Genomic DNA, 144,179 nt, shown 5'->3' on the forward strand with positions numbered 1-144,179 from the left:
GTGTCAGCGGCGTCCCACTGAAGTAAAGTGAACTATGTGCTTTGATAATAAATTGTTTCTTGCCGGCATACAATACAGAACGTTCTTACCATATGAGGTGTTTGTGCTTGAATATTGCTCTAGACGTTGGTCATGTACTGTAAAGGCCAGTGTCTTACAAGCAATTCCCGTCTGACCTCCCACGCTGGCGGCTTGTATACACGTGGACCTTCGTTTTAAATAGCGGTCTTTGTAGCTTCATTTAGGCCTCCTTTCGCGCGGCAGACGGTATTCGAATATGCACTTCAACACTAACTTATGGTTCCATCATCATTTGTAAGGTGGTCATTGGGGGTCTAAACCAGCTGCGTTTCGGGGCAAGAATGGTCCCTTCGTCAGTGGTTATCGCCCCCCCCCCCCCCCCAAAAAAAAAACTCCTATATAGGGGTTACGGTATCCTACAAAATCTGGTCTGGATCATTTTTGTGGGTACTGGATGGTCGTGCCAGTATGCATAGTCACTTAGGTTAAAATGCTAAATATATGATCCATAAATGGTCCCAAGATGTTAAAAGTATATATATATTTACATGTCTGTAGTTCTTATGTAAAAGATCATAAAAACACAATAAGAAATAAGAAAAAGTTAAAATAAGGGTTAAAGCAATGTTGCAGATTAAAACCCAGACATACAATTAAACACCCATAGTTGGGGTGTCTATTGGTATAAAAAAAACGCATCGGGACTGGTGCGGTATTGGTGCGGTTTTGATGCAGTTTTGCTCAAAAGTTGCCAAAAAAAAACCCAGATTCAATATTACTCCTTTATGGCAATGATTAAGTCATCTTGTTGTATTTAGATCTGTTAAAACCTCAACATTGATCATTTTGTAGTTATCATGAGTTGGGATCTGAATGGTAGTTTGTTAGCTATACATGTGATGAAGGGATTGGCAGCAGGGAATTTGGTGGGGGCCCCTTGTCAAGAGAAACCCAGCCAAGAAATCAAAGCACCCGGCAGGGTTAACCATCGACAAGGGGCGCCCACCGACCTTCTAGAGGAAACCAAAGAGTTCAAACTCTGCATTCAATCCTCCTTGAAGCAGAGTATTCAATTCAAAAATTAGTTGGGTTTCCAACCTTGACATTTTGCCTACATGATCCCCCCCCCCTCCAATCCTTTTTGACCCTATTAATGGCCGCAAATTTGAGACCTGATGGGTTTTTGTTATGGGTAATTTTAAAGTGGTTAGATAATGAATGTGTTTCTAAACCTTTCTTAATATTGGCTGCATGTTCCGAAATCCTCTTCTTTATGGATCTTTTAGTCCTCCCCACGTATTGACGTTTGCACGTACAGATGGAGCACTCTGCAAAGTGAGAAATTTAAAACCAACCGATTTTTTTGCCGCAAACAATAAATGCCAAAAGGAACAGAAGGGAGAACAATTATGGTTAGTGTTACCATATAGTGATGATCATAAAAAAATCACGACCATTATACAAAAACACTGGCATTTGATAAAAAAAGATTAAATTATGGGCTCCTTGATCCCTGCCAATCCCCTCATTACATTCACCAAGGCCCCGAACCTAGGGAATAAAGTAGCCCCAACAATTAAAAATAATAAACAGTATACTTCCTCAATTCATAGTTGGGCGAATATATGTGGGTTTTTTAGATGCGGCCAATGCACTGAAAAAACGCAAGATTACTTTGTTTCCACGGAAAACCTGTGAAATTCTAAACCTTTCTTAATATTGGCTGCATGTTCCGAAATCCTCTTCTTTAGGGACCTTTTAGTCCTCCCCACGTATTGACGTTTGCACGGGCACTCTATAATATAAATAACGTATTTCGAACTACAAGACAAAAATTAATAAATAATAAAATACAGTAGCATATAGTATTCTACACTTTTTACTGAAGGTGGTGTGCCTGCTATTCTCTTCTGCTATATTTTTACCCTTAACTGGGTGGGTGACCCAGTGAGCAGTGAACCCACCGTTACCCGTGCATCCAGGTGTTGAGCCTCCCTATTTTGACAACTTTTACAATATAAATGACGTATTTCGAACTACAAGACAAAAATTATTTTATTGTGTGCCTGTGTTTATTTGTAGTAGACAGAATTTCACAGGTTTTCCGTGGAAACGAAGTAATCTTGCGTTTTTTCAGTGCATTGACCGCATCTAAAAAACCCACATATATTCGCCCAACTATGAATTGAGGAAGTATACTGTTTATTATTTTTAATTGTTGGGGCTACTTTATTCCCTAGGTTCGGGGCCTTGGTGAATGTAATGAGGGGATTGGCAGGGATCAAAGAGCCCATAATTTTATCTTTTTTTTTATCAAATGCCAGTGTTTTTGTATAATGGTCGTGATTTTTTTATGATCATCACTATATGGTAACACTAACCATAATTGTTCTCCCTTCTGTTCCTTTTGGCATTTATTGTTTGCGGCAAAAAAATCGGTTGGTTTTAAATTTCTCACTTTGCAGAGTGCTCCATCTGTACGTGCAAACGTCAATACGTGGGGAGGACTAAAAGATCCATAAAGAAGAGGATTTCGGAACATGCAGCCAATATTAAGAAAGGTTTAGAAACACATTCATTATCTAACCACTTTAAAATTACCCATAACAAAAACCCATCAGGTCTCAAATTTGCGGCCATTAATAGGGTCAAAAAGGATTGGAGGGGGGGGATCATGTAGGCAAAATGTCAAGGTTGGAAACCCAACTAATTTTTGAATTGAATACTCTGCTTCAAGGAGGATTGAATGCAGAGTTTGAACTCTTTGGTTTCCTCTAGAAGGTCGGTGGGCGCCCCTTGTCGATGGTTAACCCTGCCGGGTGCTTTGATTTCTTGGCTGGGTTTCTCTTGACAAGGGGCCCCCACCAAATTCCCTGCTACCAATCCCTTCATCACATGTATAGCTAACAAACTACCATTCAGATCCCAACTCATGATAACTACAAAATGATCAATGTTGAGGTTTTAACAGATCTAAATACAACAAGATGACTTACGGTAATCATTGCATAAAGGAGTAATATTGAATCTGTTCTTTTTTGGCAACTTTTGAGCAAAACCACATCAAAACCGCACCGGTACCGCACCAGTCCCAATGCGTTTTTTTATACCAATAGACACCACAACTATGGGTGTTTAATTGTATGTCTGGGTTTTAATCTGCAACATTGCTTTAACCCTTATTTTAACTTTTTCTTATTTCTTATTGTGTTTTTATGATCTTTTACATAAGAACTACAGACATGTGAATATATATATACTTTTAACATCTTGGGACCATTTATGGATCATATATTTGGCATTTTAACCTAAGTGAACTGGCACGACCATCCAGTACCCACAAAAATGATCCAGACCAGATTTTGTAGGATACTGTAACCCCTATATAGGAGTTTTTTTTTGGGGGGGGACCAATAACCACTGAGGAAGGGGCCATTCTTGCCCCGAAATGCAGCTGGTTTAGACCCCCAATGACCACCGACAAATGATGATGGAACCATAAGTTAGTGTTGAAGTGCATATTCGAATACCGTCTGCCGCGCGAAAGGAGGCCTAAATGAAGCTACAAAGACCGCTATTTAAAACGAAGGTCCACGTGTATACAAGCCGCCAGCGTGGGAGGTCAGACGGGAATTGCTCGTAAGACACTGGCCTTTACAGTACATAACCAACGTCTAGAGCAATATTCGAGCACAAACACCTCATATGGTAAGAACGTTCTGTATTGTATGCCGGCAAGAAACAATTTATTATCAAAGCACATAGTTCACTTTACTTCAGCGGGACGCCGCTGACACCTTAACACAGCGGGACGCCGCTGCCTATGTTATATGGTGAAGAAGTGAGAGACATTATCTTTCGGAAGTACTTTTGTTCAGAACGAATGGACCTTGCTACTCATATCAAAATTTCTATAGTACAAGGTACTCAACATAACTATCAGAACAAATAACCTATTTATTGGAGCAATAGACATTGTTTCTATCGATCGCACTAAGCCACTACAAGCTATCACTCACTAGGTGCACCTGCATCTGTTGGGATTCCTAATTGCGCTACTTGTGGTACCATACCTACTTTTTACTTGTGTCTAGCAGGAATTCTGAGCATATGTATTATTGAAATAGAAAACCGGCACTCACCGGCGTGGTTCAAGGTACAGGTACCCTGTACCTTTTTTGTACGAATAAAGAATTTGAACCACGCCGGTGAGTGCCGCTTTTCTATTTCTCTCCTCATGTCTGCAAGCTTACTGTCAAAGCTGTGCACCACCTAGACGTGCAAGAGACAGGTAGTTGAAGACGGGGTGTCAATATTAACGTGACGTCTGGCAGTGCCGCCTTTCTCTCTACTCTCCACATTTTTGATATGTATTATTGAGTTTACCTTTTTCAGCACATTGATTTTATTATCGATTTTATCTTTTACTACATATTGCGATTTTATCCATTTATTGGTTTTAATAATACATTTAATGTTGGTTCCAGTATTTGAGAGTGCCCAGTTCACTTTGTATTTACTGTAACCCTTTCGAGTAGACTGGGTGAGCCTACTCTACTGTGAGCACCTAATTTGGTCCTCCGTTGCTCCAGTGCATCACATTTGCACTATTTCTAGCCTTTATTCTTAGTGTTGCTGTACAAACGACATTATATGATTGTTTCTACTAACTCACCACCAGTATTCTAGCAGTGTCATTTGTCTCACCCTAAGGCCTCATGCACAGGCCGTTGTTTTGGTTCGTATCCGAGCCGCTGTTTTGGCGGCTCGGATGCGCATCCATTCACTTCAATGGGGCCGCAAAAGATGCGGACAGCACTCCGTGTGCTGTCCGCATCCGTTGCTCCGTTCCATGGCCCCGCTAAAAAAATATAACGTCCTATTCTTGTCCGCGCTTTGCAGACAAGAATAGTCATTTATATTAAAGGCTGTCCGTGTGCGTTCCGCAAATTGCGGAACGCGCACGGACGGCAGCTGTGTTTTGCAGACCGCAAAACACACCACAGTTGTGTGCATGAAGCCTAACTCAGTTGCATCCATACAATTTGAATCTTTTAATTATGAGAACCTGGCCATGTGATCTCATGTCTGACTGCTTGCTCTAACGTGTAAATAGGAACTTAGTCTCTCGCTGTGGCTGTTTTCCTGTTAACTACAGAATGACATCATCCCCAATCAAATCTCTCCTGGTAGCTCTCAGGCCCCCCACCTCCATGTTCCTCTGTATATCCCTGTCTTCGGTTGAAGACATAGGGGGTCATTTATGGCCATATATAAGCCACTTTTGTGGAGTATATCTGGCACAGGTTCTGTCTCATGCCATGGGAATCTGCGACTCCCCCGCTTCCCCACTCACACCAGGTATAAAAAAGTAGGAGTGGGGGGAAAGGGACGGGCCATTTTCTACGCCTGGATTAGGAGTAGAAAATTGTCTAAATGTAAGAAAGCAAAGAAGCTGTCTTAGATTTAGACTGCTGGATTCCCCAAAGTTATGTAGAGGACAGTGCTTCATAACTCTGGCGGATCGACCGCCAGCTATAGCGTTTATTAAGACAGATGTCTAAAACACCAGTCTTAATAAATGTGCCCCATAATGTCTCCCTATCTAAAGGACCAGGAGTGCAGATATGTAGGAGGTGAATGTACACTGATTTGTATATCAACCTCCTGACTCACACTGCCTGTCTGTACTATATGTGTGTGCTGACTCTCCAGAGTAGTTCTATAAGATGTAGCTTCACACTGGTCTTCCTGTTTGTAAGAGCTGACAGGAGAGAGATGACAGGGCAGAGAGGCTGCATCACATAGAAATACATAGAGAGTCTGCAGTGCAAGGAGAAAGCAGCTCTGTCACTGATCTGTCATAGCTGTCCTCAGAGGACACAGAGAAGTGCAGTGTGGGAAAACTCCAGTCTCCACTCCTCTGTCTCTGCAAAGCCAGGCATGGTGGGAAATGTTACATTCATTAGGAAAAACATTTCTGATGGGAGAAGGAATTAAGGTAGCTCCCAACCCACACATTACACATCAAATAAAAAAGGTACACGCAATGGTCATTCCTACATTACATAGGCAAAGAAAAAAATAAACTGGAGTGCTTCTTTATTGTCTTTAATTTTCAATTAGGATTAAGTAAAAATAACATCTCTGCACCAATTTAAATGTGATATGAGAATAACTGTGTTTTCCATTGGTGACACAGTATGTACTGCTAATACTGCTGTGATTTGTTGCTTACATTTATAATTTAAAGGGGTTGTCGGGGTTCAGAGCTGAACCCGGACATATCACCATCTTCACCCCTCCAGGCCCCCCTGATATGAGTATCGTAGCATTTCATGCTCCGATGCTCTCCTTTGCCCTGTGCTAAATCCCGCAGGGAAAAGGCATTTTTTGGAGATCTGCCGGGCCCTACAGGGACTGCTAGCAGTGAGCCTGGTGACGTCACCGGCACAAATGGGCAGCCTTTAGCGCCGCCCTAGCCGTTTTACAGGTGAGCTAAAGACCGCCCATCAGGGCTGGTGACATCACTGGCAACACTGCTGGGCGAAAGCCTCCTCCTAGCAGTGTGCCAATGTAAACAAAAAAGCCCTTGCCCTGCACAATACAACACAGGGCAAGGGAGAGCATTGGAGCATGAAATACTCCAATGCTCATATAAGGGGGGCACCAGAGGGGTGAAAATGGGGATATGTCTGGGTTCAGCTCTGAACCCGGACCACCTCTTTAAGAAAATGCTAGATTTGATAATTTAAAGAGATTTTCTCACCTCGTAAGGTCAGCACTTCCGCTGCTCACCGGCCCTGAACTTCCTGATATGTATAGGGGAATTGACTGAAAGTTTGATTGATGGGGAACGCGCTTGCTATGAGCCATCAGTGAAGTAGCTGTGTAGAACAGCTCCAGGGCTACTGTGCATGCCCTGGAGCTGTTCAACACTAACTACAAGCGCAGTTAGTGTCTGGGACAGGAGCTGCTGAGCAAGCATGCCTATGTCACTCCCGCTATCCTGGCCACCAAAGAGGCTACCTTGATCTTCTACAGTGACCAAGCACAGCCACCACTGCTGCTTTGTAGTAGTGGCCATAACCCCTGACAATGTGCAATCTATTATGAGATGGATAAATGGAATAAACACTACTGACAAGGAGCTAATTTTGACAAATGGATTACCATCCAGGAATACAGGCTTCCTGAATTCCATCCACATCCTGCAGGTTAGGTAACCCTGCCTGGGTGACATTTGGTTTGAAATGAGCACAGACGTGTGAGTAGCTCGTTATGGAGTAAAGGTCACCTGGTGTCACAGGACTGATATATGGGCGCTCAGGCTTGCAATATGGTACTGTTGTAAATAATTAACAGTAGTTCCACTTACTGTGACTAATGGGGAAAAGCATAACAGCAGCAGGATGCCAATTAATGAGAGCTGGGAATGAAATCAATGTTGCCAGAGTTACTTTTTACACTGAGTACTTCACCCTGCCCAGGGGTAGACACAGACAACAGTGCAAGAACAACACATGGGCTTCTTGTTCCCCAAAGGGTTCATGGAGTGAGTCATGACGTTTATAAGTCTAGTCTCCAAACTTCATCCTAATACACTGCAGGAAGCATTAGCATTTGCCTATCAAGGTGACAATGTGCCTCTTTACCTAAAGGGCACCTGTGGGTCTACACAGGTCACACATAAGGTATGCCTACCCCTGATACTTTTTGGTGTTTTACTGCATTCTCACTTTAAACCTTTTAGTTGTAGCCTCTCACAAGGATGTGGGTAGACGGTTCTAGACTAAAGGGTCATGCCCATCTGGGAAATTGATGGCATATCGCTTAGGATATGCCATTAGTGTCAGATAGGTACAGGTCCCACCAGGGGTGGACTGGGAACTTAAAGTGAATCACAGCTAAGACGATATCCCGTCAGAAGGAGTAATACCACAGGAAGTATATATGTATATTTAAAGTAATCACAGGGAACAACCTGTTCTAAAACGTAGCCTTTAATCTAATTTACATAAAATAACGGACTCCCACGAACATACATAAACAAAGAAACAAAAAAGAAAGAAAAGATATAGCCTTGATGGCATGGGATGATACTGTAATGTCCAGATGGCAGGCTCAGTGATGGACAGGGTGGACAGTTGTGAATTCTAATCTGTGCCTATGCCTAACCCTAGGCTCAAACCCCTGCCTAGGAACGGAATGGCCGCCCTCATAAGGACGATCCCGTGTTCTGGAACCTCCTGCTGAGTCCTACGTATACCCTATAGTGTAGATTGTAACCTCGGTCAGGGCCTACTCTAGGTATATAGAACAAAAAAAAAAGGAATTACAGTATATTAAGCGATTGATCTCCCACAATCATAAGAACTACGTACTGTGGGTGAGCAATTGCTCCCAAAGATAATATCATGCCAAATTCGCAAGATACCACAGGTGTTATTGCCTATGGATCTATGTGTCATCAAAAAAATGATCTCAAAATTGCCGTACACATTTGTACCTGCCGATGTATCATCAATATAGATATATATGCTGAGCACCAGAAATACTGCCTCCTAGGTTGGTGGCGTGTGGTCGGGTGTCAGAGTCCCAACGCGTTTCACCCTAATAGATTGCCGGGTTCCTCAGGGGACATATTATAGTACAGTGCTATTATTTGGCATTGATAAGAGGTAGCAAGGCTAATCAGCCAGCCCCTCAATAGTGATGACAATATTTGACCAGATTGTTAACTGGTCAATATTAGTTCATTCATTAAATAGCTTATAAAGATAATGATTTATAAAGGTCAGATGTCACAGTCCTATACATAGACCACTGAAAAGCACCAGGTCAGTGCATAGCTCATAATAGTGAATGTATAGCATGAAGTGCAGGCTCCTGCAGGGGTATATAGATACATGCAGATATAAGTGATTACCAACTTAACAATAGAATTAATGACCCTCTAAGATAGATATCATTCATGCAATCGCACTAAGATGCAAAACAAGTAACAAGATACTACTTGCACGTGCCGGATACAGCCAAGGGGGCCCCAAGTTATTCATGGGGTTGGCGGTGCATTCATTCGCAAAGTTCGGCCGCAGCCCCTGTACATGAATGATATTTGTCTTAGAGGGTTATTAATTCTATTGTTAAGTTGGTAATCACTTATATCTGCATGTATCTATATACCCCTGCAGGAGCCTGCACTTCATGCTATACATTCACTATTATGAGCTATGCACTGACCTGGTGCTTTTCAGTGGTCTATGTATAGGACTGTGACATCTGACCTTTATAAATCATTATCTTTATAAGCTATTTAATGAATGAACTAATATTGACCAGTTAACAATCTGGTCAAATATTGTCATCACTATTGAGGGGCTGGCTGATTAGCCTTGCTACCTCTTATCAATGCCAAATAATAGCACTGTACTATAATATGTCCCCTGAGGAACCCGGCAATCTATTAGGGTGAAACGCGTTGGGACTCTGACACCCGACCACACGCCACCAACCTAGGAGGCAGTATTTCTGGTGCTCAGCATATATATCTATATTGATGATACATCGGCAGGTACAAATGTGTACGGCAATTTTGAGATCATTTTTTTGATGACACATAGATCCATAGGCAATAACACCTGTGGTATCTTGCGAATTTGGCATGATATTATCTTTGGGAGCAATTGCTCACCCACAGTACGTAGTTCTTATGATTGTGGGAGATCAATCGCTTAATATACTGTAATTCCTTTTTTTTTTGTTCTATATACCTAGAGTAGGCCCTGACCGAGGTTACAACCTACACTATAGGGTATACGTAGGACTCAGCAGGAGGTTCCAGAACACGGGATCGTCCTTATCAGGGCGGCCATTCCGTTCCTAGGCAGGGGTTTGAGCCTAGGGTTAGGCATAGGGACAGATTAGAATTCACAACTGTCCACCCTGTCCATCACTGAGCCTGCCATCTGGACATTACAGTATCATCCCATGCCATCAAGGCTATATCTTTTCTTTCTTTTTTGTTTCTTTGTTTATGTATGTTCGTGGGAGTCCGTTATTTTATGTAAATTAGATTAAAGGCTACGTTTTAGAACAGGTTGTTCCCTGTGATTACTGGGAACTTAAAGTGGCCTTTGAAAAAATACTAAAAGTGGCCCCGTTTTGTAGATGGGTCCAAATTGATGAAAGGGCCAAATTGTGGCATATTATACCACCCCAACAGAGCCAAAATACTGGCAGCAGCACAAAATACATTCCCAAAAACATCCACTGGCCGGCCATGAGGAGGGCCCAGGCAGCCCCTTGTGCCTCGCCCCACCGGGAAATTTCCCTGTAAGGTCTATGGCCAATCCGCCCCAAGTCCCAACTCTGGGACTTATTCCTTTCTAGAGAATGGAGCCCCAAAGTGAAGGAGAGCATACCACTCTTGTGCAGCATGATCTCCATTCATCGATATGGGAGTTTCGAAAATAGCTGAGTGAATGTGCTCAGCTATTTTTGGAAGTCCAATATCAGTGAATGGAGAGTGCACTGCGCAAGCATGGCCGTCACTGCATTCACCACAATGGGAGCCAGCACTTGAGTATTTTCAGAACTCCCATAGCAGTAAACGTAGGGTGGGCGTGCATGTGTGGCTGCTGTCTTTACACTTCAAGGGTACCGTTCTAGAGAATGGAGAGGGTCCAAGATGTGGGACCCACTTTACCTGACATTGATGGCATATCCTAGAGATATGTCATCAATGTCTGTGATAGGAATATCCCTTTAATTTGATTGTCAGCCAAAATGTCGGGACCAGCTGGTAGTCACCAGAGGTGTATGATATCGGATGACTCCCCTATATCTATTGAAAAGACATGCATGCTCAACAAAGCCAAGCCTCTGTATGGGAAGGGGAGATGAGGTTGGAAGGAACAAGCCAGCCAGCATAATATTATAACTGAAGGATCTCCTAGCAATCTGGGAACATGTGGTTGAAGAACTGGACTGCTGAAGGCTACAGTTGACATGGTCATGTGATTATACGCTGTGGGAGTGGAGGATGACTGTGTGAGATGAGAAAACAGCTCTTCTTGTCTGAACACTGTTTTGTGTAGATTAAATTAAATGATCTGGACTGACATTCTGCTGTTTGGCCACAAGATGCCGCTGTTATCTAAACACAGCTACAGACTGCATATATGTCCATATTCATGAGAGGTGTGGTTACACAGAGCCTGGAGAGGAAGAGAAAGAGAGCAGCCATCTTAGAGGGAGCTGAGACTGAGGAACTGTGTGAGCAGAGGATCCAACGGCATCGAGGTGTGAGAGCCTACCTCAGTGACCAGAGCGGCAGCTAAGTGAAGCTGATTGTGTCCAAGACCCTGATCATGTCTAGAGGAATGAGGATTGCTTCCAGGAAAGCTGATGAGGGCTGAGCATACTTGTTGGAGAGGCCGCATGCTTGTTGGAGAGGCATTTGTTCAGTTCCGAGTCACCAGCGGAGGCAGAGCAGACCCGAGTCGGTAAGATCGTGCACGCACCTCAACACAGTGTTGGCGCTTAGAGACTGAGACCAGGCCTGTAGTTAGTTAGTTAGGGTCTCTGTTTGTGTCAGGCCACAAGTGTTGCTATTGTTCATTGCAAGGACTCCATAACTTAAAGTGACATTTCACACTGGAGAGCTGAAAAACTTCCCACAACTCAAGCCAGGCTGGCGTTTTGCTCAGAAGGAATACTCAGGCACGTGCTACAAGACAAGTTATCGGAGGGGGAATACTGTAGAGCTTTGTAAGATTGTAAGCTGCAGGCTAGCCCGCAGACCACGCACCCATACAGTGGTTCTTGTTTTTAGGGTAAAAACAGGTAAGGTGTGGTGGTTTAGTCATGCCCACCAGTAGCTAAATTACCACGCTTTCCTCCTGTGTCCATCGGTGGGTGCCGTGCTATGCAGCACAAGGGTCTCAGCCTTCGGGCTGGGTGTATGTAAATGTATTGTGTGTTCCCAGCATTTGTGGTTGTGTTCATTACCACGTTTAAGTAAAATTCTGTTTTGGCAAAAGCTGGTGGTGGAGTTGTTTTCCTCGTTCGTGACTTCGCTGTATCTTGGGGAGCCCACCCGGTACACGGCTTACAGCTGCATACATTAGACTGGTAAATACCTTCAGCCTTATCAGCTAGTTACAGGCCATTCGTTTTTTTTTTCCGTTTTTTTTTCCGTTTTTTTTTAACTGCCGGAAAACCCCTATATTCCTATATCATTCCTCCAAGTTCCATGATCATAAGTGTAACTTTAGTTTTTTCTGTTTTAATATAAACCACAATAACTGATATTGTGTAGAGTCATACAGTACTGCTGTGATGTGTTTGCTGCAATATAGTGCTTTACAAGCAGCTACCAATCCTAACCTATCAAAGGGACTCTGAAAAATGAAAGATGGAATCTGATTGGTTGCTAGGGGCAACTAAGCCAGTTTTCTTTTACATCAGTTTTGATAACTCTCCCCTGTGGGTTTTCTCTGCAGTGTGTGCATGAGATTTCTAAAGCTTTCTAAAGGAGAATCCTTAGCATTTAGGGCTCATGCGCACAAATGAATTTTTTTTCTGTGTCCATTCATTTTTTATTTTTTTTTTTGCAGACCATATGCGGAACCATTCATTTCAATGGGTCCGCAAAAAAAACGGAAGTTACTCCGTGTGCATTACATTTCCATATGTCTACATGTCCGTTCCACACAAAAAATAGAACATGTCCTATTATTGTCCACATAACAACCAAGGATAGAACTTTTCTATTACGGGCCAACTGTTCCATTCCGCAAAATACATAATGTAAATGGACACCATCGGTATTTTTTGTGGATCCATGTTTTGTGAACCGCAAAATACATGAGCATGAGCCCTTACTCACATGTGTCCATAGCCTTGTACATCACCTTCATCTGGAATCTTTTTCTGTTTTTTCATAATAGGGGTCATGCACGTGAACGTATTTTTTTTTCCATTTCCGTGCCATTTCTTCTTGCAGCCCGTATGCAGATCCATTCACTTTCAGATCCAATGTTTCACGTCCGCATAGCCGTTCCGCAAAAAAAATAGAACATGTCCTATTCTTGTCCGAATTACGGACAAGGATAGGATTGTTCTATTAGGGGGCGGACATTACATTACGCAAAATGCGGAATGCACATGATCAGTATCCATGTTTTGCAGATCTGCCATTTGCAGACTGCAAAACAGCCAATGGTCGTGTGCATGAGTCCTAAAAAAAGAATAAAAATGCAGCAGACAATCATGCAGTAGTGTAGGGAGGTCTGGTTACATGATAATGTAATGTCTATATGTCTTTAAAAAATATCAGTGGGGTTCTTGTGCTGGCAAAGAAAGCACCTATAATTTATGACGAGGCTCAGACCTTGTCATAAATTAGGTGCACCGCTGGCAGTCCATGCGTCTGGAGTAAAAACTACTCTTGCCCCTGACAGGAGACGTTTTCACTCCTCTTTTAGGGCTCATACACACAGCCGTTGCCCGGCTGTGCCTATATTGCGACACTTGAATGGATCCACAATCCACAGATATCCCCTTAACAGTGCATCATCCATAGATGCCCCCATAACAGTGTTATCCACAAATGCCTCATAGCAGTGTGTCAGCCACTGATGCCCAAAACAGTGTCATCCACAGATCCCCCATAACAGTGTGTCATTCATTGATGCCCATAACAATGTCATCCACAGATTCCCCATAACAGTGTGTCATCCACAGGTCCCCCAAAACAGTGTGTCATCCACAGGTCCCCCATAACAGTGCGTCTTCCACATATCCCCCATAACAATGTATCATCCACAGATCCCCCATAACAGTGTGTCATCCACAGATCCCCCATAACAGTGTGTCATCCACAGATCCCCCATAACAGTGTGTCATCCACAGATCCCCCATAACAGTGCACCTGCGCACTGAGGAGAGACTGAAAGGAGGGGAAGATCCACGGAAGCAAGCAGAGGACAGCACAGCAGACGACTGAACAGCTTCTTTTGTAAGGGAATTATTTTATTATAGTGCTGAAACTGCTTTAAAGGGAACCTGTCACCGGGATTTTGTGTATAGAGCTGAGGACATCGGTTGCTAGATGGCCGCTAGTACATCCGCAATATCCAGTCCCCATAGCTCTGTGTGCTTTTATTGTGTAAAAAAAAAACGATTTGATACATATGCAAATTAACCTGAGATGAGTCCTGTCCCTGACTCATCTCAAGGACAGGACTCATCTCAGGTTAATTTGCATTTATGGGAGAGGTTTAGGGCTACCGATGAGGGGGAGCACTTACCCTTGACCTAAGCTGGCTGTGTTGTGCCGGGAGCCAGGAGCGAGGGTAAGCGTAGCAGTGGGCGTACCCTAAAGGGAGTGTTGAGAAACAGGGGGGGTGGGTGGGTATGAACAGAAGCACCCTGAGGAGCTGGGGGCTGGAGCTTAAGAAGGTAAGGTGCCCCTCCCACAAATTCAGGCTGGCTTTTCAGTCTTCCACTTATGGGAGAGGTTTAGGGCTACTGATGAGGGGGAGCGCTTACCCCTGACCTAAGCTGGCTGTGTTGTGCCGGGAGCCAGGAGCGAGGGTAAGCATAGCAGTGGGCAAAAATAGACGAGGAGATCAGAGTAGTGTCCAAAAACATTTAAATCCTCTTAGAGAACGAGTTTACAGAAAGCCTGGGAAATCTCTATATTCGGGTTCGGGATATACCTCGTGAAGCAAGAAGAACGCCAGCGACCCATGCATTTGATCATATGCACCGGGACCCCATTTTTTGATGCTGAAGATGCAGCCCCGATTCGGAGCGAGTGCCCAGTGATGGCCAAAGAGTTGTAACCGAGACCTGAAGCCAGTGTTCTGATGTGGAACACGAACTGGCTTGAAGTCAGGAACTTCCCGTGCCAAGGTAGCAGCGGGCCATCTAGGGGGGTATCTTGTAGCAGGGCTGCCAATTGGCGGAGGACCATGACCGGGTTCCAATCGTTAGCAGTTTTGAAGAACCTGACCTCCGAGGGAGGCCCATGCTGATTGGATTTCGTGGATGGGAGCCAGAGGACAAAATGGTCATGGACCCAGGCCAATTGCCGCACCTGCAATCCCTGACGTTTAGGAGAGGTGCTGGTGAACTCACCTGGCCTAAGGAACCCATAAAACCCGAGGTACATGGCAGCCTTAATAACCAAACTAAGAGAGTGCCCAAAAGGATGTCCATCCAGCGCGGCCGACAATCTCATAAACATCTCGCCGGAGACAGGCTGCCTACGGGCGGGAGGGGCGTCCCCGCACCTCTGGACTCCCCTAAGGGCCGCCTTGACCGCCTGCACTGGAAAAATTGAACCTCCATTTGGATTATGAAGCATGGCGCCGTGCTGTATCCCGGCTAGGTACAGCTTGATGGTGTTGAATGACAGCCTGAGATCGCGGTGACAGTGGGCTATGAACGCCAGGGTGTAGGAGACATCGTCCACGCCACCTTGCGGGTGGGACCTGGAAAACACTTCAAAAGCCTTGAAGCCGGCTTGGTAGTTCTTGATGGTATTGGAGGAGAGGGAATGCTGAACCAGGTTCCTGGCGTGGGCAAGGAGGGACTCTAGTCCATCACCAGAGAATGAAAGACCGGAAGAGGGTACCTTGTGGGGTCCGCTCCTGGCAGCACCTGAAAAAAAAGGGGGAAATTAAATCGAGACAGGGCATCCGCCGCCACATTCTCGACCCCTGGAATGTGGCTGCAGAACACATGGAAATTATGGGTGAGAGAGAGCCAAACCAGTCTACGCAGGAGGGACATGATCCTGGAAGATTTTTCTCGCCCTTTTGTGATAATGTCCACCAACGCCTGGTTATCGGTGATGAACATCACCGGTGTATTCGCCCACCGATGACCCCAAACCTGAGCCGCCGCCACAATGGGGTAAAGCTCCAGGAGGGAAGACCAGCCCAGCTCTACGGGCCATTGGCCAGCCATCCAATGGAACCCAAAAATAGCGGCATACCCCCGGGATGCTACAGCGTCCGAGAAAATGGTGGGGTATGACGGTGCCCATGACGGTACAAAAAGAGAGATACCGTTCCAAGAGGACAGAAATAGGGACCACATGGCCAAGTCCGCCCTGGCATGGCTGTCCAAGTGGACGGTGCTGCTCTGGTCAGGAGCCGAAGGCAACAACTGAAGCAACCTGGAGGTGAATGCCCTGCCCTGGAGCATGATTCTGGAGGCGAAGTTGAATCGCCCCAGCAGGGATTGGAGCTCCACCCTGGATAGATAGCCCACGGACATTGCGTGAGAAATTGAAATTGCCGAACAGCAACTTGCCAGTTTTTCCTCCGGGAGGCTGGCCTCCATCCGGACGGAATCCAGGGTGACGCCGAGGAACGTCACCCTATTGGCGGGGCCCTCTATTTTGGCGTGGGCTATCGGGACCTGCAGGCTAGAAAAAATTTGGAGAAGAGTAGCCAGGTTGCCCGACCTGCCGTGTGGACCCTCGATGATCAAGAAGTCATCGAGATAGTGGATTACCGTAGGTAGTCCACCATGATGGACGAGAATCTAGTGCAGGGCCTTGGCAAATTGGTCGAACAACCATGAGCTACTCTTCGAACCAAACGTGAGCCTGTTTGCGAAATAACAGCGATCGGCCCATCTAAGCCCGCAGTAACCCCATAGATGAGGTTTAACGGGGAGGAGCTTAAAGGCTGGGAATGGCAGAGGCATGAGGCACGGACAGGTCGTAGATTAACCGTTTTTTATTAGAATTTTTCTTGGACACCAGTCCAATGGGGATAATGCGCCAGGAAGGGAATGGTATTGACTCAAGCGGGCCGATGAGGAAACCCTTGTCGACTTCGGATTGGAGCAACTCCTCCACTGCCGCCGGGTCCTCAGAAGCTGACCTCAGGTTGCCGCCCTCCCAAGAAGTCTGCGGCAGGGCGATGAGGCCCGTGTGGAAGCCCTCTGCGAAGCCGGTCAGCAAAAACTGCACGAACCCCAGGTCGAGGTGGTCTCGCAGAAGGATGCCAAGGAGATCGAGGTCAATGTCGGCTAGTCATAGTTGTTTCGCAACCTGAGGGGCTGACCTGAGGGGCCAGGCAAGGACCTATCCTGGACGGGATTAACCGAGTTCGGACACCAGTCCGAAGAATTTTGTAAAAATTGTTATGGCCGTTTATACACATGGCCGTTGTTGCTCAGGGGCTAGACCCCTGCCTACTTCGCATATCGGTTTGTTGTACGTGCGTTCCACCCTGGAACGCACGCCCCTCTACCCCTGGAAGCACGGAAACAAGGGTAGAATTCCTGGTGGGGGGTGACCATGTGGACGGGTGGACGGGGCCCCCCCGTCCCGAGTCGCAAGTTGAGCGGGAGACCCAGATGTAGGAGCAGTTATCGGCGTGCGTTCCAGCGTGATCCGCTGATCCGACCACCAGAAGCCCGGAACATGGGGGCCCGGACCGGATGCTTCTGTAATGAGGGACCCAGTGGGGACAGAGCTTACCTGCCCTGGAGTCGTCTGGCCTGAGTGAGGTATCCGGCGTGCGCTCTACGCTGGAACGCACGCCGAGCAGGTGACCATGGGCCCAGGCCTGGCCGGATTCCGGCGTGCGCTCCAGGCTGGAACGCACGCCGAGCATGTGACCATGGGCCCAGGCCTGTCCGGATTCCGGCGTGCGCTCCGGACCCTACCCGTCCTGCCGCCGCATGAGGGAGGCGGAGCGCTCGGGTCTGGAGTGCATATCGAGCCGGGAGTAGGTGACCGCCGCTCAGAGGAGTCCTGTGGAGCAGGGCGAACATCACACATGAATTACCTATCCTGCAGACGGGAATCGGCGGTGTATGGGTGGCGAAAAAACTAAGCATATGAAGCAGCTCACGACGTGCAAGGGTGCAGTACCAGAGCAGAGCAACTCCTTATCCAGCGTATGAACAGAAGCGCCCAGAGGAGCTTGGGGCTGGAGCTTAAGAAGGTAAAGTGCCCCTCCCACAAATTCAGGCTGACTTTTCAGCCTTCCACATGTATCAAATCGCCTTTTTTACACAATAAAAGCACACAGAGCTATGGGGACTGGGTTTTGCGGATGTGCTAGCCGCCATCTAGCAACCTATGTCCTCGGCTCTATACCCAAAATCCCGGTGATAGGTTCCCCATAGAAATTAATGGGTCAGGATTCAGTGCGGGTGCAATACGTTCACCGCACACATCGCACCCGCACGGAAAACTCGCCCGTGTGAAAGGGGCCTAAATGTGTCAGATCTGATGTCACGTACCCGCCACGCCCTCCGCAATTAACACTTATGTGACAAAATATTGTTGCATGGGGGTGTTTAAAAAAAAAAAAAAAGGTATACCGCCCATTGTAAATGACCACCAGTATATTTATAATGCATAAGGCCCCTTTCACACGGGCGAGAATTCCGCGCAGGTGCAATGCGTGAGGTGAACGCATTGCACCCGCACTAAATCCGGACCCATTCACTCCAATGGGGCTGTGCAGATGAGCAGTGATTTTCACGCATCACTTGTGCGTTGCGTGAAAATCGCAGCATGTTCTATATTCTGCAATGCGGATGCGGTGCGATTTTCACACATGGTTGCTAGGAGATGATAGGGATGAGCAACCCCAGACCCCATTGAAGTCTAGTCACTGTATTATTTTCCCTTATAACATGGTTATAAGGGAAAATAATAGCATTCTGAATACAGAATGTTTAGTAAAATGTGCCTTGAGGGGTTAAAAAATAAAAAAATGTACTCACCTCATCGCGCAGCCGACATGTCTTCTTTCTTCTTCTTTCAGGACCTGCAAAAGGACCTTTGATGACATAATCGCGCTCACAACACCAAACACAAACCCGAAATTCAGTGAAGAAGTTCGGGTCTGGGTACCACATTCAGTTTTTTATCACGCGCGTGCAAAATGCATTGTACTCGCGCAGAAAAAACTAAACAACGCAATGCAATCGCAGTCAAGACTGACTGAAATTGTGTACGCACTCGCGCGGGTTTCCCGCAATGCACCTGGGACACATCCGGGGAAAATCTGGGAAGCCCATGTGAAAGAGGCCTAAGGCCTCTTTCACACGAGCGTGTCCGGATAGGGTCCGGATGCATTGCGGCAAACCCGCGCGAGTGGCTACCCAATTATAGTCAGTTTTGACTGCAATTGCATTCCGTTGTTCAGTTTTTATCGCGTGGGTGCAATGTGTTTTGCACGCGCGTGATAAAAAACTGAATGTGGTACCCAGACCCAAACTTCTTCACAAAAGTTCAGGTTTGGGTTCAAGGTTGTGTAGATTGTATTATTTTCCCTTATAACAGGGTTATAAGGGGAAATAATAGCATTCTTAATACAGAATGCTTAGTACAATAGGGCTGGAGGGGTTAAAAAAAAAAAAAAAAAAAAAATATATATATATATATATATATATATAACTCACCTTTATCCACTTGATCGCTCAGCCCGGCTTCTCTTCTGTCTTCTTCTTTGCTGTGCACAGGAAAAGGACCTTTGATGATGTGCTGAACAGTGCCCGGCGCATGCGCCGGATCTTGTGAAGTCGGGGACAGTAGTAGCCGCCCAGCGAAGTGAATATTGATGAGCTGGGCGGCGCTTACTGTACCGGACTTCACAAGATCCGGCGCATGCGCCGGGCACTGTTCAGCGCAGCGCTTCAGAGCGGGGACAGCAGAAGCCGCCCAGCAAAGTGAATATTGATGAGCTGGGCGGCGTTTCAAAACTGGCAGTTGGGAGCGGCTGGCTGGGCGCAAGTGGAGGTGAAACGCCGCCCCTTGGGCAGATTGAAGACGGTTCAAGCAAGTTATAAAACTTCAGTTTACTGTATTTAGAATGTGGACAGGGGGGATACTTAGATGATTTTAATACCCCTTCGAAGACCTGTACTGCCATATAGATACCTAAATATGCTTGTTGGGCCTGTCAGTGTCCCTTTAAGGTGAGTTAAAATATTTTTTTTTTTTATTATAAGGGAAAATAATACAATCTACACAGCACTGAACCCAAACCCGAACTTCTGTGAAGAAGTTCGGGTCTGGGAACCACAGTCGGTTTATTATCACGCGCGTGCAAAACACATTGCACCTGCGCGATAAAAACTGAACAACGGAACGCAATCGCAGTCAAAACTGACTGCAATTGCGTACCTAATCGCGCGGGTTTGCCGCAATGCACCGGGACGCATCCGGACCTAATCCGGACATGCTCGTGTGAAAGAGGCCTAAAGGTTTGATATTACCTGAAACCATTTTATGTGTGCAGACGAGCGTGACGGATTAGGTCCGGATGCGGTCACGAAAACTCGCACCATTTTGCAAGCAGGTCCAGTCAGTTTTGTCTGCGATTGCGTTCAGTAGTTCAGTTTTTTCCACGCAGATGCAATGCGTTTTGATGCGTTTTTCCCCGTGGGATAAAAAACGGAAGGTTTACAAACAACATCTCTTAGCAACCAACAGTGAAAAACGTATCGCACCCGCACTTGCTTCTGGATGCAATGCATTTTTCACGCAGCCCCATGCACTTCTATGCGTGAAAAACACAGAATATAGAACATGCTGCGATTTTCACACAACGGACAAGTGATGCGTGAAAAACAACCCCCGCGTACACAGACCCGTTGAAATGAATGGGTCCAGATTCAGTGCGGGTGCTATGCATTCACGTCACACATTGCACCCGCGCAGAAAACTCGCTCGTGTGAAAGGGGCCTAACCCCTCGTGATAAAATGGCAGTTTAATATTTGTACCCCTATTATTAGACACACGTATAGCGACATTCCAGTGGATGTGATTCATCCGTGTGGTGTCAGCTCATAGAGTCGTCGTTATTGTGAATTATATGGAGTGCGTTGCTTCGGAATACGTGACTTCCTTCCAGCAATGTAATATAAACTCATGAAGCAATCCACATCCGCAATACCGGTGGCGTGGACAGCACAGTCTACGGTGAGACGCAGGGCTTACTCAGAATGAAAGCTCCCAGCAGTGGAGGCACATGATAAAGCACATCTAGTGGGTGTGTGGGGTTTAGAAATAAGATAACAGTTTCCATTTCCTGCCCTCCATGAGCTTCTGCTAGCTGGGTCCCACCTCTAGGCCTGTCTGATTGGGTGGAGGAGAGGCCTTTGCAAGAGGCTTGAAATAGATACAACGCAGCAGCCGGAGGTTCCTTAAAGGGGCTGTGTCTCTTGGGTTTTGTGACAGCTTCCCCACAGGTGATGACATATGTCAAAACTGTAGAAGCTACTAGAAAGGATCTCCTGCTGGTGAGCAATGTCTCGCCGTGAAAATGTCCTCTTGTGAATGAGACACGCTTCTTGCAGAAGTCTACCCCGGTCACCCGGTTGCATTCATCACTAAGCTTAGCTGAGGGCTGGCGTGTGCTTTCAGGCTCTTGAATATTTGATGTGATTCTCTAATTGACTGTGGAGCGTTTCCTACAGATACTTCTCTAACCTGCTGGATCAGTTTTGCCGGACATTCGACACTAGGAGCGTCAGGCCCTCGTGGGCTGTTAGTAGATTTCTATCTGACGTTTTGTCATCAGAACTTCGTCTCGGTTATTCATCGGTTGCCTGCGAACCTGAAGCCTGCCTTGTAACTTGTCCAGACAGCAATGTTCCTTCTGAGATGGAGACTACGGAGCAACCTGAGAGTTCTGCCACGCATGTTTGCTTCCCCTGCTGTGAAAAAGCATGTCCCACGCCGTCACTTTGGGGAGCACAAGTCTGGCACATCTGATGGGATGTCCCAAGCCAACAAAGAGGCGTAAGTAGACGTGGAAGCATGTTCAGGTTTTTACATCTATTTTCTTTTTACTTTTGTTAATACCCATCATGAAAAGCTTAAAGGAGTCGTCTCGCTTCAGCAAATGGCATTTATCATGTAGAGAAAGTTAGTACAAAGCACTTCCTAATGTATTGTGATTGTCCATATTGCTTCCTTTGTTGGCTTGATTCATTTTATTTATTTTTTTCATCACATTATGCACTGCTTGTATCCAGGGGTAACGACCACCCTGCAATGGTGGTCGTGCTTGCACAGTATAGGAAAAGGGACCACAGGAGCGAATCTGTGCTGCAGCGGTGGCCGTAACCCCTGGATACAAGCAGTGCATAAGGTCCCTTTCACACGAGCGAGTTTTCTGCGCGGATGCAATGCGTGACGTGAACGCATAGCACCCGCACTAAATCCTGACCCATTTGTTTCAGTGGGTCTGTAATTTTTTTTTCACGCATCAGTTCTGCGTTGGCGTGAAAAACGCAGCATGTTCTATATTCTGCGTTTTTCACGCAGCCCTGGCCTCATAGAAATGAATGGGTCCTCAGTAAAAAAAAAAAAAAAAGCAAGCAAGTGCGGGTGCAATGCGTTTTTCACTGATGGTTGTTAAGAGATGTTGTTTGTAAACCTTCCGTTTTCTAACACGCGCTTGAAAGACGCATCAAAACGCATTGCACCTGCGCGGAAAAAACTGGACGCAATCACAGACAAAACTGACTGAACTTGCTTGCAAAATGGTGCGAGTCTCACGGAACGCACCGTGAACGCATCCGGACCTAATCAGTATCCTTCGTGTGAAAGAGGCCTAATGCGATGGAAAAAATGAATCCAGCCAGCAAAGGAAGCAATATGGACAATCACAATACATTAACTTTCTCTACATGATAAATGCTGTTTACTAAAGTGAGACAATCCCTGTAACCTATGCCAGAAGCTGATCCAACTAGCAAATCCTTGTTGAGGGTCACCTTCAGCTTATTAGGATCCAGGGTCGTAAAGGAATAATTTTAAATTTATTTTTATGGTTTGACATATTTATTTATTGATTATTTATTTTTTGCTTTGTATTTTATTTCAGTCAGCTACCTAGTCAATGGGGGTGGTTTATCATGTGCGTCTGTTTTGCAGAGTGCAATTAGACCAAGGCAGTGGACTAGCCTGTCAGTGTTTTGCATAGTATTTAGAACTAGGGATGAGCGAACTTGTGTTTCAAGTTCGGCGTACAAGGTTCGGGTTAGTTAAGAATTCCGTTATCATGGACCATAACTAACCCGAACCTTGTACGCCAAACTTGAAACATAAGTTCGCTCATCCCTATTTAGGGCTTGTTCACACGAACATGCTGTATTTTGCGGTCCTGCGCGTGTGTCTTCCGCAATTTGCGGAACGGACGGCCCTTTATAGAAATGCCTATTCTTGTCCGCAAAACGGGCAAGAATAGGACATGACTCATAATTTTTGTGGGGCCACGGAACGGAGTAACGGATGCAGACAGCACACGGAGTGCTGTCTGCATCTTTTGCGGCCCCATTGAAGTGAATAGGTCCCCACCCGAGTCCGATGGGGAACCAAACCACGGTCGTGTGAATGAGCCCTTATAAGAAGTCGCACAGGGTGGATCGTGTACAATTAGACTACTCGTTGGTTGGCTCCCGAATTAGGTGGAAATGTACAGTGGAAAGTTGCATATTAAATATAAATCACAGCCATATACACATTTTTTGTTTGTGAAAAGGTGCACGTCTACCAGACGATGGGACAATTTAATTAGACACACCATGAAACTGTCTGACGAGTCTAAAAAGACTCCAAAACAGGCGCAGGATGATTAGTAATTGTGGCTAAAACAAAGGGGGGGGGGGGGGGGGATGGGATTTATCAAAACTGGTGTGAAGTAGAACTGGCTTAGTTGCCCATAGCAACCAATCAGATTCCACCTTTAATTTTTTTTAAAGCTTGGAAAATGAAAGGAGGAATCTGATTGGTTGCTATGGGCAACTAAGCCAGTTCTACTTCACACCAGTTTAATAAATCCTCCCAATTAGTCTGTGCAAACAAGGAACAATTGGATCAAAATAGGGGCAAACCACTATAATAAATGACCCTGTATATTAGATAATAGCGATTTATACAGTCTGTTTGCTTTGCTAGGTTGAAAGTTATGTTAAAGCGGTTGTGTCACTTGAGCAAGTAGCATTTATCATGTAAAGAAAGCTAATACAAGGCGCGTACTAATGTATTGTGATTGTCCATATTGCCTCCTATGCTAGCTTGATCCATTTTTCCATCACATTAAACACTGCTGGTATCCAGTGGTTACGACCACCCTGTAATCCAGCAGGGGTGGCCGTGCTTGCACACTATAGAAAAAGCAATGCCCTATGTGCCCTCCCGTGGTCCCGGCCACCAGAGGGGTCAGCACCTTTTCCTATAGTGTGCAAGCATGGCCACCGCCGCTGGATTGGTCATAACTAGGGATGAGCGAACTTGTGTTTCAGGTTCAGGCGTACAAGGTTCGGGTTAGCTAAGAATTCCAGGGGGGGTGATCAGTGACAGGGGGGTGATCACCCTGATCACCCCCTGTCATTGATAACCCCCCTGTAAGGCTCCATTCAGACGTCCGCATGCGTTTTGTGGATCCGATCCATGTATCCATGGATCCGTAAAAAATCATGCGGATGTCTGAATGGAGCCTTACAGGAGGGGTGATCAGTGACAGGGGGGTGATCACCCTGATCACCCCCTGTCATTGATAACCCCCCTGTAAGGCTCCATTCAGACGTCCGCATGCGTTTTGTGGATCCGATCCATGTATCCATGGATCCGTAAAAAATCATGCGGATGTCTGAATGGAGCCTTACAGGGGGGGTGATCAGTGACAGGGGGGTAATCACCCTGATCACCCCCTGTCATTGATAACCCCCCTGTAAGGCTCCATTCAGATGTCCGCATGTGTTTTGTGGATCCTATCCATGGATCCGTAAAAATCATGCGGATGTCTGAATGGAGCCTTACAGGGGGGTGATCAATGACAGGGGGGTGATCAGGGAGTCTATATGGGTGATCACCCCCCTGTCATTGATCACCCCCCTGTCATTGATCACCCCCCCCCCCCCCCCCTGGTAAGGCTCCATTCAGACATTTTTTTTGGCGCAAGTTAGCGGAAATTTTTTGTTTGTTTTTGTTTTTTCTTACAAAGTCTCATATTCTACTAACTTGTGTCAAAAAATAAAATCTCACATGGACGCACCATACCCCTCACAGGAATCCAAATGCGTAAACATTTTTAGACATTTATATTCCAGACTTCTTCTCACGCTTTAGGGCCCCTAAAAAGCCAGGGCAGTATAAATACCCCACATGTGACCCCATTTCGGAAAGAAGACACCCCAAGGTATTCCGTGAGGGGCATATTGAGTCCATGAAAGATTTAAATTTTTGTCCTAAGTTAGCGGAAAGTGAGACTTTGTGAGAAAAAAACAAAAAAAAAATCAATATCCGCTAACTTATGCAAAAAAATAAAAATTCTAGGAACTCGCCATGCCCCTCATTGAATACCTTGGGGTGTCTTCTTTCCAAAGTGGGGTCACATGTGGGGTATTTATACTGCCCTGGCTTTTTAGGGGCCCGAAAGTGTGAGAAGAAGTCTGGGATCCAAATGTCTAAAAATGCCCTCCTAAAAGGAATTTGGGCCCCTTTGCGCATCTAGGCTGCAAAAAAGTGTCACACATGTGGTATCGCCGTACTCAGGAGAAGTTGGGGAATGTGTTTTGGGGTGTCATTTTACATATACCCATGCTGGGTGAGAAAAATATCAACTTTGTATAAAAAAAATGGGAAAAGTTGTCTTTTGCCAAGATATTTCTCTCACCCAGCATGGGTATATGTAAAATGACCCCCCAAAACACATTGCCCAACTTCTCCTGAGTACGGCGATACCACATGTGTGACACTTTTTTGCAGCCAAGGTGGGCAAAGGGGCACATATTCCAAAGTGCACCTTTCGGATTTCGCAGGCCATTTTTTACACATTTTGATTGCAAGGTACTTCTTACACATTTGGGCCCCTAAATTGCCAGGGCAGTATAACTACGCCACAAGTGACCCCATTTCGGAAAGTAGACACCCTAAGGTATTCGCTGATGGGCATAGTGAGTTCATAGAACTTTTTATTTTTTGTCACAAGTTAGCGGAAAATGATGATGATGATTTTATTTTTTTTATTTTTTCTTACAAAGTCTCATATTCCACTAACTTGCGACAAAAAATAAAAAATTCTAGGAACTCGCCATGCCCCTCACGGAATACCTTGGGGTGTCTTCTTTCCAAAATGGGGTCATTTGTGGCGTAGTTATACTGCCCTGGCAATTTAGGGGCCCAAATGTGTGAGAAGTACTTTGCAATCAAAATCTGTAAAAAATGACCGGTGAAATCCGAAAGGTGCACTTTGGAATATGTGCCCCTTTGCCCACCTTGGCAGCAAAAAAGTGTGACACATCTGGTATCGCCGTACTCAGAAGAAGTTGGGCAATGTGTTTTGGGGTGTCATTTTACATATACCCATGCTGGGTGAGAAAAATATCTTGGTCAAATGCCAACTTTGTATAAAAAAATGGGAAAAGTTGTCTTTTGCCAAGATATTTCTCTCACCCAGCATGGGTATATGTAAAATGACACCCCAAAACACATTCCCCAACTTCTCCTGAGTACGGCGATACCAGATGTGTGACACTTTTTTGATGCCAAGGTGGGCAAAGGGGCACATATTCCAAAGTGCACCTTTCGGATTTCACCGGTCATTTTTTACAGATTTTGATTGCAAAGTACTTCTCACACATTTGGGCCCCTAAATTGCCAGGGCAGTATAACTACGCCACAAATGACCCCATTTTGGAAAGAAGACACCCCAAAGGTATTCCATGAGGGGCATGGCGAGTTCCTAGAATTATTTATTTTTTGTCGCAAGTTAGTGGAATATGAGACTTTGTAAGGAAAAAAGAGAAAGAAAAAAAAAATCATCATTTTCCGCTAACTTGTGACAAAAAATAAAAAATTCTAGGAACTCGCCATGCCCCTCACGGAATACCTTGGGGTGTCTTCTTTCCAAAATGGGGTCACTTGTGGCGTAGTTATACTTCTAAAGCCCACTAAACCCTTTTTTTTTTTTTGGGGTTAATAATAATCCCTACACTGCAAGCTCCCTGTACATATGCTAAATATTCATTTTCGTTCAGTAGATATTGTTAAAAATCAAGTTTTATAATATGTAAATTACCTTGCTACCAGCAAGTAGGGCGGCTACTTGCTGGTAGCAGCCGCATCCTCCTCTCATCATGACGCCCCCTCCGCCGTTTGATTGACAGGGCCAGGGAACGGGTTCGTTCTCTGCTGGCCCTGTTCTAATTCAAAATATCGCGCCTGCGCCGTACCTTTCTTTAATCGGTGCAGGCGCACTGAGAGGCGGCCTCTCTCCCGGCCGCTCCATCCTCAATGCGCCTGCGCCGGGTGTGGATGTGACGTCATCGACGCAGGCGCACTGAGAGGCGGCCGCTCTGTCGGCCGCTCCATCCTCAATGCGCCTGCGCCGATGACGTCACATCTACACCCGACGCAGGCGCATTGAGGATGGAGCGGCCGGGAGAGAGGCCACCTCTCAGTGCGCCTGCACCGATTAAAGAAAGGTACGGCGCAGGCGCGATATTTTGAATTCGAACAGGGCCAGCAGAGAACGAACCCGTTCCCTGGCCCTGTCAATCAAACGGCGGAGGGGGCGTCATGATGAGAGGAGGATGCGGCTGCTACCAGCAAGTAGCCGCCCTACTTGCTGGTAGCAAGGTAATTTACATATTATAAAACTTGATTTTTAACAATATCTACTGAACGAAAATGAATATTTAGCTTGCAGTGTAGGGATTAATATTAACGGAAAAAAAAAAAAGGGTTTAGTGGGCTGACAGAAGCCCTTTAAGGACACAACATAATATAAAGCATCTGAGTTTCTCTAGTCAGCAGACTTAGGACTCATGCACACGACCGTTGTTTGGGTCCACATCCGAGCCGCGATGCGGACCCATTCACTTCAATAGGGCCGCAAAAGATGCAGACAGCACTCCATGTGCTGTCCGCATCCGTGGCCCCGTTCCGCAGCCCCGCTAAAAAAATATAACATGTCCAATTCTTGTCCGCGCTTTGCGGACAAGAATAGGCATTTATATTGCCGTCGCCCGTTCCGTTCCGCAAATTGCGGAAGGCAACACGGGCGGCTTCCGTTTTTTGTGGATCCGCGGTTTGCGGACTGCAAAAAAACGGCACAGCCGTGTGCATGAGGCCTCAGTAGAACCATCTGAGACACGGCTTATATCTGTCACCAATAAAATCTACGGAATATCCAGTGTGCATCAGATTTCTTCTCTGCTGTGGCTTACAATTGCAATGGCATGTACTAGCAAGTAATACTACAAAGGAATATCTGTGTGATGCCATGTGAGTGTTCATGTTGTCATCTTTCATCCATGTCTGGGATTAAAAGACTGTCAGTATTGTGGAAAAAGGCAGTACTCTGTAGTCACTCTTATAAACCAGGGATCAGCAACCTTAGGCACTCCAGCTGCTGTGAAACTACAACTCCCAGCATGCAAAGTTACTCGGCTGTTCTTGTAACTCCCACATAAGGCCGTTTTCACACGAACATAAGGACTCCGTGCCCATGCTGCGGGTCGCATGCGGCGGTTCCGCAATACACAGGTCACCAGCCGTGTGCACTCCTCATCACGGATGCGGATCCATTCGCTTGAATGGGTCCACAAATCCGGAGATGCAGTGGGAAACAGAACCCCACAGAAGCACTACGGAGTTCTTCTGTGGTGTTCCGTTCCGTGCTTCCATTCCGCAAAAAGATAGAACAAGTTCTATCTTTTTGTGGAGCGGACAGATTGCAGACCCCATTCAAGTTAATGTATCTGCAATCCGCATGCGGCTGCCTCACGGTCGGTGCCTGTGCATTGCGGACCGCAGTTTGCGGTCCGCAGCACGGGCACGGAGCCCTTAGGGCTGTTTCACACGAGCGGATGCCATGCGTGACATCCGCTGCGTGAATGACAGCCAAGACCCGATGCGGACAGCAGAAACACGGAGCATTAACATGACTGATAATGCTCCGTGCCTCTCTGTGATCTCTTTACTACGAAATCACAGTGAGATAAAGTTGTCACAGTGATTTCATAGTAAAGAGATCCCAGAGAGGCACGGAGCATTATCAATCATGTTAATGCTCCGTGTTTCTGCTATCCGCATCGGGTCTTGGCTGTCATTCACGCAGCGGATGTCACGCACGGCATCCGCTTGTGTGAAACAGCCTTTACGTTCGTGTGAAAGAGGCCTAAGTGAATAGAGCACTCTGGGAGTTTTAATTTCAGAACAGCTGGAGTGCCGGAGATGGCGGATCCCTGCTATGAACTCCCCGCTATGAATTGCGAGTAAGGTTGCATGCACACGACCTTGCCGCAAAAAATGGAAGTCGTCCGTGTGCCTTCCGCAATTTGCAGAACGGAATGAGCGGCCCATTGTAGAAATGCCTATTCTTGTCCGCAAAACGGACAAGAATAGGACATGCTATTTTTTTTTTTTTGCGGGGCCACGGAGTGGTGCAACGGATGCGGACAGCACACGGAGTGCTGTTCGCATCTTTTGTGGCCCTATTGAAGTTATTTGGGACCGCATCCGAGCCGTAAAAATGTTACCATAGAAAAAAATGCTTTTCAATGGAAAAAATTGCAAAAATAAAATCTCCTCCGCATATTTGGTATCGCTGCATCCGTAAAGACCCGCGCTACACAATTATCATGTAATTTATCCCACATGGTGAATGGAAAATTAAAAAAGTTATGGCTTTGGGAAGACGGGGAGTTAAAACAGAAAATGGCCCTGAAGGGGTTAAAAAAGGTTTATTGTGCAAAAGTTGTAGAACATAAAAAAAATTATATGTATTTGGAATTGCTGTAATTGTACTGACCCAGAGAGTAAAGTTATCATGATATTTTTGATGAAAAATGAACGCCGAAAATAAATAACCTAAAAATTCCCAGAAAAGTTCATCAGTAATATACAGTATGTTACCCCAAAATGGCACTATTAAAACAAACCATCATTCAGCTATATTAACAGGAAAAAAAAGGGCTTGTTCGTTATTGCCCAAAACATGCTGATCATTAAGGGGTTGCCTATCTGATATAGATGACCTTTCCTTGGACAACTAATTTAATATCCATATCTGCTTAAAAAAATAAAAAATCTTCTTATTGCCTTTGGAAACTGACATTTAGGCCCCTTTCACACGGGTGAGAATTCCGTGCGGGTGAATGCGTGAGGTGAACACATTGCACCCGCACTGAATCTGGACCCATTCACTTCAATGGGGCTGTGTATCGGTGATTTTTATCACTTGTGCGTTGCGTGAAAATTGCAGCATGTTCTATATTCAGCGTTTTTTAACGCAACGCAGGCCCCATAGAAGTGAATGGGGATGCGTGAAAATCGCAAGCATCCGCAAGCAAGTGCGGATGTGGTGCGATTTTTCACGCATTGTTGCTAGGAGATGATCGGGATAAAAGCAACCCCAGGAAAATAATAACATTCTTAATACAGAATGCTTACTATAAGGCCTCATGCACACTCAATATAAATGCCTATTCTTGCCCGCTAAGTGCAGACAAGAATCGGACATGTTTTATTTTTTTAGCGGGACCCAGGAAGTACTGTCCGCATCTTTTGCGGCTCCATTGAAGTGAATGGGTCCGCATCCGAGCCACCGTATTTGCCAAAACAATTGTCGTATGCATGAGGCCTAATGTGGATTGAGGGTTACATTTTTTTAACCCAGGACCTGCAAAAGGACCTTTGACGTCAGCACAGGTCCTGCTGAATGAATATAGATTTCATTTTTGTTTTTTAACCCCTCCAGCCCTATTATAGTATGCATTATGTATTAGGAATGCTATTATTTTCCTTTATAACCATGTTATAAAGGAAAGTAATAAAATGAATAGAACACCTAACCCAAACCTGAATTTCAGTGAAGAAGTTCGGGTCTGGGTACTACAGTTTTTTCTCACTCGCGTGCAAAACGCATTGCACTCGCGCGGAAAAAACTGAACATCGGAATGCAATCGCAGTCAAAACTGACTGCAATTGCGTGCCTACTCGCGCGGTTTTCCCGCAATGCACATGCGACGCATCCGGAGCAAATCCGGGACGCCCGTGGGAAAGGGGCCTTACAGTATATATTTAGTCTGCTGTCAGACATGTGACCTAATAGCTTAGTCATGTTCATACAGCACAGTACATTCATGTTTATTTGGGAAGTCAGGGATTGTTCAGCTGACACTATTATGTACAAGACCTATTTAGAGGGGTAGTATAGAATTAGAAAAAACATGGCTGCTTTCTTCCAAAAACAGTGCCTCACCTGTCAGTGGTTTGTGCATAGTAATGCAGCTCAGCCTCATTCCCTTCAATAATAATAATCTTTATTTATATAGCGCCAACATATTCTGCAGCGCCTTACAATTCAGGGGTTCATGTACAAACAGTCATAAATAACATAGCAACAGACAGAGGAATGAGGGCCCCTGCTCGCAAGAGCTTACAATCTATGAAGCTGAGCTACAAACTACGACACAACCCATGAACAAGTGTGGAAAAAAGCAGCTCTGTTTCTTGTAAGGGCTCATGCACATGACCATGTTTTTTGTCCACACCCAATCCAAAATCTTTGAGGATTGGATGCGGACCCATTCACTTCAGAGGAGCTGCAAAACATGCGTACAGCACAACGTACGCAGCTTCTAAACAACCTATGAAAAGGATATCTATACATTGTGAATCATCTGAGGGTCACCTGGCTCTGTCTATAACTGGAGCTGACATTTCAGCCTGGCCGCATTGAAAAGGCTTTGAGCTACAGTATATTACATTTTTCATTCGGATTTACTGCTGTCAAGTGCAAAATCTTGAAAAGACTTAAAGAAAATAAATGTCAAAGCCGCTCATGGCAGCGGATGAAATGTTCAGTTATCGTGCTGTGTATTGATCCATATATCTGTGTGTGGCCAGAACTCTGGCCCGCCCCCATTATAGTCAATGGGGCCGGAGCGGACCTCCGGCGGCACGCGTGCACGAGCGGCAGCACCTATCCGGCAAGCTGTTCACCCGCTGGAATAGCCTGCGAAAGACGGCTGCCGCTAATGTGAAAGTAGCCTAAGACAATAAATAAATACTTCTGTATAAGACAATACATATGTTACTCCCATATAAATTACATTGATTCTGTTATAGCAGACAATTAAGCAATATCTGTCAGACTAAATCATAGTATTAAATAGTACAGTATCACCAAGACCCCATATTGTCCAGTACTGACCAATGGACTTATCACATTAATAACATTGTGCAATTGTGGCATTATAATATGTGCTGCATAACGAGTGCTACATAGTGGTCCTAAATAGCAACCAGACTTTCATAATGTCAGGTAACGTAGTCTTCCTGAACCTCTACGAAACATATTCTACATTTTTCAAACCACCACCAGGATCTGAATACTTTTGTAATTGCATGTAATTAACAATTTAGTATAGCCAGTGAGTTATCCAATAAAATGTATCTGTATAGCGCCACCTGCGGTTTGTTCTTTTCCTTATTTTTTTTTTTCCCCCATCTCACTGAGCTGGTCAAACGAGCTTGGTTTAAATCTTCAACTGCCACCAGCCATATGTTCTGTTAGAAGCTGTGACAGGGTCCATTCACACGTCCGTTTTTTCTTTCCTGATCTGTTCCGTTTTTTCAGGAACAGATCAGGACCAGATCTGGACCCATTCATTTTCAATGGGTCCTGGAAAAAATCGGACAGCACAATGTGTGCTGTCCGTTTCCGTTGTTCCGTTCCGCATGTCCGTTTAAATATAAAACATGTCCTATTCTTGTCCTGAAAAATCGGATCCTGGTACAATACAAAGTCAATGGATCCGCAAAAAACGGATGACATTCGGATGTCATTCCGTATGTCATCCGTTTTTTGCGGATTCCGTTCCTGGAAACACATAACAAATATTTTTTATTTTTTATTTTTTCAATTTTTTTTCAAAGAAATCCAAACAACTTTATTTGATTATTGAAATGTATACATGCTTCCGTTTTTTGCGGATCCGCAAAAAACGGATGACATACGGAAACATTTTCAGGAACAACGGATCTGCAAAAAACGGACCGTTTTTCAGGATGAAAAAAAACAGGACGTGTGAATGGACCCTTAGGCTGGGTTCACACCTGAGCGTTTTACAGCGCATTCCTATGCGGTGTAAAACGCTCAACAGGCAAGAACCAATGATTCCCTATGGGCATGGTTCTCACCTGAGCGTTTTACAGCGCGTACAAATGCGCTGTAAAACGCCCCAAGAAGTACAGAAGCTTCTTTGGGGCGTAATGTCGCGCGTTCCCGCACATAGACTTCCGGGAACGCATGACAATGGGCATTTGCTTGTTTCCGGAGCCGCGTATGAACACGCCCGCTAAATTCGCGCATACAGAGTACTCTCAGGTGTGAACCCAGCGTTTGTTACAGGGAGAGAGCTGCAGCAGAAAGGACACGCCTGTGAGCTGCCACGCTGAAGATAATCTAGCAGAGCTATTGGAACAATGAATGTGGAGATCTCTGGACCCATGTGAGGTACAGGGCTGGTTCTAGCTTTGTTAGAAAGGGATTTTTATGTACTGTGTAAGTTTTTTACATCATAAGTTGCTGTGCGTTTTGATACCTGACACAGTCACTAAAAAATGTACGCCTCTGTGCCTGGTAAAGAATAAAGGGGGCAGTGCTATGACCCTGCATTCAGCTGATTGCTGGGGGTCTGACCCCACCAATCATATCTCAATATTATAACCTTAAGATAGCTATTAATTTTACAGTCCCAGAAAACCCCTCTAAAATTGCATATATATATATATATATATATATATATATATATATATATATATATATATATATATTATTCGTATTTGATTCATGCGACAGGAAACTCTTTGATCGTACACGATCCTATTTGTATATTTTAAAGTCAGCCTTTAAAGTATTTGTTGGGACCTTGATTTGAGAAAATCCTAAACACATAAGGGTTAAACTTGAAGTATGAGGAGATATTACCAGTTAAGAGAGGAGAAAAACCAGACCCAATAAAGCTGTTTATTTAGCACATTCCATGCAGGATACGTAAGTATTCGCCAGACGAAATTCAAAGCAAATCTTTTTCAGGGCAGTTGTAAAAACGTACCTGTTGCCTGATCATTTATATGAATGGGAACAGTGAAAATGTTATTTATGAAGCATAAAAAAATGCAGGTATGTAGTGCACCTTGTACATGGAAAGATGGAAAAGTATGGCGGTAAATACAATTACAGTATAGCGATTATTCAGTGTTTGCTAAATGGAAGAATAAAAATAACATATAGCAGATGAGGTTGGTATGAGAAAGATGCCACATTTGGGACTGAATATCTTAAAGGTGTTTTCCGGGAGTTCTATACTGATGGCCCTTCCTCAGGATAGGTCATCAATATCTGATCGGTGGGGGTCCGACACCTGTCACCCCAACTGATGCTCTGTTTGAAGAGACCACAGTGCTCCGGTGAGCGTCGCAGCCTTCTCACAGCTTACCAAGCACAGTACTGTACACTGTATAGCGGCTTTGCTTGGTATTGCAGCACAGGTCCGATAGAAGTGAGCTGCAAATGGGGCATGTGACCAATGAACGTGACCACACTGAGGAAGAGGTAGTGGTGCCCACCAGAGTGCCACAACCTCTACCAACAGCTGATCGGTGGAGGTGCTGGGAGTCGGATCCCCACCAATTGGACATTGATGACCTTTCCTGAGAAAACCCCTTTAAAGGGATTGCATATTTGTAATGTGCAGGTCGGTGGCAACAATGACATTGAGGCAGAAAGTGCAATGAGAAATGTTGCTTTGCTGTAAGAGCTACTGTATATGTGGACTGACAGTGTCTATAGCAGGCAGTCCTAATACCATTGTCAACCAGCCACGTGTTGCTGACACTTAATACAATTCTGGAGTCAGTCTCTGTACTTCCATAAATGTGTAGTTTAATATACCAGGTGCCCGTGTTCACAGCACAGCATTTCTGGCACCCATCCGCACTTGGTTCCTGCACAGGTGCTGTACTCACATTCACTCCTGGCGCTCCATAGACCATGGGTCTGAGGCCGACTCGCCTTGTACAGTTCTGCTCTGAGGCTGTCTCTTTCTGTGACACTATTCTGGGCCCTCTCTTCCAGTTCCAGTTTTCTGTTTGGGTGCAAGACTGATCAGTGGTCATTTCACACCACCGGACTCTGCAAACTCTGGATCTCTGCGTTTCAGCCCTGCACATGTCTTTCTTCTCTTGCTGTGAACTGAGGACCTTCGTAACCCGGTCACATAACTGCAGGTCCTTAAGTACTTTTCACACGAATTATACCGATTGTGTCCGGATCTCTTCAAGGAAAAGAACTCATGGTTTTGCACGCAAGTTCAGTCAGTTTTTCCTGCGATTGCGTTCAGTGGTTCCGTTTTTTTCACGCAGGTGCTATCAGTCTTGATGCGTTTGTCATGTGTGTAAAAAAAAAATTAAGAATTGCAAACATCTGTGAAAAACACTTTGCATCCGGATTGGACCAGGCATGCGTGGAAAAAAAAAACACAATATAGAAGATGCTGCGATTTTCACGTAAGGCAGAGATGCTTGCATCCACAGGTTACACTTTTTTTTAATCTATTTTTATTACATTTTTGAATAGGTATTAATAAAAGAAGGTGGGAGGAGACAGAATGAAACATTACACATGACTTATTGCAAAGTTTATCCAGACAGAAGAAAAAAAATATTACATATAATAACTTATTAAAAAGTCCATCTAGACAGAGAGCAATATTACATATGAAGAGAAGACAAATGTCAAACTTACCATATAGGTGGGCCCCTATGTGGACTGATGCAGGTTCTCAGAGGTAGTTCAACCCAAAAAAGGTTTCCTCTGAAGAAGGGGAGGAGGATAGTACATATTGGATGATTGGAGGATAGTATATGAATTGGATTGTACAAAAACTCTCTAAGAAATCAAGGATCTGCTGTTCCAGATATCAGCTTGTGAGGCCAAAGCAGGATTTCAGTTTTGCGATAATATGTGTTGGCAGCATATCAATAATTTTTCCCCGCATTTTGAAAAACTTATATTTTTCTCTCTTTACAGAGTGGCGCCTCTATCCAGTCCATTCTAGATAGATCAGACCGTTTATCCAAGAAAATACGTAAAGTTGGCAGGAGGTTTTAATCTAAGATTGTATGATTGGTTTTCTGCATTGGCCGAAACCTACAGTTTTTTTATATTTTATTTTTTTGTGTTCCACTCATATGGTAATTGATATGGGGTTAGCAATCTCTTTTTTTTATTTATTTTTAGACACCCTGTAAAACATAATGAACAGTAAAGATTTTGAAGGGGTTGTCCGAGTCTTGTCCCCGGATCAGCGCTTCATCCAAAGTGCCCGTCTGGCCGAGTTGGAAAGTGCCGCATCTCTGGCGGAGAATCGGACCGACTCTGCAAAAGGGAGTGAATACAAGTGCTGCCCTGAGTGACGTGTCTGTCTGCTAGGATGTCGAACTACAAGTCCAAGCTGTACAGTGACACTGCTGATATACACAGGATCTTCTCCCCCTACCTGTTCTTGTGCAATGCTCTGCAAAACTCCTCTAGTCTGTCAGCTCCTGTGCCTAGCATTTGTTTCCTCACTGCCTGCACCAACTCGGTAAAGCCTTAAGCCCTGAGTCTGTGCTCCTGAAGGGGTTAATGTTTTTCCAGCCGAGGCGTCCACCAGGAAGGCAGTAGCAGATTTTAAGAGAGGAAGGGAATTGAGGATTTCTTCTCTAGACGTTTTATTCTTTATATGGTCTTCTAATTCTCCCAGCCAAAGAAACATGCATCTAGCGATGGAAGTAGCCGCAATGTTAGTTTTAATATTAAACATAGAAGCCTCCCAAGATTTCCTGAGGAGGCTGTCGGCTTTACGATCTATGGAATCCTTGAGCTGGGAGGCATCCTCAAATGGGAGGGATGTCTTCTTGTTCACCTTAGCAACCTGAACATCTATCTTGGGGATCTCATTGAAGATCTTGGATTCCTTGGGATCAAATGGTAATCTATTTTTAAAGGAAGTAGAGACTCCCAGACGTCTTCCAGGGTCTGAACATTCCTCCAAAACCATGTCTCTAATACTCTCGTTTATGGGAAACACACGTATTTTTATTTATTTTTATTTTTAACTCTTAAACCTCTAAACCTTTCTTTCTGTACGGAATAGGTGCGCTGTACTTCCTCCACACCCATTGTGGATCTGACCGCTCTGAGTAGGTCGGACATATCTTCCATAGAAAAATAGAATCTGCGGCCACTATCCACAGTCCGAATCGGAAACTCTTTCCCCCTCTTCCCATGACCTGGCAGAGTGGACGCTCTCGTCAGCTATGGCCTCAGAGTCAGAAGAGGAAGGTGACCTAGCACGCTTCCTCTTGGGTTGCTGTAAATCGGAGGGATTAGCGGATAGGTGGGCCAGAGATGAACGAATTTCCTCCTGTATCATAGATTTAAATTCTTCCTTCAGAGAGGGTGCTTCATCACGTACAATATTTGATATACAATTTTTGCAAAGCTTCTTGGGATAATTGTCTGGAAGTTTACCATTACAGGAGATACATCTGAGCGATCTCTTGACCTTTTTTTTGAGTTTCTTTGGACACCTGAAAGGAGGAGAAGGTAGCTATAAGGGGATGGTAGGAGGAAATGGAGGCGGGGGGGGGGGGGGGGGGATCCAGTATGGTATGGATCCAGAGAGGTGTACACTGGAGCCAGAGGCTGAGAAAAAACTCCCAAATATAACATTTGCACATAAATGGAGATAGAGGAGACCCACAGCATTATCTTTAGTGATAAGCAGATAAGACCAACAGAAGCCTCATACAGGGGATCAAATATTTCTCTCCCCCCCCCCCCCCCTCCCCTTCTTGTTGCAGGAGAAGGGGATCATCAGACTCCCTGACCAAGCAAAAAAAAAAACACACCCTGAGGGGACTCGCGGATGGCGGCAGTGGTGGTTCGGACTCCTTAGGAGAGCATGCCTCTGTCCCAGACATCGCGGCAGGATGCTTTCACCCTCTCAGTACAGGAGACACAGGTGAGGGGCTCCAGACCTCTCAAGAGCATCCACTGAATGTTGAGGCCTCGGCTTTAAGCCGGGCCGGACACCGAACGCCGCCTACGTCACTTCCGGACCGGAGCGCCGGACGTGACCTCACACATGTGCGCCTCAGGCGCAGGGCGCGCAACCCTGCTGAAGCCTCGGTAGGCCAGGAGGGAGCCGTCGCCCTGGGACAAGGCCCCAGATACAACCGGAGCGAGTATACCCCACATACCCCTGGCCAGCGTTAGTACTGGGACCGCAGGAGGGCAGGGGGACGCCATGGCAGGATGCCAGCGATTTTGCTCAGGTAAAAACAAAAACACGTCCTTGTGGTTCCTAGCTTCATCTCCCTGCATACAGGGAGACCTTTCTCTGCACTGTCCTCTGTAGGGACAGGAAACACTGGTGTTGGTGGTAGGAGAGGGGTATTTAACCTTTCTCTGACCCCCTGACCTCTGTAGGGGCATGAACAATCTCCTTGTATGCCGTCATGATGATGCTATGGAAATAGATAGCACTGTAAATCTGAGCAGCAATATATAACTAAGCTAAGCATTTTTTAGGCAAAAAAAAATATATATACAGCCTCATTTCCCCGGTTCTCTTCTGGCCCTTTGTTTACATGCAATAAAAACAATCTCTGAGATTTTCCTCATTAATATTTGTGCCCCTCCCCCGCTCTGCAAAGGGAGTGAATACAAGTGCTGCCCTGAGTGACGTGTCTGCCTGCTAGGATGCTCAGCAGCATGTTGTATGTGTCGAACTACAAGTCCAAGCTGTACAGTGACACTGCTGATATACACAGGATCTTCTCCCCCTACCTGTTCTTGTGCAATGCTCTGCAAAACTCCTCTAGTCTGTCAGCTCCTGTGCCTAGCATTTGTCTCCTCACTGCCTGCACCAAATCTGTAAAGCCTTCAGCCCTGAGTCTGTGCTGCTGAAGGGGTTAAAGTTTTTCCTGAAGAATCCAGGGAGAGAGCAATAAGCAGCAGACAGCAGTGCAGGGGGCGTTGCCTGTTAGCTGTAAAATGTCAAATTATCATCATAATATTATGTATATTCTCCTCCAGTTTCCAAAGAACAATCACAAGCACTTCAAACTGTTCGTAGTAACAGAATAGATCATAATTCATGTTCCCCTTTCTGCAGATGTAAAAAGCAAGAACATATACACCGCAGAATTTTCGGATAGATTATCAGAAACAAACATTTCTACTAAGGCTACTTTCAGATTAGCGTTTTTTGCGGATACGTCATAGATCTGCAAAAACGCTTCCGTTACAATAATACAACAGCATGCATCCGTCATGAACGGATCCGGTTCTATAATGTCTTCTATAGCCATGACTGATCTGTCATGACCACCATTGAAAGTCAATAGGGGATGGATCAGTTTTCTATTGTGTCAGAGAAAATGGATCCGTCCCCATTGACTTACATTGTGTGTCAGGATCTGTCTTGCTCTGCACCACATGGTGTACAGAAAAAACGCTGCATTAGGGCAAAACTGATCTGTTTGGACCGCTTCTGAGAGCCCATGGCGGATCTCGCAAACGGAAAGCCCAGTGTGACAGTAGCCTAACACTCATTACCGATAATCTGCCGTGTAAATATGCTGCTGACCACCCAAATAATCAGCAACAAGCTTGTTAATCAAGTGAAGTGATCTTTTGTGCAGTACATTAAATGATCGTTTCTGGGTAGTAGATTGTGCTGTGTGGACAATGACCTGCTGCCCAGAAACAATGAATCTGAATTGGGACGAGCGATAGCAGTAGCCATTGGGTAGCCCCATACCGTGGAGGAGATTGCTGCTTTTAAAAGCAGTTCTTTACCTCTACTGATGAGCAGGCAATTATTGGGAAGGAACGGTCCTTTCCCGATAATTGCCTTCTAGACATTAGACAGCATCAGCCACATTAGCTATATGACTTTTGGAGTTGGTCATCCACAGTCTAATTCTAATGAATGTCTATATTTCTAAAACCTGCCATCTGGCAGGACTAAGGAACATCTTGTTGTAAATAAAGAAACACATTAACTAATGTTTCATGACATAATTGATTTAATTATTAACTTTTCGAACCATATGGAGAGATGAATGGATCATTGTGTAATATTCCCCAGGTACAATCAGGACACAACGAAGGCCACTAAAAACAGGATGTGTGTGATATCTTGAACAGGTAGATACTTCAGCCAAGTCCAGGTGCAGAGCAGTAACATATTGTACTGTGAGCACAGAGGGCCAGCAGGAATCTGCATGAACTCTGCTACACCAGGAACAAAGATTCCTCATCGAGTCTCAACTGTGCGGTTTAACATTTTCACGCGTTGCTTTAAAATAGTTTTTTTAAAGCGCCTATTTTTTAAAATTTGTAAACACTTACTTTTTTTTTTAATACTTGTCTGTAATATATGAAATAGTCTAATATTTGCTGTTTCCAACACCTCACTACTGACTCAGACTGAGATACGGTCAATAAGGTCACCTCACTATCATTAGCGGGTAGGGTTACAATGATAGGATGACAGATCTATTGTACTCCTGCAGAGCTATAGCGGATTGGATTACACATCAGATGATGCTTTCCAAAAGGATGCTCCGTTTTCATATATTTGCCCACATGGGAACCAATGGAAATGTAACTGTGGCATCCTTTTTATTATCAACGTAGACAACCGAATGCTTCTTATAACTGCATATCCTTTTTCACAACCCAAGCTGTTTACTGCATTTTATATTGAACCTTACAATAACAATGCAGTGGTAATAATATTACCACATAATGACAATACCACTACCACCACCATCATGTGCAGGCAGGAAGGCATGTCCTCATAATGACACTACCACCACCATGTGCAGGCTGGAAAGTATCTCTACATAATGACACTGTCACGAACCGTGCCCACAGCCAAGCTAAGCCCGGTGTAACCGGAAAGAGCCTGTCCGCTTAACACGGCCGTGACAATATATGGGTGCCGATAATCAATCAAAAAGCATTAACACCCCATACCCTATATTTGCTGCCACCAGGTTCGTAAAGAGAACCACACTAAACCTGAGGATCAGGGATTTTGATACTGTAATTGCCAATCTACCGTCAATTAAGCATCAACTTCCTCCCTGCCGATTGATATGTATCGATCGCCTATGACCTATTGCACTGTAACACTTGGGTGCTATACCAAAAGACCAATTTGTCACTTTCCTGGACACAATAATCTTCTCTCAGATGACCCACATCTGATTGGAAAGTCCCCATACGTATACAATCGTCATACAATGAAATCTTAACCATAACACTGGAATATACCAATTCTCTCCTGAAGGAAGTTGGATTCTCAAGCAGTGGCGTACACACAATCCATGGGGCCCCTGTGCGAAACTGATCCATGGGCCCCCTCCGCAGCCGCCCCCCCCCCCCACCCCCCAGTGGCGGATCCAGAGCCTGGTCTCGGGAAGGGCACTTCCACGGGCAGTAGGAGATTATGGGGCCCCTGTGTCCCCGCCCACCCTCAAGCCACACCCATGCACAGCCCTACCTATATATCGCGCCCATACCTCTTGCATCCAGTGACGTCTCCTTTGATGTACAGTAGATGTTCTCTTTCTTCATCTTCTCCATTCAGACAGGACCACCATGATGATTTCTTTCAGCCATCTCTCATCTATGCAGAGTCTGACAGACAGACATCTTAGTTTCCTGCCCACATCAGCCCAAAGACCCCCAGTCAGCCCCCATCAGACCTCAGATCAGCCCAAAGACCCCCCACCAGATCAATCATCAGCCAAATTGCCGAAAGAAAAGACCCCTCAGATGATCAGATCAGCCCAGGCCCCAAAGAACCCAATCTGGCAATCCCATCAATAAATTCAGCCCCCCAGGGCCCCACTGCTGCTGGTCATTATTCTCAGGCCAGGGCCCCCTACTCGAGTAGTCAGTGCCCTGAGGCGGGCTTTTCCTGCCAGAGTGCCAGTGTGCAAACCCCCCCCCCCCCCCCCCCCCCGGTCATCTGCATCTGCCAGGGGTGGGGGGGGGGGGCCTGGGGGCCCTCACTACTACTCCAACAACTACTCCAGTGTGAGTGTCATAGTAGTGATTAGTGAGTCAGTCAGAGGCTGCTGCGGCGCTGTCTAGGGCAGGGGAACTTCTGTCTTCTGGTCTGTCGGCAGTCCTCACTCACGTCCGGATCCCGTCTGAGTTCAGGCGCGCAGCGCGCGCATGTTACTGCGATACCTGCCACAGGAATTCACAGGTCTCGCGGGATTGACGCCGTGCTCGCTCCTGCCCGGGTCCGGCGCTGATCGCAAGTGAAAATTAGATAATAGAAGTCAGACGCAGCTGCAGCAGGGGCCAGGGGTCCGCAGGCGACCGGGCCCGGTATCCCAGGGGGCAAATGCGACCACTATATGTACACCACTGTTCTCAAGCTGTTCATATTTCAGAGCGAAAGGAAACAGACAATTAAAAAGAAAGTTATTTTTAATGGAACAAAGTCAGTCACAACAAGATGCGTTTTCAACGATTTACAGAAAAAATGGTAGACAAGACATAGGGCATGAAATGTAAACAAAACGGGTTTAACATTGAAAAAATACCTTTCCTAAATGAGTATTATCTAGGCTCTTAGGTTATGTCAGAGTCCTGCACACATTTGGTATCCCTCAGAGCTGTTACCACACGGCTCTCTCCCCTGCTGCTGCTATCTAACTGAGCACCAAAATGGCTCCCTGCATCCAGCTCACACAGACTGACAGGTTGCCTAGGTAACCAAACTCTTACTGAAATGGCTGCCAGCCTGGTGCTATTTCAGTTATTTCTAACCGAAAATTAGCAGATTAGAAACAGATTAAAACTCCCGACGGGCAAGTGTACATCCCTGTCCCTGAAATGCAGTTGAATTTAGATGGCTGTGTCTGTGTGTGCGAAACATCATGGCGCTGTGCTATTGTATACTATATTGATACACCACCATCATCACAGATACTACCACCATCATGTGCAGGCTGGAAAGTATCTCCTCATAATGACACTACCACCATCATGTACAGGCAGAAAAGTATCTCCTCATAATGACCCATGTAAACATATTTATTTGGTTTTCCTACTGTAAAAATCCTTTGCTTGAAGTAGTTCTTGCGCTTCCATTTTTGCACATACAATTTAAGAGTTACGAAGTCGCTTTTTTGGAGGGTTTCCTGCAGTCTGTGGTAGATTACAATATGGGTGGCTTGAGTAGCCACCCGGGGCGCATGGCCGTCCTAAGCCACCCTCCACCTTAAAAGCCTGCACAAAATGGTCGTATGCAGACCGCGATGCTGTTCCAACAGCAAGGAGAAGGGGGAAGAGGCTAGATGACGTCACTGCAGGCAGCCAGCAGCTTTTCCAAGGATGGTATCTGGGGGAAGTACCCAGTGCAGAGTGAGGGTGCGATCAGGTCCCCATACTTTTATTCAGGATTGCTTCTTGCTTGCATTACACACCCTTCCTTTCCTGCCTTTAGTTAGCTTCTGCTGGCTGTGGTTGAAACTGAATACAACCAGCACTGACAGCAGTTAGGACTGACAGCTCTGCAATCACGTGGGAATTCGAAGACCGGAGGAACCCAGGAGGCTTAGTCTTGCAGCCCACTTCCCCCTTTAGAATCTGTTTTTTTAAACAGTAAGACCAGTTTCACGCGTCAGTGTTTCCATCAGTGATTGTGAGCCAAATAATGCTGTCAGTGTTATCCAATACGTCCCAGAAGGGTTACATAGCATGATAAACCAATATAATGGGAGGTGGAGCAGAACTTCTTTGCCCTGTGCAATCACCATCATGAACCCTAACTGCACCATATAACAGATCTGTGATAATGCAGCACAAAACGGTGGTGCTGCTGAATATAGATCTGGCGTGCATTGGGCAGATGGACGGGGGCCCAAGTTGTGTAAGCAGCCCAGGGGCTAGATCTCACTTACGCCACCACCGCCTGCAGATCCTGTTCTAGGGCATTAGACTTATTGCTTTAACCTTGAAGCCATTAGCTGACTATAGATAAATATGTTTCCTGATTGTTAGTTATTAGTTTTTTTGTGCAAATGACCAATAACTGATCAAAAACCAAGAGACAAGCTGTCGAAATGTTAATTCACTGTGCTTACGGTATAATCTGCTCGGGTTTTTGTTGTTTTTTTTTGCTTTTTTACTTTGTGCCAGTTTCATGCTTAGGCCTCCTGCACACGACCGTATGGCTTTTTCAGTGTTTTGCAGTTCGTTTTTCACGTATCAATTGTTTTTTTTTTTTTGTTTCCGTTGCGTTTCTGTTTCTGTTCCGTTTTTCCATATGGCATATACAGTAATTACATAGAAAAGATTGGGCTGGGCATAAAATTTTCAATAGATGGTTCCGCTAAATCGGAACGGATACGGAAGACATACGGATCCATTTCCGTATGTGTGTGTTTTTTGTTTTTTTGTTTCTTTTTGCGGACCCATTGAAATGAATGGTTCCGTATACGAAACGCAAAAAACGGCCCGTAAACAGGAAAAAAAAAAACTGTCGTGTGCATGAGGCCTTATAAGGATAAATTCACATGCATTAGATTTGTTGAAGACATTTCTGCTACAGAAAATCAGGTCATTGTTCTGAATGGGGTAGTTTCTGCAGCAAGAACATGGATTTGTGGAAGCTTCATTCAGATAGATGGGACACTAGCAGAAATGTGAATATAACCTAAATCGGGGAACTGATTGGTTATGCCTTTGGCAGCCAGTTTAAATGCCATATATCTGACCAGCTTTAAAAACCACTAGTGGTTATTATCGATCATAATGAGTTCCATACGATAAACTTGCAGCGTGTCATTGAGAGGTCCCGTTCTGACTTCCCCCTCCTCTTAGGCCCCTTTCACACAAGCTAGTTTTCCGCACGGGTGCAATGCGTGACGTGAACGCATAGCACCCTCACTGAATCCTGACTAATTATTTCAATGGGTCTGTGTACATGAGCGTTGTTTTTCACGCATCACTTCTGTGTTGTGTGAAAATCGCAGTATGTTCTATATTCTGAGTTTTTCACGCAGCTCTAGCCCTATAGAAGTGAATGGGGCTGCGTGAAAAACGCATTGCATTCGCAAGCAAGGGATGCGGACCCATTTGCGGACGTGTGAATGTAGCCTTAACCGTAGAATTTTACAGAATTAGGCCTCATGCACACGACCGTTCCGTTTTTTTGCAGTCCGCGGATCCTCCAAAACCTGAAGCCACGGTGTGCCTTCCGGAACGTGCGGCCGTCAATATAAATGCTTATTCTTGTCCGCAAAGCGCTGACAAGAATAGGACATGTTATTTTTTATTTATTTTTTGCGGGGCCGCAGAACGGAGCAACGGATGCAGACAGCACACGGAGTGCTGTCCGCATCTTTTGCAGCCCCATTGAAGTGAATGGTTCCGCGTCCGATCGGCCAACGGCCGTGTGCATGAGGCCTTAGTCCTTGTGCAGATGGAAGAGAAATGTGCAAAGGAGCCAGTACAGGGCGAGTTTCTATGGGCTTGTACTGTGGAGTTGTAATCACTCCATGACTGTAATATGGCAGCTGATGAAACGTGCAGTCATTTTTGGTTTCATCTGAATCCCCCCAAAAAAGCCTATGTATACCTCCATACAGGGGCGTAGTTAAAGGCTCATGGGCCCTGGTGCAAGAGTGTAGCTTGGGCCCCCCTTCCCTCAGCACGTAGCCTTCGTACTGCCTGAGGCAAAAATTGAAACGGCCCCCTCCCTCCATGCCAAATTATTGATTGATTTAATACCGGTGCCTTCTTATGTGGCACAAGAGTCTTTGGGCCCCTCAGACTCCTCTGCTCCCCCTATAGATACGCCCCTGCCTCCATATGACGTTACATTATAGCTATGTAGACTTCTGTTGTTGACCTCAGCCGTGTTAGCCCCCCCATATCAAAATTTTTGAACAAAATATGTGCAGTTGGTTAGATCTTTGTTAGATCAGGTTAGATCAATTGTTGTTTGCGTTAGATCTCATACAGAGGTAGAGATATTAACAGTTATTTGCAGGGGGGGCTAACCCGTCATCAGCCCCCCTTATCAAAAAATTGACCAAACAATTAGCTATTTTGGAAGATATTTGTTAGATCAGGTATGATCAACTAGTTGTTTTGTTAGATCTCACATAATTGCAGACTTATTAAGTGATTAATGAGGGGGGGCTAGCCCCCCCACATGCAATTTTCAGGTAAAATTTGATGCATACTAATAGGGCTTCGTTAGATCCGGTAAGATCAAGTGGTTTCAACGTTAGATCTCATTTAATTACAGAGATATTTCACATAAAAATACAGATATTAGGTAGTATTAAATAGGGGGGCTAGCCCCCCCACATGCAATTTTCTGGTAAAATTTGATGCAGGCTAATAGGCCTTCATTAGATCCGGTAAGATCAAGTGGTTTCAACGTTAGATCTCATATAATTACAGAGATATTATGGAGATTTGGTATTACGTCAGGGGGGCTAGCCCCCCCACATGCAATTTTCAGGTAAAATTTAATTCAGGCTAATAGACCTTCGTTAGATCCGGTAAGATCAAGTGGTTTCAACAATAGATCTCATATAATTACAGAGATATTATGGATATTTGGTATTACGTCAGGGGGGGCTAGCCCCCCCACATGCAATTTTCAGGTAAAATTTGATGCAGACTAATAGGCCTTCGTTAGATCCGGTAAGATCAAGTGGTTTCAACATTAGATCTCATTTAATTACAGAGATATTTCACATAAAAACACAGATATTAGGTAGTATTAAATAGGGGGGCTAGCCCCCCCACATGCAATTTACTGGTAAAATTTGATTTAGGCTAATAGGCCTTTGTTAGATCCGGTAAGATCAAGTGGTTTTAATGTTAGATCTCATATAATTACAGAGATATTATGTTTAATACTTCCTAATATCTGTGTTTTCATTTGAAAAATCTCTGTAATTATATGAGATCTAACGTTGAAACCACTTGATCTTACCCGATCTAACGAAGGCCTATTAGCCTGAATGAAATTTTACCAGAAAATTGTATGTGGGGGGCCAGCCCCCCCTTATGTAATACCAAATATTTATAATATCTCTGTAATTATATGAGATCTAACGTTGAAACCACTTGATCTTACCGAATCTAACGAAGGCCTATTACTCTGCATCAAATTTTACCTGAAAATTGCATGTGGGGGGGCTAGCCCCCCCTCATTAATCACTTAATAAGTCTGTAATTATGTGAGATCTAACAAAACAACTAGTTGATCATACCTGATCTAACAAATATCTTCCAAAATCGCTAATTGTTTGGTCAATTTTTTGATAAGGGGGGGCTGATGACGGGTTAGCCCCCCCTGCAAATAACTGTTAATATCTCTACTTCTGTGTGAGATCTAACGCAAACAACAATTGATCTAACCTGATCTAACAAAGATCTAACCAATTGCATATGTTTTGTTCAAAAAATTTGATATGGGGGGGCTAACACGGCTGAGGTCTGTTGTTGCCATATTACATCTCTGTACACATCACTCTTTAGACTACCAGTCCGGTTCATGCGACTACGGTGTACCCTTGAACGTTTGATGTAAACTGGTTGTACTGCCTCTCATTGGGTGACCTGCCCCCCACCCATTGTGCCCTGAGTATCTGCCAACTAGAAAAATCTTTTACAGCGAGTACAACATTCTTCCAAGGTGCAGTTTCTGTTGTGTCCTGAGTTATTGCTAAATAATATAGTAACCTAGATATGAGGCTGTAATAAGTGCAAGGGCAACAATAAAATCACAAGATAAAAGCCAAACGGCAGAAGCCCTGTTGGGAGCACATAATGTTTCATGTAAACCTGCTGTTAGAAGATATTCCCGTATATTAGAAAAAGAACGGAAATGGCACAGATCTGCCAATTTTCTGTTAGATAACGCTGTGTGAAAAACAACATTTTTCTGTTCTTATCAGAGAGGTAATGTTCCAGTCATGACCTATCCTTAGGTGGAGGTTCGACTCTTGGCACCCCAGCCAAGAAAAAGCTTAAAGGGGCGAGCGCTGCAGCCTTTTTATTGTTCACATAGTGGTTGTGCTCCCAGCTATGTCCTATTCACTTAAAAAGGGGTTGTCTGGGCTACTGATATCGATGACCTATCCTCAGGATCGGTCTTCAATATCAGGTCAGTGGGGGGTCTAACTCCCAGCGCCCTTGCTGATCAGTGTTTTCCATTGTAGCGGTGGTGCTCTGTAATTACAGCTATTCGTCCTATTCAAGTGAATGGAAGAGGAAGCTTTGGCAGGTGTGCCGGAAATCAGACCCCTGCCGATCTGATATTGATAAGCTACGCTAAGGATACAGTAGGATACACGATCTGTCATTATTGCTTAGTATTATGGTTGTCCCATACGCCCTGTTAATTATTCACGGTGTCACTTTCGCCATTACGACCTTGGCATATCCACCATCTCAGCCACTTTTCACTATAGAGTCATACCATCACCCATCCCTTCCTCCTTGTCCATCTGCCATTAGCCTTGGCGCCCTATTCGGTTTTTCTCACGTGTGCGGTACACTTTTTAAGTGTTCCTGTCCCTTCACTTTTTAGTGGGTAGCTGCCTACTGCTGAAACTGGTTTCCTAACACTTGGTTCCTTTCTAGGATCATTCTGCTCATCCCGGTTTCCTGTTTTCCCCACCAATTTTTATTTATATATTTTATTATTATTATTATTATTATTATTATTCATTTATTTTTCTTATTTTTTCTTCTCCTGCTCTCCCCCTTATTCCATCTTCTCAATACCACTTACTTCCTCCCATTCACTCCATTTTATTTTCTTCTCATAAGGATACAGTAGGTCATCAATATCTGTAGCCTAAACAATTCCTTTGAAGTGTCATCAAAAAAGGACCTATTTTTAAAGAATTGTTGATGTCGTTTTTCATTTTCCATGTCCATATCTAGCACAGCCAGGTCAACTGTCTCTGTAATTCCAGCCACCACTGACCACCGCATACGATAGGTTTTCTTATCTCAGTCATGAATTTGGAATACCTCTTTAACTCCCGTATAGGAACAGAAAATGTCACATTTTGCACAATATTATCTCATTGAAAATTGGCAGAAATGTTGTTGTTTCCGTTCTTCTTCCCATATACAGCAAAATCCTATAATATCATGTTTACACAAAACATTATGTACTCACAAAGCTCCTTCAGTTTGTCTTGAAAGGAAATGCCACCATCTTTTATAACCTGGATAACCCTTGATTTACTACTTCTGGCATTTTATTATTTACTGGAGACGACACATTGTTTGCCTGCAGTTGTGTTTTTATCTTTGTAGGTGTTATTATTTCCAGTGCATTTTATGTGTTTGTGTCGCTGAAGTGTGTGCCAAAAATCACGTGACCAATCATGTAAAATGGACATTGACCTCCAATTCCACCCAATCTTTATTGACTTCAGAGTGGAAAACGCAAACATCATTATTATGTATGGTGTCCTTGACCTAGAAGAGGACTGAGGCATGCGTGCATATTGGGAACATCAAATAAGTTTAATTGATTTTGTCTCCTCCGTTTCAGAACTGCAAGCAGCACTGTGCTACATCACCTGACTAACCATCTGTTCTACACAATATCTGAGGGACAGGAAGAGCTTCCAGTCAACAAGTTTATTAATGTAAGACAAGAAACATACAGACATTCAAAATGCCGTAACATTCTGTGGGCTAGAGCTTGAAGACTTATTCAGAAGGGACTTTGACCTAAATGTTCATTACTGGCCATTAGTGAATTTGAGGTGATCATAGGCCAGTCATCTGTCAAAACCAATGGTCACAAGGCTCCTTCTTTTTTCCTTCGTATATGCCTCTTTTTACTTCCTTCGTACATCCTCTCCACTTTTCCAAATGGGGTGTGGCAAGGCCACGAAAGGGGCGTGTGTAGCCGCCCCGAGCTCTAGGCGCACGGACTGCTGGAGGATGCACCTAATTTATGACGAGGTGTTTGCCTTATCATAAATTAGGAGCATCCTCTGGCAGCACAGGGGATATCAAGACCAGCACAGAAAGCGCCGGTCTTGATAAATCTCCTGCCATGTATTCTAGTCCAAAGTTGGCCATACACATCAGATAGCGGTCAGCTGATCTCTCCATATATATGCCTGATCTGCATGTATCCTTCCCTTTCAAATGCAGTGTGCACATCAGAGAACATAGACACTTCTAGTGGAGAGTGGAGTCCCAGCACCAAAGCTTCACTGTGCCAACTAACTGGTTTAACTTTGCGCTAGACCTAATGGCGTTATGCAAGCGGTCCAGTGGTATTCACCCTTTAACCCCTATAAAGTAAAGTTGCAGATGGGACACCAGGCCGCTATCTCTGGGAATAGTCCTGGTGTGGTTGGCTCCTGAGCCATGGGAATCAGAGACGCTGGTTCGTGGCACAGAGAGAACAGGCAATACAAGTAGTCAGTAAACAGGCAGAAGTCAGGGCTGCCAGAGATTGTGTGAAACAATCCAAAGAGGCCAACTGGTCAGGCAACCACTGAAGGAAACGGCCAGGTATATATAGGAGCAGCATAGAAATCTGAGATTCGTCCTCTACAGCAGATCCGCAGCACATTCATACAAGTATAAGCCCTTGTGCGAAATAAATGACATGCCACTTATTTCCGTGGCAGACTTCTTCCACCGTGCAGCCTGAAATCCACACAAAAATGTTGCAGTGCATGTGAAAGGGGTTGCACAAACCCCATTAGCAAACATGGAATGCTTGTGGCACAATTTGCACCGAAACCCATGTGTATTTCAAGACGTGTGTTAAACGTATTTCTTATATTATTAGGCTGGTCCGTGTAATAAGAGTTGTCCATGAAAGTGATACTGTATATATCAAGTCAGTTCTTCCTCTGTGATAGGTGACATGAGGTAAAGCAGATGATCACACTGAGCGCCTGGGAAAAGCCACTTCTGATGCCGTAGTCATAATTCACAATGGCACCTGAGGGCTTAAATGTCTGTAGTCGGAGATGGCTCCGGGTGTTAGCTGTGTGAAACAGCAGGCAGCTGACACTTGCTCCGCTCAAGGGTGGGTGCCATCTTTGAAGAGACGACATGCACCTTACATGTGTGGCACATGTCTTCAAGGGGTTAAACAGATCTGTTAAGTGGATGGCAGAAGCACGATGTGAACCCAGCCTTATATGTATGACCAGCTTTAAAAGTATAAAAGAACCAATTCTCATTTCACACGTCCCAGTGCTGCCCAGATCCTTGCTGTTACAGTAGAGTAATCAAATAAATGTATAGTGACCAGAAGCATAACCTAAAAGGGCATCTGTCACCAGGATCCTGGACTATTATGTGCTGTAACACATGAGTAGTGCTGCAGATAAGGAGCTCAGATTGATATTTTTTATTTTTCTACTGCCCCCTGTTCCCCTGCTATCAGTAGTCAGAGCTGTGCTGAAATCCATTGTCAGGACTGCTATGCATGCATGAGTCTTTTCCGATCTTCATTATGTTGGCACAGCAGTCTGGACTGTGTATTTCAGTGGCTGACAGTGGCGGAACGGGGCCCATAAAAGAAGATGGAGGCAGCATGTCCGGTACAAAAAAGATCCCTTTATTGGGAGCCGCTTGGGTGAACAAACGTGCAGAGGGTCGTGACGTTTCGGCTGATTCACAGCCTTTATCAAACACGTGTTTGATAAAGGCTGTGAATCAGCCGAAACGTCACGACCCTCTGCACGTTTGTTCACCCAAGCGGCTCCCAATAAAGGGATCTTTTTTGTACCGGACATGCTGCCTCCATCTTCTTTTATGGGACTTGTCATATAGGAGCCCTGATGAATCTTGGACTCCAGGTAGGCTGTTGCATTCCGGGTGACCACGAGATCTGGTGAGTGCGATTCCACAACATTTTTTGCTAGTGGCGGAACGGGGGGCAGTAGCAAAATAATAATGGAGATCTGGACTCTATATCTGCAGTACTACTCATATATATTGCTGTATTTCATAGTCCAGGATCATGGTGGCAGATTCCCTTTAACTATATAACTCTTGTTACAGTTGTGCCACTAAATATAAAAGGTATATAGATACTGAAAGAACCACGATTAATCCGTTGTTTATACTTCACGTAAAATGTATGACTTGATGTTAATTATTACAGACCCTTAATGAAAATGGACTGCTTGCAACGGACCCCAGGCTGAAGGACTGTATGGACATGCTGCATCACACAGTACAGGAATCAATGATGGGAGCGTCAATGAACCTAGAAATCTTTCAAAGGTAATCTTATGACATTACAATATTGGGTAAGCATTGGTGAGAGCTAGGGTCCGTTTACACGGGCTGATACTCAGGGCAATGATTGGTAATGAATTCTATGTTTATGATCATTGCCTACTAATTAAAACTGCAATTTACATGCAACAATCATCCTCTCTGTGTTGGGATGAATGATCACTACTGTGATTGTTCATTCCCATACAGATTCATTGTTTGCCAGCAGCACATTTCTGTTTACGTAGGGCAATGAGCTGCCGACAAACTATTTTAGGTGCTGCATAAAAGATGCACATTTGTCCCCAATAATTGTCCCTAAAGATGACCGTAGACTTAATGGGGTATTTCGGTTTCATGATACTGATGGTCTATTCTAAAGGCAGGTCATCAATATCAGATTGTTGGAGGTCTGGCTCCCAGCATCCACGCTGATCAGCTTGACAGGGCTGCGATGCTGGTGCAGGTGCTTTCTCGTCTTAATTGTTTACCTTCACGCTCTCTACATTGTAGCGGAATTACGTTTGTTCGTTCCATTGACTTCAATGGGAGTGGAAGCTGTAATTGCACTGCACTGCCGCTACAATGTAGACAGCGCAAAGGTAAACACTGAAGACAAGAAAGCACTCGCATGAGCGTTGTGGCCCCTTCCAACAACTGATTGCAGTGTGCTTGGAGCCAGAGCAATCAATATTATGAAATCGAGAAATTAAAGGGCTTCTGTCACCCCCCCATTTATCAATTTTCAGTATCGGACATTAGCAGTATCGGACATTAGCTATATATCACTCTTACCTCTCTCTGTGCTGTAATGTCTTAAAAAAATCGTACTTTTATAATATGCTAATTACTTCACTACCAGCAACTTGGGCGGTTATTTGCTGGTAGCCGCCGCATCCTCTGACTATAAACACGCCCCCTCCTCCACTTGATAGACAGGGCCAGCGAGCGCTCTCCTCCTCCCGTTGACCCTGTCTGCCCATGAAATCCCACGCCTGCGCCGTACCAGTCCGCATTCGGCACAGGTGCTCTGAGAGAAGGACGCTCGCTTGCCCGCTCCTTCCTCAGTGCGCCTGCGCCGATGACGTCAGCCTACACCTACGTCCTTCTCTCAGAGCGCCTGCGCCAAATGAGGACCGTTACGGCGCAGGCGCGGGATTTCATGGGCAGAGGAGGAGAGAGCTCGCTGGCCCTGTCTATCAAGTAGAGGAGGGGGCGTGTTTATAGTCCGAGGATGCGGCGGCTACCAGCAAGTAACCGCCCAAGTTGCTGGTAGTGAAGTAATTAGCATATTATAAAAGTACGATTTTTTTTTTGTTTTTAAGAAATTACAGCACAGAGAGAGGTAAGAGTGATATATATGGACTCCACTGACATTAGCAAATAGCTAATGTCCGATACTGAAAATTGCTAAATGGGGGGTGACAGAAGCCCTTTAAGAATTGTTCAAAAAGTTAATGAAGATAATTTCTTATCATTAAAATATTTACATGCACAGATTTGTGGCAGAAATATCTGCTACTGGAAATCAGTTCCATTCATCTAAATGGGGTTATTTTGGCAGAAAACACATGGATTTCTGCAAGCTTCATTTAGATGAATGGGTCAGTCGCAGAAATTTCTGCAACAAATCTGCTACATGTCAATACCCTCTTATTGTTCATACTAAACAATTTGTCATGGTCTTTAGTGGTCAGAGCAGCTCTTAATCATCTGAATGGCTTCCATGTCTCTGTGACAGCCACCATCTAGCTGTCATTTTGCCCAGGCTTTAGAGATCCGGATCCAGTATGAATGGGTGGCCTGTGATCAGACATCCCCTTGAATAAAGCCCATTAAAGAGAATCCAGCTCGCCTCCCAATCCACAGCCCTGTGCACGGAACGAGCCAAGCTAATCACTCTTGTAGAGAGTAGAAGAAAATAGTTCCAGCACTTGAAATAAAAACTCAGTTGCACTTTATTTCTTCTTGTAGCATATAACTCACATGGACACAATCCTTCACCCCAGCATGGTTGACGCGTTTCGAACACAGGTGGGTTCTTAGTCGTAACCTAATGAGACTATCCTTCCTGGCCTTTTAAATACGCTTCCCACCCCCAATCAGGTCAGGGGTGGGGACATACAAACCTCTTGCTAAGGAATGCTCATTAACTTGCCACACATAAATAGAATCCACATATAAAATTACATCAAATGCAACATTTCATGCTGTGAGGTAACAACCCATATATAATCCCAACTAAAAATTAGGTCCACAACATGAAAAAACACACAATGTGAATGAAATAAAAAGGAAAAATTGTACAATTAATTTCCTTAGTTTACATTATCAAAATTAAAATAATAAAACGTTTTAATACTCTTTTGACAACATATAATGGAATTTTTCATACTACGGGCTCAATACTGGAAATACTGGAAAAAAACTGAGCCCCTCCTAATGCATTCTGAATGGAGAGCTTTCCGTTCCGGATGCATCAGTTCAGTCCCTTTTACGTGTTTTGTGGCCGGAGAAAATACCGCAGCATGCTGCATTTTTCTCTCCGGCCAAAAATCCTGAACACTTGCTGGATAGCTGGATCTGGCATTAATTTCCATTGAAATGTATTAGTGCCGCATTGACAGATATGTTCTTCCGGTCCGCACATGCGCATACCTTTTTAAATTTGTGAAAAAAAATAAATACCGGATCCGTTTTTCCAGATGACACTGGAGAGATGGATCCGGTATTTCAATGCATTTGTCAGGCATATCCGGATCCGGATCCGTCTGACAAATGCCATCCATTTGCGTCCGGATTGCCGGATCCGGCAGGCAGTTCCGGCGACAGAACTGCCTGCCGGAATCCTCTGCCGCAAGTGTGAAAGTACCCTAAGAACACACCTGTGTTTGAAACGCGCCAACCATGCTGGGGTGAAGGTTTGTGTCCATGTGAGTTATATGCTACAAGAAGAAATAAAGTGCAACTGAGTTTTATTTCAAGTGCTGGAACTATTTTCTTCTATCCCCTTGAATACCATCCCTTTAATAAGTGGCGATAGCAAGTGTGGAAAATAGGGCTCCACTCCATGCTGAATAAGAGACTGCATTCATAAGCGCTCATACACATTGCACATTCTGGTTTGTACAGAGCTGGATTAGAGCAGATTCAGCGCTCTATGAGACCAGTGCACTCTTTTGTACATTACATAGCCATTCTCCCCTAGGAGCATTGCTTCTAAGGGAAAATATCTCTGTAATACAGATCCATATAGAACAGGCATCCAGGCTCTGACGTAAGCATGGGGCCCTATACACACCTGTGATTATTTTTCACCTGAACATTTCTGCAGGTACTTTTGTCTTAAGATACCACCTCTGCCATGATATGTACTGTATGGTCAGATTTAGATTATTTTATTTATTTTTTCCAATTTTTGCACATCTTTAGGGCTTACAAAAATATCAATGTGCAAATTGGGTATGAGCAATCGGTACATGTTTCTAAAATATGTGTCCTCTGTGTCTTCTCCAGGTGTGTTCAGAGTAACATTGTTCTCCTGACCCAGGTTATGTGTAAGAAGCTTGTTATTCCAGACTTTGAGAAGTTCACACTACAGATAAAACGGCTGTATGAGACCACCCGCGGCATAAAGGAAGGGGAGGTGAGCGCTTGTTACAACTGTCAAAGGTGTCAAGAATAAGCATTACAGCAACTTAAATCTGTACTAGATAAAAGCTGTAAATCGGCAGTAGTAACTCATTCCCGCATTTTTACATACTTGTACATCGGGAATGTGGTCAGTTGCCTCATTTCCACATGTATGGCATGGAGCTCTGTGGACGCAGGAGCTGTGTCTGCACAATCACTGTGGGAGCCCAGCTATAACTGACACCCTGGATCCCACTGAAATAGCCATGATCAGAAATGCCTCCAATCCTGACCATATTACCCATTAGATACTGCAATGATGAGCAAAAAACACATAAAACATTTATTAAAAATGTTTTCTTTATGTCAAAATGTAAATGAAAAATGTACACATAATTGTCATCACCATGTCCATAATGACCTGAACTGCTAAGTTATCACAATGTTTAAACCCCCACATCCAGGTAGAAAACAATTCCAGAATCACTGTTCATCACGCCTACAAAAAAAAGTTATAAAAGATGATCAGAAATCAGAAATCATATCTACCTCAAAGTCAGAGCAATAGTCAATGCACCTAGCGAAAAAGAAGCCCTCATATATTTTTCGATAGGAAAAATGAAAAAGTTTCCAGACTATAGAGAAACAAAAACAAACTTTTTATTTTATTTTTTATTTTTTTTAAGCAAAAGTTGTAAAACATTAAAAAAAATAACTATACATACTTGGTATTGCAGTAATTGTACTGACCTGAACAGTAAACGTAAAAATATGCAATAATACAAAGATGAATTGGAGAATTGTTTTTTTACAACAACAAGTTGTACTCTTGGAATGCGATGATGAAAAAGACAAAAAAAAGTGGTTTGGTCATTAAGGAGTTATTACTTTTAGCAGAAGTATTATTCCTTGGACCAATCTTCAGAGACTTGAGAAATGGTAAAAGTTATTTCTTCCACCTACAAATAACATTTAGGGCTGTATTACACTTGCAGATTGTCTGCCAGATTATCGCTAACCATCATTCCTGGTAACACTTGTTAGCGATGATCTGGCAGTGTAATACTGCCGCCCCGTTCATCGGGCAATCCAGTCAGTATGGGAACGAGCAATGGCATAATGATCGCTCCTCCCCATACTGTGGAGGAGATCGCTACATGTAATAGACAAGCAAGCGATTGCCGGGAAGGAATGTTCCCCTCCCGACAATCGCCTGCCCTTACCTGCAGGTTACATGCTACCAAACACGGTTATCAGCAGCTAAGATTACATACTTCTCTTGATATGAAAGCAAACAACGATAAACAATCCTCACATTTTAAGGTCCTGTTATCTTACAGTATTTGTAGTTCAGTATAACAAATGATAAGGATTCCCGCACACTTGGAGACACTTCCATCAACATTTGTAATGCATATTAATGGCCTATATGTAATTAATTTATGAATTTTCTATAGTAAGTAGATTAATGATTTTATCTCACAGCAGCAGCAAACTGACCATGGATTACCTATCTATATAGGAGGTCTATCATTTATGATTACGCCCCTTTTACATGGCCAGTTATTGAGAATGATTGTTTCCATAATTGCTCATACTGATTTCCCAATAATTGTGGCCTGAGTATATGTGCCATCAATCATCTGCCAAATGATCACCCAACAAAATGCTTGTTTGGTGGGTGATCCGCTGCTTATGCAGCACACAGAAACTTCATTTGTGAGCAGCATAGAGCCCTGCGTAAACAGGGATGTGCTGCTGACAAGGAATGGGGATGAATGATCACAATTACAATCGCTCATCCCCATACAGAGGGTGTGATTGCTGTATGTAAATACAGCTGAACGAGCTGTCAATGATCAGGAGCAAATGGTTTGTTTCCAACCATTGACCTGCGTCTCAAACCACGTAAATGGGCCCTTAGGGCCACTGTACACGAGCTGATGATCTGGACGAAAAACTTTTTGTTCCCAATTATTTCCCCATGTGAATATGCTGCAGATCGCACAACAAACGATCACTTTTCACATTGCATCAAAAATCATGTCAGCAGCAGCACATTACTCCATGTAAACGGGGATGGGCTGCCGGCAATATGGAAACCGAATGGGGAATGAACGATCATAGCAACGATCAGTGTACATTGCACCCCATTCAGTGCACACTGGGCAGGGTAAACAAACAGGCACCCGTCAACTTGTATACCGCTATTCTATAACAAGATATGTATTGGCACATTTACATGAGGCAATTATCTTTTAGTATGGGGACGAACGATTATTCATAGTTCATTTGTTGGCAGAACAGAGGATATGTAAACAGTGATATTTAACTTAAAAAATGCAATCACCCATCAAGTTTTCTCATTTTTCAGGTGATTGGCGGCGTGTTTCAGTAGTAATCTGTTCATTCCAGATTGCTGATCTGTGTAAAAGGGGCCATTTATACAGACAGACAGACTTGCTGTATTGTTGATACAGAAATATTATGAGTGCTTGTTCACATATATATATATATATATATATATATATATATAAATGGGACAATCATTGAAAGAATGTTTGGGTGAAGGATCATACAGTTTTCATTATTGTCGGCAGCGCATCCCCGTTAAAGGGGTTGTCTCACTTCAGCAAATGACATTTATCATGTAGACAAAGTACATTTACTAAGTGCCTTGTATTAACTTTATCTACATGATAAATGCCATTTGTTAAAGTAACACAATCACTTTAATATGTCTGCATAAAAAATGTGATCAACGACAAGCAAGCTTGTTTGTCATTTAATGGGTCAATAACTTAAAGGGGTTGTCCGGGTTCAGAGCTGAACCTGGACATATCCCCTTCTTCACCCAGGCAGGCCCCTAATATGAGCATCGGAGCATGCACAGAGCAAGAGCTTTTTTGTTTACAAACTTACACTGCTAGGCGGAGGCTTCCGCCTAGCAGTGTTCCCGGTGACGTCACCGGCACTAATGGGTGGGCTATTATCAAACTGATGTAAAGGAAAACTGGCATAGTTGCACATATCAACCGGGAGGAGCTCTGAACAAATTAAAGGTAGAATATGATTGGTTGCTATGGGCAACTATACTAGTCTTCCTTTACACCAGTTTTGATAAATCTCCCCCGAGAGGTCCTAAGCCTCCTTTTCAGCATCTGATAGTGTCACCCTGATATGTGAAGGTCCAGCACAATGACCGATCTTGGTCGCAGAGATGTTACCTCCTGGTAATGAAGTACAGAACAGCGCAGAACCAAGGAGACAAATAGGTTGTATTGTAGGAGGATTTGTATAAACCCTGCTATACCAGTAAATGGTCATAGAAGGTAGAAGTATAAAACCACCATGTAATAGGTGGTCCTCTAGTATCAAGACAGTCTTCTGTCTTGTTTGGAACCATTCAAGGGTATCATTGGCATCCCTAGGTCTGGGCACACACTATTGAGAACATCATTTTGCCTTTTGGTTATAACCATGTTTGATGGGGGAGGTGTGGTCATAATTATTAGGGGTGGAGCTTACCTCTGAATAATTTGCATCTATGCCTCTGTAACTGTAGCTCCTCAACAGCAGTTAGCTACTACTGTGCCTCCTTCCAGGCACGACTCTTATACTATTGCTGAACTTCTTTAATTCTGTTTTTTTTTAGGTGGCAAACTATATTCCACAACTTGCCAAAATGAGCCCTGACCACTGGGGAGTGTCTCTCTGCACAGTGGATGGACAGAGGTGAGAACAGAAATGAAAGGCTATATTATCACTCCTATTGGCATCCAAGAAGTAACGTGTAATAAGTAGGAATAGGATACAGATATCAAACCTCAACAATAGGATGCTTCCCATGTGTAAAACCGTACAGTATTAACTCACAGCAAAGGTACACCTGCAAAATAGAGCACACCGAAAAGATAATGTATAAAAAACGTGATTTATTTTTAATTTTTATTAGGGCTACAAAATTCATCTTTCACGCAGGGTATGGTCATGCGGTCAGGTTTCAAGATGCAGTTTTGGAAGCCAAAACCAGTAGTGAATAAAAAATAAAATAAAAAAAAGAGAAGTCGTATCTGTCCTATACTTTCTCTCCTTTTATGATCCACTTCAGATTTTTGGCTTCCAAAACTGCATGCAGAAACTTGACCGTATGTCCGCACCCTTACATGTGACATAGTTTCATTGTAATCGGTTTAATGTAATGTTTTAGAACTCCAAACCCCAAATGACCATAATGTCAGTGTACCCCAATTTGTCCAGATTTTTGAAAGCAGTCATGATAAAAAATATTGCTTGGAGTCCAGCATTTTTTACAGCATGACTTGTACATCGGGTAGAATAGCTAAGACTGGTATTTCAGACACTACTCTTAGGGCTCATGCTCTTCAGGGAGTTTCACGTGCGGGTGCCATCCTGTCTCTTCCCCTGAATCGATTCACATTGGGATTTCTTACAATCAGAACTTTTTAGAAAATTTGGCTTGAATTTTCCCATTTTGGAATCAGTTCTCTCATTTCTAACCAGGATTAATATGGAATACCACAGCACACTATGCTGCCTGTCAAATGGCCATGTCAAACTGGTGTAAAAGGTGATCATGGCTATCCTAGATTCCTAGTATATGTACCCTTCAATAGTGCATCAGTTTTAAATAGTGTTTCTGTTTTAAGGTACTCACTAGGAGACACGGATGTCCCCTTATGCTTGCAATCATGTGTGAAGCCACTAAAGTATGCCATCGCTGTGAATGACCTGGGAACAGATTATGTCCATCAGTTTGTGGGCAAGGAGCCTAGTGGCCTTCGCTTTAACAAACTCTCACTGAACCACCAAGGTAAGAGGTCTGCTTTACATGGAACTCATGATCAGTTTACAGAATATGTATTCTGCAAATATAAATCACATCCATATAAAAGGAAAGGTAACATGCTTCTATTTTTTTTCAATGCAGCTCCTGTTGCATTACTGAGTTTTTTGTTTCTCAATCATGTAAAATTCATTTCTGATGAGACCTTGTGAGGTGCGTACATTGACATTTTAGGTCTAATTAATTCATTTTTTGACCCTCCAAGACCATCTTTAAAGGGAACCTATCACTATGAAATGAGAATTAATGTGCAGGCAGCATGTTTTAGAGCAGGGGGAGCTGAGCAGGTTGTTATATAGTCTTGAGGGAAAAGATTCAGTAAAACTTGTAATTTATAAGTTTAAATCCCTCCTTATTCTGGGCTTTAAAGTCAATGAGGTGGTCCTATCAGTGCTATCTGTATATACACAGTCATAGAGGGAAGGCTGTCAATCACTGATAGGATGCCTCATTCACGTTAAAGCTCATTATAAATATGGATATAAATGGAAAACCTATACAGTATACCAATTCAGTTCCTCCTGCTCTATAACATGATGCCTTCATCTCAGACACCATGTTCAACTTGATAATGCTTTAGTTTAAATGTCAGTTCTTGTTCCTCTGTCCATGGCATCTAGTATCTAATCTATTGTACATTGTATTACATTGTATTGTACAGTGACAATAAAGGCATCTTATCTTATCTTATCTGATAGGTTCCCCACATTCGTGCTCTTTGATTTTTGGTCACCTGCTCCCTGAAGCGTTGTCTTACAGTTCTTCTTGTGGCAGTCATGTTTTCTTCTTCGTTCAGCCCTACACAGTGGGTGATGACGTTGGCAACTTCTCACCGCCCACTGTGTGAATTTCCTGGTGTGCCCTTACTCTGCGGCCATCAACATGCTCATAGTGTCATTTCCTGTCCTCTCACAAAGGACATTTTTTTTCCTGATCTTATTTGAGAAGATCAGTCTGTGAGCTTACAGTAAAGGTAGAGTTGCACCAAACACATTCTCCTTTTTTGTTTCAATAAAATTCTAAAACAATACTTCTATCTATAATTAAAACCACAACAAAACAGATGAATAATCTTGAAATCAAACTGTCCCAAACAACTTCAGTAACCCCTTTTATTAAATCGGTGAAATCTTCATCCAAGGTAGTCCACCTGAAGTCCAGTATCGATCTGCACCTGAAATAGAAAACAACACTAGTACCAAAAACAATATACTGCATACCAGGCTGGAGTTTTCTGGCCCACATCTTCAGAGTTCAGCTACCGTTCTGCAGGTAGATTTTTATTGAGCAACTGAAGGTTTGTTTTAAACTATTAATTTTATTATATATCTGGCTACGTGTTCCATTTTTTACTGTATCTGCCTTCTGATTTTTAGAAGATTTGCCACAGTCTATTGTTTTCAACTAGACATTTCTGTAGGACATCTAGGTAAAAAAAAAAAAAAAACGCATTTATGGAAATGTGTCATTAGAAAATAACCTATTGTTTAAATCATGTTTTTATATTTAACATATTTTTAAAGAATTTTTGGTTGTTATTTTTAATTTTCCATGTCAATATCTATAGTTAATCAAAAAAACATAAAATCCTGTAGTTTTCCTACTGGCTACTAAAGCCTTATGATAGGCACCACTTCTTGGTCTGTACAGTACTTTCATTGTAATGCAGTTACCTGGTTATCTGTCATTCTAATCCTGCCTGTAATGATATTATAGATAAGACATGATCCACCATTCACAGTAGATGATTATCAAGTTTTATCTATTCTTTCCTTGTACAATGACCTCTGCACATCAGAGCATGCCTAGAAAACTCTACCATAGAAGTCAATAGGATCCCCTCCTACCTATGGCCCATGGGGCTGCCATAAAGCAACTTTTCTTAATGCTTTCTAAATGTTGTTAAGAACAGCATAGGCAAGATGGCCGCCCCCATAATCATGTTCAGAAATAGAATAAAAACATGTACAATCGTAAAATAAAAAGATTAGAAAAAAAGAGATGTGCTACTATATGGTTTTAACTGGTAGAAAAGAAATTGGGGACACATTTGCCGCGTATTACAGAGAAATGTTTCTGTCTTGTATTACAACTTTTCATGGAAAAGGTCTCCATTTATTCTCTTGTAGATTGCAAATGAATCCCACAGAAAAAAAAAAATCTGAGGCATACAGACCGAGCTATTATACAGTGTGGCCCCAGGGACTTCTATGGTTGCTGTATATGGCTTTGTACTTGCAGCTTGTACAGACCTGTAACACAGGCCTCTCTGTGGGCCCTTACTGAAGTTTTGAAATGCAAAATCTTGCGTCAGTGATGTATTTGACATGTGAGCTTGCACAAATAGTATCTTAGGAGAAATGTTAGACATCTGTAATTATAAGGTAAAAATAAGAGTTTTTCTTTTTTTTCATCGTCACCTTGCCAAGAACTATAACTTTTTATTTATTCTATTTTTCTGTCTATGTAGCTGTATGGAGGGGTTGGTTTTTTGCGGGACAAGTAATTTTTTATGGTGCCATTTTGGGGTACACATAACTTTCTGAATAACATTTAACTCTTTCTGGGAGGGAGATGTGAAAAATCAGCATTACTGCCACAGAGTTTTTTAAATTATACATTTTTCAATAATAACATAATATCTTTATTCTCTGAGTCAGTATGATTACAGTGATACCAAATACATATAGTCTTTTGTTTTACATTTTATTATTTTTGTGCAATAAAACCCCTTTTTTTAAAAATAAGAAAATCTTTTTGCATTGCCGCATCCCATTTATTAGTTATTTTTTATTTTTTTTTGTATTATTTTTTTTGTATTTTTCATTGGTATCATTTTGGGGTAAATAAAACACTTTTTGATTGCTTGTTTTTTTTTTTTCAGTGGCAACTAAATTGGCAATTTTTTTTTATTTATATTTTTTTTTTTTACGGAGTTCACTGTAGGGGATAATTTACATGATATTTGTGTAGTGCGGATTGTTATAGATGTGCAATTTTTTTATTGAAAAGCTTTTTTTATTCGATTTATTTTTTTTTTTTATGTAATAAACCACTTAATAGTCCCACAATAGTGCATTGCATTTTAATGTCCTATACTGACATTGACCAGCAGGCTACGCCAGAGAGGCGCAGCCTGCTGGGGAACACTTAAGGCGGCCATGGGGCCTACTCCAGGTCCCAACTAGCCTATACACACATCGGCACCCCACAATCTAATTTGCCTGGTGCCGATGGGAGACAGAGGGAGGCCGCTCCCTCTGTCACTGCTTACATGCGGCGGGTTCCATTGCCTGCCGTATGTAAGGGGTCAAACAGGCAGAGGTGCCGATCCGGGCTGTTAGAGCAGGAGTGCAGTTCTCATGTGAGAGACGAGGCCCCGCTTAGACCGGGCCGTCGCCTTTTCACGGCCCCTTAGCGACCACTATGAAAAGGTGTATGGGTGGTCACTAAGGGGTTACTGGCCACATGAGTTTGCCTAAAAAATGCACAGTTAACAGACAGCAAAAGTTAACAATTCCTTTGTCCGCATTCTGTGCAGATGAGTGGCTTCTGGCCACATAGTAGTAGCCCCATTTCAGCTGCATCTCATTCGTGCAGTAGCCGCCGCTATGTGGGACATCAGCCTCAGGGGGCTGCCACATGTGCAGGTTTTGTTCAGACTTTTTGATACAGTTTTCAAAGTCAAAGGAGTGGATTCAGAGAAGTCATATCCTTGGTTATACTTTCTGCTGTTTATGATCCACTCCTCATCTTCGCTTCGAAAACTACATAAAAAAAACAAAAAAAAAAACGAACAAAACCTGCAGATGTGACCGCGCCCTCAGGGTGCTGGAGGAGTGATAACTTTTCCTGACCAAAACCGGCTCAGTGTGAGTCAGTGAGTTCAGGGTTTATGGCTCATTCACAAGACGTTTCCAGTTCCTAATGCTGGAGAATGACCTAACAGGAAAATACCTCTGCTGACTCACAATAGAGCTATTCTACTTTATGTAACTGGCTCACACTTTCACACGGGGAGACGTGTACTGTAACTTGTCTACATATCCCCATAGCTTTTATCTGCCTATAGATGTGAATAGTAAAAAAATGGCAAAAATCAAAGCAGGACCCTACGACTTCTGGCACAATATTCTCTCCTTTGTGTAGAGGATTTTGCCAACCCACCTTTCTCCAACACATTTCTCCTACTCCATACTACCACCCTCCCCTTGTACATTTGAGACCCATCCCATATTCTTTTTCCTGTTCTTTTGCCAACACATTTAGTCATTGCTAAAGCGTGAGAATGACACCTACAGGTTAGGCCTCCTGCACACGAATGTGTACGCCCCGTGGCCGCGCTGCGACCCGCAATGCACGAACACCGTCCGTGGGGCAGCCACAGCAGATCACGGACCCATTCACTTTAATGGGTCCGCGATCCGGCCGTTCCGCAAAAAGATAGGACATGTTCTATGCGGAACGGAAGTACGGGACGAAACCCCACGGAAGCACTCCGTAGTGCTCCTGTAGGGTTCCGTTCCGTGCTTCCATTACGCACCATTCCGCATCTCCGGATTTGCGGACCCATTGAAGTGATGCGGAATGGCCACGGAACGGCGCCCGTGTATTGCGGATCCGCAATACGGCAACAGGAAGCACACGTTCGTGCGCAGGAGGCCTTAGTTGGAGCAGCTGATGTGATTTCGCTCCATTGCTGCTGGAGATTCCCGGAGATTCCCTAGAGACTGGAGTGCTGAGTAGTTTGCTGTTTTAGTAACCCCCCAGCCCCATTATCTTATAATGTACAGTGGTTCCTCACATTACAATATTTTCAACATACAATGGTCTCTCCTGACTTGACACCAGACACAACATACAGTGCCTCCGACACCAGTGACCTGTGGTTCATGTGAATGTTGGCAAGTCCATTTCACTGGTAGTGCACATGTATAGGCTGTCTAGTAGCATCTCTCTACAGTACACAGCGGTACTGCATGTTTTGTACTGCTCTTTATCTGTGCTGGGTGTTCTGTCATTCTGGTGGACCTTATCGAGATGTGAGTCTCCTCTAGCAGATCTTACACCCCCGGAAATCCACCAATCAGCAGCCTCGCACACAGTCACACACCCCTGCAAATCCTCCAATCACCGTTACGTTACCCAACATGCACTGCCGCGGCTTCCCTCTTCCCACAGTGCCTTCGACCTGGAGCTCAGACAGCTCCAGGTCAAAGCGAATGTAATCCACACAAACGATGAGCTCCTGCATGGTGACCAGAGCGCAGATCTACCCTCACACCGGGAACCAGCATCAGCCCCAACAGGGACTCTGCAGCGGCTGAACGGGCTATCGCAAGGCACTGTGGGATGAGGGAAGCCGCGGCGGTGCATGCTGGGTAACATAACGGTCATTGGAGGATTTGCAGGGGTGTGTGTGTGTGAGGCTGATTTCCGGGGGTGTGAGATCTGCTAGAGGAGACTCGCAACTCGATAAGGTCCACTAGAATGACAGAACACCCATGAATACAAATACAGTTGCCCCTCAAGATACAATATTAATTGGTTCCTGAACAACCATCGTAAGTTGAAACAATTGTAACTTCATACGATAACTATGGAAAACTGGAAAGTGGCCCAAAATGTCATCTTAAAATAGCATAACATTGAAATTGAAGCAAATTTAGCAGATGACTACTACAGATAAAGCAAGTCCTTATAACAGGCAGAAACTGGAAATCACTTTCTGTGTACAGGACCTTCTTTAGGGCCTACAGTGTACCAGAAAAAAAAGGAGCCGCTCTCACCTGGTGTCCAAAGGATCAATTCATCCTGGTGTTTTGTTACAATTGATTCAACTTACAATGGTTGTTCAGGAACCAATTAATATTGTATCTTGAGGGGCAACTGTATTTGTAATTCATGGACATAGTCTTGTGGGAGAATGACACAAGACTACAAGAGAATTACATAAGTTCACAGAAGTTCGGGTTTGGGTTAGGTGTTCTGTAGATTGTATTATTTTCCCTTATAACATGGTTATAAGGGAAAATAATAGCATTCTGAATACAGAATGCATAGTACAATAGCGCTGGAGGGGTTAAAAAAATAAAAAATAATTTAACTCACCTTAATCCACTTGATCGCGCAGCCCGGCTTCTCTTCTGTCTTCTTTTTTGCTGTGTTCAGGAAAAGGACCTGTGGTGATGTCACTCCGGTCATCACATGGTCAGTCACATGATCTTTTGCCATGGTGATGGATCATGTGATGACCTGAGTGACGTCACCACAGGTCCTTTTCCTGCACACAGCAAAGAAGAACACAGAAGAGATGCCGGGCTGCGAGAGCAAGTGGATTAAGGTGAGCAAAATTATATATATATATATATATATATATATATATATATATATATATATATATATATATATATATATATATAAAAATTAATTTTTTTTTATAACCCTTCCGGCGCTATTGTACTATGCATTCTGTATTCAGAATGCAAATATTTTCCCTAATAACCATGTGATAAGGGGAAATAATAATGATCTGGTCCCCATCCCGATCGTCACCTAGCAACCGTGCGTGAAAATCGCACCTCATCCGCACTTGCTTGCGGATGCTTGCGATTTTCACGCAACCCCATTCATTTCTATGGGGCCTTCGTTACGTGAAAAACGCACAAAGAGGAGCATGCTGCAATTTTCACGCAACACACAAGTGATGCGTGAAAATCACTGCTCGTGTGCACATCCCCATAGAAATCAATGGGTCAGTATTCAGTGCGGGTGCAATGCATTCAACTCAGGCATTGCACCCACGCGGAATACTCACCCGTGTGAAAGGGGCCTTAGGCCTCTTTCACACGGGCGTCATTTTTTTGGCCCGGCTAAGAGCCGGGTGCGTTGCGGGAAAATGCGCGATTTTTCTGCGCAAGTGCAAAACATTGTCATGCGTTGCACTCGCGTGAGAAAAATCGTGCATGTTTGGTACCCAAACCCGAACTTCTTCATAGAAGTTCGGGCTTGGGATTGATGTTCTGAAGATTGTATTATTTTCTGAATACAGAATGCATAGTAAACCAGCGCTAGAGGGGTTAAAATAAAATAAAAAATAATTTAACTCACCTTAGTCCACTTGCTCGCGAAGCTGGCATCTCCTTGTGTCTCCGCTGCTGATGAACAGGACCTGGGATGAGCTGCTCCATTAAATACCGGTTAAGGACCTTCGATGACGTCACTCCGGTCATCACATGGTACGTCACATGATCTTTTACCATGGTGATTCACCATGGTAAAAGATCATGTGATGACCGGAGTGACGTCATCGAAGGTCCTTAAGCTCTATTTAATGGAGCAGCTCATCCCAGGTCCTGTTCATCAGCAGCGGAGACACAAGGAGATGCCGGCTTCGCGAGCAAGTGGACTAAGGTGAGTTAAATTATTTTTTATTTTATTTTAACCCCTCTAGCGCTGGTTTACTATGCATTCTGTATTCAGAATGCTATTATTTTCCCTTATAACCATGTTATAAGGGAAAATAATAATGATCGGGTCTCCATCCCGATGGTCTCCTAGCAACCATGCGTGCAAATCGCACGGCATCCGTACTTGCTTGCGGATGCCATCCGATTTTCACACACCCCATTCACTTCTATGGGGCCTGCGTCACGTCAAAATCGGAAAATATAGAGCATGCTGCGATTTCAACTGAACGCACAAGTGATGTGTTAAAAACATCGCTCATGTGCGCAGCCCCATAGAAATGAATGGGTCAGGATTTAGTGCGGGTGCCATACGTTCGCCGCACGGATCGCACCCGCACGGAAAACTCGCCCGTGTGAAAGGGGCCTTAGAGTCCCACTCATGGCTGGCTGATATGTTGCAGGCCTCACAGGTGCACCTAAATGCTGCCTATAGATGGTAATCAAGGCACATTTAAATTGGAGTTTATACACCTCCAAATGTAAATATACGATTTAAATGACAAAAATACGTGGTCTCAAAAAGCAGGTAATACCCAACCCCAAATGCAGTGCATTTATGCTCGGGGGAGCAGATACTGCGCTTGTGGTCTGTTGCTAAGGACGCTCCCCAGCAAAAAATTCATACAATGGAGGATGCCCGCAGCAGACCACAAGTGCCACAGAGACATCCTACACCAAATGGTAAAATGTGTGGATGTGGAATACTACTACTATATAGAATAAATAGTTACAAGATTAGGTGCACCACTGTGGTGGATGCAAACAGTATCATCTGACTAACCCTCACACTGATGTTAAAAATGAGACATTAGCCAGTATATCCTTATAAACCTTGGTGTGGTGCGTGGGCTCAGGTATGTCCTTAATACAGTCCTGATCAAAAGTTTAAGACCACTTGAAAAATGGCAAAAAATCATATTTAGCATGGCTGGATCTTAACAAGGTTCCAAGTAGAGCTTCAAAATGCAACAAGAAGAAATAGGGAGTGAGACAAAACATTTTTTGAGTATTCAATTTAATGAAAACAATGAATAAACGGAAACAGGCTGTTTTTCAGCTGATCAAAAGTTTAGGACCACACCTCCAAAAAAAAATAATATATAAACCCCCTCCCAAAACAGAAATCCAACTTCCAAACATGAACTCAGTAATGAGTAGATCTGCCGTTATTGTTTATCACTTCGAAAATTTGTTTCGGGCATGCTTGATGCAAGCGTTTCCAAGAGGTGAGTGGGAACATTTCTCCAAGTGGTGAAGACGGCCACACGAAGGCCATCTACTGTCTGGAACTGTTGTCCATTTTTGTAAACTTCCCTTGCCATCCATCCCCAAAGGTTCTCAGTTGGAGTTAGATCAGGGGAACACGCAGGATGGGCCAAAAGAGTGATGTTATTCTCCTGGAAGAAGTCCCTTGTCCTGCGGGCATTGTGTACTGTAGCGTTGTCCTTTTGAAAAACCCAGTCGTTACCACACAGACGAGGGCCCTCAGTCATGAGGAATGCTCTCTGCAACATCTGGACATAGCCAGCGGCCGTTTGAAGCCCCTGCACTGGCTGAAGCTCCATTGTTCCACTGAAGGAAAAAGCACCTCAGACCATTATGGCGCCCCCTCCACTGTGGCGCGTAGAAAACATCTCAGGTGGGATCTGCTTGTCATGCCAGTAACGTTGGAAACCATCAGGACCAGGTCTTGACGGACAGCCAATTGGATCCTCCGGCTCAGTGCTGATGACATTTTTTTGGGTCGTCCACTTGACTTTTTTGTTCCATAACCCTCAGGATCATTTAAGAAATTCCAAATGGCTGTCTTACTGCACCCCCCACCTCAGCAGTGATGGTGCGCTGTGAGAGACCCTGCTTATGCAGTTCAAAAAGGGAGAGTTTTTTTGCCTTTGCCATCACAACGTGTGACTACCTGACAGAAAATGACAATGAATCCACATCTTTGCAAAAATTTGGCCTTTTAAGGGTTACGGTTAGGCATGTGGTCCTAAACCTTTGATCAGCTGAAAAACGGCCTGTTTCAGTTTAATCGTTATTTTCAATTAATTGAATGCTCAAAAAATGTTTGTCTCACTCTCATTTCTTCTTGTTGCACGTTGAGGCTCTACTTGGAACCTTGTTAAGATCCAACAATGTAAAATATGATTTTTTTGCAATTTTTCAAGTGGTCTTAAACTTTTGATCAGGACTGTATAAGGATATACTGGCATATGTCTCATTTTTAACATCATTGTGAGGGTTAGTCAGATATTACTGTTTGCATCCACCACAGTCTCCATACTGTGCCTCATGCATAGGTCACACACCCTTAAGGCCAGTCCTGCTTGCTAGTAGGTAATATACTGTAGATACATTGTGCCAACAGTTTTTTGCAAGCATGAGTTGTTTTTTTTGGTCCCTCAGACATAGACCTGGCCAGCCACTGCTTTAACCATCTCAGAAAGCTTTAAAAACAAGCTTTTGTCTGTTTCTTTGCCAGTGTTCACTGGGAGTTCATTACAGAAGAAGTTTAGCGTTGTTACTGCAGGGCATTTCAGGAGGCACTCATTGCACATTTCCGATATTCACTAAAAATAGCACTATAAGGTCCCTTTCACACGAGCGAGTATTTTGTGCGGGTGCAATGTGTGATGCGAACGCATTGCGCCCGCACGGAATCCGGACCCATTCATTTCAATGGGTCTGTGTACATGAGCGGTGGTTTTCACGCATCACTTGTGCGTTGCGTGAAAATTATAGCATGTTCTATATTCTGCGATTTTCACGCAACGCTGGCCCCATAGAAGTGAATGGGGCTGCGTGAAAATAGCATCGCATCCGCAAGCAAGTGTGGATGCGATGCATAAGTGTGGATGCGATGCATTTTTCACTGATGGTTGCTAAGTTTGTATGCCTTCAGTTTTTTATCACGCGCGTGCAAAACGCATTCAATCGCATTGCACCCGCGTGATAAAAACTGAACAACTGAAGGCAGACAAAACTGAATGAACTTGCTTGTGAAATCACACATTTTTCACTGAACGCATCCGCAACGCATCCGGACCTATTCTGCTCGCGCTCGTCTGCAAGGGGCCTAAGGGTGCATTCACATGACCGTAATTCTGGGTCTGCAGCTGTTCTGCTATTTTGCAGAACTGTTGCGGACCCATTCATTTCAGTGGAGCCTCAAAAGATGCGGACAGGACACCGTGTGCTGTGCGCATCCGTAGTTCCATTCTGTGTCAATATAGAGCATGTCCTATTCTTGTCCACAATTGCGGACAAGAATAGGCATTTTCTATACAGCGCTGCCTATGTGCGGTCCGCAAAATGCGGAACGCACCCAGTCAGTATCCGTGTTTTGCGGATGCACAAAACACTTACGGTCGTGTGAATGCACCCTAAGGCTGTGTTTTTGCAGTGTTTTATAATTTTTTATACATTTTTTCTGTTTCTTAACTGGCATTTTTTGCAGTTTTTAGTATTAAAAAAATAATAAAACACCATTTCCAGATGTTAGCTGTAAGTCTATGGGAAGTTTGAAACACAGTAAGAACATGTTTTTTGTGTAGTGCCATGTTTCTTCACTTTTGATGTTTTTTTTTTCTGTATACTGAATTTTCATACATAAATTTCGTTTGACATTAAAGTAAAAAAAACGCTTGAAAAACTGGCAGCATTATTTTTGTTACATGTGATTTCTTATGGTTTTTAATGGCATTTTTTTTTTTTATCAAATAGAGGGCCACATTTACTAATGGCAGTAAACTTTGATCATCAATTTGGCACAATTGGTGGATCTTTGTTTAGATAAATTATCTGTGCCTTGTCTGACAAGGGTGTGGTTTATCAGAAATGGGGAATGGCTATGTAAGAATGTGCTGGGGCCTAATATACTACATTTAGTGCCAAAACTGCAGCACAAAACTGTGCAAAATTCAGCCTTAAAGGGACACTGACAGGCCTTCTGAGCATAATTAGCTCTTTTTATGCCCCCCTAGGTCTTATAATAAGTTTCCAATTCATATAAGTATTATCCCTGTGCGCATTGTAAAACGTTAAAAATTGTCTTTATAATCACCTGTCCTTTCTGCCCAAGGGGCGTTCTTTGTGCCGCATTTGTGCCCAGCCGCCTCCCCCCAACTGCCGGATCCTTAGACACGCCCATCTCATTAGTATTCACTTGGCGCATTGTGATCCCGACTAGCGAGGGTGCCGGGCGCATGCGCAGGATCTCCGAATGTCGGGGACAGGAAAATACCGCTCAGCGAAGTGAATACTAGTGAGAGGGGCGTGTCTAAGGATCCGGCAGTTGGGACGCGGCTGGGCACAAATGCGGCACAAAGAACGCCCCTTGGGCAGAAAGGACAGGTGATTATAAAGATTATTTTTAACGTTTTACAATGCGCACAGGAATAATACTTATATGAATTGGAAACTTATTATAAGACCTAGGGGGGCATATAAAGAGCTAATTATGCTCAGAAGGCCTGCCAGTGTCCCTTTAAACTAAGCCAACTGATAGTTGGTATAGAGTTGCCTGCGCTGACGGAAAAAGCATGTAATTTCTGACGAGGCGCAGGTCTCATCATGAAGTACATGCCTCCTCCTGCAGTCTGTGTGTAAATAATGATGAATATGCCAGGTTCAATGGCCCTGCTCACATCATTGCATCATGGTAGAAAATGCTAATTGCGACTTGAAAAGTTACAAATCCGGTAGAAAACCGGCATAAGGGGAATCATTAATTTCTCCCAAAGTGTCTATCCTTGCACCACATTTATGATCCAGCCTGAGCTTACTCCATCTACAGGTTTAGTAAATCTGCCCCAATGTGTTTTACTGTCATTCATTTTTGTGGCTTACAGCTAACATCTGGAGGTGGCATTTACTAAAAAAAACAAAAAAAAATACCTCATCAATATTAAAGCCCAGACAACCCCTTTAAGATGGCTTGACCTTCCAATTATTAGTAACCAGCAACTGATGTGTATACTATATGTATTTTTTATTTATTTTTATTAGAAAAGCCACACAACCCCATGGTGAATGCAGGAGCGATTGTCAGTTGTTCATTGATTAAAGTGAGTATGGAACCTTTTCTTACAAAACCGGGTATATTAATCAGAGCCATACTGAAATACCTCAAACCAGACCTTCCAAGCGTCTCTCTTTCGGACCTCTGTCCCTCATTGCACCTTTAATGTCCCTCTTTTTGATCTGAAGTATAGATTTGCATTGCTCAATTTACAATATTGATCCAGAAAGTATTTGTCTGGTTCCTATCTATATATTAGACCCGACCTTGCATATTATTTCATTATTTGATACAATTTTGGTTTTGGACATTTCTATATTCAGATAACTTTTTAGATATTGTGTATAAATATGTAGGAAAAATGGACTTTCACACAATGAACCATAGGTGTCCCTCTTTGACCGTCCAAAAAGTTGATAGGTATGCTCAAACCTTCAAAATGTGTGCAAATGTTTTTGCACCATTGCCCAGAGAACACATTGGGGAGAATGTATTATGACAGTTTTTTGAGAGTCTGAAAAGTCACAAGTTTTGAAGCATAGTACTTTTGCTAAAGAATGTGACTTTTTTTTAATTTTTTTTTCATTCTGACACTGCTCTTGTCAGTTTCAAAAAGTAGGTGGGGCTTCCACAATCCAAGAGAATTACCATATTGTATGCTAGAAATTGTGTGCAAATTACAGTGCACTTCTGATTAAGACTAATTAAGTCTTATCAAATGCCCAATATAATGTTTGCAATTTGTGCATATATACGGTATTTAAATTTGTTGTATACTAGTATTAACTAGATATTTAATCAGGGGCGGATTAAGTGCATCATAGACCCAGGGCTGTTTACCCAACTCAGGCCCCCTCCCGGCTAGGACACAGCAGTGCGGCAAAGTGGAGTAGACTGTCCATTCATTTTGAGCGTTTGAAACAAAGTTGGGCCCCACTGAGATGTCGGGCCCAGGGCTGCTGACCCAAATGGCCCAATTATAATTCGCCACTGGATTTAAAGGGGTATTCCTATCACAGACAATATATCATTTATCATTAAGATTCTCCGAGATCATTGTCCCTCTGTTCCTATAATAGTTTATAATGTTTTCTGATTACCATCATGAGAGGTTCTTTTGTTGGCTTCTTTTTATGCTTTTGTTGGCTTCTTACTGACCTTGAGGTCCAGATTGTGATGCCGATGGTTTACATGCTGAATTTCTGGGTTAGGCTACTTCCAGTGAGTGCTCCCCTCCAAACCCAGCAAGCATACAGCTTCCCAACCCTACCCTCACTAGCTGTGCCCACTCCAAACATTAGCCACACTCTAATCCTGCCCATCTTGAGGCTTCCAACTCATCCATCCTACACTGCCCTCCTCACTGTTCTGCTGGATCTTGGCCAACAAGCCATGTTCAGCTTCCTATGTCATTCCATAATTTCTCTGCATGGCGCAGATAAATACAAGATTATCAGGCGTGCTCAGTAGGGAACTTGTTTCCAATTTGGAGATTGCCCCTGTACATGCGCAGTACATAGCTAAAACTGCATGTTCTGCGGAAGCACAGTTTTCCCATCCAAAGCTCCCATCCAGCAGTTCACATGTCATCAGTGATGCCGTCCTTACATTGCCCAGAGTGACCAATTAGATGCTGAGTTCTGTATTCTAGGAGGGTTGAATAAAGGTGGAACTTCTCATGATGTTCATCAGAAGACATTTTGTAAAGATACAGTGATCCCTCAAAATATAACGGCCTCAGGATACAATATTTTCAACATACAATCGGCTTTTCTGGCAAATCATAAGTTAAAACCAGACTCGACATACAAGGTCTCAGACTCAGAGCCAACCAATCAAGGCCACTTCTCTGGTAAAATAGCTTTATTAGTTACTAGTTAGCAGCAATTCCTGACTGTTTTATGTAAGGACTTGTTTTATCTGTCTTAGTTATCTGCTTATTTTTTTTTAAATCTTCATTTTCTGTTATCTTGGATGACATTTTGGGACTTTGGAACCGATTACTCAACTTACAATGGTTTCAACAAACAAGAGTCCTGCTGGAACCAATTAATATTGTATCTTGAGGGATCACTGTACATAGATACAATTCTGGACAGCTGCAATGTGTGCTACTGGAAGAAAATCACAGAGCAGAACATCATAGGCCGCTAAAATAAAATAAAAATATAAAAAAATAACACACTGCAGTGACGGATCCTTTTTAGTGAAGGTAATGCTGACTTGACATTCTGCTTTGATAATGTATTTTTATTGTTTTATTTAGCAAGAGGCTAACAAGGCAGAAAAGTTTGATTATGTAAGTATCTTTTCATCATTTTCTATAATCAGTCTACTTTGAAGTTTGCTACAGTTACAGGTTTCTACGTATGATTCCCACAGAAGACGTATCCATTAATGACTGGTATATTCTCACTACTCAAATCACCCCAGTTTATCCTGTCTGAATTATCTTAAAGGACACCATCACCAATATAACAATGTGCAGCATTAATTAGTGACAGATCCCACAATCACACTGCTGTGTTTTAGAGAAGACCGCTTTAAAGGGATTGACCTATGAAAATTTTTATATTTTTTGGAGCTAAATTCTATTGTAATAAAAAAATAATAATACTGACTTATTCACTAAATACAGCATCACCTGCGGCTTGTTCTTTTCCTTACTTATCTGTCCACTTTGCTGACGTGGACACACATGCTCAGTTCCATTCTTCAACTACCACCTGTATCTACTGCTCCCAGCTCTCTCCTGTGACAGTTACAGGGAGAATGCTGAAGCAGAAAGGACACCCACCCTGAAAAAAAAGACATGCCCTCTCAGAAAAGGGACACCCCCGAGCTGCCAGCTTGAAATATATCTAGCAGAGCAATGAATGGGGAGCTCTGAATCCATGTGAGGTACAGGCTGGTTCTTGATTTGTTAGAAAGAAAATGTCATGTACTATATGATTTCTGATTTTCATTTTTTACATTAATCATTGGATGATTCCTTTAACACTAGTCGCAACCAGTTTTTATGCACAACTCAGGGAGAAGTAACCACCGCCCAGCTCCCTTCTGGGCTCCTGCCCATCTTCCAATGATTAGGTAATCCTGTCCACATTCATAAATATACACTTTTACAATAGTTAATCTGTAAACTCCGCTCTAAATCGGGATAGTTAGCAGGTATGGGGTCTATACATTACTATTGCAGCTGGTTTTCTCTATTCTTACTGCATGTGCTTAGCGGGCAAGAGGTTCTCTATGGTTGTGGTATTTTTCTTGCTTCTTGCACTCACTAGTTAGAAGCCTGAAGAGTAATATTTGAAACATCTCCATACAAGGAGAAGATGAATGTCCCAGCCATTAGATTACAAGATGTGCAAACCTGACCTTACAGGACCCAGTCTTCTTGAAGGAGACAGTTCACAGCTCAGCGCTATTAAAACACAAAGGTTGACAGTAGCCAGTTACCTGCTGCACGTCACTATTCTTGACACAATGCAGATGCTGGAAAAATAGTACAGCTGGTGTCTGCTGTTTGACAGATCCATCACAGCTGGAATTTAATTTTTCTGTGATGAAATGGAATTCCTGATTCAGGGGTGAACAGTATGCATCGATTGGCCAGACTATGAGCACATGGTAGGCCTCCCGTGGCATGGGAAGTGCTTCTTTAAGCACAACATTGTGATGGATTCGTCATTCAAATGAATAAGACAGAGATTCCGATATTATTATTATTTTTTATTTTTTTTTAAAGAGGACCTTTCACCGCTCCTGACATTCCCCATGTTATAACAATTCTGGAGCATCTATTCTTATGTCTTTATGTTGTACAATTACTTTATTATTTCTACTAGAAGTCATGAATGAATTGCTAGCAGTCTGCGGTAAAGGTACATAGGGGTGGTAACCACTTGGGGAAGGGGGGGGGGGGGGTAAAAAAATGGCAGCACTGATTGGATAGAGTGAGTCTGTGCAGGTGCACAGCCCCAACTGGTTACCACTGCTCTGTACCCTTACTGCAGACTGCTAGCGATTCATTCATAACTTCTAGTAGAAATAATAAAGGAATGGCGCAACATAGAGCCATAAGAACAGAGGCTCCAGAATTGTTATCACATGGGGAATGCAGGAAGCTATTAAAACAGGCATGTCAGGAGTGGCGACAGGTACTCTTTAAAGCAAGAATAGAACTCCTGCATACAGACTGGAACCCCAAATGCAGATGCCTTCCGTGAAGGAAGAGGGAAACATTTACAGTGTTGGCCGTATGTATTTTGCGGTTTACAAAAAATATTGATGATGTCCGTGTTACATACGTTTTTTCGGCGGACTCGTTGTAGGACACGTTCTCTTTTGCTGAGCTGTGGAACGGACATGCGGATGTGGACAGCACACTGTGTCCTGTCCACATTTTTTGCGGCCCCATTGAAATCAATAGGTCGGCCTCTAATCGGCCAGAAATGAGGATTGGATGCAGAGCAAATATAGGGCCTTATGCCCAGTGCAGGGGCTGAGGTGGTGCATGATGCAGAGAACACCAAGGTGAACACCATTTTCATGGACAGTCTCCTCAGTTTAGTCCAGTGTTCCATAAACAGAGGTGAATCTACAGATAATACCTGAAATCATCTCAAAGTCAATCAAACTCATAAGTAACCTAAACCGTAATAAGCATCCCGAATTGTCTCAGGATACTTTTACAGATTCTCTTTCTTCCTGTTCTCAAGGTCATGCAGTTTTTGAAAAGGATGTCAGGAAACGAATTCATTGGCTTCAGCAATGCAACGTAAGGACAACTGATGTAACAGTCTGGGCGCCGGTCAAGTGTCGAGGGCTCGCATGTCCTAGTGTAATTATCCTGCCACAACTCTTCCAGTCTTACACATACACATTGCCATATTGTTTTTTTTCTTATCTATGTAGATTTGTGTGCCTTTGTGTGTTTGAGAGTATGTGTGTATTATTCATCTCAAAGTGAAAGTCAACTTGTTATACCATGTCATTTTTTTGGTCTAAAACTCCATGCTGATAAGTTTCTTAACCCTTTAATGAATGCCAACATGCCTTTTTACAATGGTCACTAAAGGGCCTCATTCCATGGCGCCGTGTTTTACCGGTGATGTAGAATATGTGCTGAACAGTTGTCTCATGCTGCCCCTTATAATGACAGCCCATCTCCTGCAAAAACTCAGACCATTTTGCATCCGCAAAGGTCTAAGTTCATGATGTGTCTTAGCGTTTTTTTCCACTGTGTTTGATCTTTTTTTTGCATCTGGAAAAAACAGGCATTTTTTTTTTTTTTTAGGCTACTTTCACACTGATCCGACACCATTCAAAGTCATTGGGGGACGGATCCGTTTTCTATTGTGTCTGAGCTTGCTGCGGTTTGCTCTCCGGTATGGGAACACAACCAAACGGAATGGAATGCATTTTGGAGCACTCCGTTCTGTTCAGTTCAGTTTTGTCCCCCATTGACAAGGAATGGGCACAAAACTGAAGCGTTTTCTCTGGTATTGAGATTCTCTGCTGGATCTCCATACCAGAAAGCTTAAAGGGAGTCTGTCACCAGATTGTGACCTTATAGACCGCTTACATAGCGCTCTAGCATAGCAGTCTATGATTCTAATGGTACCTTTGATGTGTGCTTCTGAAGTTCCCCCAAGGCAAAAACGGACTTTTATTCAAGGGATCGCAAGTGCCCAGGGCGGGGTTCACCTTGTTGGAGCCCAGGCTGTTCTGCCTCTTTTCGCCATATCCCCGCCCAGCCTCTTCCTCTGCCCGCCCCGCTCTTCCTTTGCGTCCTCCTTCTCTGCAGCCGAATCCCGCGCCTGCGCTATCCATTGCTTGGCCGGGGCATGCGCACTGCGATGCCCATTGTGGGTGTATCTGGTCCGCCTCCTAGCCGTTGGCCGGCGCATGCGTAGTAGCTACTGCGATGCCGTGCCCACAATGGGCATCGCAGTGCGCATGCCCCGGTCAAGCAATGGATAGCGCAGGCGCGGGATCCGGCTGCAGAGAAAGAGGATGCAAAGGAAGAGCGGGGCGGGCAGAGGAAGAGGCTGGGCGGGGATATGGCGAAAAGAGGCAGAACAGCCTGGGCTCCAACAAGGTGAACCCCGCCCTGGGCACTTGCGATCCCTTGAATAAAAGTCCGTTTTTGCCTTGGGGGAACTTCAGAAGCACACATCAAAGGTACCATTAGAATCATAGACTGCTATGCTAGAGCGCTATGTAAGCGGTCTATAAGGTCACAATCTGGTGACAGACTCCCTTTAAAGGGATCCTGTCATCAACTTTGTGCTGCCCATACTAACGGCAGAATAAAGTAAAGAAAGGTGAGCTGATTTCAGTGGTCTGTAATTTATAAGTTAAAAGTAAGTGGTTGCCGAGAACCATCATCACAATCCTTGCAGATCAGGCCTGGAAAAGAGTCCCGGCCACCTGAGAAGAGTCATGGTTATTCATGAATTCCTGCTCTCCTGCCCACCTGCCGATGACTGACAGGCTTCTACCTAGTTTTCCTCCTTTTCTGTCTAGGAGAGAACTGCCAATCATCAGCAGATGGGTGAGAGAGCAGGAGATTAGGAATAACCAGGACTCTTCTCAGGTAGATTTGACTCTTTTCCAGGCCCTGGATGCAATGGTTATAATGCTGGTTCTCGGCAACCACTTACTTTTAGCTCAAGAGTGACACACCGCTGAAATCAGCATTTCTGTCCCAAATTTATGCTGCCCTTAGTGAGGTCAGCATAAAGTTGATGACGGGTTCCCTTTAATCGCTGGTGTGAAAGTAGACTTACCAACTTTTTAGCACTTTTCTTTGCAATGGATCCATGAAAAATGGCCCACACAAGAGTGTTATCTGCAGGCTGCCCATGGTTTTTACAAACTCCTTGAACAGAAATGGCGCTTTGTCTGCAAAATAGAGGATCTAGTGCAGGCCCCCGTGTTGTTCCTGCAGACAAACTGTCTGCAGAAAGAAAATGGGCGTCTGAACACACATATCCCCATTCACACTTACAGGGTAACACAGATATTTTTTGGCGTATACCCACAGGATCTGTAAGTGTGAATGCAATATCTGTCCTGGGCTATACCCAGACTTTTTCTCCTCAGCACCCTAGTACTAAATCCAGGTTTTGTCTGAATGGGAACGTGTGTGAACATAGCAGTGAATGTTCTGCAAAATCATAGTGAGGGTGTTGAAGTACCGGCCCCAAGCCTAGGCACCCAGAACATTTCCTCTGTAGTGAAAACGCGCCTGACATGTAACATCTCAGGGCTGATGGCTACATGTGGAAAAGGCAGATTCTGGTAAATCTCCTGACCAGGTATTCCTGAAATTTTCCATAGTTTAGAGTTTAATGGATCTGTATTCTGTCCAGAGAGAACAGGGACAGGAGACCACATGGATCATTGACGTGTAAATAAGCCATTAAGTATACTTATCTCTTCCTTTATTACTCATTTATGCCCCCATACAGCCTTAAAAGACTTTTAGGTATTTCTTTATCGAGCCCCTTTTACTAGCATGATGACACAAACTGCATGGCAGGGTCAATTTTAGACAGTTCAACAGTGACAGACTGCAGAGCATCCATACAGATATATACACCACAGCCTGCAGCATCCAGCGTATATATCTGTCTATCCAACAAGGCTATGTACAGTATAAGGAAGCTGAAACCTTCATCACAGCATTGTATGTAAAGGGAAAACAGGCTGCCAAAATGTGTTCTATGTTCTGCAGCTTTCAATCAGAAAAGGAGACTGGTGACCGGAACTATGCGATTGGATATTACCTCAAAGAGAAAAAGGTAAAAATTCTCATTCTAGTCATGGTTTACTTTAAATATTGTAAATTCATAAGCATTAACATAAGTTTGTTACACAAATCAAGTCAAAGCAAATAATGCTTATTTATTGTGTGAAAGAAACGTATAGAATTTTCTAACATTGATGTCACCTAAATTTCCAACATAGTACCTAAGAGGCCATGGTCACGAGAAATTTGTGATAGATATTAGATATGCCATCAATGTTTATCACATGAAGACTCCTTTACTGCAAAATGTTAAAAAACTAACAGAGGTGACTGTTAGCATTTCATCTCCATTTTTGCACATATTAGTTTCTCCCATTTATTCTGCCATTTCAGTGTTTTCCAGGAGGAACGGACATGGCATCTGCTCTGGATCTTTACTTTCAGGTAAGAAAACGTTATCTAAATCAGTGGTCTGTGGTTGGCACAATTCATAAATAAGCTGTAGTTCAGATTATTGCAAATCTTTGTTCATGAATTAAGAAGTATTTGTTTAAGCGTACCTGAGTTAAAAAAAAAAAAAAAAAAAGGTTGCATAATGGCTGTGCTTCTGTGAAGGAACAGTCATGTTTGGGCTTCCCTATTGTTTTTTTCAGCCATATTATTCCCTGTTTCAGCTGCACAGCTAGATGCATTTCTCTCAGAAGCAGGGGATATCTCCTTTTCTGTGGAATCTGTCAGCTCTGTACTACTGTGATGTCCTTTTCCTTACTTCCCACAGTTTGTTTTGTAGCTTTGAAGCTCACAGAACAGATAAGGAGGGGAAATCACACTTACAGACACACAAGAGGCTCCTATAATCTTCAAAAGCTGTGTAGAAGCAGTTATTTTATCAGGCTCAGAATCTCAGCTAGCTCTGACACACAGCCACTTCTCTCTGCTGTCTTCTGAGTCTCTGTTACCATGGACAGATCTTACCTGACAACAGGCAGTGGACTGCAAATTAGGTGGAAGTGAGATCCCTAGTGGCCATGATTTTACAGCGTTTTATTATTTTTATTTTCAGGTGGATGCAGGCATATTTTTTAAATGAAGTAATTAAAAAAATTTATAATTACACCATTCTCTATTAAATGAAAGTTTGTGAAAGTACAGTCATTCTAAGGTTTTTAAGACGTTGTTAGGACTTTATTAATTTGTTTGTATTCCCTGACCTGTACATTATTGTAATGTTACTTTATTAACTTAAAGGTAATGTCCTAAGTTCTAACGGCTCCGGTGCGTGTCCCTGAGTCCTCATATTCATGAGCTCCCGACTCTCCATGCCTCTGCCTCTGATTGTCAGCTTTCCTCCTGCTGCAATAAGCGGCAGGTCGGCAGGAAAAGACTGGAGCTCATGAACATCCCGACTCATTGGCATGCACTGGACCTGTTCAGAACAGGAATTTAGCAAAACAGCTGTATCCATTAAGAAGGGCCGGTTTTAGACAAAATGTGGCCCTGGGCAAAATCAAAAGTGGGGCCCCAAATCTTGTAGTAATGTGCTAAAAACACAATCCGACGTCCAACACCTGACACCCCCGCCGATCAACTGTTTGGGCAGATGGCGCGTGCTGTCCACTGCTGCTGTCCCATAGACATATGTATGTGTATATATGTGTGTATGTATGTATATATATATATATGTACCCGGTAGTGCCAGTATATAATGCTCCTTCATTCCTCCCCAGTAGTGCCAGGTATATATAATGATCTGCTTCCCCCTTGATGCCCCCAGCAGTGCGGACATTTAGTATAAAAAAAAATAAAAAAAAAAAAAAACTCACTCCAGTGTTATCTGTGGCTTGTGTTGCTGTGTCCTGATGCATGCAGTCCCAATGATATAACCGCTCCTGCTCCGACTCTCACGCAATCATGTCATCATGCGAGACCCAGCGCAGGAGGTCCCATTGATGTCATTGCGGCTTCTTTCGCTGTTCTAATGCCTAACAGGCTTGAGGCCTAGCGGCCTGAGAAGTTGGATGGCCACACATGCGGCAATAAATGCGCCCCCCTTTATGGGTAGCGAAGTGGCGCCCTAGGCGGATGACTACCCTCGCCTATCCATCGTCCTGGCCCTAATTCAGAGCACATTACCGCAGGAGGTATAACAGGAGAGGACTATAACTTCTAGCATGTCTAAGATTATTATTTAATATCAGAGCACATTACAGGGGGACATATAAGAGGATGGGACTACAACTCCCAGCACGTCCAAGCCGTTATTATGCAATATCAGAGTACATTATAAAAGGAAGTATAAGAGGAGAGGACTAGAACTTCCAACATATCCAAGGTGTTTTAATGTACCCTGATCTTACATAATAATGGCCTGGACATGCTGAGAGTTGTAGTCATCTCCTGTTTTACCTCCTTTTGTAACGTACTCTGATATTACATAACAAGCTGGACATGCTGGGACTTTTAGTCCTCTCCTCATACCTCATCTTGTAATGTACTCTGATATTACATAAAATGCTCCCATAATGAATCCGGTGAAGAAGCAGGGTGTTGCTGAAGATTTCAAGCAGAAAACATATAGACAAACATGGCAAATTTGGATTGCAGTCAGAATGGTAGAGTTGAATTTGTAGGGCAGACATGAACAAGCTACCCGAGTCGAGTACATGCAGCTAGCAGAGGAGAGGGGAGTAACCCAGCAGTTCATGACAAATAGATTTCCTGCCTATGGTACCACCTGAATATATATTTCTTCTTCTCTTTCTAGTTGTGCTCCATTGAGGTGACATGTCAGTCGGGGAGTGTGATAGCTGCCACTCTGGCTAATGGTGGCATCTGTCCCATCACAGGAGAGCGGGTCCTGAGCGCCGAAGCAGTAAGAAACACTCTGAGTCTAATGCATTCTTGTGGAATGTATGACTTCTCTGGACAATTCGCCTTTCATGTGAGTCCACTGCTATCATATATACAGCAAAGATATTTAAATAATATATGAAATGGTTCTGTAAATTGTGGTTAGTTATTTTATAAGGAATAATAACTATAAGGCTACTTTCACACTCGCGTTTGGTGCGGGTCCGTCATGGATCTGCACAAATGCTTCCGTTCAGATAATACAACCGCATGCATCCGTTCAGAACGGATCCGTTTGTATTATCTGTAACATAGCCAAAACCGATCCGTCTTGAACATTATTGAAAGTTGATGGGGGACGGATCCGTTTTCTATTGTGCCATATTGTGTCAGTGAAAAGTGTCAGTTTGCCTCAGCATCGTCAGGCAGACAGGCTGCCCTATTGCCCTATCAGGCGGACACCAAAATGCTGCAAGCAGCGTTTTGGTGTCCGCCTCCAGAGCAGAACGGAGGCAAACGGATGCATTCTGAGCGGATCCTTTTCCATTCAGAATGCATTAGGGAAAAACTGATCGGTTTTGGACCGCTTGTGAGAGCCCTGAACGGATCTCCCAAACTGAAACTAAAACGCCAGTGTGAAAGTAGCCTTAGATGCATATCGACCAAACCTACCAATTTGGGCCAGACTGGCTGACCATCTGATATGTATTTTGGCCTCCCTCAACAGCGGATGATGGGAAATATAAGAATCTGGTTAGATAATAAGCAGGGTGTTCTTATTGTAATTGGTTTGGCAGCCCTGATGTCTGGAGAGCATATATCAGATTTCCGTACAGTGAAAATGTTGGTGGAGAGCTAAGAGGCCATAAATAATAGATCAGATCCTTTCAATATTACTTAAAAAGGACCTGTCGCCACTCCTGACATGCCTGTTTCATTAGAGTCATGCATTCCCCATGTAATAACAATTCTGGAGCATCTATTCTTATGACTGTATGTTGTAATGTTCCTTTATTATTTCTACTAGAAGTTATAAATGAATTGCTAGCAGTCTGCAGTAAGGGTACAGAGGGGAGGTAATCAGTTAGGGATGTGTACCTGCACAGACTCACTCTATCCAATCAGTGCTGCCATTTTCAGACTGTGCAGGTACCCCCCCCCCCCCCCAACTGGTAACACCCCTCTGTACCCTTACTGCAAACTGCTAGCAATTCATTCATAACTTCTAGTACAGGGATGGCCAACCTGTGGCTCTCCAGCTGTTGTAAAACTACAACTCCCACCATGCTTTGCTGTAGACTGATGGCTATAGGCAGTGTGGGCATGCTGGGAGTTGTAGTTTTGCAACAGCTGTAGAGCCTCAGGTTGGCCATCCCTGTTCTAGTAGAAATAATAAAGGAATGGTACAACATAGAGACATAAGAATAGAGGCTCAAGAATTGTTATTACATGGGGAAATGCATGGATCTATTAAACCAGGCATGTAGGAGTGGTGAAAGGTTCTCTTTAAATGGAATTTCCAAGCTCCCTCCATATTAGGGCTCACTTCTCTGTTATCTAATTTTAGTGCCTATAGTTTATGGTAGCACATGGAACCATAGGGACCCAGGTGTCAGTGTAGGCTCCATACACACAGCTTTGCCCTGTGCACGAGGCCAAAATTGTGGACAAAGCCACGGCCAGAACCTCTGATGGGATGTAGATTTCAGATTACCCTGGACTTCCAAGGGACAGTGCAGCTCAGCTAAAATCACTGATCTTACCTAAAAGAGCAATGTTAAAAAGCAGCAAACAAGCACAGCATACCCATACTGTTTTCATATCACATTAATGGGAAGAAAGGATCTACGGTAATTATCCAAACTGACTCTGTAATGAGACTGGATAGCTAGAACTGATTTAGAACTGAAGCTTTGGGACAATTAGGATTGCATTCTAGAAATGACTTGTCATCATTTTAGAGTGTTTCTTTTATTGTATAAAAGTGGCATTTTAAATGTATATCGTATCAGCTTGTTTGTAATTGACCTATCCTATGCCTGTGCTGCATGTTGGGGGGATTTAAACACACTTATTTGACCCCCCATCAGGCCTTGTGAACACGGATCTGAAAAGGCCGTAGGCAGCAAGATTAGTTCCCCATGTTGACCTGCTAAGGAGCACTAAGCAATAAAGTCTGACACGAAGAATATCAGTGGCTTAAAAATTACCTTCTTGATAAATTCTCTGTGTCCCGCTGCTGGGAAATTGCAAGCAGATGTAACCTATGAGGAAAATTGGCAGTAAGTAATGAATTTTCCTGCAGCACAACCACAGGGGAAATTAATAGGGTTGTGCATAGTACATATTGGCGACCTCAGGATGGGTCATCAATATCAGATCGGCGGAGGTCTGACTCTTAGCACCCCCGCCGTTTAGCTGTTTGAAGAGAAGGCGGTGCTTATATGAGCACTGCTTCCTCTTCAAGATCACACTGCTTCGTCTTGGAGGTGCAGTGTAATTATAAGTGCTTGTTGAACTTGAATGGGATGCGCATTTGTATTTACACTGCGCCACCACTGTGAGACGCTCAGCTTCCACTTCAAGCAGCTGATTGTCTGAGGTCTCGGGGGTCCGACCCCCACTGATTAGATATTGATGATCTATCTTGAGGATAGGTCATAAATAGGTACTGGCTGCACAACCCCATTTAAGCATTACACCGCGCCCATGTACAGTTGTGTGCAAAATAATAGCAGTGTGTTTAAAAAAGTGAATAAAGCTCAAAATCCTTCTAATAGATTCTATTTCCAAACACACAAATGCATTAGGAACACTACACATTATATTCCAAATCAAAACATGAAGAAAAATATATAAAATGTGTGTTGTTCCTCTAAAAAAAAATTGAAGAAAAGTGTTCGTATTCTTCTTTACAAACACAAACATTCACTATATAAACGGAAAAATGTTTGAAGATTTTGCTTTCCTTTGAATCACTTTACTACTGTTTAGTTGTATACCCACTGTTTCTGAGAACTGCTGTACATCTGTGTTGCATGGAGTCAACCAACTTCTGGCCCCTGTGGACAGATATTCCAGCCCAGGATGATTGACTACATTCCACAGATCTTCTCTATTTCTTGGTTTTGCCTCAAACTGCATTTTTTATGTCACCCCACAAGTTTTCTATTGGATTAAGATCCGGATTAAGATCCGGGGATTGGGCTGGCCACTCCATAACGTCAATCTTGTTGGTCTGGAACCAAGATGTTGCACGTTTACTGGTGTGTTTGGGGTCGTTGTCTTCTTGGGACACCCATTTCAAGGGCATTTCCTATTCAGCATAAGGCAGCATGACCTCTTTAAGTATTCTGATGTATTCAAACTGATCCATGACCCCTGGTATGTGATAAATAGGCCCAACACCCTAGTATGAGAAACATCCCCATATCATGATGATTGCGCCACCATGCTTCACTGTCTTCACAGTGTACTGTGGCTTGAATTCAGTGTTTGGGGGTCGTCTGACAAAATGTCTCCGGCCACTAGACCCAAAAAGAACAATTATACTTATATCGGTCCACAAAATGTTGCTCCATTTCTCTTTAGGCCAGTCAATGTGCTGTTTGGCAAATTGTAATCTCTTCAGCACATGTATTTTTTTTCAACACTAGGACTTTGCGGTGGCTTCTTGCAGATAGCTTGGCTTTACATAGGCGTCTTCTAATTATAACAGTACTCACAGGTAGGGGTGGGCGATATGGCCTAAAATCTATATTGCGATATAATTTTAAGCATGTGCGATATGCGATATATATTGCGATATATTGTTTTCTATATTGGGGGGGGGGGGGTGTGTTTAAATTTTATTTATTTTTTACTTTTTATTTATTAACTATTTGCCTCCTTAAGGGCTAGAACCCTTGTCATATTCACCCTAATAGAGCTCTATTAGGGTGAATAGGACTTTACACTCTTCCTGCTGCCCTGTGCATAGTGCACACAACAGCAGGGAGCTGACCATGGCGCCAGCCTCTCATGTGCTCCCCCAGCCTCTGATTTGCCCCCCCCCCAGCCTCTGATCTGCCCCCCCCAGCCTCTGATCTGCCCCCCCTTCCCCAGCCTTTGATCTTCTCCCCAACCTCTGATCTGCCCCCCTTCCCCAGCCTCTGATCTTCTCCCCCAGCCTCTGATCTGCCCCTTCTGGTAACGCAAACCCCCCCCTCCCTCCCCAGTATTAATCATTGGTGGCAGTGGCCACAGGGTCCCCCTCCTCCCCCCCATCATTGGTGGCAGTTTGCAGTTCCGATCGGAGCCCCAGCAGTGTAATGCTGGGGCTCCGATCGGTTACCATGGCAGCCAGGAGTCGCGCTGCTGAAGTCCTGGCTGCCATGGTATGTTAGTGAGCAGAAAGCAGCGCATTATACTCACGTGCGCTGTGGCCGCCGGTCGCTCCTTCTTCTCATAGGTCTGTGCGGCGCATTGCTAATGCTGTAAGCATTAGCTATCCGCCGCACAGACCTATGAGAAGGAGCGACCGGCGGCCACAGCGCACGTGAGTATAATGCGCTGCTCTCTGCTCACTAACATACCATGGCAGCCAGGGCTTCAGCAGCGTGACTCCTGGCTGCCATGGTAACCGATCGGAGCCCCAGCATTACACTGCTGGGGCTCCGATCGGAACTGCAAACTGCCACCAATGATGGGGGGGAGGAGGGGGACCCTGTGGGATATGGCCGGCACATTCATTGGTAGCGCAGTGGCCACAGTCCCTCCCCTCCTCCTCCTACTCTGTCCTCATTGGTGTTCAGCGGCAGCCGCGCACAGTGGGGAGGGAGGGACTCCCCCCTCCTCCTCCCTCCGCTGTGCCGGCCGGCTCAGGAGAAAATGATCATATCGCGGTCCGGCGATATAGCGAAAATCCATATCGTGGCCCAAATTCATATCGCATATCGCCTATATCGCCCACCCCTACTCACAGGTAACTTTAGACCTTCTTTGATCTTCCTGGGCTGATTGTTGGCTGAGTCCTTGCCATTTTGGCTATTTTTCTATCCACTTGAATGGTAGTTTCTCGCTTTCTTCCATGTCTTTCAGGTTTTGGTTGCCATTTTAAAGCATTTGCGATCATTTTAGCTGATCAGCCTATTATTTTCTGCACTTCTTTATATGTTTTCCTCTCTCCAATTAACTTTTTAATCAAGGTACATTGTTCTTCTGAACAATGTCTGGAACGACCCATTTTCCTCAGAAAAATGCACTGTTAACAGCATGTACAACATTTTCTGCCTTCCTTCCTTAAATAAGGGCAATAATTGTCACCTGTTTTTCAAAGAATGAATGACCTCACTAATTGAACACCACATTGCTATTATTTTGAACATGCCCCTTTCAATAAGTGATTGAATTACACAGAATCAGCATCATGCATGGCATGACTGCTGGGTCTGTTGGATTTCTATTACTCTACTATACCTGCTAGTAAATTATTTGCCATGTAGAAATATCATTTCTACCAAAAACAGTGATTGATCAGGTTAGTGATGTCTGACTGCTATTATTTTGAACACAACTGTACATCAATGTGTTGCCTGAGTAATGCAGTAAAGGTCCCCCAGAAAGAGAGGATACTCTTTGTTACTATTCTCTACTATAACCAAGAGAAGAGGCTCCTGAACAGGGACCAACCCCCCCCCCCCCCCCACACATTAACCCAATTTGAAAATGGATTTAACAAAATGATTACTTATGGGTGGTATTCAGTTTCATGTTTGCTGCTTTTTAACATTGCTCTTTTAGGTAAGAGGAATGATCAGTGACTTCAGCTCAGCTCCACTCTCTCTTGGGAGTCCAGGGTAGTCTGAAATCTACATCCATGTATGCAGCAATTAAACTTTTTCAAATTGGGTTAATGGGGGGGGGGGGGGGTGGATCCTCTTCTCTTAGTTATAGTGCAGAATAGTATCAAAGTGACTCTCATTCTGTAGGAACTTTACTGCATTACACAGACAACACATTGCTGTAAAGGCTGTAATGCTTGTGCATATTGATGACCTATTGTCACATACAGGAACCGCCCTGTCACGTGACCTGGGTGCGACTGCCAGGAGTCAATCTATTTCACACACTCAATCTCTCGCGCCCCTACACACAGGCCTGAGATTGAGCGTCGATCACACGCTGACACAGCCTCTCATGCACCCCTTCACACTGCCACCATCTATGACATTTAAATCAATACACCGATTAATTAAGGACTCGTAGAAAAGCCCACAGCGCCCCACTTGCAAGCAGGCTCATAGTAGCACAGGCCACATTTATAGCAAATACACGGTAATGCAAACCGCACTCATACACTTAAAAAATTGAGGCTACTGGGCTTGTTCAGGGCACAAGGCAAAACCATTAAAGATGTGCTTCAATGTGCTAAAAAGGTACAGTACTTGGTTACAAAAAATAAGGCATACACTGCCTGTCCCAAAAAAGTCTCCACCAAATAAATAAGGTCACACACTCTAATTGTCACCGCCAGATCTCTGAGAAGTTCTTCAGTACCTCCTGCATGATGTTCTTTTGTTTTGGTTTCACTTTGACATCTCTTCTCCCTCTCCCAGCTGTCATCTATTAGCAGTGATTTCCTCCCTTTATATCCCCTCCCATACTGCCTCACTTTGCAGTTTATACTACTTCCTGGATTGTGCTCAGTGCTAGAAGTTTGCTACTGCTGGTTTCTCAGATAAGTCTATCCCTTTATTTGTGTTTTCCTGTTGGCTTGATTCTAGGTGACCCTGACTCCCTCCGTATTAAGTGCAGGGAGCCGGTGGTCGTGTCCCCTCACTATTATAGGGTTTTCAGGTGTCACTCAGTCTAGGTACGTGGACATGCAACTTTCTATCACAGAGATCTTTGCATGGGCTGAGCAGTCAGGGAGAACTATAGGGCTTTAATAGGGCTCACCTTTTTGTTCCTTAGTTTGGGATCAAGTCAGTCGGATCTTTATTTGTTACTTCTTGTTTTCTGCAACACCATCCGTGACACTAATATTTTGTTGGACCGCCTTTAGCTTTCATTATGGCACCCATTCGCTGTGGCATTGTTTCAATAAGCTTCTGCAATGTCACAAGATTTATTTCCATCCAGTGTTGAATTAATTTTTCACCAAGATATTGCATTGATGATGGTAGAGTCTGACTGCTGCGCAAAACCTTCTTCAGCACATCCCAAAGATTCTCAATGGGGTTAAGGTCTGGACTCTGTAGTGGCCAATCCATGTGTGAAAATGATGTCTCATGCTCCTTGAACCACCCTTTCACAATTTGAGCCCGATGAATCCTGGCATTGTCCTCTTGGAATGAAGCCCGTGCCATCAGGGAAGAAAAAATCAATTGATGGAATAACCTGGTCATTCAGTATTTTCAGGTAGTCAACTTACCTAATTCTTGGAGCACATGCAACACACAGGCCACAGGGGTACAACTTGTGAGGTGACTGTGGACCGAGGAATAGTGGCAGCTAGTTCTTTACTCACAGTTTTGACGCTCCCTGGGCTGGGCTGCAGTGAAGGGGAGAACAGCACCAAATTCTCCAGGGCACACTCTTCTACAGGGGACATCGGCCAGGTGGTGATTGAGGTGCCCTTGATGGTGACTGGATTTCAGCGTGCTTGTGCAGCTGGGACCCTGAAGTGAGTTAAATTGTGACGCCAGCACCTTGGTGGTGCAAAATGATGAGGGTAGTTGGTGTGGAAATGAGGAAGAAGACACTAGTGAACTCCAACAAGGAACTTTACTGTACGCAGGGTTTTTAACAGCAATTGACATCCGACAATAAACAGTCTTATATGCAGGTTGAGGGTGGTATGCTGTAAATCCAGGTAACAGGCTGTATGAGTGGCTAGAACTTCAGGCTGTGTAGAGAGATATGTGCTTTTCCGATATGCAGCTCCTTGCCTGATCCCGACCTCAGTAAATGGTGGCTTCTGACCCTACTGTTCTACTTCAGTGTAACAAACAGATGAACTCTCTGTACTTGTAGTAAATAACGGTGAGGCTGCCGGAAGCTATACGTCCTTCACCTATAAACAAAGGTGCCTGAAAGTCTAGGAAAATGGCTAATGTCCTCCTTTGTGACTTTGCTCACTCCTACTACTCCTCAACTTCCCCACTCTCTGCTTCCTAACTAGGCCTGACCTGAACTATATACAGTGCTGTCTATAATTATTCATACCCCTGGCAACGTTTGACTTAAAGCTACTTTTATTCAAAATCACAGAAATATAATGGCAAATATGAGGGAACTGCTCAAACCCCAAACACTGTAGCGTGTTTCTCATTGGGGGAGCAGTCCCACCGCATGTGGACCGCAGCAAACGACCATCCCCAGCATGATGGGCTCCAATGTGTTCCTGACAGGAATATATTGGCAAAAGTCTCAGCTTTTAATATCTGCTTGTATGACTAGCTAGTATAGTCAGTGGCATATCTGTTTGGTGCAGGTTTTTTTCTGTGATTTATACTTTTATTCAACCAGCAAGTAATTTTTTGACGGGAAATTACATAGGTGTCTCGCAAAAGATAAGACGATGTACAACTGGCATTATTGTGGAAAAAAAACAATTTCTTAGCTTTTATTTACATTTGAGCAAAAAGTGTCCAGTCCAAAATTATTCATACCCTTTACAAACTGTCACAGGCTGTGGGAAAATCCAAAGTTCTATACCATTCAAAATAGTCCAAGCTGTTCTAAAGCATCCTAATTGCCCTGATTAATTGGGAACAGCTGTTTTAATCAACTCAACAGGTGAAAAACAGCACCTCTCTGCAGTTGGTTTGTGGACAGTCATGGCTAAGACAAAGGAGCTCAGTGAGGACCTGCGGCTGCGCATTGTGGCTGCTCACAAGTCAGGAAAGGTCTACAAGGCCATTTCTAAATGTTTTCAAGTTCCAGTGGCTACAGTGCAAAGTATTATAAAAAAATACAAGATGTTCCACACTGTGTAAAATCTCTGAGGTCGTGGTCGGAAGCCAAAAGTGACACCTGTGCTGTCCAGGAGGATAGTAGGATCACCACTATGGCCATCCTGGTGAATCTGGGCTCTGCTGGTGGCAATGTCACAAGGCAGACAAGCCAACGGACACTGCACACTGCTGGGTTCCACGGATGCAGAACAAGGAAACGGCACCATGAAAAAAGAGCAATACACGAGGATTCTTAACGACATCAGGCAGTCTGCAGAGAAACTTGGCCTTGGGCACCAGTGGACATTTGAGCATGACAATGACCCAAAACACACAGCAAAAGTGGTGAAGAAATGGTTAGCAGACAACATCAACGTTTTGGAGTGGCCCAGCCAGAGTCCAGACTTGAATCCAATTGAGAATCTGTGGAGGGAGCTAAAGATCAGGGTGATGGCAAGAAGACCCTCCAACCTGAAAGATTTGGAGCTCATTGCTAAAGATGAATAGGCAAAAATACCTGTGGAGACATGCAAAAAGCTGGTCTGCAAATCAAATGTAAATAAAAGATGAGAAATGTTTTTTTTCCCACAATAATGCCCCTTGTACATCGTCTTATTATCTTTTGGGAGACACCTATGTCATTTCCCGTCAAAAAATTACTTGCTGGTTGAATAAAAGTAACTTTTGCAGTCAAAATTTGCAAGGGGTATGAATAATTATGGGCAGCACTGTATACTATGGTGCTATCCCCATCTAGTGGTGGAATGTGTGAATTACTCCTACCAGCCTGTTAACAGGAATTTTACATAAGGGTGCAACACACAGCATGATATAACATATAATATAACAACTTTGCAGTACCCACGTACACGAGTGGGACACTGCACACATACTGTTGCTGAACCTAGACCTGACCAACTGCAGCAACCCCAGATCATAGCGCTGCCCCCACAGGCTTGTACAGCAGGCACTAGGCATGATGGGTGCATCACTTCATCTGCCTCTCTTCTTACCCTGATGCGCCCATAACTCTGGAACAGGGTAAATCTTGACTCATCAGACCACATGACCTTCTTCTATTGCTCTAGAGTCCAATCGTTATGCTCCCTAGCAAATTGAAACCTTTTTTTCTTGTTTGCCTCACTGATTAGTGGTTTTCTTACGGCTACACAGCTGTTCAGTCCCAATCCATTGAGTTCCCTTCGCATTGTGCGTGTGGAAATGCTCTTACTTTCACTATTAAACATAGCCTTGAGTTCTACTGTTTTATGTCGATTTGATTTCACCAAACGTTTAAGTGATTGCCGATCACAATCATTTAGGATTTTTTCCCCGCCACATTTCTTCCTCGAATACGATGGGTCCCCACTATCCTTCCAGTTTTTAATAATGCGTTGGACAGTTCTTAACCCAATTTTTTTAGTTTCTGCAATCTCCTTTTTTCTCTGCTTAAAGCATGGCAATGATTTGACCCTTCTTAAACAGACTAACATATTTTCCACGACCACGAGATGTGTCTTTTGACATGGTTGTTTAAGAAATGAGAAGCAACTCATTGCACCAGTTTGGGGATAAATAACTTGTTGCCAGCTGAAAGATAATTGCCCATGCAGTAATTATCCAATAGGAGGCTCATACCTATTTGCTTAGTTAAATCCAGGTGGTAACGTTTTTTTTGGACAGACAGTGTACATAAACATGCACGAAACAGGATAAAAAGCAGAAAGGTTCTTACTCAACGAATTGTGCGGCCAGAGTCCATTCTGGTTTTTCCGGGACAGGAAGAAAGTGGAACACAACCTAATGTTGCTAGGATCCCCAAATTGTGTCAAAGAAATGTCCCCAACAGTTAATTTTTATCCCCATTCGACAGAGGGTGGAACTGAGAGGTGTCTCCCTCCTATTCTGTCCCAGCCTTCTGGGATGGCCCTCATTACCTGTGCATACTCCACCTCTCTTACTCAGCTGGCAGACATGAAATATTAATAAAACATGGCTTTCCGTTCACACTAATGAATATTCGGGCCCCGACATGTTTTACTAATGTATATATTATCAGGCCGATCGTTCTGATATCACACATGACCAGTGTGGTTGTCCCAGAAGGTCAGATACTGGTTATATGGGAATGCTGGCTGTCAGGGATGAGAAGTTTAGACCCCCTACGATGCCCACATCACACGGAATGCAATGATCACAATTATTAATACGTGAGTTGTACCAGAGATGAGTTATCGCTTATGGGAGATTTTCTTCACCCTCTGGCACTGGATTTGAAAAGCTGCTGGCCCCCCACTGGGTGACGTTCCATGCTGTCTGAGTGTCTGCAGTTCCAGGAACCATCTTTGTTACCACTTGCAAAGGAACATTTTTTTAACATTCAGGTGATAAACTGATTTCCTCCAAGGGTAATGCGTATTCCAACTGCAGGCCCAGACGGAATGGTACGTACAATCACAGTATGGCATGAACATATATGGGATCACACGACAGGTATAAAACATACACACATAATAAAAGTTATGAGAATTGTTGTCCATTTCTCACACCTATCCTCAGGATAGATCATCAATATCTAATCGGTGGGCATCTGACTCCCGACACCCCTGTTTGAAGAGGAGACTTCACTAAATCATTACTTATGAGTGGTATTCAGTTTCATGTTTGCTGCTTTTTAACATTGTTCTTTTAGGTAAGAGGAATGATCAGTGACTTTAGCTCAGCTGCTCAGCTGCACTGTCAGTGACTAGTCTGAAATCTACATCCCTGCATGCAGCAATTAGTAAACACCCATGTGTGGCTGGTGTCTCGGAGTAGCGTCGACTATCCTTTCCTATTGCAGAATTTTTAAGTCAGTTTTGCTTCAGTCTGTTGATTTTGTGTCAGATTTAGAAAATGTTGCACAAGATATTTGGCAAATCTTTAAAAAATAACCCTTTTATCTAGAGAAGTTACCCCAGTTTTTATACCCCCCCAAATTGCATCATTATTTTGCCCATTACCCCACCCAGTTTTCAAAAGTGCAGAGAGCAGAGTAAAAATCACAAAAAGTTGAGTTAAAAAATGGTATTTGTAGTAAAATTTGCAACTCTTGTAGTAAAATGTTTCTGTGGGGATTCAAACTTGCAACCATCTACATTGAAGGCAAGAACCTTAACCACTGAGCTATAGAGCTCAACACTAAGTCAAACCTCATAGAAGTTTCTCTTGTGTTAAAAATCTCATAGAAGTTTCTTTAGTATTATACAAGAGAAACTTCATTGAGGTTTTTCAGCAATGACTTAGCATTGAGCTCTATAGCCCAGTGGTTAAGATTCTTGCCTTTAATGTAGATGGTTGCGAGTTTGAATCCCCACAGAAACATTTCAAAAATAAAGTCTAAATTTAGACTGCTTGGGAATACCCCTTTCCCTACTGTTCAATGATCTCCCAGTACTGAAGCGGTTTAGAGGATCTTGGCCCTGGGCAATTGCCCAGTTTGCTGTCCCTGCTTCAGACTAGACCTAAGGGCGTTATCCTGGCGGAGATCTGGGCTACAGGGGAGCAACCAGACCATTACCTCTTTGAATAGTCCTCTGGGGTCAGAGACACTGGTGCAAAGGGATCAGGATACAGGCTGAGGTCAGCTCTGGCAGGGTTTGTGCAAATCCGTGAAACTAGTCTGAGGTCAGGACAAGCAGCAAATGGTAAGAACAGGCCACCGTCAGGATGGGCAACGGAGGGTCAGAGTCCATAAACAGGCAGAGGTTGGTACACAGGCAGACAAACAGAACAGCATACTTTCACTGGTATCTAGCAAGCTAAGAAACCTTAAGCTCGGGCATCCCCCCATAAGGGAAGGTGTCCTAAATACCCTAAAGTAACCAGCCATTGGCTGGAAGAAACTAGGGCATGCGTGCTGCCCCTTTAAGAGCTGGGAAGCACTTATAGGGAACCTGTCACTGGGATTTTGTGTATAGAGCTGAGGACATGGGTTGCTAGATGGCCGCTAGCACATCCCAAATACCCAGTCCCCATAGCTCGGTGTGCTTTTATTGAAGAAAAAAAAACGATTTGATACATATGCAAATGAACCTGAGATGAGTCCTGTCCTTGACTCATCTCAGGGACAGGACCCCTCTCAGGTTAATTTGCATATGCATCAAATCGTTTTTTTTACACAATAAAAGCACACAGAGCTATGGGGACTGGGTATTTCGGATGTGCTAGCGGCCATCTAGCAACCCATGTCCTCAACTCTATACACAAAATCCCGGTGACAGGTTCCCTTTAAAGACAGGCCAGGATTCCTTCACAGAGAAGGCTGCCTCCAGGACAGTAGGAGTAGCAGGGTGAGTCACATGGTGCCCGTGCCCACCAGGAGGAGCGGGACCGCAGCAGGCATGGGCCACCATTCTAACATTAGTATTTTGTTGTTGTTAATAGTACCTTGTATAAATGTTATTGGACATGTAATATTAAAAAGTCTATATAATCATTCTGATATAACAATAGACCTTCAGTAAAACGCACATAACATATTCACACCATAAAACATGGTAAACGGTTCTGATGACAATTTTTTTTTACATTTCCATTATAAAAGTCAGTTAATTCATCTTGTGGACACATGATGTAATTACAATATACACAATGAAGTACAACAAAAAAAAAAAATATAAATCTCAGCATTACATTTGCAGAAACATATATTCTGTTCATTGTTCATATTTTAAATGCTCGGTAATCAATCGGATCGGTAATCAATATCAGCGAGGGTCCAACACCCGGCACCCCCGCCGATCAGCTGTTTGAAGAGAAGGCGCGCGCCGTGCCAGCGCTGCCTCCTCTTTACTGTTTACCTTCTCGCCGTCGCCTCTGCAGCGGTGAGCAGGTGTAATTACACCTAACCGTCCCATTAATTTCAATGGGATGGATCGTTCCCATACATTTGTATATGAGTGACCCGTCCCATTGAAATAAATGGGACGGCTTAAGTGTAATTACACCTGCTCACCGCTGCAGAGGCGACGAGGAGAAGGTAAACAGTGAAGAGGAGGCAGCGCGCGCACCTCCTCTTCAAACACCTATTCGGCGGGGGTGTCGGACCCCCGCCAATCTGATATTGATGATCCTAAAGATAGGTAAAAAATATTAAAAACCCGGAGAACCCCTTTAATGCATTAAGAACAGATTATTCCTATTTTTTTTTTTTTTGTTAATCAAAATCAGAGCAGATGTGATTTTACATTAGGCCAGAATAGTACAATTCAATAGGAGCTGTCAGATGTGCCCAGGTGTCAGTATATATTTAAGCACATACAGACGTGGACAAAATTGTTGGTACCCTTTGGTCAATGAAAGAAAAAGTCACAATGGTCACAGAAATAACTTTAATCTGACAAAAGTAATAATAAATTAAAATTCTATAAATGTTAACCAATGAAAGTCAGACATTGTTTTTCAACCATGCTTCAACAGAATTATGTAAAAAAATAAACTCATGAAACAGGCATGGACAAAAATGATGGTACCCCTAGAAAACACAGAACATAATGTGACCAAAGGGACATGTTAATTCAAGGTGTGTCCACTAATTAGCATCACAGGTGTCTACAACCTTGTAATCAGCCATTGGGCCTATATATATGGCTCCAGGTAATCACTGTGTTGTTTGGTGATATGGTGTGTACCACACTCGACATGGACCAGAGGAAGCAAAGGAAAGAGCTGTCTCAAGAGATCAGAAAGAAAATTATAGACAAGCATGTTAAAGGTAAAGGCTATAAGACCATCTCCAAGCAACTAGATGTTCCTGTGAGTACAGTTGCACATATTATTCATAAGTTTAAGATCCATGGGACTGTAGCCAACCTCCCTGGACGTGGCCGCAGGAGGAAAATTGATGACAAATCTAAGAGACGGATAATCCGAATGGTAACAAAAGAGCCTAGAAAGACTTCTAAAGAGATTCAAGGTGAACTTCATGCTCAAGGAACATCAGTGTCAGATCGCACCATCCGTCGTTGTTTGAGCCAAAGTGGACTACATGGGAGACGACCAAGGAGGACACCATTGTTGAAAACGAATCATAAAAAAGCAAGACTGGAATATGCCAAACTACATGTTGACAAGCCACAAAGCTTCTGGGAGAATGTCCTGTGGACAGATGAGACAAAAATCGAAGTTTTTGCCAAGGCACATCAGCTGTATGTTCACAGACGAAAAAATGAAGCATATCAAGAAAAGAACACTGTCCCTACTGTGAAACATGGAGGAGGCTCTGTTATGTTCTGGGGCTGCTTTGCTGCGTCTGGCACAGGGTGTCTTGAATCTGTGCAGGGTACAATGAAATCTCAAGACTATCAAGGAATTCTAGAGAGAAATGTACTAGCCAGTGTCAGAAAGCTTGGTCTCAGTCGCAGGTCATGGGTCTTGCAACAGGACAATGACCCAAAACACACCGCTAAAAACACCCAAGAATGGCTAAGAGGAAAAAATTGGACTATTCTAAAGTGGCCTTCTATGAGCCCTGACCTCAATCCTATTGAGCATCTTTGGAAGGAGCTGAAACATGCAGTCTGGAAAAGGCACCCTTCAAACCGGACACAACTGGAGCAGTTTGCTCATGAGGAGTGGGCCAAAATACCTGCTGAGAGGTGCAGATGTCTCATTGACAGTTACAGGAAGCGTTTGATTGCAGTGATTGCCTCAAAAGGTTGCGCAACAAAATATTAAGTTAGGGGTACCATCATTTTTGTCCATGCCTGTTTCATGAGTTTATTTTTTTACATAATTCTGTTGAAGCATGGTTGAAAAACAATGTCTGACTTTCATTGGTTAACATTTATAGAATTTTAATTTATTATTACTTTTGTCAGATTAAAGTTATTTCTGTGACCATTGTGACTTTTTCTTTCATTGACCAAAGGGTACCAACAATTTTGTCCACGTCTGTATATTTCAGTATGTGTCCAGTTGGATGGGATGTTCAATGACTGTGGTTGTATCTTCATAGGTTGGCCTCCCTGGTAAATCCGGTGTGTCTGGAGCCATATTATTGATCGTTCCTAACATTATGGGAGTTTTCTGTTGGTCCCCTCCTCTCGACAGAATTGGCAACAGTGTACGAGGAATTCATTTCTGCCATGTAAGAAAGACTTATTTTTTTTTATGTGAAATAATGATAAAGAAAAAGTAATCCAGGAAATAACAGAACATCCTTTTATGGTAAAGAACAATCCTAGAAGATGTACACAATCTACAGAGGAATCAGTGAGGAGAAGGAATATGAAGGAAATACCCATCTACTAAAGGGGACATATTACTGGGCGCAGTGGTCAGATTTTATGTAAAATGCACCATACTTTATTGTGTTCTCCACTTTTACACCTTCCTCAACAATTACGAGATGTGTCTAGTGTAACACAGCGAGTGTGGACCCAATGTGGTACTGAACAGATTTGGATTAGGGCTACTCAGAAGATTATCTAAGTACGCCCCCCCCCCCCTCCTTTTTCCCCTTGCTTACGGATTTTTTAAAATCATTCCCAGAGAACCCCTTAAATACCCAGGGAAGGCTGAAGACTGATTAGGATGTGTACGATGGCCCTTTAAGAGCCAGAGGGATTACACATGCCCTAAGTCAGGCATCCTCAAACCGCGGCCCTCCAGCTGTTGTAAAACTACAACTCCCACAATGCCCTGCTGTAGGCTGTTCGGGCATGCTGGGAGTTGTAGTTTTGCAACAGCTGGATGGCCGCAGTTTGAGGAAGCCTGCTTTAAGTGGAATGGGCAGGACAACAAGCACATGGCGGCCATGTCCACTGGGAAGGAGCATGGACTGCCAGATAAACAGAGCTGTGGAGCAGCTCAGCATTCTGGTGGCCTGTGCCCACCAGAAGCAGAGAGATGCTGACTGACACTGACCGCCATGGCGCATTACATCTGCATTGGAGTGTAGCTAAGAGGTGTCTTACGATTCACAAAACGTACAGAATTAAAGGTAAATCTGTCAGCCCCAAAACACCCTGGTCCCTATGTATGATCTCTTCAGACAGCAAACAAGCCTTTGGCCTCTTTCAGACGAGCGTGTCCTGTGTGGAAAACACACTCCGTGTGGAAGCATGATTTCCCATTATGAACACCGCCCGTTTCACAGGATTGCATGGAATTTTAATGATTTATTATGCTGTGTGTCTCTGCCGGACCTTGCATCTACTGAATTGTACTCACATAATACTGTCAGTATACGGCTACATGCACACGGCAGTGGTTTTTTGCGGCCTCCGTTCCGTTTTTTTTTTGCGGATCGGATGGTTTGCCATTCATTTCTATGGATCCGTTAAAAATGCGGTGGACTCATCTATTTCTTGTCCGCATCCTCTGTCAGTGTTTCCCGTCCGCAAAAAAAAGTATTGCATGTCCTATTCTTGTCCGCAATAAGCGTTTTGCGGATCTATTGAAGTCAATGGGTCCGCAAAGAAATGCGGATGACCAATGGAAGCCATCCATATGTCATCCGCATCCGTTTTTTTTTTTTGCGGATGGTTGCTGGGAAGCCTGTATATTTTAAATTTCAAGAATTACAGCCTTCAGTTTTTTTTTTAGTTTTTTTTTTTGCGGACCTAAAAAAAAACAAAAAAAACTGAAGACACATGGAAACACAACCTACAAAATTTGCGGACAAACGGAACAGATGTGGATGTAAAAAAAACAGGAACACGGATACACTATTTGCGGACCGCAAAAAACAACTGTCGTGTGCATGTAGCCTCATTCTGTAGAAGCAAGGTCGTGCATAAATCGTTATAATGCCCTGCAATCCTGTGAAACAGGCAGTCTCTATAACTGCAGATTACGCTCCGACATGGAGCGTGTTTTCCATACTGGATAAGCAATCTAGAAATACCTTGAATCTAGGTATGGTCATTGATACGCCTATGTCCTTGAGCCATCTGTGAATCTTATATGATCTGACACTTCAAGCCCTTTACCCCCTGCAAGCTATACTGAACTTTGGATACGGACATCCTCCTGTATATTAAGCAATAAGCAGTAATCTAGAAATTGCTTACTTTTTAGGAACTGGTCTCACTCTTCAATTTCCATCATTATGACAACTTGCGTCATTGTGTAAAGAAGGTGGATCCACGTAAAGAGATAAGAGAAACGCAGGTATTATTTTGTAGTCTGCTAATATGATCATAATATTTCGGGCATATATAGCAAATGCCCAGAAATTCAAACACTGAGCTGATAAGTGAAGCTATAGAGGGGTCACTTTCTTGCCACTTGACAGGAACATCAAATTCTGTCTGCGATAACTGATTTGTGGAAGCAAAATTCTGTTATCATTCCGTGGTTTATGGTAGAATAGTAATTTTATTAAAAGGGTTGGCTATATTCTAGCTACTGATGACCAATATGTAGGTAAGATGACCAAGTGGCAGTTACTAATTTAGCCTTGTTTATATTCTGTGCCATTTGCTATAACATATTTTTCACCCTATAGGATGCACCTGCCCATAAGACGCACCAAGGTTTTAGAGGAGGAAAATAAGAAAAAAATAGTTTTCATTAGACCTCAGATCAGACCACCAATCAGACCTCCAATGTTAATCAGACCTCAGCTCAGAGCCTCAATGTTACTAAGACCCTCAATCAGACCTCAGATCAGACCCCCCCAATGTTTGAGACTCCTAACCAGACCTCAGATCAGACCCCCCAATGTTAATCAGACCTCCGCTAAGAACTCAATGTGAAAAAGACCCACATTCAGACCCCCAATATGAATTACCCCCATGCAGACCCGCATGCTCAGAGAATAAAAAAAATTAGTTTATCTCTCCGGATCCAGGCGCCACCGCTCCTGAGATCTGACGGTCTTCCTGCTGCGCTGTCCTGTGACCCAACGTCGCACAGTATGAGGTCACAGAGTGCCAACGTCCTCACACTGTGCGCAGCTCACAGCACAGCGTTCGGAGCCTGCAAAATAAAACCAGGATGCAGTGAGTACAGAGCCCGCACAGGGAGTGCTGCAATCGCCTCTTCTCTGTCTTCCTTTACTAATGAGGGCTTCTATAATGGAAGCGCTTATTAATATTCACCCCATAAGAAGCACTGACATTCTCTCCCCACTTTGGGGCGAAAGGGTGCATCTTATTGGGTGCAAAATACAGTATTTCATAAGCCATGTCCCCTTGTTGGGCAAATCTCCTCCGTTGTCTTCATAGAGGTCCTGTCCATAAGATAGCTGCTGACGGAGGGTCATGTGACCAGACGTATCGCTCAACCTCCACCATTCAAACACACTGCACCCGCACAAAACTCTCCTGGTCACAGACCCTCCATCAGCAGCCATTTAATAGACAGGACCTCTGTGTGGACAGCCCAAAAGACTACCAACGAGGGGATATGAAATATAGAAAATGGTGCAGAAATTCAGCAAAGGCTATATTAGTAACTGTCATATAACCATCTTACAAACACATTGATTGATTGAACAGTGACCAGAAAGTGACCAAAATATTATAATAGTATTATAGTATGCTATAAACACCCTTTGTTGTCTGCCTGATGATCATCTGATGTTACTGTTTCTATCCTCACTTCTGCAGCACAAGACTGTGGTGAACCTTCTATTCGCAGCTTATAGCGGTGATGTCTCTGCTCTGAGAAGGTAGCGTGTACTGAGGTTCCCATATGCCTGACATGCATGACACAAAATCAAACCAAAATACACTTAAAAGTACATTCACCTTTCTAAAAACTGAGAACACAGAGAGGAAAACAAAGAACTAAAAAGTGGGTAACTATTAACATCCTTGAATAAAAGTACAACTGTATGATCAATATAATAATAATAATAATAATAATAATGATGATGTAAAAGTAGTTACTTACAGAAGTGCCACAGTTGTAGACAAGGCTGTAGTGCAGTAAAAATCACCCCCGAAAATAAAGCTCCATAAACATCTATGCTACCAAGTAGTACAGCTGTACTTTTACTCCATCAGGTTACCCACTTTTTTTCCTTTTTGTCTTCTGTCAGTGTTCTCAGAATTTTTACTTGGTCGAATGTGTTTTAAAAAAATAAAATAAAAGTCCTTTTAAGTTGAATTTGGTTTTGCACCTTTCTATTATCAGTATAAGGTATGTATCCAGTAAAGTAAATGACGTATATAAATATACATGACTTTCACCACCATTGTATATTCAGATATAACAAAGATATCATATAAAATACCCATCACCACAAGGTCCAGTAAATACATTCCACATCATGCTGTAAAAAAAAAAAAAGAAGAAAAAAGCATGTAAAAGGAAGAATGGCACTTCCATGGCTTAAAACTGTACTTGTTGGGACACTAGACATGAATCTCTTATTTAACAGGATTTTTATGTTGATAGCCTATCCTTAAGGCTCCATTCACACGTCTGCAAAATGGGTCTGCATTCGTTCCGCAATTTTGCAGAACAGGTGTGGACCCATTCATTTTCAATGGGGCCAGAATGTGCTGTCCGCATCCGCATTTGCGGATCCGCACTTCCGTTCCGCCCCAAAATATAAAATGTCCTATTTTTCTATCGTTATCAGAGTGACGGCGATGTGTGGTCTGCAAAATGCGGAACGCACATTAGTGGTGTCCGTGTTTTGCGGATCCGCAAAACACATATGGACGTGTGAATGGACCCTAAGATGGACACCCAAGCCCGCACCCGTACCAATCAGCTCTTTCAGGAGAAAAGGCCATCAATATAAAAAATAGGGAGTATTCAAGTAGGGTTTTTTTTTTTTTACATCACACTTTAAAAACCCTGTATGGACCCCAGGGGCGTTGCTAAGTTAAAACATTCGGGGGCCTGTCCCTGATGTTTTGTCCCAGGCCCCGAATGTCCTGCCTGCCTGCTAGATACAACTGTATAGCCATCCACAGGACGGCAATACAATTGAATCTAATGCGGTGGGAGAGCTGAAGGACCTCTGGTGACATCACAGGTCATGTGACCAGTAAGGCCTCTTTCAGACTTGTGTTGTTAGGATCCGGCGTGCACTTCTGTTGCCGGAATTACACGCCGGATCCTTAACACCGCAAGTGAACTGAAAGCATTTGAAGACTGATCAGTCTTCAAAATGCATTCAGTGTTACTATGGCAGCCAGGACGCTATTAAAGTCCTGGTTGCCATAGTAGTAGTGGGGAGCGGTATACTTACAGTCCGCGCGGCACCCGGGGCGCTCCAGAATGACGTCATCCATGCGCGTGGGGTGCCCTGACGTCACTCTGAAGCGCCCGGGAGCCGCACGGATGGTAAGTATACTGCTCCCCACTACACTTTACCATGGTAAACAGGACTTTAGCGTCCCGGCAGCCATGGTAACCATTCAGAAAAAGCTAAACGTCGGATCCGGCAATGCGCCGAAACGACGTTTAGCTTAAGGCCGGATCTGGATCAATGCCTTTCAATGGGCATTAATTCCGGATCCGGCCTTGCGGCAAGTGTTCAGGATTTTTGGCCGGAGCAAAAAGCGCAGCATGCTGCGGTATTTTTTCTGGCCAAAAAACGTTCCGGTCCTGAACTGAAGACCTCCATTCAGAATGCATTGGGATAATCCTGATCAGGATTTTTCCGGCATAGAGCCCCGACAACGGAACTGCTACGCCGGAAAAGAAATACGCAAGTGTGAAAGAGCCCTAAAACAGTCAGTTGTTGAGAAGGACGTGTGATGATGTCACCATCATGTGACCAGTGCAGAAGAGGGCGGCAGTTAAAGAAGGGAAGAAGCTGAGGTGATGTCTGCTACATCAGGAGAGGTAAGTGAAGGGAGAGGCAGAGCAATGCTGGGAGTTGTGGTTATTTAACTGGGACTGTATGTTGGGGCTAAAGGGAGGTGGTCATGTTATTTACATGGGACTGTATGTTAATAGTGGCTGTAGGAGGGAGTGATGTTATTTACATGGGACTGTATGTTGAAGACGGCTGTGGTAGGGGATTATGTTATTTACATGGGACTGTATGTTCGAGGGTGCTGTGGGAGGGAGTGATGTTATTTACATGGGACTGTATGTCGGAGGGGGCTGGGAGAGGCAGTGATGTTATTTATGTGGGACTGTATGTTTAAGGTGGCTGGTGGGGGGAATTATGTTATTTACATGTAACTGAATGTTCAGGGGGCGATGTTTACATGGGAATGCATGTTGGAGGCATCTGGGGAGGGGGTGATATTATTTACTTGGGACTGTATTTTGGAGGGGGCTGTAGATGGAGGGATGTTATTTACATGGGACTGTATGTTGGAGGGGAGTGATGTTATTTACATAGGACTGTATTTTGGAGGGGGCAGGAGAAATGGAGTGATGTTATTTACATGGGACTGTATGGTGGAGGCGGGAATATAACGGGGGGCACTGCAAATCCAAGGGACATTATAGGCGTTCTTATTATTACTGAGGGCTCTATAGGAGGGACTTATAGATCTGCCTTATTTCTACTAAGAGCACTATGGGGGACCTTATTACTACTGAGGGGTCTGTAGAGAGCTTTATTACCACTGGGGGAACAATAGGGGGCCTTATTTGTACTGGGGGCTCTGTGAGGGTATTAGTAATACTGGCGGGCTCTTCTACTAATGGGGGCACTCTTGGGGAGCATTATCACTGTTGGGGGCAGTTTTACTATGGGGGCACTCATTTTGCTTCAGGATAGTATCTGGGGGTATTGGGGGGGGGGGGGCACGGGGCACAGCGAGCAGCAGGATAATACTGTGGGGACTCCAGGTTTGGGGATGATGATGATGATAGAAATGTGAGGAAGTGAAGATGTCTGTGCAGAGACAAAGAAGTTGTACGGACCGGATGGAGAAGATAATGACAGAGAATACATATCAGAGGAGACGTCACCTGGGGGGCCCTGGATGTGAGAGGTATGTGCTGCTATATAGCAAGTACAGCAAAATGCAGTGTGTGGGGGAGGGAGGGACTTAGAGAACTGGGCTATATTCATTGGGGCTTGGGCCCTGGATCTTTTGAGACCCTAGCAACGCCCCTGATGGACCCTGTATTCTGTGGCCAAGTGCTCAGTGGTGGTCTTGTCACTGTCATTTCTACTACACGTGAGAACGTGATGTACTGGATGCTATCTACATATTGAAGGATTTATTTTAGCACTTTAAGGCAGCCACTGGGTTTTATCAGACCAGGTAAAACGTTCTTTCCCATCGGCCTGTACTATACGCACTTTTTGTACTTTATTACAATTAGTTTGTTTTTGCCAGATTTGCACTTTCTGGAATGAACATGGAGCAAAAAGATTATGACTCCAGGACAGCTCTACATATTGCAGCGGCAGAAGGTTTGTATTCAGAATGACAATTTAAAAGTAGATCACAAATTTTTTTTTTGCCATTTTTAACACTTTATTTTCAACTCTGGCAGGACATCTAGATGTGGTCAAATTCCTGATAGAAGGCTGTAAAGTTAACCCATTTGGAGAGGACAGGTAATAAGGCATGTGTGTAGCATGTGCTTGGTAAATGCAAGAATTTGGGGTTGACTTAGAGGGAATAAATATACATAGGACCTTAAAGGGGTCTTCTGGGCTCTAGATATTGATAATCTATCCTCAGGATAGGTCATCAATATCAGATCAGTGGGATTCTGTTGGCCAGCACCCCCACCACTCAGCTGTTCTCAGCAGGTACCCGGCCCCCCGGAAAAAACCACAGCTGGAAGCAGAAAGCAACGTCCACGGTGTAGTGACCTGGCCAGTTAGCTCCGCTCCCATTCATGGTGTAGTCAAAGCCTGTATCTTATGGATACTGTAAGAAATAAAACACAACAGGTGCCCCTCAAATTGCCTGATTGTGACTGACCCAGTAGCATCCTCCATCTAAATTTCAGTTGTGGACGTGCTTTCATGCAGTGTTTGTAATGGGAGTTGTGGTGAACCACTTATTTTGTTGACCTTAGAAGAAAGGGGTTGGCTCAACAAGATGACCCTTGTCCAAAAGCCCTATTTGAGCAAATTGTCATTATTGGCTGGGTTGGGGTACAACTGTATGCAGCATAGGCAGTCTTCTGTGACCTATGAATACCCTGTAATGAATGTACAGATGTATCAAGCACCAGCTATACAGATGTTATACCATCATTTTATGCTTTAAGGAACATCAACCCTGAAAGGACATTTGTACCTATGACACCGGCTGACCTGTTACATGTGCACTTGGCAGCTGAAGGCATCTGTGTTGATCCCATGTTCATATGTGCCCGCATTGCTGAGGAAAATTATGCTTTAATATATGTAAATGAGCCTCTAGGAGCAACAGAGGCGTTGCCGTTACACCTAGAGGCTCTGCTCTCTCTGCAGCTGCCGCATCCTCTCCACTGTGGTCCTGTCAATCAAAGTGCAGAGGGCTCGGCAGTTGCAGAGAGAGCAGAGCCTCGAAGTGTAACGGCAACGCCCCTGTTGCTCCTAGAGGCTCATTTGCATAATATATGTAAAAAAAAAATCTCAGCATATGAACATGCGACACAGATGTCTTCAGCTGCCAAGTGCACGTGTAACAGGTCAGCCAGTGTCATAGGTACAAACCTGCTGACAGATGCCCTATAAAATTCCTGTGAATCTAGAAGGCTCCATTCACACGTCCGCATCCGTTCCGCAATTTTGCAGAATGAGTGCAGACTCATTCATTCTCTATGGGGACGGAATGGATGCGGAGAGCACACTATGTGCTCTCTGCATTTCCGGAGCGCGCCCCCCAATCTTCCGGTCCGGGCTCCGAAAAAATATAGAACACGTCCTATTCTTGTCCGCAATTGCGGACAAGAATATGCATTTCTATGGGGGTGCCGGCCCGGTGTATTGCGGATCCGCAATACACTACGGACGTGTGATTGGACCCTTGGTGTGCTCTCCACATCCATTCCGTCCCCGTAGAGAATGAATGGGACCCATTTGCGGACTTGTGAATGAAGCCTTATTCTTTCATAGGGACAAGTTGCCACCATACCCAGACCCTGGAGCCTAAAGGGGCCATTCAGCTGTAAACTATTCCTCTCCTCCATACACATGCACGCCTGGTTGGTCAAGCATGCATGTGTGGTCAATGGGGAGACTGCCAAGACACCTCTGTCATTGGCTTATAGTTCGTTCTGACAACATCTGTCCGGAAAGAGTCAGGAAGCCCCAATACATAGAAGATAGCCAGCATGTAATGCCGAAATCAGCCAGGAAAATGTTGTGTGATTAAAAGGTGCCATAAAATTCTTCTCTGTTTTTCCTAGGTGGGGAAATGTCCCCCTACAAGATGCTATAAGTTTTGAGAGACATGATATAGTGAAATTACTGAGTGAATACCAAGAAACCTATGTAAAGAGACAGATGGGGGCGGAAAGTTCAGAGGATCCAATATCTTTGGAGAATTTGGAGAGCATGGTGTAGCTGATCTTCACCACAGGGCTTCAGCACATTTGGTTACACAACCAGCGAATTCTGCACTAACCTTTTACCCAAGGATCAGCAAAATCTACTCAATATCATTGCGCGGTAGTGGAGTCCTATGATACAAAGTAAGAATCCCTCTCCAGGCAAACTCCACAAGGCATCCCTCGTCCATTATTGATGTCGCAGAGGGAGGATACAAATTTATGCAATTTAGGCAATGCTCTGTGAGCTATGTATTCTCGGGCTGATTACATGATTTTACCTAAAGTGATACACTGTAGCAAACCCTCAGGACAAGGAGAGACATTTATGTTGCTGACATGTTGTGATCTTAAAACTACATCACAGTGGCATACATTTTTAGTACATATTGATCTAAGGAAATCCATGACGGTGATAGACCCATTTAATTTAATTTAGACAGCTGTATGCCTCATGCATATGACCTTAACTGTGGATCCGCAAAATACAGATACCATCCATGTGCCATCTGCATTTATTTAATTTTTTTGCAGACCCTTTGACTTCAATCGGTCTGTGTACTGCATTTTGCGGACCAGAATAGAAGATGTTCTGTAACTTGAAAGATGGGCATACGGATGTGGACAGAACACAGGTGTCATCCGTCTTCTGTCCACATCTGTATGTCCATTCTTCAAATTATAGAACGTGTCCTATTGTGGTCCACAGACCCGTTGAAGTCAAAGGGTCTGCAGATGACACACGGATGCTATCAGTATTTTGCAGGTCCACAGTTTGCAGATTGCAAAACTGATATGGTGGTGTGCAAGAGGCCTTACATGCATATCGCAAAGCCTATTTGGGACCACATGGGGGCTTGCACAACTCTGTTCCAAGATGCCAATCAAAATGGAGAACTGTTTGCACATTGCTGTTTTGTGGCACCCATGGTGGTTTGGCGCTCCTGTATAGCGGCATTGGCTGACTTGTTTGTTTCTGATCATTGCCTGCCCATCAGAGGAGGGGAGAGCTGAATTTGTACAAGTAACTAGCATCTATTCTGTATAGGGATGAGGGATCACTACTGCAACTGCTCGTCCCCATAGAGAATCCTTGTTTCTGAGCAGCAGATCACCCTTTACACAGCACAATCTGCTGCTCAGAAATGATGATTTTTGGTGTCTGCGGCACTGATGCTTTCACCTGATAACCGAGTATTTGATCATTTATTGGCAGTTATCGTAGGATGGACCTTCACCATAATTGCCCCAATTGTAAGCCTGGATAAATGGGCCCTAAATCAAAGGAGTCTCTTACTTTCATACTAGCGTTAATATTTTCCGGTACTGAGATCCGTCATAGGGCTTCTCTTTTGTCTCCATTCATTGTCAATGGGGACAAAACATAACGGAACGGAATGCTCAAAAATGCATTCCGTTCTCATACCGGAGAGCAAATTGCAGCATGCTGTGGATGTGGCGCAAAACAAAAGATCCATTTTCGATTGTGTCAGAGAAAACGGATCCGTCCCCATTGACTTTCAATGGAGTTCATGACGGATCCATCTTGGCTATGTTAACGATAATACAACCGGATCCATTCATAACGGATGCAGATGGTTGTATTATCAGTAACGGAAGCGTTTTTGCTGAACCCTGCCGGATCCAGCAAAAACGCTAGTGTGAAACTAGCCTTATTGTGCAGTTCCCAAAAATATGTTGCCATAGGCTACGCCGCAACAAAATTAGAGTTACCTTAGTTGTAGTAACATTTGTTAATAAAAAAGTATTTAGTCCTGTCAAACCCGTTTAGTTGAAATATGGAACATTTGTTGCAGAAGCTTCACCAATAATCTAGAGCAAAGCACAAAGGCCGTGAAGGAGATCTTTTAAATATGGTCCTGAAATAAATGTAAAAACAATTTGCAGTGGATGGTAGAAAACAAAAAGAAAAAAAGCAACACCAAACTGTACACAAAAAAGAGAGCAAGGGTGCAAACCTCAGGATCTAGTAGTGTCTTCAACAGCTAAAAACAGAAGATGGCAGCGATCCAGAAATGGTGTCCATGAAGCAAAGCTTGTATGTTATTCACCGTATAAGTTTCATCACCAGTGTACAGAAAAATGTATACTGCATAAGCAAAGTATAATAGACTATGCTTTCCTATACAGTGGTATATGCCTGATGCATAACAGCCAGTCCTAGGCCAAAGGAACACACTGGGTGCATGAGGACACCGCCGAGATGGTGCATATAGCAGCGTGACCCCTACTAGAGACACTTGTCACTGCAGTCTCCTCTGAACGTTAAAGGGTTTGTTCTACAATGAAATCTTACATTTCTTAGGCTACTTTCACACTTGTGGCAGAGTGATCCGGCAAGCAGTTCCATTGCAAGAACGGAGAAACAGATCCGTTATATATATTTTTTTCACCTTTTTACGGGTCTGTGCACGCGCAGACCGGAAGGACTGATCTGGCATTGCGGTATTTTTAATGCTGGATCAGGCACTAATACATTCCAATGTAAATTAATGCCGGATCCGGCATCTGATCCGTAATTTTGGACTGAGATAATACCGCAGCATCAGTCCAAAACGCCGTTCAGTGACTGAACGGATTTCTCTCCATTCAGAATGCATGGGAATAAAACTGATCAGTTCTTTTCCGGTATTGAGCTCCTAGGACGGAACTCTGTTCCGGAAAAGAAAAACGCTAGTGTGAAAGTACCCTTAGACAGCATAAAACATAACTATTTTGCATTCGCTATCACTTTTTGTCTAGACATGGCTGTTACATACTTGTATGGCATCTTCTGGTGTTAACGTGATACCTTTTTAGGATGTCCACCTAAAACGACCAATGCCGGTGGACACGCATGCCCAGTAGCTCAGTCCCACCGCCCACATCCTCTTGTATACGGGCAGTGGAGCGATTCTTGCTATGGTGTACATTTTAGTGTGATCCTAATAAGAGCATGAACACCACTGCTGCATAAAGGATGCCTCTATCTCGTATAACCGTCACTGCGTTAAGCCTCATTCACAAGTGCATTTTTCATGAAATCTTCTACGGAGATGAGACAGATAGGTCATTTTTTCTTTTTACTATGTATCTTTGTGAGATGTTGTTCTTGCTTTACTTCCAAAGCTTCACCGTGGGAGACAGAATGAATGTACTTGATAATTGAGATGTGTGGCATCTCTGCATTGCTGCTACATAATGTTGGCCAAAAATTTCAAGATAATTTGTGTTGTGTGGATTTCGGAGATGAGCGAATCGCTAAAGATTTGATTCAGGTTCGATATGGCCGGATTGTTTGAGCGATTTTGATTCAATATATTGAATGGATCGATTCTACCTGCATCCAAAGTGCACCAGTTGGCCTGAACATTTCGGTATGACACACTGGGGTCTCATATTTTCTCTCTATTTTTTCTTTTTTTTTCTTCTCTCCTACCCTCAACCCCTCCAAATTCATCCGAATTGAATAACCAAAAATTTGGATTTAGGTGCATCTCGAATTTTTACAAAATTCAGCTCAAATCCGATTAGTCTAGAAGCGATTCGCTCATCTCTAATGGTTTTATAAGATATATCAAATAGCTCATTTTGTATGCTCATTAAACTCTTTATAACTGGAAATGTGTACAAATCTGTGCTCATTTATTCCTATTTCATAATAATGAAGGGCTAGAAGACTATTCATGTGAGTTTCATTATCAGGGTAGGTGTGAACATGAATCTGAATGCTATGATTGAAGTCACTGTACAACAGAATTCTGTAATCTCCTTCCTCCCTCTAGTGGTCGAAAATGGTACTACAAATGATATAAACATACATTTATCAGAACAGAATTTGTACTTGGAGTTTTCAAAATAAATAAATAAAAAAGGGCAGATAAACACATATTCTAAAAAGGGTATCCACTACAAGTCTGACCTTAAAATCAATGGGGTGTTTGACTCGTCTACGCACGGATTTCATTCGCCACTGGTGATCTGATCACTTTTCTATTTCATATGCTTCATATTGATGATCTTGTCAATAAAAAAATAAATAAACTTTCAAGAATAGAATTAAAGGGGATCTAAACCTTTGTGGAAACCATGCTTCTCATAGCGCTCTGCACCTTCAGGTTTCATAGGCTCGGCTCAGGCTGTTCCAGCATGTGGAGAACGGATCCACAGAATGTCTATGGGATCCATACGCCACACACTGGAAAAGCCAAGCAGAGCCGATGAAACTTGAAGGTGCAGAGCCCTATAAGGTTAAAATCCCCTTAGACACGATGGGAAATGGTAACTGCAGGATCCAAGTAATTATTATTTTTAGGGCTATGTTCACATCTCACATCATTTCAATAAAAAAAAAAAAAAAAAAAGGTTTTCTTCATTCTGTCAGAGGAACAGGAAAAGAAAAATGATGTCCGTGCCAGATCTCTCAAAACTGTTACTAGTGATGCCGCATGAGCAATCAAACAACCGCAGGGTCAAGAACCAAAGTAGGAGTTAGAAAAAATGTTTACCAAAGAAATCCTAAACATTTTTCCCCTAATACATTTTTTTTTTTTTTAAATGTATATATATATAAAAAAAAAAAATATACATAATTTTATTGCCACATCCATAATGACCTGTCCTATAAAATTATTTATCCCACACTAAAAAAATGCCAGAATAGATGTTTCTTGTTCATCCAACCTCCCAAAAACAGGAAAAATAAAGATGATTATTTATTATTAAAGCGCCATTCATTCCATAGCGCTGTACATATGAAAGGGGGTATATATATACATACAGACAATTGCACTAAGCATGAACAAGATGAGTTACAGACTGGTACAGAAGGAGAGAGGGCTTACAATCTACATTCAGATCTATCATTACCTCTCCAGTCAGTGGCTTCAGCAGCCTTGTGCTGTACACCGCTGAGGCCAATGATCTGCTGCAGCAGTATACGGAAACAATACAGCACCTGCTGCAGCCCAGGGAAGAGGATGGTGCAGCAGTGCCGGATCACCAAGAGTGCAGGAAGCGAAATAAGTGTCTATCGCCTTACCATGCTCCCAGGGCTTTGATTTAAAAGAAAACTTTAGTGCCCAAACTCAACATGTTAGATACTGAATGGGAAGCACTAAATTATTTAACCACTTTAACCCCGCTAGCTAAAACCCCCTTAATGACCAGGCCACTTTTTACACTTCGGCACTACACTAATTTCACCGTTTATCGCTCGGTCATGCAACTTACCATCCAAATGAATTTTACCTCCTTTTCTTCTCACTAATAGAGCTTTCATTTGGTGGTATTTTATTGCTGCTGACATTTTTACTTTTTTTGTTATTAATCGAAATTTAACTTTTTTTTTTTGCAAAAAAATGACATTTTTCACTTTCAGCTGTAACATTTTGCAAAAAAAAACGACATCCATATATACATTTTTCGCTAAATTTATTGTTCTACATGTCTTTGATAAAAAAAAAATGTTTGGGCAAAAAAAAATAAAAAATGGTTTGGGTAAAAGTTATAGCGTTTACAAACTAAGGTACAAAAATGTGAATTTCCGCTTTTTGAAGCAGCTCTGACTTTCTGAGCACCTGTCATGTTTCCTGAGGTTCTACAATGCCCAGACAGTAGAAAAACCCCACAAATGACCCCATTTCGGAAAGTAGACACCCTAAGGTATTCGCTGATGGGCATAGTGAGTTCCTAGAATTTTTTATTTTTTGTCACAAGGTCGCGGAAAATGATGTTTTTTTTTTTTTTCTTACAAAGTCTCATATTCCACTAACTTGCGACAAAAAAAAAAAAATTCTAGGAACTCGCCATGCCCCTCACGGAATACCTTGGGGTGTCTTCTTTCCGAAATGGGGTCACATGTGGGGTATTTATACTGCCCTGGCATTTTAGGGGCCCTAAAGCGTGAGAAGAAGTCTGGAATATAAATGTCTAAAAAATTTTACGCATTTGGATTCCGTGAGGGGTATGGTGAGTTCATGTGAGATTTTATTTTTTGACACAAGTTAGTGGAATATGAGACTTAGTAAGAAAAAACAAAAACAAACAAAAAATTTCCGCTAACTTGTGCCCAAAAAAATGTCTGAATGGAGCCTTACAGGGGGGTGATCAATGACAGGGGGTGATCAGGGAGTCTATATGGGGTGATCATCCCCCTGTCATTGATCACCCCCCCGTCATTGATCACCCCCCTGTAAGGCTCCATTCAGACGTCCGTATGATTTTTACGGATCCACTGATACATGGATCGGATCCGCAAAACACATGCGGACGTCTGAATGGAGCCTTACAGGCGGGTGATTAATGACAGAGGGGTGATCACCCATATAGACTCCCTGATCACCCCCCTGTCATTGATCACCCCCCTGTAAGGCTCCATTCAGACGTCCGCATGTGTTTTGCGGATCCGATCCATGTATCAGTGGATCCGTAAAAATCATACGGACGTCTGAATGGAGCCTTACAGGGGGGTGATCAATGACAGGGGGGTGATCAGGGGTGATCAGTGGTTCATAAGGGGTTAATAAGTGACAGGGGGGGTGTAGTGTAGTGGTGTTTGGTGGTACTTTACTGAGCTGCCTGTGTTCTCTGGTGGTCGATCCAAACAAAAGGGACCACCAGAGGACCAGGTAGCAGGTATATTAGACGCTGTTATCAAAACAGCGTCTAATATACCTGTTAGGGGTTAAAAAAAATCACATCTCCAGCCTGCCAGCGAACGATCGCCGCTGGCAGGCTGGAGATCCACTCGCTTACCTTCCGTTCCTGTGAGCGTGCGCGCGTTCACAGGAAATCTCAGCCCTCGCGAGATGACGTGTATATGCGTCACTCTGCGCAGGGCTGCCGCCTCCGGACCGCACATCTGCGTTAGGCGGTCCGGAGGCGGTTAAAGGGGTTTGCCAGGAATAATTAACTATTTCCTATGACCTGCTCCCCATCACTCCGGTCCTGTGCACTTTCTGCCAGCCAGGACAGTGACATGGTCACCTGTGTTGAAGCAGTCATTGACTAGCTTCAGTGGTGACATGTCCCCAAATTACATATCACTGTTGAAGCCATTTAATGGTTGCAGTGGCGAAGGTGACCATGTCAATGTCCTGGCCAGAAGAAAATAAGTTAGGGACTGGAAAATGGAGGAACAGGAGCCAGCAAGCAAGACTAGAGCAGCAAGGACTGGGTAGGTATGAATCTTTTAATAACAATGCAGACTAGGGGCTGATTAAAAATAATTAATTATTCCTGGAAAACCCCTTTAAGGCCTCTTTCACATGGGCATCATGTTTTTTGCCCGGATAAGATGTGGGTGCGTTGCGGGAAAATGTGCGATTTTTCCGCGCGAGTGAAAAACATTGTAATGCGTTTTGCACGCGTGTGAGAAAAATCGGCATGTTTGGTACCCAAACCCAAACTTCTTCACAGAAGTTCAGGTTTGGGTTAGGTGTTCTGTAGATTTTATTTTCCCTTATAACATGGTTATAAGGGAAAATAATAGCATTCTTAAAACAGAATGCTTAGTAAAATAGGGCTGGAGGGGTTAAAAATAATAATAATAATAATTTAACTCTCCTTAATCCACTTGATCGTGCAGCCGGCATCTCTTCTGTCTTCTTCTTTGCTGTGCACAGGAATAGGACCTTTGATGGTCACTGTGCTCATCACATGGTCCAATCACACGGTTCATCACCATGGTGAGGGAACATGTGATTGGATCATGTGATGTGACGACACCACAGGTCCTTAGCCGGCAGCTCAACATTACAGAAAAAGACAGAGATCCGCAACTATGCGATCAAGTGGACTCGGTGAGTTATTATATATTTATTTTTTTAACCCCTCCATCACTATTTTACTTTGCATTCTGTATTCAGAATGCTATTATTTTTCCCTTATAACCATGTTATAAGGGAAAATAATAATGATCGAGTCCCCAGCCCAATCGTCACCTAGCAACCATGCGTGAAAATCGCACCGCATCCACACTTGCTTGCGGATGCTTGCTATTTTCACGCGGCCCCATTCATTTCTATGGGGCCTGCGTTGTGTGAAAAAACGCAGAATATAGAGCTTGCTGCGATTTTCACGCAACGCACAAGTGATGCGTGAAAATCACAGCTCATGTGCACAGCCCCATAGAAATGAATGGGTCATGATTCAGTGCGGGTGCAATGCGTTCAACTCACGCATTGCACCCGCGCGGAATACTCACCCGTGTGAAAGGGGCCTAAGAGCTGCATTTGTACCTTTCTGGTTGGCTGTACCATCCAAGATAGCTCCTAACTTTGGCTATGGTAGCAGGTATGGCAAGCCCTACCTACATACAGAAACTTTCCTTAGGCTACTTTCACACCTGCGTTTAGGTGCGGATCCATCTGGTATCTGCACAGATGGATCCACACCTATAATGCAAACGCTGGTATCTGTTCAGAACGGATCCGTTTGCATTACTCTGTAAAAAAATAAAATAATCTAAGTCTAAGTGTAAGTCAAACGGATCCGTCCGGACTTACATTGAAAGTCAATGGGGGACGGATCAGTTTACAATTGCACCATATTGTGTCAGTGAAAATGGATCCGTCCCCATTGACTTACATTGTAAGTCAGGACGGATCCGTTTGGCTCTGCATCGACAGGCGGATGCTGCTTGCAGGTTTTGGTGTCCGCCTCCAGAGCAGAATGGAGGCGGAACGGAGCCAAACGGATGCATTCTGAACAGATCCTTATCCATTCAGAATGCATTGGGGCTGATCTGTTTTGGACCGCTTGTCAGAGCCCTGAAACGGATCTCACAAGCGGACCCAGAAACGCCAGTGTGAAAGTAGCCTTACACAAAACAACGTAGGACATGCTTCCCAGAATTCCAGAGGAGCATTGTCTGGCCTAGAAGACTCCTCATGCAGATGAAGACGCTCTCCATAAGGAGATACAGTACCCCACAAAACCTGACCTAAGCCTCTCAACCAGTACTCTCTGCTCTGCACTGATGAGGGGGCAATCACACCAAAACAGCTGTCTGCAGATGAGATGCTGGCTTAATTATTATCCAAGTCATGTCTTACCCTGGGTTCAGACCTGAGCGTTCTGAAAGGAGCGCTCTGTATGCGCGATTGTACGGGCGTTTACAATCGCGCATACAGAGACAAGCGAACACACATTGTCGCGCGTTCCCGAATATCTATGTACCGGAACGTGCGACAAAACACCCCAAAAAAGCTCAAGAACTTGTTTGAGCGTTGGGCGTTTTACAGCGCGATCGTACGCGCTGTAAAGCGCCCAGGTGAGAACCATTCCCATAGGGAAGCATTGGTTTCTCCTTGTTGAGCGTTTTACAGCGCGTAGGTACGCGCTGTAAAACGCTCAGGTGTGAACTTAGGGTTAAGGCCTATTTAACCCCTTAGGCACCAGCCTGTTTTGGGCCTTACAGACTAAGCTTGTTTTCCAAGAGCTATAATTTTATTTATTTTTTCCCTCTATGTAGCTGTATGAGGGCTTGTTTACAGGATACGTTGTAGGTTTTTAATGGTGTCATTTTGGGGTACACAACTTTCTGACTAACTTTTATTAACTCTTTCTGGGAGGGAGATAAGGAAAAACGAGCAATACTGCCACTGAGTTCTCACATTATTAGTTTTTGGTGGCGACTAAGAATAAGTTGGCAATTCTTCCATTTTTTTTTTTATATATATTTTTTTTTGTTCATCGTAGGGGATAATTTACATATTTGTGTAACATAGTTTATAAGGCCGAAAAAGACATTTCTCCATCCAGTTCGGCCTGTTATCCTGCATGTTGATCCAGAGGAAGGCAAAAAAAAAAAAAAAAAAAAGCCCTGTGCGGTAGAAGCCAATTTTCCCCACTTAAGGGGAAAAGAATTCCTTCCCGTCTCCAATCAGAATAACTCCCTGGATCAACGACCCCCTCTCTAGTAGCTATAGCCTGTAATATTATTACACTCCAGAAATACATCCAGGCCCCTCCTGAATTCCTTTATTGTACTCACCATCACCACCTCCTCAGGCAGAGAGTTCCATAGTCTCACTGCTCTTACCATAAAGAATCCTCTTTCCTCCAGACGCAGAGGATGTCCCCTTGTCACAGTCACAGTCCTGGGGCTAAATAGATGATAGGAGAGATCTCTGTACTGACCCCTGATATATTTATACATAGTTATTAGATCTCCCCTAAGTTGTCTTTTTTTTCTAAAGTGAATAACCCTAATTTTGATAATCTTTCAGGGTACTGTAGTTGCCCCATTGCAGTTATTACTTTAGTTGCCCTCCTCTGAACCGTCTCCAGCTCTGCTATGTCTGCCTTGTTCACAGGAGCCCAGAACTGTACACAGTACTCCATGTGTGGTCTGACTAGCGATTTGTAAAGTGGTAGGACTATGTTTTCATCACAGGCACTTAAGCCCCTTTTGATGCAACCCATTATCTTATTGGCTTTGGCAGCAGCTGCCTGACACTGGTTTCTACAGCTTGACTTGCTGTTTACCAAAATTCCTAGGTCCTTTTACATGTCAGTTTTTTACCATTTACTATGTACTGATTCCTTCCAGTGTATAACCTTACATTTTTCAGTGTTAAACCCCATCTGCCACTTATCTGCCCAAGCCTCCAATCTATCCAGATCCCTCTGTAGCAGTATACTGTCCTCTTCTGTGTTAATTACTTTACAGTTTAGTGTCATGGGCAAACATTTATATTTTATTGTGCAAGTCTTCTACCAGATCATTAATAATTATATTGAAGAGAATAGGCCCCAATACTGACCCCTGAGGTACCCCACTAGTGACAGTGACCTAATCTAAATGTGTACAGTCGTGGCCAAAAGTTTTGAGAATTACATATTAAATATTTGAAATTGGAAAAGTTGCTGCTTAAGTTTTTATAATAGCAATTTGCATATACTCCAGAATGTTATGAAGAGTGATCAGATGAATTGCATAGTCCTTCTTTGCCATGAAAATTAACTTAATCCCAAAAATACCTCTTACAATGCATTTCATTGCTGTCATTAAAGGACCTGCTGAGATGATTTCAGTAATCGTCTTGTTAACTGAGGTGAGAATGTTGACGAGCACAAGGCAGGAGATCATTATGTCAGGCTGATTGGGTTAAAATGACAGACTTGACCTGTTAAAAGGAGGGTGATGCTTGAAATTATTGTTCTTCCATTGTTAACCATGGTGACCTGCAAAGAAACGCGTGCAGCCATCATTGCACTGCATAAAAATGGCTTCACAGGCAAGGATATTGTGGCTACTAAGATTGCACCTCAATCAACAATTTATAGGATCAAGAACTTCAGAGAAAGAGGTTCAATTCTTGTTAAGAAGGCTTCAGGGCGTCCAAGAAAGTCCAGCAAGCACCAGGATCGTCTCCTAAAGAGGATTCAGCTGCGGGATCGGAGTGCCACCAGGGCAGAGCTTGCTCAGGAACGGCAGCAGGCAGGTGTGAGCGCATCTGCATGCACAGTGAGGCGAAGACTTTTGGAAGATGGCCTGGTGTCAAGAAGGGCAGCAAAGAAGCCACTTCTCTCCAAAAAAAAACATCAGGGACAGATTGATCTTCTGCAGAAAATATGGTGAATGGACTGCTGAGGACTGGGGCAAAGTCATATTCTCTGATGAAGCCTCTTTCCAATTGTTTGGGGCATCAGGAAAAAGGCTTGTCCGGAGAAGAAAAGGTGAGCGCTACCATCAGTCTTGTGTCATGCCAACAGTAAAGCATCCTGAGACCATTCATGTGTGGGGTTGCTTTTCATCCAAGGGAGTGGGCTCACTCACAATTGTGCCCAAAAACACAGCCATGAATAAAGAATGGTACCAAAACACCCTCCAACAGCAACTTCTTCCAACAATAGTTTGGTGAAGAACAATGCATTTTCCAGCACAATGGAGCACCGTGCCATAAGGCAAAAGTGATAACTAAGTGGCTCGGGGACCAAAATGTTGAGAACTTGTGGTTAATCCTCAAGAGGCGGGTGGACAAACAAAAACCCACTAATTCTGACAAACTCCAAGAAGTGATTATGAAAGAATGGGTTGCTATCAGTCAGAAATTGGCCCAGAAGTTGATTGAGAGCATGCCCAGTTGAATTGCAGAGGTCCTGAAAAAGAAGGGCCAACACTGCAAATACTGACTCTTTGCATAAATGTCATGTAATTGTCGATAAAAGCCTTTGAAACGTATGAAGTGCTTGTAATTATATTTCACTACATCACAGAAACAACTGAAACAAAGAACTAAAAGCAGTTTAGCAGCAAACTTTGTGAAAACTAATATTTGTGTCATTCTCAAAACTTTTGGCCATGACTGTACTATTAATAACCACCCTCTGTTTTCTCTGAGCCAGTTACTTACCCACATACAGACGTTTTCTCCCAGTCCGAGCATTCTCATTGTATATACTAACCTTTTATGTGGTAGAGTGCCAAATGCTTCGGAGAAGTCCATATATACGACATCCATTGATTCGCCGCTGTCAAGTTTAGAACTTACCTCCTCATAGAAACTGATTAAATTAGTTTGACATGACAGATCCCTCATGAAGCCATGCTGATATGACATTATTTGCTTATTTTCATTGAGGTACTCCAAGATAGCATCTCTCAGAAAACCTTCAGTTTACCCACGAGCGATGTTAAACTTACCGCCTATAGTTTCCGGGCTCTGTTTTTGGACCCTTTTTGAATATTGGCACCATATTTGCTATGCGCCAATCCTGTGGAACACTCGGTCAGTATAGAGTCCTTAAATATCAGAAATAAGGGTCTGGCTATGACATTAATTAATTATCTTAGGATACAAAACGGTATATGCCATCTGGTTCTGGCGATTTGTCTATTTTAATCTTATTAACACGCCGCTGTACTTCTTCTTCCTGGGTCAGACAGGGCACTTTTCATGGGGAATTTACTTTTACAATCTGACAGTTTGTTTTCTTCAGTGAATACAGTGGGGAAAAATATATTTAATAGCTTTGCTGTCTCCTCATCGCTCTCTGCAACTCTCCCCTCACTACTCTATAGTGGGCCGACACCTTCAGATTTATACCTTTTACCATTTATATAATTGAACATTTTAGGGTTAGTTTTGCTCTCTTTGGCAATTAATCTCTCTAGTTTGGCTGCTTTTATTTGTTTTTTACATAATTTATTTTTTTCATTATAGTTTTTCAGTGCTTCCTTGCTACCCTCTAGGTTTAGTGATTTAGTGCTTTCTTTATATTTCTATTTATCCACATAGTTTTTTTCTTGTTACTTAATCTTTTATTCCCATAAAGGTATGTACCTCTTAAATTTGATTTTAGATTGCTTTTAAAAATATCCCATTTTGTGGCTGCATTAAAAATTTTGAGGACTTTGTCCCAGTTTGTTAGGCCTATGGCCTCTCTTAGTTGGCTAAATTTAGCTTTTTTTGAAGTTTGGTATTTTTGTTCCCCCCTGAATAAACAAACACTCTTTTGAATGACAATTGGAAGGTTATTACTTTATGGCCACTATTTCCCAGGCGTCCCCCGACCTGCACATCTGTTGTTCTGTCAGGTCTATTGGTTAATACTAAGTCCAGTATGGCCGTCCCTCTAGTCGGGTCCTGAACCAGTTGGGAAAGGTAATTGTCTTTGGTTATTGCCAAGAACCTGTTTCCTTTATGAGATGTACAGGTTTCAGTTTCCCAGTTTATATCTGGGTAGTTGAAGTCCCCCATAATAACAACCTCATTATGATCTGCCACCTTGTCTATCTCGTTTAGTAGTAAAGTTTCTGTGGTATATTAGGTGATTTATAATAAACTCTGATTAGTAATTTATAATTGTTTTTGCCTCCATGTATTTCTACCCACAGTGACTCCACATGTTCATGTCCCTCGCTTATATCTTCTCGGACTGTGGGCTTTAGACAGAACTTTACATAAAGGCAGACCCCCCTTTCCCTCTGGTTTTGGCGATCCTTTATAAACAGACTGTAACCTTGTACATTAACCACCCAGTCATAGCTATCATCCAGCCATGTCTCAGTTATTCCCACTATGTCATAGTCCTCCTCACACATCACTAATTCCATTTCCCCAGTTTTATTAGTCAGGCTTCTGGCATTAGTATACATACAATTGAGAGGTGTATGTATATTTTTCACCCTACACCTTTCCTTCTGGACTGTACTAGTCCCTCCTTCCATTTCTCCCCCAGTCCGATTACCTTGCCCCTGGTCTCTATCTGCACTATATCTTCCCATCCTGTAACGTAATTACCCCCCCAGTCCCTAGTTTAAACACTTCTCTAACCTTCTAGCCATCTTCTTCCCCAACACAGCTGCCCCTTCCCCATTGAGGTGCAGCCCGATCCTACGATAGAGCCTGTAGCCAACAGAGAAGTCTGCAATTCTTCCTTTTTTTTTTTCCTTATTTATTATATAATATTTATAAGGGCCCTTTCACACTTGCGTTGTCCGGATCCGGCGTGTACTCCACTTGCCGGAATACACGCCGGATCCGGAAAAACGCAAGTGTACTGAAAGCATTTGAAGACGGATCCGTCTTCAAAATGCGTTCAGTGTTACTATGGCACCCAGGACGCTATTAAAGTCCTGGTTGCCATAGTAGGAGCGGGGGAGTGGTATACTTAGTCCGTGTGGATCCCGGGGCGCTCCAGAATGACGTCAGAGCGCCCCGTGCGCATGGATGACGTGTTCCATGTGATCACGTGATCCATGCGCTTGGGGCGCCCTGACGTCACTCTGGAGCGCCCCGGGAGCTGCACGGACGGTAAGTATGCTGCTCTCCCGCTCCCCTTTACCATGGCTGCCAGGACTTTAGCGTCCTTGCAGCCATGGTAACCATTCAGAAAAAGCTAAACGTCGGATCCGGCAATGGAACTGAAGACATCCTGATGCATCCTGAATGGATTTCTCTCCATTCAGAATGCATTAGGATAATCCTGATCAGGATTCTTCCGGCATAGAGCCCCGACGACGGAACTCTATGCCAGATCCGGACAACGCAAGTGTGAAAGGGCCCTAATATATATATATTTTACCATAAGGGGACTATAACAGGATTTTTTTTTATTGTATTTCAAATACAATGCACTATCCCTATAGTGCTCTCCATTTTAATGTCAGTGCTATACTGACATTGACCAGCAGGCTGCGCCAGAGGGGCACAGCATGCTGGAAAACACTCAAGGCAGGCTTAGGGCCTCAGCCAGCCTTTACACACATTGGCACCCCGCGATCGCATGCGGTGGGTGCCATTGCCAGCAGCATGTAAGAGGTTAAACAGCCTGGATCTGTGCTCCTGTCGGTCCAGGCTATTAGAGCAGCTCCCCCGTGCAGCTCTTAGACTGGTATATTAACTAATGCCTAACTAGGCAGGAAACCAATCTTGACCATGGTTAATTAATACTTCACTTTTATTCCTATACGTATTAACCTGAATAAAGTAGATATATAACCATGTAACTTATCTTTATTAATTATTCCTACAACCCAAAAAAAAAAAAAAAAAAAGTTAAAAAAAAATACAGTCCCCACAGTGGGTGGTAGTGTTAGGTGGTGAAGAGGGAACGGGAGAGTGCACTAGCTCCCACCCTCTCACATTGAAAGCAAATTGCTACAGTGTCACCATTTGTGGGGCTGTTACTAGCTCTGTGCTGCTGTCAGTTTGACCATGTATAGCAGTGGGGACCTAGAAACGTCACACCACTGTCAAATGATACACACTGCACCCATACACTGGCCCCACAAACTATAGATGAACACTGCTATATGCCTTGTGAAGCCTGACTGTTTAATTAATCGCACTGTTAAGGTATAGTCTATCCAGGACTAACCACAGCTGCTTCACTGTGAAGTGGGAGACTGCGTGTTAAAAACTACAACTGCCCCCCGACATGTTTCGCCAGTATTCTGGCTTCTTCAGGGGAAATGGGCAGCAATGGATTGCTGCCCATTTCCCCTGAAGAAGCCAGAATACTGGCGAAACATGTCGGGGGGCAGTTGTAGTTTTTAACACGCAGTCTATACGGTAAGTAGCTTTCTAATATGGGGACTATAATGCAGATCATGGTTAGTGTTCCTCTAATGGTCAGTTTAGGTGAAACACTCCCTTTAAATAGATAAAATTAGAAGGTAAGCCCCACTGGGAATAGGTGTACATGCTTCCAAATGTGCGGTGGAATATGACAGTGCTATATAAATAATGGACAACAAACAAAAGGAAATGTTCAAAATATTTATTTCATACAATCAATATCATTGTAGATTTGAAAATGTAGCCACCCTTTATCTAAACCTCAGCAATTTAAGGGGTTGTCTGGGTTCAGAGCTGAACCTGGACAGAAGCTCCCCTTCACTCATTTACCATGTATGACTGGAGCATTTTTTGCTCCGATGCTCCCCCCTTGGCCTGTGCTTCATTGCGCAGGGCAAGGCCTTTTTCTTTACTACCAATGACATACTAGGCTTCACATGGGTATGCTAGGTAGAGACTTCTGCCTAGCAGTGAGCCCGGTGACATCACCGACAAAAATGGGCAGTCTTTAGCGCTGCTCTGAAGACTGCCTAGGATGTCACCTGGGTCACTGCTAGGCGGAAGCCTCCACCTAGCATACTGAGAAAAACCTGGGTACATCACCGGCAGTAAACAAACAGCCCTTGTCCTTGCAGGGCAAGTGGGAGCAAGAAATGCTCCACTCATACATGGTAAATGAGTGAGGGGGAGCTTATGTCCGGGTTCAGACAACATCTTTAAATAAGGAGGGGGGGGGGGGGGGATATCTATCCTTTTCATTTACCTACAGGGCGCCTGCATTAAACTTGTAACATGCTATAAGTTTACCTGGCTGGGTTCCAGTGTATGAAGCCATACTGAGCTGAGTGCTGCGTGCCTTCATCGCATGTTGTCACTTTAAGGGTCCATTTACACCAGTGTTTCTCAAATAGTGGGGCGCGCCCCCCAGGGGGGGCGCCAGGCTCCGTAATGGGGGGCTCACAATGTAATATGCGGCAGGGAGATGAGCGCTTCCATTGTGGCCGGCGCAGGCGCTGAGGGACTGGGAGGAGGAGCTGGGGGCCGGGAATAGTGTACTATTACTAAAATATCTTATTCAATTAAAATGTATTAGATATGCCCCCTCACTCCTAAATTCCTAGTACCTTACATCCTATTCCTAGGTTCTGTAATGCCGGCAGGTCGGGCGGGTGGCAGCGTAACTCCCTGGTGTCACGTGCCTGCGCCGCCTACTTTATGAATGAAGCATGCAAGTGACGTCAGTGAGTGACGCGCCGGCCGCCCGGCCTGCCGCAATTGTACAGAACCTAGGAATAGGATGTAAGGTACTATTAGGAATTTAGGAGTGAGGGGGCATATCTAATACATTTTAATTGAATAAGACATTTTATATTTGAATACTGGGGGGCGGCGGGGGTTTAGGCTGATCCGTGGATGGCACAGTTAAGGGGGGGGGGGGGCTGTGGATGCCACTGTTATGGGGTGGGGGGGGTCTGTGGATGGCATATATAACAGTGCCAGCCACAGATCCCCCACCCCATAACAGTGTCAGTCATCCACAGATCCCCCCATAACAGTGTCAGTCATCCACAGATCCCCCCCATAACAGTGTCAGTCATCCACAGATCCCCCCCATAACAGTGTCAGTCATCCACAGATCCCCCCCATAAGTGTCAGTCATCCACAGATCCCCCCATAACAGTGTCCGTCATCCACAGATCCCCCCCATAACAGTGTCCGTCATCCACAGATCCCCCCCATAACAGTGTCCGTCATCCACAGATCCCCCCCATAACAGTGTCCGTCATCCACAGATCCCCCCCATAACAGTGTCCGTCATCCACAGATCCCCCCATAACAGTGTCCGTCATCCACAGATCCCCCCCCATAACAGTGTCCGTCATCCACAGATCCCCCCATAACAGTGTCCGTCATCCACAGATCCCCCCCATAACAGTGTCCGTCATCCACAGATCCCCCCATAACAGTGTCCGTCATCCACAGATCCCCCCCCATAACAGTGTCCGTCATCCACAGATCCCCCCATAACAGTGTCCGTCATCCACAGATCCCCCCATAACAGTGTCCGTCATCCACAGATCCCCCCCATAACAGTGTCCGTCATCCACAGATCCCCCCCATAACAGTGTCCGTCATCCACAGATCCTCCCCATAACAGTGTCCGTCATCCACAGATCCTCCCATAAGTGTCCGTCATCCACAGATCCCCCCATAACAGTGTCCGTCATCCACAGATCCCCCCATAACAGTGTCCGTCATCCACAGATCCCCCCATAACAGTGTCCGTCATCCACAGATCCCCCCATAACAGTGTCCGTCATCCACAGATCCCCCCCATAACAGTGTCCGTCATCCACAGATCCCCAGTAATAGTGCCACCCACAGACCACCATTAGTTCCAAACCCACCAAAAGCACACCTTTTGGTTAAAAATATTTTTGTTGTAAATTGATCCACATTTCTTTTTTTTTTATTCTCTTATACGTTAATAAGGATACAGTGTTATGCAGAGGTGTACTTATTAATTATAACAATTTTATAGACAAATGATACTATTTACAGTCAAAATGTTTTCTTCTTCCTAGGAGGGCATGACAGAAAATAATTGAGAAGCACTGATTTACACGTCCGTTGTATATTGCGGATCCGCAATACACCCGGCCAGCACCCCCCATAGAACTGCCTATTCGTCTCCGCAATTGCGGATAAGAATAGGACACGTTCTATTTTTTTGCGGAGCCATGGCCCGGACGTTCGGGGCTGCGCTCTGGAAATGTGGATGCGGAAAGCACATAGTGTGCTCTCCGCATCCCGTTCTGCCCCATTGAGAATGAGCGGGTCCGCACCAGTTTCCGATATTGCGGAACGGATGTGGACCTATTTGCGGACGTCTGAATGGAGCCTTATAGGAAGTCTGTGACTAGCTGTCTTTCAAAGAAGAGGCAGAAATATCACCAGAAGCTGAAGAGCACTCAGATTATCGGCTCTGCCCCTTTGTACTAGCAAATCAGCGGATGGCTTCAGTACCTGGACCCCTACCAAATTAAACTTGACATGTCTCCATGACATTAAATGACACAGATCCCCCCCATAACAGTGTCCGTCATCCACAGATCCCCCCCATAACAGTGTCCGTCATCCACAGATCCCCCCCATAACAGTGTCCGTCATCCACAGATCCCCCCCATAACAGTGTCTGTCATCCACAGATCCCCCCCATTTCAGTGTCCGTCATCCACAGATCCCCCCCATAACAGTGTCAGTCATCCACAGATCCCCCCCCATAACAGTGTCAGTCATCCACAGATCCCCCCCCATAACAGTGTCCGTCATCCACAGATCCCCCCCATAACAGTGTCCGTCATCCACAGATCCCCCCCCATAACAGTGTCCGTCATCCACAGATCCCCCCCATAACAGTGTCCGTCAGCCACAGATCCCCCCCATAACAGTGTCCGTCATCCACAGATCCCCCCCATAACAGTGTCCGTCATCCACAGATCCCCCCCCATAACAGTGTCCGTCATCCACAGATCCCCCCCATAACAGTGTCCGTCAGCCACAGATCCTCCCCATAACAGTGTCCGTCATCCACAGATCCCCCCCATAACAGTGTCCGTCATCCACAGATCCCCCCCCATAACAGTGTCCGTCATCCACAGATCCCCCCCATAACAGTGTCCGTCATCCACAGATCCCCCCATAAGTGTCCGTCATCCACAGATCCCCCCATAACAGTGTCCGTCATCCACAGATCCCCCCCATAACAGTGTCCGTCATCCACAGATCCTCCCCATAACAGTGTCCGTCATCCACAGATCCCCCATGACATTAAATGACAGTGACTTTTTTTTTTTTTTAAGAGGTTGAGTCACAGGGACATAAGTTCATCTATTTGGGTTTGCATAGACCATTTGGCTGTTTCCCAATCTTACATCAATCATTGGCAGCTTGCAACAGCGTGTCCGCCCCTGGATCCCTTATGTATCGTCTTCTAAGGAAGTTCAAATAAAGCAACATTTTGTTCACTCCGGTGAGTGCCGCGATTTCTTCATCCTCTCTCTCTTTATCGCTTACATCAATGGAGTGACCCCACATGTCCACCCACTGAAAATGTGCTCTTTTCAAGACTGTCGCGGCCTCCCATCTCATCAGATATTTGAAATATATTCTAGTAATTGTGATCAACAGGAATAATAAATTATGGGAAACACCTTTAAAGGGGTTCTCTGGGAATAAAGACTTTCTACAATGTTTGCAGCCTGCCTTTACACTTACCTCTTCCCCGCCACGTCAGCTCCCGCATGTCCATGCTCCAGTCCCTGGACTGTTTACTTCCAGAAGTGCATGGGATCACATGCTCCATTGCAGCCAAAAACTGGCTTCACGGGTGACATCATCGCTGAAGCCAGATATTGGCTGCAGTGAACATGTGACCATGCCCATACACCGCTGGATGTAAACAGTCCAGGGACCAGAACATGAACATGCGGGAGCTAGCGTGGAGGATCGGAGCCACAGGGAGTAGGTAGGTATGAATCTGCTATTTACAAAGGCAGACTGTGAGCATTACAGAAAGTCTTTATCCCCAGAGGACCCCTTTAAGGCCTTATGTACACAAACGTTGTTTGGGTCAGGATCTGAGGACCTATTCACTTCAATGGAGCCGTAAAAGATGTAGACAGCACACTGAGTACCTCAGTTCCGCAAAAAAAAACCCAGAACATCCTATTCGTGTCCATATCTCAGACAAGGATAGGACTGGTCTATTGAGGGCCAGACCTTCCATTCCACAAAATGCTGGATAATGATCATTGGTCGTGTGATGAGTTTTGCGGTCAGGATTGCCGTGTAGCCCCAACCTTAAGGTTGTCTCCTCAGACAAAGAAGGCATATCGCTAGGAAATGCCCCCACTGTCTGATAGGTGCGGGCACCACCTATATCGAGAATGGAGAGGGCCACAGAGAATGCTGGAGAACTCCGGTCCGGCCACCTCCAAGCGCTCTCCCCATAGAAGTGAATGGAAGCACACCACGCATGACCGGCCACTGCTCCTGTTCACTTCTATGGGCCCGACAGACAGCCAAGCCAGCGCTCCACTTTTTTAATTTATTTTTGGCCCCATAGAAATGAATGGAGGGCGGCTGTGCATGCGCAGTGCACCCTCCACCACTTTCGAGGCTCTGTTCTCAATTGTCACCTATCAGACAATGGGGGCATATCCATTGTAGGAGATGAGACAACCCTTTTAACAAACTTTGTGCCCCAAGACTCCAAAACATCTGTCTCCGTTGCACAAAGTGACTCAGGTCTGGAGCCTTAGGCCCCTTTCACACGGGCGAGTTTTCAGCGCGGGTGCAATGCGTGAAGTGAACGCATTGCACCCGCACTGAATCCGGACCCATTCACTTCAATGGGGCTGTGCAGATGAGCGGTGATTTTCACGCATCACTTGTGCGTTGCGTGAAAATCGCAGCAAGCTCTATATTGTGCATTTTTAAAGCAACGCAGGCCCCATAGAAGTGAATGGGGCTGCGTGAAAATAGCACGCATCCGCAAGCAAGTGCGGATGCGGTGCGTTTTTCACACACGGTTGCTAGAAGACGATCGGGATGGGGACCCCATCATTATTATTTTCCCTTATAACATGGTTATAAGGGAACATAATAGCATTCAGAATACAGAATGCATAGTACAATAGGGCTGGAGGGGTTAAAAAAATAATATTTTTTTTAACTCACCTTAATCCACTTGTTTGCGCAGCGGGCATCTCTTCTGTCTTCTTCTTTGAGGAATAGGACCTTTGATGACGTCACTACGCTCATCACATGGTCCATCACATGATCCATTGCCATGGTAAAAGATCATGTGACGGACCATGTGATGAGCGTAGTGATGTCATCAAAGGTCCTATTCCTCAAAAAAGAAGACAGAGGAGATGCCGACTGCGCGAACAAGTGGATTAAAGGGGAGTTAAAAAATTTTTTAACCCCTCCAGCCCTATTGCACTAAGAATTCTGTATTCAGAATGCTATTATTTTCCCTTATAACCATGTTATAAGGGGAAATAATACAATCTACACAACCTTGAACCCAAACCTGAACTTCTGTGAAGAAGTTCGGGTCTGGGTACCACATTCAGTTTTTTATCATGCGCATGCAAAACACATTGCACCCGCGTGATAAAAACTGAACAACGGAACGCAATCGCAGTTAAAAACTGACTGCAATTGTGTACCTACTCGCTCGGGTTTGCCGCAACGCATCTGGACCTTATCCGGACACGCTCGTGTCAAAGAGGCCTTAGGTTCCGAACCTTCTATGGTCTGAATGTAAATGTCAGGGCTACAGTAAGGGCACCGCCACATGGGGTGGATATTCCAGTGGTGGAAAAAATATGTGAAGGATCTGCTGCAAAAATCTGCACATGTTACACTCCATCCTATACACTACAAAATCCGCAGCATAAATTGAAATGCTGCAGACTTCAGATCTGCACAGCAAGTAAATTTCCTCTGCTGATTTTTGCAAAATCTCCTCCACGTTGCAGGTATGGTAATATGCCTCAGATTTTCTGCCTCCGATTCTGTGGTTTTTCCACCACATCTGCACATACCCTAAGGTCACAGACACACAATGCATATTATGCATGGATTTGCGTGCGGAAAATACACAGGGTAAGGGCTTGTTGACACGGCCGTTGTGTACCCGTGGCCGTATTGCAGCTCGCATACGGCAGGTACACAATACATGGGCACCGGATGCGGACCCGTTCCCTTGAATGGGTTCGCAATCACGGAGATGCAGAACGGAAGCACGGATCGGAACCCCACGGAAGAACTTTCTGGCTGTGCCTCTGCACCGCAAAAAAATAGAACATTTTATTTTATTTTTTTTGTGGTGCGGACGGATCACAGACCCATTCAAGTTGAATGGGTCTGGATCCGTCCCGGCCGCCGCATGGACGTTGCACGTGCATTGGAGACCGCAAATTGCGGCCCCCAATGAACGGAACGGCCGCACAACAGCCGTGTGAACAAGCCCTAAAACAGTACAAGCTAAGGAGATGAGATCCTCGGAAATTGACCTGTGATGTGGATTTTAAAGTCGATGTAGTCACTGCAGATTGCACTGCTTGCAATGCGTCGGGTGAAATTCACTGCCAAGCCCGCATGTAACACAGTTGGCCACGGATTCATTGCAGAATCACAACTAAATGCACCTGGAAACTACACACACACAAAAAAAAAAAAAATAATCCCATGTGCATATGGCCTGGGGGAACGCAAATTTTTCCACCTAAATCACACTTATAAATGTAACTTAGTCTTCATTTGATTCTATATATTTAATGCCGAGGATAATTCATTCTTGAAATTCACTTGCTGCGGCTGCGATTATTAATGTGTAACTGACTCTTTTCACACTTTGGCACAACATGAAAATATATCTCCATACATTCGGAAAATATTAGAGCAAATTCCACACGGATACTGTTCATAATCGAAATACTTAGAAAGTCAAAGCAAAGACTAAACACAATGTTCCTTATATCGTACATCCTGGAATATCAATAACAAAGCTTTACCTGTTTAAAGAAGTTATCCCCAGATTTTCATATTGATGGCCTATTCCTCGAGATAAGTCAACCATATCTAATAATAGTAAGACCCCCAGCACCCCTGCTGATCAGCTGTTTGAATGGCCACAGGGTGCTCTGGTGAGTGCCAGTGACATCATGCTCATCGATCACATGGCCTAGGTGCAGTTCAATCCCATTCAAGTGAATGGGGCTGAGCTGCGATACCAAGCACAGCCACTATCCAAAGGACGGCGCTGTGCTTAGTTAGCTGCGAGGACTTCTGCGACCTCCTAAAACAGGATCGTCAGAGTTGCCAGGAGTCCGAACCCCGCCAATCCTGGGGATAGGTCATCAATATTAAACAGACAGACAACCCCTTTAATGCCAGGATAGCTGAATAGGCACTTTTATGGCAACACTTTCTAGGGCTTCACAGAATGTCCGGGACATCTAAGCCTGAGTGGGTAAGAAGTTCTCCATCCCACAAGGCAAATGCTGGCACAATTGGGCCTCGGAAGTCCGCGTTGAGAGTATGGATGAGGGAGCCTTTTTCGGGGTCCACAAGGCAGAGTTTGCCACCTTCATAGTCCACCAGCAGGCCTACTTTGCTTGGGTGGCCAATGTTGGTAATTGGGATTATTTTATTTACCACCATTCCATTCCATTTTTTATGGCTATATGCAAAGACCCATGAGCGGCTGCTTACACCAATGCACTCATCTCTGGACATGTCAGCATCTGCCACACCTACGCGGAACTCATTGGACTTCTTCACAGTCACCTCCCAGTAATGCCGACCACTCACAATCGGTGTGTCTCCAAGAACAACCGCCCACTCACGGAAACGCTCAAGATTCTGGGCGACTTTGGAGGGGTCAATGCCTAGTATATGAAAGATGACCCCTGTGTCCTTCTTGAACAGGTCCAGGCTACTGTGGGCAGTTTTCTCATCCAGTTTGAATGATATATCTGCATAAGGGGAAACCAAAGTGGAGATCAGCGTCTGGCAATTAAAACTGGTTGAAAACTAGGTCATGAAACATAGGATAATGCAAGCAGTCCACAGCCCACGTGACAAATAATGAAAGCAGTCCACAGCCCACGTGACAAATAATGAAAGCAGTCCACAGCCCACGTGACAAATAATGAAAGCAGTCCACAGCCCACGTGACAAATAATGCAAGCAGTCCACAGCCCACGTGACAAATAATGAAAGCAGTCCACAGCCCACGTGACAAATAATGCAAGCAGTCCACAACTCACGTGACAAATAATGCAAGCAGTCCACAGCTCACGTGACAAATAATGCAAGCAGTCCACAGCCCACGTGACAAATAATGCAAGCAGTCCACAGCCCACGTGACAAATAATGCAAGCAGTCCACAACTCACGTGACAAATAATGCAAGCAGTCCACAGCTCACGTGACAAATAATGCAAGCAGTCCACAGCCCACGTGACAAATAATGCAAGCAGTCCACAACTCACGTGACAAATAATGCAAGCAGTCCACAGCTCACGTGACAAATAATGCAAGCAGTCCACAGCCCACGTGACAAATAATGTCCACACTTATGTTAGTCCTTCCAAGTGATCTGTTTTCTGCTCATATCTGCAGATTCCTCAGTTGCTATTGACCATAACATCTCAGGGGTTAAATGACTAGGATTAGAGTCATATTTAATCCTGGCCATCGCCAGCAGGCATCAGCTATTATACAGCTGGAACTTGCCATGTATGGAGCGGGCCCACAAGATATCCCCTTAACCCAAATGATGTACTGTATTTCTTATCAAGGGGTTAAATAAGGGCTCATTTACATGGACAGAAACTTGTGGGGGATCATTGATCGCTCGACAGTTTATAAGGCGGCATCTGAAGGGTTAGACAGAGGGGGGCGGACTTCTTCCATCGTCCTATTGTGGCAAAATCGCAGGGCTTTTCAGTTGCTTTGGCAGCCTACGGCCTTGTGAAGGCTCCCAGGCTGGCCATAGTAAGCTGCCTGTTAAGCCATATAGCAGGACTGTCAACATCCTATAGACTTCAATAGTACACTACTGAAGTCTATGGTGAAAGCAATCAGGGATAAAAATAGCAGTTTTTAAATATAAAAAAACACAAATATTAAAAATCAAATCCCCTTTTCTATTTTTATAAAAAAATACTGTAAATGAATTTGGATGCAGTATTGCTGCATCCAAACTATTAACCATTTCTACCTCAGAGGTTTTTTTTTGTTTTTGCATTTCCGTTTTGCGCTCCCTGCCTTCCCAGAGACATAACTTTTTTATTTTTCCGTTCACATAGCCGTATGAGGGCTTGTTTTTGCAGGCCAAGTTGTACTTTCTAGCGACACCATTTAAAGGGTAACATTCTAATATATATATTTTTTTTCTATGTAATTGGCTTGGTCTCACTAAGTTTACCTTAGTTGCCTAGTCAATACTTTTCAATAGGTATTGAATTACCTAGTAATTGCAGCTTTCTCGCTGCTCCCCCAGGCATTTCAGTGGTGCGGCTAAAACAGCGTTGCTAGGTGTCCTCTGTCTCCTATCTTGTATATACAGAAGACGGAGGACTTAGCAGTGGGCAGTCCTGAATGCTGCGTGCGCGCCAAGCTACAACAGCCTCTAGTTAACACGCCCTTTTCTATTAGACCAAGTACAAAATTAATTAAATAGACATAAATATTAAAGGGTTTCGGTCATCAGAAAAATGGGTATTAACCTGGCTGACATAATGTAATGTCAGCTGAACATATTCATATTAGTCCCATGTCACTATTAAATAACCCCCCCAAACTGCCAGTATATAATGCAGAGGATAATATGTATGTGCTCTCAGGAGGAAGAGGGCGTGTTTAACTGTGGCGAAAGCACCTCAGCCATGTTAGCCCCCCCCCCCCCCCCCCCCCATATCAACATTTTTGAGCAAAACATATGCAGTTGGTTAGATCAGGTTAGATCAATTGTTGTTTACGTTAGATCTCACACAGAAGTAGAGATATTAACAGTCATTTGCAGGGGGGGCTAACCCGTCATCAGCCCCCCTTATCAAAAAATTTACCAGACAATTAGCTATTTTGGAAGATATTTGTTAGATTCGGTATGATCAACTAGTTGTTTTGTTAAATCTCACATAATTACAGACTTATTAAGTGATTAATGAGGGGGGGGCCCCACATGCAATTTTCAGGTAAATTTGATGCAGACTAATAGGCCTTTGTTAGATCCGGTAAGATCACATGGTTTCAACGTTAGATCTCATATAATTACAGAGATATTTTACATGAAAACACAGATATTAGGTAGTATAAAATATGGGGGCTAGCTCCCCCTTACGTAATACCAAATATCCATAATATCTCTGTAATTATATCAGATCTAAGATTGAAATCACTTGATCTTACCAGATCTAACGAAGGCCTATTAGTCTGCATCAAATTTTACCTGAAAATTTTACCCCTCATTAATCACTTAATAAGTCTGTAATTATGTGAGATCTAACAAAACAACTAGTTGATCATACCGAATCTAACAAATATCTTCCAAAATAGCTAATTGTTTGGTAAATTTTTTGATAAGGGGGGGGGGGGGGGCTGATGACGGGTTAGCCCCCCCTGCAAATAACTGTTAATATCTCTACTTCTGTGTGAGATCTAACACAAACAACAACTGATCTAACCTGATCTAACCAACTGCATATGTTTTGTTCAAAAATTTTGATATGGGGGGGGGGCTAACACGGCTGAGGTGGAGAAAGCCGATTGGTTGGGGTGAAATGAGCCTAAGCAATTCTGGGTAGTTAGGGAGGTCTTAGCCTGAGGGTGGCATAGGCAGCCATCTTGAGAAGATTGTCAGAAATAAGTCTTTTGAGGAGCGGTTGCTATGGACGGAATCTTATTAAACAAGTGGTATGTGAACACAATAATTAGTGATTATGGATTATCATCACAGCAGCAACAACATATAGGAAAAATGTATTTTGATTGAGTTACACTTTAATATTGCATATGATGCAGTGGAAAGAAGGAAAAAAAAAAAATCAAAATGGGATGGAATAAAAAAAAAAAAAAGATTCCGCCACGATTTTACAGTTTTTTTTATTTACAATGTTCAATGTGTGATAAAACTGACCAATTACTTTCATTCTACAGGTCAGTTAGAATCCAGCAATACCTTATACATATATTTTTTCTTGAGTTTTGATACTGATAAAATAATAAAAACCTTAAAAATAAAAAAATCGGATTTATTTTTTCGTCGCCATATTCTGAACCCCATAACTGTTTTTTGTAGTTAAGTGTATAGCGCTGTATAAGGGTTAATTTTTTGCAGGGCGATATATATTTTTTTTAAGGTTTTTTTTTTTATTCCCATAGGGAACTATAACAAGCAATTATTAGATTGCTATTCTCATACACTCCAATGCATTAGCAGAACATTTCCAAAACCCACTTTTTAAGGACCAGTTTAGGTCTGAAGTCACTTTGTGAGGCTTACATAATAGAAACCACCCAAAAATGACCCCATTTTAGAAACTACCCCCCTCAGGGTATTCAAAATTGATTTTACAAACTTTGTTAACCCTTTAGGTGTTCCACAAGAATTAAAGGAAAATGTAGATTACATTTCAGAATTTCACTTTTTGGGCAGATTTCCATTTTAATGCATTTTTTTCCAGTAACAAAGCAAGGGTTAACAGCCATACAAAACTCAATATTTATTACCCTGATTCTGTAGTTTACAGAAACACCCCATATGTGGTCATAAACTGCTGTACGGGCACATGGCAGGGCGCAGAAGGAAAGGAATGCCATACGGTTTTTGGATGGCAGATTTCATTAGGATAATTTTAAGTTGTCATGTCACATTTGAAGACTGCCTGATGTACCCCTAGAGTAGAAACTCCCCAAAAAAAGACCCAATTTTGGAAAATATGGCATAAGGTGGTAGTTTTGTTGGTATTATTTTAGGTTCCATATGATTTTTGGTTGCTCTATATTACACTTTTTGTGAGGCAAGGAAACAAAAATAGCTGTTTTGGCACAGTTTTTTATTTTTGTTATTTACAATGTTCATCTCACAGGTTAGATCATGTGGTATTTTTATAGAGCAGGTTGTTACGGACGCGACATTACCAAATATTACTTTTTTTGGTTGTTTGTTTCAGTTTTACATAATAAAGCATTTTTGAAAAAAAAAAGATTTTTTTGTGTCTCCATGTTCTGAAAACCATAGTTTATTTTTATTGGGCGACTGTCTTATGTAGGGTCTAATTTTTTTCGGTATGAGATGGCGGTTTGATTGGTACTATTTTAGGGTGCATATAGGGTTGGACGATATCAAAAATATTCCCACGATAACGATATTAAGAAATTTATCGCGATAAATGCCCATTTAGAAGAAAAAAAAACACTTAGGGCCACAAGGAGACGTTACACTGTATGGGGGCAGCCACAAGGAGACGTTATACTGTATGGGGGCAGCCACAAGGAGACGTTATACTGTATGGGGGCAGCCACAAGGAGACGTTACACTGTATGGGGGCAGCCACAAGGAGACGTTACACTGTATGGGGGCAGCCACAAGGAGACGTTACACTGTATGGGGGCAGCCACAAGGAGACGTTACACTGTATGGGGGCAGCCACAAGGAGACGTTACACTGTATGGGGGCAGCCACAAGGAGACGTTACACTGTATGGGGGCAGCCACAAGGAGACGTTACACTGTATGGGGGCAGCCACAAGGAGACGTTACACTGTATGGGGGCAGCCACAAGGAGACGTTACACTGTATGGGGGCAGCCACAAGGAGACGTTACACTGTATGGGGGCAGCCACAAGGAGACGTTACACTGTATGGGGGCAGCCACAAGGAGACGTTACACTGTATGGGGGCAGCCACAAGGAGACGTTACACTGTATGGGGGCAGCCACAAGGAGACGTTACACTGTATGGGGGCAGCCACAAGGAGACGTTACACTGTATGGGGGCAGCCACAAGGAGACGTTACACTGTATGGGGGCAGCCACAAGGAGACGTTACACTGTATGGGGGCAGCCACAAGGAGACGTTACACTGTATGGGGGCAGCCACAAGGAGACGTTACACTGTATGGGGGCAGCCACAAGGAGACGTTACACTGTATGGGGGCAGCCACAGAGGCGTTATACTGTATGGGGGCAGCCACAAGGAGACGTTACACTGTATGGGGGCAGCCACAAGGAGACGTTACACTGTATGGGGGCAGCCACAAGGAGACGTTACACTGTATGGGGGCAGCCACAAGGAGACGTTATACTGTATGGGGGCAGCCAGGCAGCCACAAGGAGACGTTAATTGTTATACTTTTATATGTCATTTTTCACCATTTCGGGTATCTGTAACTAGTCAATTGACTTCTAGTAACAACAAAAACCATTACAGGGTTAATTCTGTACCAGAACGAGTGGTTTATAGTAGGGATGTCCCGATACCATTTTTTTTAGACCGAGTATGAGTACAGATACTCTTATTTAAGTACTCACCGATACCAATTATAACAATTAAATAAATAATACATTAATTTTGTGACCACTGACCAACCAAAAGTCCAAAAAACAGCCCCCCAGCCTCTGATCAGCCCCCCCCTCTTATCAGCCCCCTCTGGTAACTCAACCCCCCCCCCTAGTATTAATCATTGGTGGCAGTGGCCACAGGGGCCCCCTCCCCCCCATCATTGGTGGCAGTGTGCCCCCCCAGTATTAATCATTGGTGGCAGTGGCCACAGGGCCCCCCCCCCCCCGATTGGTGGCAGTGGGCAGTGCACCCCCCCCCCAGTATTAATCATTAGTGGCAGTGGCCACAGGGTCCCCTTCCCATCATTGGTGGCAGTGGGCAGTTCCTATCGGAGCCCCAGCAGTGTAATGCTGGGGCTCCGATCGGTTACCATGGCAGCCAGGAGGCTACTGAAGCCCTGGCTGCCATGGTATGTTAGTGAGCAGCATTATACTCACGTGCGCCGTGGCCGCCGGGCGCTCCTTCTTCTGTCTGTGCGGCGCATTGCAAATGCTTAGTGCCACACCTGAGGGGTTAATTGCACGGATCACAGCGTCCTCTCAGAGGTCGGGTGCCGGGAATGCGAGTCACGCAAGCGGCCAGAAGGTATCGGGGACATTTGCACGGATACAAGTACTCTGCAAATGTCAGTATCGGTTCATGCTGGGGCGGGCGGCCGCGGATTTAGAAGCGGTCAGCGCACATGACCGCTTCTATGACGCCACAATATACCGCGGTATTTAGGAAACAGCGATATCGCCATATTGCTGTTTTTTTAATACCGCGGTATATCGTGATACCGGTATATCGCCCAACCCTAGGTGCATATGACTTTTTGATCGCTTGGAATTACACTTTTTGTGATGTAAGGTGACAAAAAATGGCTTGACAAAATAATGTTTTAGTGTCGCCATATTCTGAAAGAGGGGAAGGACGCACTCCTGCTGCCGGCTTCCTCGCTGCGCCTGTGCCGAAGGAAGGAAGCTGGCAGCAGGAGAGCGTTTTTCACTCATTGCGCCTGCGCCAAATACTAAAGGGGATGGCGTGGGATTTATGGGATGATGAGGAGAACTCGAAAGTCAATCAACTGGACCTGGGCATGCCAAAGGGTGCATAGACTGAGCCTCTAGGTGATGAAGCAACACCCTAATAGCACCTAGAGGCTCATTAGCTTATTACGGCAACAGGCAGGGAGTTAACAAGCATACTGTTATGTACTGCTGATATTAGCCCATCGCTAATGTCAGTCCGCTACATAACGTTATTTCTGATCACAGAAACACTTTAAGTCATGGCCAGATATGACGTACATGTACGTCAAGGGTCCTTATGGGGTTACGGACCTGGCTGGTTGGGAAGAGTTTAATATATAAAAATATTTATCATGAGCAGTGAACTCACAGAATCAAAATGGTTGAATTGCTTTTTTTTTAGTCACACTGCACTCCCCTGCCCCCAAAAAATTGAATAGAAAGGGATAAAAAAAAAAAATTGTATGCACACCAAAATGGTACCAATAAAAAAAAATATATATATAAAAAGGTTATGGGTGGTTGTCAGAATGTGGCAAGGCAGTGAAAAAACAAAACAAAAAAAAACACTATTTTAAAAGTAGCAATTCATCAGAGAAGCTATGGGAATGTGCTATCACCGTAATCGTCCTGAATAAAGGTCGTCACGTCATTTTTAGCTCATAGTGAAAGCCGTAAACACAAAACCAAAACTATGGGGAATCAGGTCTTTTCAGTTTCACCTTTTCTGTAATGTACAACAAGTGCAAAAAGCCGTTTTGGCGGCTCGGATGCAGACCCATTCATTTCAATGGAGCCTCAAAATATGCTGACAGCACTCCATGTGCTGTCCACATCCGTGGCTCCGTTCCGCGGCACCGCAAAAAAAAAACCAACATGTCCTATTCTTGTCCGCGATTTGCGGACAAGAATAGGCATTATATTGCCGGCGCCCGTTCCGTTCCGCAAATAGCGAAAGGGAACACGGGTGCCTTCTGTTTTTTTGCAGATCCGCGGTTTGCGGACTGCAAAAAACAGCACGGTCGTGTGCATGAGGCCTTAGGATAAAAAAATAAGGCTCAGCTCATACTAAGGTCATGGCTTTCCTTCAGCCAGATCTGTTTTTGAATGGATAACAGTGACCTCCTGGCTTATAATAGGGTCTGAGAGGGGAAAACCGACTGTAACCACGGAGAGAAGGCCTGTGTGAACAGAGCCTGTAAGGTGAACTCCACTGAGGGCATTTATTATTTACAGAACATGGCTTTTTGGCTACAAGGCCACTGCTGTATGGTCCCCGGGTGTCAGGATTTGGGGAGCTGTGTGCCCCTGTAGCAGTGACGTCACCCCCCTTGTGCAGCGCTCCACAGCCTCGTCACCCACAGGACAAAGAACAACGTTCAGTGACGTCACCCACAGGACAAAGACAACGTCAGTGACGTCACACACAGCCGCTGAGGCGTCCGCAAAGCAGTTACAAGAGCTCCGACAGGCTGGGGCTTGTAGTCCCCGTCACGCCGCCCCAGTCGGTCCTCACCTCTTCTGGAGCTGAGGGCGGCGTAGTTCCTCTGCACACCCGCAGCACGCAGGCACCTCAGAGCTCTGCTCGCCACAATCATGGCCCCCGTGGGTGACGCCATCTTGGAATACGGCGGACTGCGCCTCTCGGCGTCATGTGATGTTACCGAGGAAAGGTTCTTGCGGTTTTGGAAGGGACGAGTCCACGTAATGATGGGTGGTGGCTCTCTGGGGAAAGAGCGGGGTCCTGGGAGGAGATTACAATGTATTCTGTCCGGGTCATGGTCACACACAAGCGGCATGAGTGGCGGTAAAGAACTAAAAACCGCTAGGCTTCTTCCTTCTTGGCACAGTTTTTTTTTTGTTGTTGTTTTAAACTTCTGTAAGGGTCTTTTCACACTGTGGGGAGATGTGTAAAACTGGCTTAGTTGTCCATAGCGACCAATCAGATTCCTCCTTTCATTTTCCCGAATAGTTCTGAAAAATGAAAGGTGGAATCTGATTGGTTGCTATAGGTAACTAAGCCAGTTCTACTTTACACCAGTTTTGATAAATCAAACCCTGTCAAGTCCCTGATAAATTTTCATATTTGTGTTTTCATTTTCCGTCCCTGTTTTCCTGGAGCCATAACTATTTTATTTTTTTTTTCCGTTCACATAGCTATACAGGGGCTTGTTTCTTGTTTTTTTTTTTTGCGGGACCATACAATGTAGTGGGGAACCGGAAAAACATTCCAAATGGGGAATAATTGGGATAAAAATATAATTCTGTAAAACAGTTTTACGGGTTTTGTCTCTACAGCATTCCCTATGTGCCCTTCATTCTCTGGGTCAGTACAGTTACAAAGATACAACATTTATGTCTTTTTTTTTTTTTTTTTTGTGTTTTAATACTGAAAAAACAAAAAAACAACCTTGAAAAAAAATATTCTCTTTTCATCGCCATATTTTGACCCCCATAACTTTTTTTATAGTTATGTCTATGGAGCTGTGTGGGGGCTAATTTTTTGCAGGACGATCTGTAGTTTTTATTGATACCATTGTGGAGTGTGACTTATTTTTTATTTATTTTTTCTCACATTTCATTCTCATATTTTATTTTTAGGGTAAGTGAAGTGAAGAAAAAAATGGTGAATCAGCTATTTTTTATTTTATTTTTTCCCGTTACACCATTCACAACATTGGATAAATATTTTAATAGTTCAGGCATTTTGGGATGTGGAGATGCCCACATCATCATGTTTTTTTAAATATTTTTTTTATTTTAATCTGGGGAAAATTTATTTAATTTAGATTAAAATTTTTAAAACATTTTTTATTTTTTTAGCCTTCCCCTTGGAGGCTATAATATGCAATCTTTTTATCTTTTTCCGCTTACACTGTAGGCCAATAGAACTACAGTCTAAGCTCCATTTGCGGTTATTCTATGCCACCTGCAGGCCTCCATAGGAACTACAGCTCTGATACGCTGGCTCTCTTGAGAGAGACCCAGCAAATCGGAGCAAAGGAACGGCTCCCCCGATGGCCACATGGGGGGGGGGGGGGGAGGCTTCTGCTGTTTGAAATGTTAGCCACTGTGCTTGCTAGTAGATGCCATATTTAAAACCTCTCCTGCTGCTGTACATGTATTGCTGGGACTGAATGGGTTTAAAGTTTTTTTTTTTTTTTTATCTCAAAATGCCCACAGCGCCCAGTCTTACAAGAATTGACTTATGATGATGTATATTCCTATATTGGGAGAGCGCTGCACTCCTCGGGCTAATTCCGCTGCTGGCACTTCTGGGGTCTCGTACCGTACATTGGGCACCTGATCCTAGCCCGCTTTCAGTCCACAGTGTACGAGAGTTGCCCCTATGCAGTCAGGCACCCTTGGGTGCTTTGAGCTGTTTGCACCCGAAGCTGTCTGACTGTGCAGACACAACCCGCGCTAGGATCACGTGCCCAATGTATGGCACGAGATCCCAGAAGTGCCAGCAACGAAATTAGACCTGGGAGCGCAGCTCTCTCCCAGTAAGGACATATACGTCATCATAAGTCACCACTTATAAGTCTGGGCGCAGTGGGCATGTAGAGGATAAGGATATGATGACACGTGTCATGGCCCCCGATCGCGGGAGCAGCGCAGTGTA

General features: G+C 43.9%; 2 protein-coding genes across 2 annotated transcripts; one reads left to right on the forward strand and one right to left on the reverse strand.

Annotated features, from left to right (window-relative positions):
* Window positions 1–21,078: 21,078 nt before the first annotated feature.
* On the forward strand, window positions 21,079–111,886 carry GLS2 (glutaminase 2). The gene is made up of 18 exons (XM_044288347.1): window positions 21,079–21,815; window positions 49,715–49,811; window positions 52,307–52,428; window positions 55,939–56,068; window positions 59,711–59,790; window positions 60,726–60,889; window positions 73,399–73,457; window positions 75,678–75,710; window positions 78,133–78,191; window positions 81,156–81,222; window positions 81,564–81,614; window positions 83,935–84,111; window positions 99,957–100,088; window positions 102,023–102,115; window positions 103,558–103,619; window positions 107,215–107,291; window positions 107,375–107,438; window positions 109,229–111,886. Exons 1-18 carry the CDS (start codon window positions 21,664–21,666, stop codon window positions 109,383–109,385), a joined length of 1,776 nt encoding a protein of 591 aa, XP_044144282.1. The 5' UTR covers window positions 21,079–21,663; the 3' UTR covers window positions 109,386–111,886.
* A 20,848-nt stretch (window positions 111,887–132,734) lies between these two features.
* Window positions 132,735–142,299, reverse strand: SPRYD4 (SPRY domain containing 4). The gene is made up of 2 exons (XM_044285855.1): window positions 142,071–142,299; window positions 132,735–133,952 (listed from the first exon to the last, which is right to left on the reverse strand). Exons 1-2 carry the CDS (start codon window positions 142,171–142,173, stop codon window positions 133,414–133,416), a joined length of 642 nt encoding a protein of 213 aa, XP_044141790.1. The 5' UTR covers window positions 142,174–142,299; the 3' UTR covers window positions 132,735–133,413.
* Window positions 142,300–144,179: the final 1,880 nt, after the last annotated feature.

Source organism: Bufo gargarizans, chromosome 3 (assembly GCF_014858855.1).
Source record: "Bufo gargarizans isolate SCDJY-AF-19 chromosome 3, ASM1485885v1, whole genome shotgun sequence".
Lineage (NCBI taxonomy): Eukaryota > Metazoa > Chordata > Amphibia > Anura > Bufonidae > Bufo > Bufo gargarizans.

Excerpts from the sequence above, each read along its gene's own strand:
- GLS2 (XM_044288347.1), top strand. The coding sequence starts at position 21,664 with ATGTTCCTTCTGAGATGGAGACTACGGAGCAACCTGAGAGTTCTGCCA. Across the intron at positions 52,429-55,938 it reads AACCTAGAAATCTTTCAAAG|GTGTGTTCAGAGTAACATTG; the intron begins GTAATCTTATGA and ends TGTCTTCTCCAG. Across the intron at positions 60,890-73,398 it reads ACTCTCACTGAACCACCAAG|AAAAGCCACACAACCCCATG; the intron begins GTAAGAGGTCTG and ends TATTTTTATTAG.
- SPRYD4 (XM_044285855.1), bottom strand. The coding sequence starts at position 142,173 with ATGGCGTCACCCACGGGGGCCATGATTGTGGCGAGCAGAGCTCTGAGG. Across the intron at positions 133,953-142,070 it reads CGCCCTCAGCTCCAGAAGAG|ATATATCATTCAAACTGGAT; the intron begins GTGAGGACCGAC and ends CCCCTTATGCAG.